This window comes from Phocoena phocoena, chromosome 10 (genome assembly GCF_963924675.1).
Source record: "Phocoena phocoena chromosome 10, mPhoPho1.1, whole genome shotgun sequence".
Classification (NCBI taxonomy): Eukaryota; Metazoa; Chordata; class Mammalia; order Artiodactyla; family Phocoenidae; genus Phocoena; species Phocoena phocoena.
The window spans coordinates 48089232-48233410 of record NC_089228.1 but is presented as its reverse complement, the minus strand read 5'-3'; the positions used below and the strand labels follow the sequence as shown (position 1 = coordinate 48233410).

The following is a 144179-nucleotide window of genomic DNA, read 5'->3' as shown; positions in this document are numbered from 1 at the left end:
GCCCTGCCTTTGCCACAGAGAAGTGGGCGGGGCCTCAAGATGCCAGCCTTCCCTCACCAAGGGCCACGGGTAGAGCATCAAGGAACTTGGGCAGGTCTCTACACATAAGTGTGCACGCACATGAGTGCCCTTTGTGTGGGTGAATATGTACCAGGGGTGCTTAGTTGGGAGAGGGGTATTGTTAACCCCTGGATTGAGGATTGGTCCCACCCCACTGTGAGAGCCTGGTGCCAGCTCTGTACCCTTTGGCTTGCAGGTGCCCATCAGAAGCGACTGATCCCCATCAAGTACAAGTCAATGAAGAAAGAGTTCCCCAGCATCCTGCGGTTCATCACTATCTGCGACTACACCAACCCCTGCACCAAGTCCTGGTTCTGGACTCGCCTCGCCAAGGCCCTGTCCCTGCCCTGAACTGCCCTGAGTCCCTGGGTGTGTGTGCATCTATCTGCCTGTACATGTACTTCTACCCCTGCCTCCACCTGCAGTTGTACGGGGAATCTGTGCTCCACTGGCCTCTTGATTCCTGGACATGCCAACTCCACAGACACAGCTGCAGCCATTGTACATATCTGGACATCACATCTCATGTCCTGCATAGAACATGTGGCTGCAAGTGGCACGCGCACTTGCTGTTATCAGCCAGGACAGTAAAAACCAGAGCCAGCTGGGACTAAGAGGAAGACCAGAAGAGCCAACTCTGACCCATCCACACATCTTAGGCCTCAGTTTCTCCACCTGAGAACTAAGTAGGGTGAGGAGAACAGGCAGTAGCTGTGTTCGAATGATTGTGGGAAACGGTGAAGCACTGTTCTGAGTCTCCTGGGGACAGGAGACAAATCTTGGCTGAGAGAGAGCTAGCTGCCTGGGCAACGTGCTGGCCACTGCTGGGACCATGGCACTGCTGGGGCAGCTGCTTCCACAATGGTGCCTTACGGATGCTTTGGGGCCCTGTTGCCCCACCTCACATCCCACTTCCTCCTGCCCCAGGGACAAATGGGGAAGCAGCCTGGCCTAGCATAGGGAGGTCCTACATTGAGCCTGATTCCCCAAGGGTCCACCTCTCATCTGCCTCTTAGACTCCTCCCAGCCTCTGCACACCTTCCCTGTGATAAGTCCCCAAGAGACTGGCCTGAGCGTCTGGGGCTGCTTTTCACTTCCACCTATTGAGTGCCTGTGGTCCTGCTCTCAGCTCTGCCCTGCATGAGATGGGATCCCGTCTTCTGGCATCTCCATCAAGTTTGGGTTGTGGAGCTAGGTCACCATGGTGGTGTAAGCAGGAAGCCTTCCTCCCTGGGCCACCCACAGAGAACTTTCCCACCAATCTTCTGTACTTAATTGCCTTACAAAGTTGTTTGCTGGGACTAGTTTACAAACAGTGACCACACGAGAGCCTCTTGCCCCAAAGCTTGTAGGCACATGGACACATACAAGCTCACACACAGAGACACATATATACATGCACGGGCACCCTCATGCACACACATACAGGCATCTTCATGCACACATTTCCCTGGATACAGCTGCCAGGAACGGCTGGGTGGGACAGTCCCACCACAGAGGGGGCCTAACCCTGGACTAAGATGGGACAATCTTGTATTCTTTTTGTTTCCCTCTTCATTGGAACCAGACTCTGGAAAGGACTCATTATGCCAGCATTTACGCCTTCAGTGAAGCACAGAGCGAGGAAAGAGCTCACAGAGCAAGTTAGCTGTGACAGCTGTTTTCCCCTCCTTGGGGGATTTGTACGTTGGTTTCCCTTAAGCTCTCCTTCAAGGAGAAAATGTCATGGTCTCAGGTCTCTGTGCCAGGATAGGACCCAGGACCCTAAATCTAATAGCAAATGTACGCCTTCTCTGCTCCACTTCCAGCAAGGGCTGGGGCAAACCAAGTACTTTCCCTCAGGGTCTCAAGAGGGACTGGAGGCCCCTCTCTGCATGATCTTGATGAAGCACTTAGCTACTAGGTACCTATCCCCACTTTGATACTGGGAAGTATTTTAAAACTCTTTCAAGGAAGTATCTTTCAGGGACTTCCCTGGCAGTCAGTGGTTGAGACTTCGCCTTCCAGTGCGGGGGGTGTGGGTTCGATCCCTGGTCGGGGAGCTAAGATCCCACGTGCCTCAGGGCCAAAAAACCAAAACATGAAACAGAAGCAATATTGTAACAAACTCAATAAAGACCAAAAAAAAAATAACTTAAAAAAAAAAGTATCTTTCACACCTGTTTGTATTCATTGTGAGAATTTCAAGGAGAGCTAAGAAATGCCTCAGTCTGTAATTTCCTCTTCTGTATCCTAGGTTTATAATAAAGAGTTCTCTGCTTTGGGAGTAGCAGGTTTCATTTGTGTCTGGAAGGAGTTTGGAAGCAGTAACTTGGGATAACGCTCTCCTGGGTACATGAAACTGGGCCCTGGGGTAGGTTCCAGTGGGTTTGCCAGGAACTTCCTTAAGGCTGGTCCTCCTCCTCCCAGGGTCCAAGCCTCACCAGGGCTGCAGGCAGAACTGTAAACAGCAGCTCAGCTACCGACACTGGGGACTCTGCTTGCCTCTGCCAAGCTTGGTCTTCTGGGGATTGTGCCACACTCCTGGATCCTGGGCCGGCCAGCGGGAGGGGCTGCTCTCCTAGGCTCCAAGGAGAGTCTGGAGAGTCCCCACTCCAGATCACAGATCTCAGGAGAACGCTGTTGTTACCAGTAATGGCCATCCTTGGGCATATCTGTGTTAATCCTGAAAGGATCGATCTATTTTTAAATAGAATGCACGACTTTTTCACTGTTCACTTGAGAAAAATTAGAAAATATGAAGAAAAAAATGCCCATAATCCTAATCCCAGAGATAACTCTGGTGACCTTTTAGAGTGCCCAGATATTTTCAGCGACCACAGCTTTTCTCTCACTGGTCTCTCTGTTACCACATCCTGGCTCCTGAGCCTCCTGGATGCTGGAGGCTTCCCAGCCTTGCCTCTGTACATTCAGGACTCCTAGAAAGTCCCCCTGAGGCCAGGCCTTCCTCTCCAGTGTCCCCTTGGGAACAAAGCCTCAGTGTGGTCCAAGCAGGGCCCCTGGGATCTGCCTTGTGCCCCCATGGCTGGAGGGACAGTCTTTGGGTCTGCTCCTGGTCATGGAGAGGGCTCTCTGGGCAACACCAGTCACGTCATAGGGAAAGCCCCTGTTCTCTCAGGTCAAGATGGTGACCTGAAAGCGCTCAGCTCAACCCCATCTAATCCTCACACCCCTCTCACCTTCCTCCAGTGCCCACCTCCCCATAGGTAAGTTCCCAGATACTGAGAAAGCTTCCTCTTCTCATTTTTGTTTTAGTCCCCTAGGAACTTTTGATAGAGAAATTCTTTTTCCTAAAGGGAAAATTCACTGATGAAATTATCCAAGGCAAAAGCAGGAAATTTTGGAGGGCAGCAGCAAAGGTAAAACACAAAATTACAAATCTACGTGACAATGGACTTGGATTCTGCCACAAGTCAAGGGCAAGGGAAAGAAACAGGGACAGGGATTTCCTCCAGATTAGACAATAAAATATACGAATATAGTGTGACTTTGCTGTATTCTGGTTCAAACACATCAATTATAAAAAGATATGTTGGGGTCATATATCCAGTAGAGGTCAATATACAAAATATATGAGAGCAACAAAAAAATAAACAACCCAATTAAAAAATGGGCAAGGGGGACTTCCCTGGTGGTCCAGTGGCTAAGACTCCATGCTCCCAATGCAGGGGGCCCGGGTTCAATCCCTGGTTAGGTGACTAGATCCCACATGCCACAACTAAGAGTTCACATGCTACAACTAAAAAAAAACCAGATTTCACATGCCGCAACTAAAAAAAAAAAAAAAAAAGATCCCGCGTGCTGCAACTAAGACCCAATGCAGCCAAATAAATAAATACAAAAAAAAAAAAAAAGAGCAAGGGACTTTAATAGACATCTCTCCAGAGAAGATATACAGATGACTAAAAAGTACATGAAAAGATGCTCAATATCACTAATCATTAGGGAAATGCAAATCAAAACCACAATGAGACACCATCTCATACCCATTAGGACGGCTACTACCAAAAACCCAGAAAACTGGGACTTCCTTGGCGGTCCAGTGGTTAAGACTCTGTGCTTCCAAAGTAGGGGCACCGGTTCAATCCCTGGTTGGGGAACTAAGATCCTGCATGCCACACTGTGTGGCCAAAAAACACAAAACAAAGCAAAAAACCCAAATGGTACATTTGCTGTGGTATGGCCATTTCCCCAAAAATTAAAAATAGAAATACCATATGATCCAGCAATTCCACTTCTGTGTGGAAACCCAAAAGAACTGAAAGCAGGGTGCAAATATCAAAGAGATATTTGTACACCCATATTCATAGCAGCATTATTCACAATAGCCAAAATGGGTAAGCAACCCAAGTGTCCCTTGACAGATGAATGAATAAACAAAATGTGGTATATACATAGAATAGTATTCATCCTTAAAAGGAATGAAATTCTGACACATGCTACAATATGGATGAACATTGAGGACATTATGCTAAGTGAAATAAGCCAGTTGCAAAAAGACAAATGCTATATAATTCCACCTACATAAGGTATCTAAAACAGCCAAATTCTTAGAGATAGAAAATAGAATGGTGGTTTCCAGGGCCTGAGCGAAGGAGAGAATGAAGAGTTGTTTAAAGAATATGAAAAAGAATATATGCATACACTCACACATAAAACTGAATCACTCCGCTATACTTGAAACTAACACAACATTGTAAATTAACTATACTTCAAGTTTTTTAAAAGGCAATTTCAAATATTATTCGGAAAAAATAGTTGTTTAATGGGTACAGAGTTTCAGTTTTGCACAATGAAGTGTTCTGGAGATGGCTGTACAAAATTGTGACCAAAACCGCAAAAAATATACTGGCCCGCGCCGCGGAGGCCGATGAGGTCGGCGCCAACGGCCGGCGTTGCGGGTGGGAGGCTGCGCGGGAGCGCGGCATGGAGGGGCCGGCCTAGCTGGGGCCCGTGGCCCTGCGTCTTCTGGTGCAACGCCGGTCCTGCGCAGGCTGCGGGGCCGCAGCCGCCGGGCGATGGGCGCCCGAGGGGCCGGGAGGCGAGCCGTGGCTCCCAGGCGGGTGTGGGCATCGTAACTGCAGCCAGCGTCCCCGAGGCCGCGCTCGGGCCATGATCACTCGGTGAAGCTGCGCCGCGACAGCGCAGCCGACTTCTTCTGGCGCTGTGAGGACCTGTGCGCACTGCAGGATTTGGTGCCTTTGCCCGCCGTGCGCGCCTCCCTGCGGAAGAGCCTGCTGGACTTCAACGCCAACCGCCTCCGCGGGGTAGACTGGACGCCGCTCCTGAGGACCCTCTGCCCCTGATCTGTATCCAGAGATTCTTCCAGCCATGGCTTGGCGAGACAGGTTCTGACAGAAATAAAGTTTACAGAAGTTGTGTTCCTGCGATAAGAAATAAAGATATGACCTTCCAGTTGTGGAAAGCTCTTAAATGCTGTGTAAGTGCGTCGGGTGCGCTAAGGAATCTGGAGCTAAATGGGCTAGTTCTGAGAGAGAGAGACTTAACTATGTTAACAAAGGTGCCTGGGTTTTTGGCAGCAGCTAAGCACGGAAGCTTAGGAGAAGGGGGCCATTCACCTCGATCCCTTGTCAGCGGCAGGGGCGACCTCAGTCCCGGCACCAGCAGAAAAAGCGGCAGGGGAATCTTCTGCTTGCAGGGCCTACTGCTGGTAGATACCAGGGAAGAGGAGCTTCTTGATGGGATGTCTGAAGATTTTTCATGCTGCAGCTCCTTTCCAGACATCAGTGAGCCTGGTGATTTGGGCCGGTGGTCTTCACCCAGCACTTCTTTTTTTAGCCTCTCCAGCAGCAGGGAGCAGCATGCGATTGGGGCAGAGAACACCATGGCATGGGACTCAGGCTTCCAAGGAGGCAGGACATCTCCAGGATCTCCATCTGAGCAGATGACATGGCTTTCTGAGGAGGAGCTCACTGGAGACATCTGGACGTTCTCACTCAAGTTGTCTTCTGGGTGCTCGGGAAGGAGGTCCACTGGCTCAGGATTGCACTTGAGGCAAGTGAGGACTCCACTGGTCTCCTAGGGCCTAGATGTCAATGGTATATCCCAATCGCTACGGTGGCCCCTCTTCTGATCGTCCTCTCCTTTGGTCTCTGTGTGATCCTCCATCTTTGCCATGCCTCTTTGGGGCTCTTCTTGGACCTTCACCTCCCTCTCCTTTGGGGAAGGAAGTGGGAGGTGACTGGATGGTACCGGCTTCCTAACCTTGAGCCCTGTGTATGTATCGGCCAGCCCTTCCCCCGCAAGTGGCCCAGAGGCCAGAGCCTGCTCAGAGCTGAGTGCAGAAGCCCCCAGAGCTTGCCAGGGTGTGGCCAGCCTCCTCCGGGGACCTCCCCAGCTTCTCTGCGAGGCCTGGAGACTGAAGCACCTTCTCCAGGGCTGCTCAGCTGCCAGCATCACCATGAGCCAGGCGGCAAAGGTTTCTGAGCAGGGGATGCAGAGCCTGACCCGACTGGATGCTGCACCCCACGATGTCCCTTCCTGGCAGATAGGTTCTTTCTTCACTTCTTTTTCGAAATTTGATAAAACAACATTTAAACTTTCCACTGTTCTTCAGGGTATACAGATGGTAGTGGCTTAGCTAGGATTCGAACCAAGCCTGTGTGATTCCAGAGCTCGTGCTCTGGACTGTGGTGCCTCCTTATCATATATACTTCATGTGTTACTTTTGTTTGTTTTCTTGTAGTCCTTATGGTATTTAGCCCTAAGTGCCATACCTGTAATGACACATACACTGCCCTGTAGGAGATCTTTTGTTCAACGCATGAATTGGTCATCCACCACACTGGGTTCTGGTCTCAGAAGATACAGGTCAGGGAGCACCAGTTGTCAGCATACATACCACACTTCTAATTGAGGCTTGCAGCCCAGATTTTCCCTTTGGTCTAATTTGAAGGATCCAGATATGTAAAGATTATATTCTAGATAAATCATGGGCTATCCTGAAAGAAATTCACCAGTAAATTATTCCAGTTTCTCTGGCCTTCCTGGAGTATATCCAGTAAGGCATCTCATTCATGTCTAGAAAGCAAATGTATCATTTATTGCAACTTCATCATGGAGCGATGTATTGGTTTAAAGTATGATCAACACAATTTGGTCATTGTGAGTATGCCAGCTGGGTCCACTCTTTTTCCCGTTGCGGAGCATAGGCTCCGGACGCGCAGGCTTAGCGGCCATGGCTCATGGGCCTAGCCGCTCCGCGGCATGTGGGATCTTCCCGGACTGGGGCATGAACCCATGTCCCCTGCATCGGCAGGTGGACTCTCAACCACTGCGCCGCCAGGGAAGCCCTAGGCCCATTCTTTACTACACATATGTAACTCTAGAGATTCTTATGCCCAAAAGAGACATGCTCTTGGGTGTCTAGGGCAAGGGAAACATGTGTTGTTATTCAGGAGTGGGAAGCTTCAGCATGATAGGAAAGAATTGAAAAATCCTGGTCTACACATCACTTTACCTTGTTTGAAACTTGTTTCTTTGGCTTGCTTCATTGGAGTGTTTTTGCTCTCCTGGGGCTGACACTGTGTGTTATGTATCACGCATGTGACATGTAGAAGTTTCAGAACCCAGAGTCATATAGATCAGTCAAAAATTTATATATTTTAGTTTAACATCTATTTTCGGTGGGGTGGGGATGGTGGTGTGCTGAATTGGGTGATTGGGATTGACATGTATACACTGATGTGTACAAAACTGATGACTAGTAGGAACCTGCAGTATAAAACAACAAACAAACAAGCAAAACAACTAATACTAAACTTTCTTTGGGTTATTTGTATGGAAATATGTTAACATAAATGTTTCAGACATTACATGAAATTTCTAAAAATCTTATATGTTCTGGTATAATGTTATAAGTCATAATTCTAGTTATTACTTTAAAATGTATATCTCAGAAAAAAATTCTATTTAAAGTAACACTGGGCATAATTCATATATTCCAAAATTAGTTTGACCCTCTGCTCATGAGATTCTTTTTATGGCATGTGACAGCAAATTTGGACTTCCATTCCCAATAAACTTTGAGGTTGGAAGACACAAAAGGTTTTGCTCAGACCTAAATTCTGTCTGAAAAAAAAGGGTAAATATAAGCCCTTTCTAACCTCTCCAGGAGCAGAAATGATTTACAGCTGTGGCATTTAACCATAACTCCTTGATCTAATTTGAGAAGAGTTCAGTAAGGAACAATGTCTTGATTTTGTTTGTTTTGTTTGTTCCCTGTTTTCTTGTCTTGCTTACCAACAATCCATTGTAATTCATGAGTTAGTATGGCAGCAGACTGAGTGTTCCCTGGAGCTCATTAAATGAACTTTTTTTCCCCCCAAAAAACAAAAAAAAAAATCACAGTATACTGAACTGTATACTTAAAAACTGGTTACTATGGTAAATTTTATGTTACGTGTATTTTACCACTAAAAAAAAAGACATTCTTGAGACAATTGTGGAAATTTGGGTATTAGATGACGTGAAAGAATTATCACTATTTTTTTAGATGTGACAATAGCATTGTGGTTACATAAAGAAAATGTTCAATTTGTTAGAAACTAATTCTGAAGTACATGGTATGAAATGAATGATGTCTGGAATTTCCTTTAAATAATTAAGAGAGAAAAAAAAAACAAAGACTATATGGAGCAAATATGACCATATATTAGTTATTAAATTGAAGGTACATTTCTTCTCTCTGTTCTTGTGTATCTAAAATTTTTCAAAATATAAAAAAATGTTTTAAGTTCAAAAGTGCAAGCATTGTTGTTAACTCCACTTGGACAAATGTCTCTCTTGCTGCATCTCCCTAAGGTAGGTATCTTAAAATCATTCATTAGGAATGACTGAAACAAAAATAATTGTTTCCTATCTCATGGGGAAGTGGAAGAAAATTTTGATAATATATTCCCAGACATCTGAAAATCTCACCTTGGATCACTGGTTTTTTTTTAAATCATTCATTAATTTTGAGTCTTAATAAAAGTATTCCAAAAATATTTTCTTCAACTCAAAATATTTTCCTTTAACTTAAACTTAAAAGGGACTCTCACAAACTGCGTGGCATTTGAGTCAGAAGGACCAGACCACTGACCCTGGAAAAACGGGGAAGCGCCATGGCTCCTCAGCAGTTGCATTGCAAGCCTCGCTCTGTAGCAAAGGGGACCGTGCTCCAGCCTGAGAGATACGAATAGAGTTCTGGTCTGCAACAGTGCAGGAGCAGCCTCCGTGGGCCTCTGGTTGATGGAGAATTCTGAGTGGTGGGGCTGGGAACTAGCAAGTGGTAGAAAACTGGAAAATGCCTGCTCAAAACAGGCTGGAATGATTTCAAATTCCAGAAGGCAAACTCAGAATCACAGAAAAACAGGCAGGGCCACTGGGCTGGTAGGGAGGTGGGTGAGGAGGGAGCTCACCAGCAATTCAGGTGAACTCTGTCCTCACTGGCTGCTGTTCACCAGGTGAGGCAGAAGAAATGGTCTAAAAGTCCCTGGGGACTTGAGGTTCCAGGACAATATGGAATAAACATGTCTCCTCAGTCCCTCTGTTAAGTACAGCTAAAAAAACACCCCTGGGCCATACATATATACATATAATATATAAATATATAAATAAATAAATAAATATATATATATATAAAATAAGAAGACTCTGAAGGGTGGAGAGGGAGATAGTCTGATAGTCTGACTAGCAGCCTTGGGACCCATAGAAAGACATGACAATGATTCCGATGGTTTTCTTTTTGCCTCAGATATCTCAGACTGAGTACTGGAGAAGCTAGCAACCCAGAAACAAATGGGCACAGATAAAAAAAAAGAAATCCTGCTCTTTCTAGCCAAAGGACTAGGAAGGGGCAGAGTAACAAGAAAGAAAACTTTTAGACTACTCCAGTCTACTCTACTCCAGTCAAACCACAGAAAAAAAATTGTAATATTCCCTATACTCTGCCAGTCAAGATAAACGGGGACCCCAGGCTTCTACTCCTACTTACAGGGTGCTGTCAGAAGGCTTAGTGGAGAGTCAGGGCTGTCGCCATTGCCAGAAGCAATGTGCTCCTCCATCCTGTCAGTAGAAGCCACGAGTGTGGCAAAAACAAGGCATCCCTCCCCTCCCAGCCAGGGTAGTCTCAGCAGAGGATCAGTGGGCAGCCTGAACTCCCACCCTGGCCCAGCAGTAATTAGGCACCCACTCTACACCCCCTTACCAGGATGTCAACAACGGCTGAGTGGGGAACCTGAACTTTGACCTCTATCTGACAGCATCAGTGAAAGCCTGCTAAAACAGAAGATTTAAATAGGATCCAGAGTCTCATAACATAACACTCAAAATGTCCAAGACTGAAAATCACTCTTTATACTGAGAACCAGGAAAATCTCAACTTGAGCAAGGAAAGATAACCATTAGATGCTAACACCAAAATGACAGTGATGTTGAAATTATCTGACAAGGATTTTAAAGCAGCCAGTATAAAAATGCTTCAATGAGCAATTACAGACATACTGCAAACAAATGAAGAGTCTCAGCAAAGAAACAAAACTGATGAAGAAGAACTAAACTGAAATTTTAAAACTGAAAAAAAACCCACTGAAAAATGTCACTAGATGAGTCCTATAGTAAAATGAACTTGAAGAAAGAATAATAGAAATCACCCAATCTGAACAATAGAGAGAGAATAGACTGAAAAAAAATTAACAGAGTCTCAGGAATTTGTGGGACTATAAGAAAAGATCTAATATTTATGTCATTGGAGTCTCAAAAGTAGAGGAGGAAGAAGGTGGAGCTTAAAAAAGATTCAAATAAATATGGCTAAAAATTTTCCAAATATGGCAAAGACATAAACCTATAGATTCAAGAAGCTGATAAAATCCCAAACAGGATAACCCAAAGAAATCCATGTCAATATTCATCATAGTCAAACTTCTGAAAACTAAAGGCAAAGAAAAATCTTGAAAGTAGCCAGAGAGAAATGACAACTTCCCTATAATGGAAAAACAATTTTGAATGAAGTCAAGTTTCTCATCAGAAACCATGGAAGTCAGAAGGAAGTGGCACAACATTTTCCAAGTGCTGAAAGAAAAGAACTGTCAACTAAAAATCCTATATGCAGAGAAAATGGGGAATGAAGAGGAAATCAAGACATTCTCAGACGAAGAAAAACTGAGAGAATTTGTCATCAGCAACCCCCACTCCTTAAAAAATAGCTAGTAGAAGTTTCTGAAGCAAAAAATAAATGATTGGAAAAGCAATCTTGGAATATCAAGAAGGAAGAACAAAAGAATGAAAATAATTTAATAATATGTTTTCCTTCTCTTGAGTTTTCTAAATTATACCTGAAGGTTTAAGCAAAAGGTTAGTGGTTGTATGGAGGATAGATTAGAAAAGTTGATGAGCACTGTGGTAATTTCTACTTCAAGCAACTGCACAAACAAAAGGGAGAAATGAAATGACTGCTGGCTGGGAGGAGGGACCCTGTGGTCCCTTCTATTTCCTCTTTCCTAAAAAGATCAAAGCCTACCAGGTCCAGTCCATCATCCCCTGTCCTGAGTACTCATGCATCGTCTGATGCAGTTCTCAATTTATATAGAGAAAATATTTAAGACAGTTATAAACAGGGGAGAGTAAAGGGACTTAAAGAGAAAAAAGGTTTCTACCCCTCACTGAAACTGGTAATGTCAACACAAGTAGAACTGAGATAAGTTATGTATACACAATGTCATACCTAAATATCTGCACAAAGAGACACTCTCCAAAAACTAGAAATAAATCAAAATGAAATTCTACTCGAAATGGATGAGATGGAGAATAAATTAGTGGTTGTCAGGGATGGTTGGTGGAGAAAGGGGATGGATGTTCTATAAAGAGGTAGCTGAGGGAGCTCTTTAAGGTGTGGTAGTAGTTCTGTATCTTGATTGTAGTGGTGGTTACACAGGACCTGCATGTAATAAACTGGCAAAGAACTGTACATTGTACCAATGTCAAGTTCCTGGTTTTGATACTGTACTATAGTTACATAAGATGTATCCATTGGGGGAAATTGTGTGAAAGGTTCAGAAACTTCTCTGTACTATTCTTGCAACTTTTTGTGAATCTATAATTATCTCAAGATAAAAAGTTTTTTTAAAAATTTAACATGAAAAGGAAGTAAAGGGCTTCCCTGGTGGCGCAGTGGTTGAGAGTCCGCCTGCTGATGCAGGGGACACGGGTTCGTGCCCCAGTGCGGGAAGATCCCACATGCCGCAGAGCGGCTGGGCCCGTGAGCCATGGCCGCTGAGCCTGCGCGTCCAGAGCCTGTGCTCTACAGCGGGAGAGGCCACAACTGTGAGAGGCCTGCGTACCAAAAAATAAAAATTAAAAAAAAAGAAGAAGTAAAAACAAAAGCCCCTGGGTGCTTATGCAATGACTAAAACTTAATTTTCCATCTTGTTTTTACCCCAGTTTTACTGAGATATAACTGATATATAGCACTATGTAAGTTCAAGGTGTAAAACCTGACCTACGTATATTGTGAAATGATTACCACAAGTCTAGTTAACATCCATCATCTCATATAGGTTGAAAGAGAGAGAAATGGGACTTCCCTGGTGGCACAGTGGTTAAGAATCTGCCTACCGATGCAAGGGACACGGGTTCGATCCCTGGTCCGGGAAGATCCCACATGCGGGTGGAGCAACTAAGCCTGTGAGCCACAACTACTGAGCCTGCGCTCTAGAGCCCGCAAGCCACAACTACTGAGCTGGCGTGCCACAACTACTGAAGCCTGCGTGCCTAGAGTCCATGCTCTGCAACAAGAGAAGGCACCGCGGTGAGAAGCCCACGGACCGAAACGAAGAGTAGCCCCCCCCCACCACAACTAGAGAAAGCCCATGAGCAGCAACGAAGACCCAATGCAGCCAAAAATAAATTAAAAAGATTTAAAAAAAAAGAGATTTTTTCCTTGTGATGAGAACTCTTAGGATACACTCTCACCAACTTTTCTGTATATCACACACCATTGTTAACTATAGTCATCAGGTTGCATGTTACATCTCCAATACCTGTTTATCTTATAACTGGAAGTTTGTACATTTTAACCACCTTACTTCAATTCCCCCTCCCCACAACATTCGCCTCTGGTAACCACAATCTGATCTCTTTTTCTATGAGTTTGGTTTTTTGTTTATTTAGATTCCACATATAAGAGAGATCATACATTATTTGTCTTTCTCTGTCTGACTTATTTCACTTACCATAATGCCCTCAAGCATTATCCCCTGTCCTAAGCATTTATGCATCAATTCAACCTGCAATTACCTAACCCGAGGTCATGAGGTCCTGAGGGTGCACCAAGTCCAAGGACCCATGAGGTTAATTCTCATGAGGTCTCTCTGCTTTATTCGCTCTTCTGATTGAGTATCATAAGTGAAAATGGTTTAAGAATACCAGCTTTATCTACTTCAAGAGTTACTTCCTTCAAGAGTTGGATAACGCAGTATTATCCAACAGAACTATGTGAGCCACGTATGTTTTTTGTTTTTTGGTGTGTGGTACGCGGGCCTCCCACTGTTGTGGCCTCTTCCGTTGTGGAGCACAGGCTCCGGACGCGCAGGCTCAGCGGCCATGGCTCACGGGCCCAGCCGCTCCGCGGCATGTGGGATCTTCCCGGACCGGGGCACGAACTCGCATCCCCTGCATCGGCAGGCGGACTCTCACCACTGCGCCACCAGGGAAGTCCCCACGTATGTATTTTTTACATTTTCTAGTAGCCATGTTAAAAAAGAAACAGGTGACATTAATTTTAATATTTATTTAACCCAATATATCTAAAATATCATTTTAACACGTAATCTATATAAAAACTATTGATGACATTTTAGTTTTTTTCATATTAAGTCTTCAAAATGCAGGGTGTACTTTACACTTACAGCACATCTCAATTTAGACTAACCACATTTCCAGTGCTCAACAGCCACATGGGACCAGTGGCTACCACATTCGACTATGCAGCCATAGAATCTTGCTACTCAAAATGTGGTCCCTGGACTGGGAGCATCAACATCATCTGTTAGAAATAAGGAATCTCAGGCCCCACTGCAGGCCTAATTCATCAAATTCTGCACTTTAATGGGATCCCCAGGTGATTCATAGGTACAAAAGATAGAAAAGCTCTGCCCCATATATCTGGGAGAAGAGACACAGGGTACGTGGTATTTTTGCTACCCAGCATCAATACTGCTCCTCCTCATCCAGGCTCCACGCCCTGATTTTCCTCAGCCCAAGCTGCAGACACAGATCTACACCAAGCAACACTTCTCCTTGATGCTGAGCACCACGACTGGTTCAGGCATGCCAAGTGATCTAACCAGAGTCAACGAGAACCAGTGAATCCTTTGATAGATCCTACTGTGCTTGAATGAAAAAGGCTGTAAGTTCTGAAGCCTTTTTGGAGCATGATAGGAGATCCTGCCTGTATATGAAGCCTGTGAATGCAGGAAAAACCAGATAATGATGACCTCATTTGAGCCCCTGCTTTAAGACTTACAGCTTGACTTTTCAGATATGTGAGCCAGAATATTCCGTTTGTTTAAACTAGTTTGGATTGTGTTCTAGATAGATATTATCTGTTTTCTCCTCCACATCTCCTCCCCTTGCCAAAACTGGACTACTGCACATTCCTTCTGGTTTCCCTATGCCCGGCCCATGCCTTTGCAAACAGCTCCTTTATTAAACTCTCCTCAAATTATCTACTTTGAGTGTGCCCTTTATATTTCCCTTTGGGACCTGACTGGTACCATAACTGGTATCAGGAGAGGCCTTAAAATGGGATTCCAGAATTGAGTTGCTTGTGTATATGAGGAATGCACAGATAATCTCCTTGGTGGGGAGAAATGGGACCCTGGCCATCCACAGTTTGCAGTGTCATCACAAATAAGCAAATTATCACTGGTGGTGGTATAGGATAAAGCACAGGTGGAGGGCAAGACATGGGGAGATTCAATCAACTCAAAGTACTTATCATGAACTGGGTACCACCTGGTTCACTGAACCATAAAATTGGAGAGGCATATCAGCCTGCCATTGTGAAATGGTAATGGTATATACTGGACAGGTCCAAAGGCACAGTGAACTACTGGACTCCTCTTGTATCCAATGCCACTGCCTGATTATATCTCCTTCAATATTCTACCTATGCCCTCAAGGGGAACACATATGTTAGTGGAGGAAAAAAACAGATGAATCTTTTACAGATGAATCTACACACGTGCTGCAACCAGCAAGAAGTGGGTAACTGCTGCATCACAGCTGACTCTGGAGTGGCTCCAAAAGCCAGCAATGAAGGGATATTCTCCAGTGGGCAGTACTCTGTTGCAGATCTAACTACGGTACAGAGCTAACCTGACTCACTAATAGGACAGTCAGCTGGTCAGGAATTTAGAAAGAGCAAGATTAGAAGATTGGTGACAAGGAGGTCTAGGGGAAAGATGGACTTCTTGCAACACACAGAGTGTAAATCGTTCAAGGGCATCTGTTGTAGATGAGACTCAATAATCGGGAGGACAACAGGACCCAACCTGTGGACATCAGGTGGCCTCTTCCTTAGATTCTCTAGTGCTTGGTCAATAGACCCTTTACAAAGTGGCCATGGTGACAGGGTAAAAGACTGTGTACGGGCTCAACAAGACTTGTCCTCACCAAGCTAATCTGGCTACTGCCACCATTTTCTTTGTGGGATAGATTTTAACTACAAATTCAAAATTTTAATAGATATAACTCTATGCTGATTATCTACTTTTTTTTCTACTTCTTAAATGAGCTTTGACAGTTTATGTATTTCAATAAATGTATCTAAGTTGTTAAGTTTACTGGCATTAAGTTGTTCACAATATTTAAGTTGTTCACATATTACCCTTTCAGTATCTGCAAAAACTGTAGTGATATCACCTCTTATTCCTCTTATTGCTATTTGTGTCTTCTCTCCTTTTTTCTTAAAAATTAATTTATGTATTTATTTTTGGCTGCGGTGGGTCTTTGTTTCTGCACACGGGCTTTCTTTAGTTGCAGCTAGCCAGGGCTACTCTCTGCTGCGGTATGCAGGCTTCTCATTGCAGTGGGCTTCAGTAGTTGTGGCATGTGGGCCTCAGTAGTTGTGGCTCACGGGCTTTAGAGTGCAGGCTCAGTAGTTGTGGCACACGGGCTTAGTTGCTCCGCGGCATATGGGATCTTCCTGCACTAGGGCTCGAACCCGTGTCCCCTGCATTGGCAGGCAGATTCTTAACCACTGCACCACCAGGGGAGCCCTCTCCTTTTTTCTTTATCAGCCTGACTAGAGGTTTAAAAATTATATAGATTTTTCTCATAGAATCAATTTTTGGTTTCACTGATTTTCTCTACGGTTTTTTGTTTACTATTTTACTGATTTCCACTCTGGTCTTTATTATTTCCTTTCTGCTGTTTGAGTTCAAATTACTTTTTTTTTTTTTCTATTTCTTAAGATGAAAGCTGAGGTCATTCTTTTCTTCAATTAATTAATTAATTAATTTTATTTTTTGGCTGCATTGGGTCTTCGTTGCTGCGTGCGGGCTTTCTCTAGTTGCAGCGAGCAGGTCTACTCTTCGTTGCAGGGCACTGGCTTCTCATTGTGGTGGCTTCTCTTGTTGCAGAGCACGGGCTCAAGGCACATGGGCTTAGTTGCTCTGTGGCATGTGGGATCTTCCGGGACCAGGGCTCGAACCCATGTCCCCTGCAATTGGCAGACAGACTCTTGACCACTGCACCACCAGGGAAGTCTGAAAGCTGAGGTCATTGATTAGTAACTGTTCTTCTTCTGTAACATAGGCATTACTGCTAGGCATTTCCCTAAGCACTGCTGTTGAATGCCCAAAATGTTTATTCAGAAGCTGTATTAAACTCATAAATGGCACCATTTCCAGGGGGACCAGCCAGACACCTGGTTCTTGGACACCTTTCAACATGTTGGGGAAAGGTTATTTGTAGGAATAGACACGTATCATGGGTGTGGATTTGCCTCCCCTGCCTGCAGGATTTCTGCCACCACCACTAGTTTATGGACCTGCAAAATACCTTATCCACTGCCGTGATATCTCACATGGCACTGCTCCTATCTTAGGGACACATTCTATGGCAAATAAAGTGTGACAGTGGCACCACACTCAGAATTCCTGATCTCACCACATGCCCTACCATCCAGAAAGGCCCAGTTAGGTAGAACAGTGGATTGGCCTGGTTAAGTCTCAGTTTAAAAGCCATAAGTCAGCAGCCAGTATACAGTGCCATCTCCCCCATAACCAAAATGCAGAGCTTTGGGAAACAAGGGGTAAAAATATGGTAACCCTCCTCACTTTTACACCACAAGAAACACAGAGGAATTTTTGTACTTCCCATCTCTGCAACCTTGAGCTCAGTGGGTTTGAAAGTCCTAGCGCCAAAAGGAAGGATGCTTCCATAGGGGAATACAACCATGGTTTCATTAAATTGGAAGTGGAAACTGACTCCTGACTGATACACGTTGTGGCAGAGACTGTCCCCAGAATCTAGCTTCTCTTTATTTCTTTAGGAACAGAACTCTAGAGTTTTAATTGCGCATATGGCCACCATGCTTTCCCAGAATTCTGTGTAGTTAAGGTTGGTAGACTATTGTTTGTAAGACATTTGTTCCATCCCTCCTCTCCTCCCTTCATGGGAGGGGTATACTTCCTACCCCACTGACATTAGGCTTGGGTATAACTTGTGTTGGCCAATGGGATGTTACAGACATGATCCAAGCAAAGGCTTTAAATGTGCTTCTGCAGTTGGGTGGGCTAAGGCCTTCATTTTGCCATTCTGACCCTGGATAGGTAAGTGTAAAAGTGAAAGGGCTCAGATCTGTGCAAGGTCACAACCTTGCTCTAAGGCCACCTTCTTTACATAGCTCCTAATCCATATACATGACTTGCAAAGGCCTATGTATGCTGCCATTACCATGAAACTCATCACCATGAGAAGCACAGGCCCTGGGCAGCTTGCTGTTAGCAAGAGGATGAGAGATACATGGAACAGATTTGAACCCAAGCTGCAGCCTGGAGCCAAGACCAGCTGAGTCCAAAATAGACCAGCCAAACATCGGCTAATCTGAAGACATGTGAACAAGAAATAGATGCTTACTGTTGTCTACCACTGATATTTTGTGGTTGTTACACAGCATTTTTGTGGCAACAGCTAAATGAGACCTTAGGTCTGGCCAGGTGATTAAGCTACAGGCAACAGGATGTAAGAGAAAGTGATATATGCCTGGACAAAACAATAATTCAAAAAGACACAAGTACTCCAATGTTCATAGCAGCACTATTCACAATAGCCAAGACATGGAACCAACCTAAATGTACACTGACAGAGGAATGGATAAACAAGATGTGGTACACATAGATAATAGAATACTACTCAGCCATAAAAAAGAATGAAATAATGCCATTTGCAGCAACATGGATGGACCAACAGATCATAGTAAGTGAAGTAAGTCAGAAAGAGAAAGACAAATATCATATGACATCACTTATATGTGGAATCTAAAATATGACACAAATGAACTTATCTACGAAACAGACTCACAGATACAGAGAACAGACTTGTGGTTGGGAGTTTGGGGTTAGCAGATGCAAACTACTATATATAGAATGAATAAACAACAAGGACCTACTGTATAGCACAGGGACCTATATTCAATATCTTGTAATAAACCATACATATATATATACACACACACATATATATATATATATATATATAACTGAATCACTTTGCCATACACCAGAAACTAACACAACATTGAAAATCAACTATAGGGACTTCCCTGGTGGTCCAGAGGTTAAGATTGCTCTCTCAATGCAGGGGGCACAGGTTCGATCCCTGGTCAGCAAACTAAAATCCCACATGATGCATGGTGTGGCCAAAAAAAAAAAAAAAGAAAATCAACTATACTTCAATAAAATAAATTTTTAAAAAAGAGATTTATGCAACTTTTTTATTTTAATATTTATTTTTTATTTACTTTGGCTGTGCTGGGTCTTAGTTGCGGCATGTGGGATCTTTAGTTGTGGCATGCGGACTTCTTAGTTGCGGTATGCGTGTGGGATCTAGTTCCCAGGGATTGAATCCAGGCCCCCTACATTGCGAGCATGGAGTCTTACCCACTGGACCACCAGGGAAGTCCCTATATGCAACTTTTAATTCATGACCTTAACAAAATGGTGTGTCCTCTACTTTCCCTACCCACTTCACGCTGCAGGAATGTGGGTGCAGCAGTGCAGTGGTGGGAGCTAAAAGCTCAATGTTGAGGATGGTAGACACAGCATGGGAAGGGCCCGGGACCTTGATTATTGGGTTGAACTATCAGCCCCAAACTGCTTACACTCAGACTTTTATGTACGAGAAAAATAAATTTCTATTTTGGCTATTGTTACAGAGGAATGCTAGCATTCTTAATGTAGTTTGGGTTTTCTGTCACTGGCAACCAAGAGGCCCTAAGTGACAAAACAGGTTTGTTGCAAGCCCCCTGCAGTGCTCATCCAACCACAGTCCCACCATGTCCGCTGACGGTCTCCTCCTTGGTCTGCTGTGGGTCCTGCCCACTTTGCAGGTGAACACTGGGCCCATGATCTGCTTCTGTACAAAGGCTCTCATTTCCTGCCCCCACTAGCTGTGAGGGTGGCAGCCAAAGGGCTGGCTTTAACTGGACACTTCATATGCTTGCCCTATAAAGCACAAAAAAGGTTAGAGCAGGGATGCACACTAACTCACCCTATAACTCAGAGGTGCAAAGACAATGTAGCTTGTTTTCTGTAATCTAATCTTTCCTATAAGCCCCCAACCTGCTGGGCAGGAAAGGGAGATTCGAGCTTGCCGGCAAATATTAAATTATCTGGTTCACACAGTGTCTTTCAGAGTAACCTGGTCTCTCTTAATGCTGCTTCCCAGGTCTCTTTCCCTCCCCCCCTCACCTTGTCAAGAAGGTCTGGGGGTGTGGGAAGGGAGAGGCTCAAATATGACCTCACGGCAGAAGGAAAGGGTTGCCATGGATCATTGTGAGCAGGTCCTTATACTGTCTTCTAGTTCTGCCATGAAATACCTGGCATGATTCCTGAGTTCCTATAATTACCTGCTGAGATGCAGTGGGCCTCATCTGGCCTCTGGAGTGTGATGCCAGCCCTCAGAGCTGAAGTCCATGGTCCCAACCATTTGCCTTCTGCCATAAAGCCCACCTCTGCAGGCCTTTTCATTTCAACTCTCTAGACAAGCCTCTACAGCACTTCTGCATGCTTTGATAGGACACAGTGAAGCTTTTGACCTCCTGCAGACCAAGTATAGGCTGTGAGGAACTGGGTATGGTATCCTGGTGTTCACTGGCCTAGACTCTGCCCTCCATCATTCCTACATTATTGTTCCTACAGCATATTGGACATGATGCAAGCCAGCCTGCAGTCTGCCCCAAGCCATACGTGGGGAAGCAGCCCACAAGCCTCTGATGTTCTGAGTTCTTCATATTTCCCTATCTGTCTTGGATGCTTCTACAGTTTCCCCTAGTCAAGATTTGGATGGGTTGGGGAGAATGAATAGGGGGAAAAAAGGACCCTGGAGCATGCCTGCACTGCTTGCTTTCCCTCTTCTGTTTTTCCTGTTTACACACCTGCAGGTAGTGCTACTTTTATTTCCTCTTACTTTTTTCCCCTCGTGGTCTGGACATTATGGTTAGACGAGGTTTCAGCTCTACAGTATGCGAGGAACATCATGATCTGAGTGAGTAAGGCAAGGGTTTTGATAAAAGGGCTGCAGGATAACTGTGAATTGGGGCCCTTCCAAGGACAATTGTATTAATAATCCATCCCTCGAATTTTATCTCTGTTGAAAAACTAAGACCCTTTGCTGGGGTGCTTTGTACCAGCATCCCAGTTGTAGGTTCTACTCTGCTGCCCTTGGGTCTGCCCACTTCTCTAAATTTTCACCGTGCAAATTCCTTCTCTACCCTTTCTACATCGACGGGTTGTAGTCCTAAGATCCATTCCTTTCCCCAGGCAGTTTGTGGGCACACTCATCTCCTCGCCATACATTTTCTACAGCCTGGTTACTTAATATCGAAGTATGCCATGTTTGTAGGTGCCAATGCATACTTACATGCTTCACCAGGACCTTCCAAGGGGTCCTTGGCACTCCAAATTTGCTTCCTTCCTGGGTCTCCCTGCCAGGAGAAGTGTTAATAACACACTATACACACCATGTGTACATACGTTAACAGGTGAAATTACCCAACTCCATATTAAGAAAGGTTTTTTCCAGACGCAACAGCTTTACTTTCTGATGACAACCTTGGTGCTTATGCAATATGGAGTTAGTTCCTCTTTGTTTTCCTGCTTTCAGTCTGTGTCCCAAGGCTTGTCAAGTGCATAAGAAGACCCAATACAGCACCGACTATTCTATAATAGTTACCACAAAGCTACCAAATCTTTAAAATTAATTATTTTCTCTCTAGGATTTGGGTGAGTTAAAACTAAGTGAGAACAAGTTACCCGCCCCCCACAAGACTGAAGCAGAAGAATCTGATAACAGTAGGATAACACCTTCTGTGTGCTGGATGGGGTGGACGGAGCCTAAGACTCTGCTCTACGGTCATGGAGAGCCCTCCCTCTGTCACGGTCCACTGCCATTCACCAGGGAAGTAACATCAGTTCCAGGGCCCAGGTCTCTTTGGATGATGGAAGACAATCCCATCTTTAGGCAGACTGCTCACAGCTATGCACCTGGAGAAGAGTTCATAAATGTAGGCGCACTGCAATTGATAGGGCACTTTTGTCCACATTTCTCGATGTCCTGATACTTCCAACTCAATGTCCAGTCAGGCAGGGGCGTCTCTAATTTTGGTACACCTGAACCCCAAATTCACTCATTCAGGTTGGGTGCTAAAGACAAACAAGGCTTTACAATCCACTGAGAATCAAAGAGAAAGTCTTCATTTCCTTCCCCAGACACTGCAATAAGAAATTAGGCAGTGCTGGGACTTCCCTGGAGGCACAGTGGTTAAGAATCCACCTGCTAATCAGGGAACATGGGTTCAATCCCTGGTCTGGGAAGATCCCACATGCTGTGGAGCAACTAAGCCCATGCACCACAACTATTGAACCTGTGCTCTAGAGCCTGTGAGCCACAACTCCTGAGCCTGCATGCCACAACTACTGAAGTCCGCCAGCCTAGAGCCCGTGCTCCGCACCAAGATAAGCCACCGCAATGAGAAGCCCACGCACCACAATGAAGAATAGCCCCTGCTCGCCGCAACTAGAGAAAGCCTGTGCGCAGCAACAAAGACCCAATGCAGCCAAAAAAAAAAAAGAGAAAGAAAGAGAGAAAGAAATTAGGCAGTGCTATGGGCAGCAACAATGCAGCAGTGGTATGGTGTGAATGACATCATGCAGATGGTGGCTAAAACCGGTTTTTCCTGAGCAAGCGGACTTGAGTCAGACACACTGTTGCTCAACCTCCACCTCCCTAATGCTTTCTTACTCTAGTCCCACCAACTAATAAGTAACAGCTATCAGTTACCGAGCGCTTACAAGCCAGGTGCTGTGCTAAGCATTTCCAGGAACTTCTGGAGGAAAGTTTCTTAACCTTTCTGAGTTTGTTTCCTCAGCTGTAAAACTGGCATAAAAACCTCACAAGGCTATTTTACTGACTGCATGAGGTACTTATTTATATCCCTTAGCACAGTTAAATCTAATTGTTGCTATGAAGATTTTATTGGGCTTTTTATCTGAATTTATATTAATTTAATGAACCTAGGCATTAAATTCCATGCTGTCTGAATCTATCCAGTTCCTGAGTTCAGAGAGTGAGGTACACCAAGTTATCAGAAGATAAATGTGAGTATTCAGTTCCTGAGTTTAGTTAGTGAGAGATACCTGCATTTTTGAATGTTTTTATAAACTACTGCTGTGCCTCGGAGATTCTGATACTCCTGCCTAAGGTTGAGAATTGAATGGTATATATATTCTTGCAAATTTTCCTAAAAAGGAGAGAAATGCAGCTCTTTATACATTTCTAGACTGTCATCATGCTGGCACGGCTTAAGGTGAGCAAATAACCAACACCACCAAACCCGAAACTCCAAGAAAGTCCTTTACTTCCTACTGACTGATAGGATATCTGCCACTCCTCATGGGTGATCCACAACCCAATTTGAAATACAGAATACTCACAAAAAGAGAAGACTATGGTTAGCTGGCAGCACAGGTTAAGTGCCCGGAAATGGTCTGGGTGAGGTAGTATGTATACACGACTTCCCTCAGGGCTGGAACAATCTCACAAAAAGCATTCCAAGTAGGGAGGAGGGGAGGGCTGACCACCAGCTGAACCTGGCAGAGCCAGTAAGACTTGGATGGGTGGAGCACAAGAAAAGTGGCATTCCTGGAAGGAGGAAAGGCCTGAAAAACGGCAGACAAAATGAAACCAGGTTGAAGAGTGTTGGACGTTCCCTCAGCTTGAAAGAAGGGATGGGCAGACTGCGGGGTACCATAAATATTATTACTGCCCGAGCCATGAGAAACCAAACTTAAAATTATGAAATATACCTTAAAAAAACACATAAACATATAGGAATAGTTGAGCACTTGTGTACTCATCACCAGGTTAAGAAATAGCACACTCGGACTTCCCTGGTGGCACAGTGGTTAAGAATCCGCCTGCCAATTCTGACATGGGTTCGAGCCTTGGTCTCGGAAGTTCCCACATGACGCTGAGCAACTAAGCCCCGTGTGCCACAACTACTGAGCCTGCACTCTAGAGCCCACGAGCCACAACTACTGAAGCCCACATACCACAACTACTGCAGCCCGTGCTCCTAGAGCCCGTGCTCTGCAATGAGAAGCCACCACAATGAGAAGCCTGCTCACTGCAACTAGAGAAAGCCCATGTGCAGCAACAAAGACCCAAGGCAGCCAAAAATAAATTTATTAAAAAAAAGAAATAGCACACTACCTGAATCTTGGAAGTCTTCTGTGTGCCCTATCCTGGTTGCATCCCTTTCCTTTCCCCTAGAGTTAATCACCAAACTGATTGCTGTTTCCTTGCCCTTCTTATTCAATTGTGCCTACTTCTGACCTTTTTGTGAGTTCCCTTTTTGTGAGAGAATGTCCAACACTCTGTTCAACCTGGTTTCACTGTGCCTGCCTTTGTTCAGGCCTTTCCTCCTTCCAGGAATGCCACTTTTCTTCTGCTCCACCCATCCAAGTCTTACTGGCTCTGCCAGGTTCAGCTGATGGTCAGTCCTCCCCTCCTCCCTACTTGGAATGCTTTTTGTGAGATTGTTCCAACCCTGAGGGAAGTCATGTACACTTACAGTCACACTTGTAAGTATTCTTCTGTTACTTTGTTGCTATCATCATTGTTCTGAGATTTAGTCAAGTTATTTTATGTAGCTGCATAAGTACCTTTCCACATAAAGTATCCACTGTATAATTATCTTTACATTCTATTTGGGTGCTTTCCTTTATTTATTTAGCTATTACAAAACATGCTGATATAGATGTTCTTGTGTATATTACTTGGAACACATGTACAAGAGGTTATTAACATATATATACTTAGGAGTGGAATTGCTGGGCTATAGGGGAAGCACAGGTTCTATTTTACTACATAATAACAACCTGCTTTTTCCAAAGAGGTCACAGCAATTGACATTCCAACTAGCAGAGGATGAGAGTTTCTGTTGCTCTTCATCTTAGTATTTTCTGGCTTTAAAATTTTGCCTATCTGGTGAGAGTGAAATGGAATCTCATTTTAGTTTTAATTTACATTATCTTTATTAATGAAGCTGGGGTTTATGGGCCTCCAAAATATTTTTGTGAAATTGATCTTAATGAATTTCTTTAGAGAATTTACATTGTTAGTGTTACACAATATTGGAATATTTTCTCCTTATAGTTCAAACAATACACAAAAAGCAAATGTGTATTGCACCTCCACCCAGCTCCCAGACCTTATTCCATATATTTATATACATATATAAGTTGAATGTTTGTGTCTCTCCCAAATTCATATGTTGAAATCCTAGCCATCAATGTGATAATATTAGGAGGTGGGGCCTTTGGGAAGTAAATAGGTCATGAGGGTGGCACCCTCAGGAATGGGATTAGTGCCTTTATAAGCAGAGACATGAGAGCTTGCTCCTGCTCTCTGCCATATAAGAATACAATCAGGAGATGGCTGTCTTTAAATCAGGAAGCAGGCCTTCACTAGACATCAGATCTGCCAGCATCCTGATCTTTGACTTCCCAGGCCCCAGACTCTGAGAAAAAATATTTGTTTTAAGCAACCCAGTCTATGGTAATTTGTTATAGTAGTCCAAACTAAGTCAATGCAGAAATTTATCTATAACTTGCTTGTTTACCTTAATTACAGATCATTCCATTCCAGTATGTATACTTCATTCTAACTGCTATGTAATATTTCACAGCATGGATGAACCAGAATTTCACCGGTCTCCCCTTCTTAAATTAATTTTTTTTGAACAGGTAATATTTGGATTTATAAAGTCCAAAATGTACAAAAGAGTATATCCTTCCTACTCCTCTTCCTCAATAAGTCAGTAGCTCTGGCCTGGCCGCAACCAAATTTACCAATTGTGGCAGAGATCACCTAGATGTTGACTAATCCCGTTTCTTCTTGCTGGACACAGAAGAAGCCATGTCCCAGTTTCCTTGACTTCAGTTCTGACCAACACCACCTGGGAAGAAGTAACAAACACAACTTCCAGTGTTGGCCAGCTTTTGTAGTGTTCTCCCTCTCAGCTAACCAGCTGGCTGAATGCAGAGGGTCCAGCAGAAGACTCTAAGGAGATCCTAGAAGATGGTGGTGCCACAAGATGGAAGGAGCCAAAATCGAATTCTCTGCTTGGAGGAAAGGGACCAAGGACATATGTATTGGACTATATGTGTGTGAGAAATAAGCTTTTGGGTTAAACCAGCCAGTTTAGTTTAGTTTTGGGTTGTTACTTCAGCTAGCATTAACACACAAATTTCTTATTTATCCTAAGATGTTCTACATAATATATACAAGCAATTACCAATCCTCTATCAATGGACACCTTTATCCAAGGTTGTTTCCAGTTTTCCCCTATTACAATAATGTTACAATAAACATCCTAATGAAGGAGGTTTCTAGACATATTAAACCTTTAAGAGACAGCGTTTGAAAAGTAGCAGGCACCTAGGCACCTGCTCCACCTCAGTCAGGTATTTCCCATCTTTTGCTCAATTCAACTTGAGATCATCACGTTGGCATGGTGCCAGCCTGAGAGAACCTGAAGCTACTCTCTGGCCCAGAATGCAGCTTGATGCTGAGACTCTACATTCTGCATGGACTGATTTTTCTTTTCCTACAATAACCTCTCATCTACCTGTTTCTTACAGGCTCTGAGCCCCTGTCACCTTGGACATTCATTCCCTGGGTTTGCCAAGATGTCAGCTTCTCCCCAGGCTCCAGACTCCTAGCTTGTGCATGTCTTCTCTACTCGCAAATTCCATCGATTTTTAATCAACACCATGCCTGAATACGTGCCTGTACAGGGACCATTCTAGGCACATAGGCGGGAAGCACACCTATGTGAGGAATGGGTGTTATCCCTTCTCACAAGAGATGACTTTACACTACATATGACATGTGATACTGGAGAGAAGGGGGTGGGGGGGGGAGACAGATTCCAGCAGTTTACAGTTGGTCCTGGCGCTGATGTGGAACTGCTGAGAAAATCAGCTTAGGACAAAGACATAAACTTGTGCTTTTCTTTATATTCAGGTTTCTCACAAAAGGTACATATTAATTTATAGACTTCAACTCTCTTTCTTTAATGGAGCCTATAAACCTTGAATTAAAGCTGTAATTATCACTTCAACACATCATTAGTCTTGAAATCAGTCCTTTTTCCTCTACCCTGCAGGTGCTAAAAGCAAAACACAATGCAGGTAAGTTGCTTAAAGGCAACAGAGAAAGAAGAGGAAGCATGAATATACTTTCCCTCCCAGCTTTTCAGCCCAGACAATGATTCTCAACTTCTGGGTTTACACACTGTAGTAGATGCTGTCTATACCCGTACATATCCTTTGGGCCTTCTCTGATGTTTAGTACGTGAGGGGGACTGTCTGTGTCTCTTGCTTGAGTGCATTCTCTGACTTTAGGAGCATGCTTTTCCCAGCACTGAGCTGGGCGGAAGTGCAGGAGCATTAACAATAAAGAGGAAAAGGAGTTGGTGGGCAAATACCTCAGCTTCCTTGCCTGCTGGTGGGGCAATTCCAAGGTGCATTCCAGTTTCTCAAATAGCTACACAGTCTCCCCTCATTAATATACCCTTGAATGACTTTCCTTCCTTTCCTGTCTCACCTCACCACTCCTTCAGAATGCCTTTTGAGGTCACCTCCTAAATAAACTATTTGCATCCAAATCTTTTCTGAGTCTGACTTTGGGAGGAACCCAAGAGAAGACAAGGACTCCTTTGAAAATGTGAGGAAAAACAAGGTCCCACTCTTCAGGAAAGTATGTCATACTTTCAAGAAACCTAGGTAAGATTTGGTTAAATTTTGGTATTAGGGCAAGGGTTCAGAATCACCTTAACCCCCTTTTCCCCCCATCCCCCAAAAGATTACTGAGGGAGCCATATACAAGGACCAGCGGCCTAAGAGGAATGAAATTATTACTTCAATAGCTTCAAAAGTGCCTAAAACCCCGTTGTAACCTGTTTAGAACACACTTTGCATGGCTGGCTCCCTCGCAGTTTTCTCATAGAGGTTTTCTCCAAACTCCCTAACTATTGTCTGTCACAGTATACTCGCCTTTTCCTGCTTGATGCTTTGTAACGTAATTCCTCATCTATGTATTTGCTGAGTTGTTTACTCTTCCTCTATTAGACTATAGCTCCATGAAAACAGGAACTAAGTTACTTTGTTTACCACTGTACACCCAGTGTTTATGACAGTGCTATCACATGGAAGATACTCCATAAGCTGAGAAAGAAATTGAGGTTTCGGCTTCTGGTCTCAAACAGCCACCAATTCCTTGCTCATTAAAAACATGGGAACTTCATGACCATCAGCCACATGGAGAAAGCCCAGGAGACAGGGGAAATAAAATGACCACATCTGCAGAGCAGGTTCTGGCTCAACTAAACCATCAAGCTTTGTGCATTGGAGGAAGTAGAAAAGAACCCATCAACGAATGTATAGTGGCCCTGACCACCAAGAATGTGGGTCAATTAACATCGTGAATTTTCATTATTAGGTCAGTAGCTCCTTTTCACTGGGGAAGAAGAAGAGAGAAAGGAGGAAGGTGGCCAGATTTCTCCCTGAAGTACATACTATTCTGCACACAATTTCAAAGGAGTAAAAACCCCACAAACTTTCTGAAGGTTGTTCATGGTCCACACAGGCCAATAAATCCAGGTTAAAAATTTCTGGTTTATGGATCTTTCTATTGGTACAAACCTTGACATCTCTAATCCTTACCATCAGCATTAGCTCCTCTCCGATAGATTTGATCCCCATCCCTCTTCTCCCTGCAAAAAGAAAAAGGCAACACGTGGCAGTAAAGAAGGTGTCAGTAGTTAACAGCTGAAACCAATCTCTATAGCAAGGCCTGTGCTATGCTTCCAAACTTGGGAACTCTGGCACCTTTGCTGTGACTGGAATAGTCTAGCCTCTCAATTTCCACCTGTTGATAACATGTTAACTATGCAGGGTCTCCTCCTCCATGAAACATTCTCAAATCCCACCAAGCAGGTGGAAACGCGTTAACAGCTTCATTGCTGCAGCTCCTAGTTGACTGCTTTTGTTTTTTCATAAATTTATTTTATTTATTTTTGGCTGTGTTGGGTCTTTGTTGCTGTGCACGGGCTCTCTCTAGTTGTGGCGAGCAGGGGCTACTCCTCGTTACAGTGCACGGGCGTCTCATTGCGGTGGCTTCTCTTGTTGCAGAGCACGGGCTCTAGATGCGTGGGCTTCAGTAATTGTGGCATACGGGCTCAGGAGCTGTGGCTCACGGGCTCTAGAGCGCAGGCTCATCAGTTGTGGAGCATGGGCTCAGTTGCTCCGCGGCATGTGGGATCTTCCCAAACCAGGGATCGAACCCATGTCCCCTGCATTGGTAGGCAGATTCTTAACCACCACGCCAGCAGGGAAGTCCCACTGCTTTCGTTTTGTAGTCAGTGGATTTCCTGCACAGGGCTTCCAGTGCCTGGCATGGCCTAGGTGAAGGTCTCTTTCATAAGGACTACTACTGGTCTAAAAGACATCCAACTGAGAAGAGCTTCACACCTAGCCCAATCCACGTCAGTACTCTTTATTCCATTTTACCAAGTATGTTCAATTTCACCTCGTTAATTTCTCCAACGGCCCTAAGTGGTCAACCTGTGAAAACTCAAGTTCAATGAGGTCACACAAAAGTCAAGGCCTCTGAAACGACCTCAGATCTCCTGGGCCAAACCTCACTTGTTTAATGGCCCCAGCCGCCTCTGGGGAAAAACTCCAACCTTCCGAGGCCCCAAGACAGGTGCTCATTTAAGCTCCAGACCCAAAGTTGAGTATGGACAGAACACCCTAACCATTAAGGTTACTGAGAAGGCCGCGACGGGCGCTGCAGATAGAACTTCCGCCTAGAGAAAGTGTCGTCACGGGGCGAGCTTCCGGTTCCCCTGTCTCGTGGCCCAAGGCCTTTTATCCCACTTGGCAGTTGTCCACACTCCAAAGCTACCCCACCCAGCTGCTCCCTCGGGTTTCTCCACACCCTGCGGAGCCGTTTGCACGTCTCGAGGGTGTGACGGTTACACCGCGACGTCTCTTGGGAGAACTGTGCAAAGCAAGAGGCATAACCGCCACCCTGAAGGACGGGAGCCCTGTCAGAGAACGGCGCTCAGAGCGCCTGCTGGCGGGACTAATTTACGACTGACGTCCACACTCACCTATTGCCTTTCTGATTCCTTCTCAAATAAGCCAATGAATGCGACAGCGGAGACGGCAACGTGCCCCCGCCGCCAAAAGTGGCTCCGCCCCCTCCACTAAGCCGCCGTTTGGTTGCCATGCTCAGTGTGGCTACCGCTTCTGCTACTTTAGGCTCTTCTCTGGCTTTCCGATGCCCTTGTTGAACTCCTTTCAAAGCATTTCTTCCCTTCCATTGTCAACTTCCTCCTCCTCGGGCTTCTTAGTTGCTCACTGCTCATCCAGCCACACTTGAAATGGCGGCTGGAGGCGGGGCCGAGGCGGGGCGTGCCCGGCGCGGTGACGTCAGCGCGCTGCGTGTCGGCAGGTGGAGGGAGAAGGGAAAGTTTGGCCCGTGCGTGGGGCTGGGGTGGAGGGCGGGACAGAGGGGCTGGGCCGAGGCGAAGCTCCTGTAGCTGCTGCCACGGAGGCCGAGGCCGGGACCTGGGCCGGGCAGGGGAGTGCCGGCCGCGGAGGAGCAGGAGGCGAGGTCCGCGGGTGCTTCGAGCCCCCCGCTGCTCTGCCGCGCGGCCACCCGGCGCCAGGCGCCGTCGACCCGTGGCTGTTCCAGAGGCGGTTGGTGGGGGCGCGGCGGCAGCGGTTGGGGGTGGGGAGAGGCGCGGCGAGGAGAAGAGGGAGGTCAGCGAGTTTGAGGGAGGGCTGAGTGCCGTGCCGCCGTCATGTCCGAGGACTCCAGCGCCCTTCCTTGGTCCATCAACAGGGACGATTACGAGCTGCAGGAGGTGATAGGTGAGAGCTGGCGCCGCGGAGGGGGGAGGTGCCGCGCTGGATGGCGGGTGACACGCGGGAACGAGGAGACCCGCGGGAGCTCGGAGGGCGCAGGGCTCCCAGATATTCGTGGGCGCTCGAGTGGCCCGGGGGTTGGTAGGGAGCGTGGGTGAGGCTCCAGGTTTGTGCAGCGCGTGCAAGGCATGGAGGGGATTTTGAGTGGCGCGCCTGTGCGGCGCGGTGGGGTGGGGTTTGAGAGGCTCACCAGAGATTTGTGTAGTGACAGATGTTTGAACCTGAGCGACAGATGTGTCTGAGAGAGAAAGAAAAGTGAAGGTATGGGACAGGCCTTTACGAGGCGGTGCGAGAAATGGGGTATTGCAGTTTGGGGCACGGCCACCTATTCGGGGGTTGGTGGGTTAGGGTGCTTTTGTTCACTCCCGCATCCGTGCGAGAACCCGCACGAAGTGCCAGGCGTTGCTGCGGTAGAGCTGGGGATTCTCTCCAGATGAAGCTGCAGGTACCGCACTGAGCGATGTAGACACAACTTATGACTGCTTGGAATTGACTTTCTAGTCAGGGAGGTAGACAGTAAATAAGTAGGTAAATAAAAAGAATTATAGGTTTTGGCAAGTGCTAGGAAGGGAATAAACAAGATGTTCTGATAGAGGATAACGTGGAGACCTAGTTGGGGCAATTTCAAGGAAGATGCTTTTTCTGAGGCGTTTACATGTAAGTTGAGCACTGAAGGATGAGAGAGTCTTAAGAGCCTAGGGAAATTTTTTCCCTACTGAGGGATGAGGAAATGCAAAGGCTCCTGAGGAGGGAAAGAGCTTGTTGTGTTTTAGGACCTGAAAGAAGACTGGTAAGGTTAGAAAGGTAAGGGAGAAGCCAGATTTTAGGGATCTTCTCAGCCAAGGAAAGGATTTTGGAATTTTATTTTAAGTGTTATTGGAGGGCTTCAAGCAAAGACCTGAAACAATCCGATGGACCTGGCTATTGTGTGTGGAATGGATTTGAAGGGGGTCTGGGAATACCAGTTGGCAGAGACCAAAACTTGCACAAACATGGATTGTAATTCTCACAGAGGCACAGTGATTGGGGGAGGGTGGGGACTGGGGATGAGGGGAGTATTTGTTAGACAACAATAATCTAGTGATTTTAGAAATCAAAAGGGGGTGGGTTTAGCTAAACAGAAGCTCAATCCAACAGACACGAGCAGACCCTTGTGTGTTGGAGGAAGGAGATTGTCTGCTTTGCCAGATCAGCGTCCAGTCCTAAATTAGTTTTATAACAAAGAGTGTCTGAAAACTCCTTAGCTGTCTTGGCGGGGTGGGTGGTGGTGGCGGGGTGGGTAGTGTTTATTGCACCGTGTAGGTGTTTAGAGAAACTTTGTCACATTTCTTTTTTTCACTTTACTTCTTGTTTCAAAACAAATCTGGCCTAAGTTTTATCTGAAAGACAGCACATCTTTTTCCTTAAGCCACTTCATGGATCTTTACTGCATGCTGGGTCTTTGATGTGTACTGGTTGGTTCTAAAGACAGCTAGCTAGGTCTCTGTCTTGATTGATTGCTTCTGAGTCCCTCAATCAGAGTTTCTTATTGAAAAAAGGGATTAAGTGGGAAATTCCAAAATGATGTCTAAAAAGTAAGGAAAGGGGGTCCTTATCATTTTAGAAAAGGAATTTTGATTTTCTTTCTGGTAAGGTGTACATCTTTCTAGGGTGAAGAGGAGGGTTGTAGTTGTTCCGAATGCCCTTGCTATTAGGATTGCACAAGGCTCTAGAGCTTTAAAAACTTGTTAATTTGGTGTCCTCAGACCAATAAGGTGTCTGAGTGAGCAAAAGGGAGGCTCAGGCCTCTGGGTTAGGGTTAGTCTTCATCTTATTCTCAAAGTGGTCTGTGGATAAAAAGTTAACTCCAATGTGATTTGACCACCTTATTTTTAAAAACAATTTTACTCTGAGGTATAATTTCACCCATTTTTAGTATAAAATTCACCCATTTTAAAATATAAAATTAAATGATTTTTAGTAAATTTATTGTGTTGTGCACCAATCAGCATAATACAGTTTTAGAATATGTTCATCACCCCAGTGAGATCCCTTGTGTCTGTTTACAGTTAATCCCTGTTCCTACCCCCAGTTTCAGGCAACTGCAAATCTACTTTCTGTCTCCATAGATTTGCCTTTTCTGGACATTTCATATAAATGGGATCGTGTAATATGCAGTTTTTTTTGTTTGGCTTCATTCACGTAGCATAATATTTTTTCATTTTTAAAAGCAATTTATATACCATAAAATCCACCTGTTTTAAGTTTACAGTACTATAGTTTTTTAGTAAATTTACAGAGTTGTTCAGTCATCACCACAATCCAATTTTAGAACATTTCCATCATTCCAGAAAGATGCCTCATGTACATTTGCAGTCACTCCCTGCCGAAGACAACCACAGATCTACTTTCTGTCTCTATAGATTTGTCTTTTATGGAAATTTCATATAAATATCATATGTGATCTTTTATGTTTGGTTTCTTTTACTTTGTGTAATGTTTTTTGAGGTTCATCCATGTTGTAGCCTGTATTAGTACATTTTTCCTTTTCATTGGACACCACTTGATGGACATTGGGTTTCTTCTGCTTTTTGCCTATTTGGAATAATGTTGCTATGAGCATTTACATCAAATCTTCAGTGACCATGTTTCATTTTTCTTGAGTGGAATTGCTGGGTCATATGGTAGATTTATGTTTAACTTTTTAAGAAATGGACAGACTTTCAAAGTGACTGTACCATTTTACATTCCCATCAGCCATGTATGAGGGTCCCTATTTCTTTACATTTTTGCCAGCATTTGTTGTCTGTCTTTTTGATTATAGCCATCCTAGTGGATGTGAAGTGGTATTTGATCATGGTTTTGTTTTACATTTCTGTAATAACTAATAATAGAGAGTATCTCTTTTTTTTTAACATCTCTATTGGGGTATAATTGCTTTACAATGATGTGTTAGTTTCTGCTTTATAACAAAGTGAATCAGTTATACATATACATATGTTCCCATATTTCTTCCCAATAGAGAGTATCTTTTCATGTGCTTATTTGTTAGCTTTTCATATCCTTTGGTAAAATGTCATTCAAATCTTTTTCCCATTTGGGTTGCCCATTGGGTTGTTTTCTTCTCACTGAGTTATAGAGATGTGTGTGAGGGTATGTATTCATTCTGGGTATGAGTCCTTCACCTGATATATGATTTCAAATATTTACTCTCAGTCTTTTTTGGGGGGGCGGGGGAGGCGTGCCACAGCTGCGGGATCTTAGTTCCCCGACCAGGGATCTAACCCACGCCCCCTGTAGTGGAAGCGCAGAGTCTTAACCACCGGACCACCAGGGAAGTCCTGAGAAATCTTTAGTAACCCAACATCACAAAGATTTTTTTCCTATGTTTTCTTCTGTTATAGTTTAGCTCTTAAATTTAGTCCTCTGATATATTTTGAGTTAAGTTTTCTGTAAGGTGTGAGGTAAGGTGAACCATCTTGTTTTACAGATGAAGACACTGAGACATAGGAAGGTAAAATGACCTGTCTAAAGTCAGAGCTAGTTATGGGCAGAGCCAGTACTGGTGTCCAACTGTCGCCTAATCCAGGATCCTTATTTCTGCATCTGCTTTTGATTGGTTTTTGGAAGTATCTGAAGATGGTGGTCATAATCTCACCTTTTTTTTTTTTTTTGCGGTACACGGGCCTCTCACTGTTGTGGCCTCTCCCGTTGCGGAGCACAGGCTCCAGACGCGCAGGCTCAGCAGCCATGACTCACGGGCCCAGCCGCTCCGCGGCATGTGGGATCTTCCCGGACTGGGGCATGAACCCGTGTCCCCTGCATTGGCAGGCGGACTCTCAACCACTGCGCCACCAGGGAAGCCCCATAATCTCCCCTTTAAAAGGAAATATCCTTACAATGAAAAAAAACTGATCGGAGCAGATATTTTGTAGATAACCTTTTAGATACAGTTAGATTTATTCTCTTTTGTGTATCCTATTTTGTCATTTTTTTTAATGTTCTCTCTCTCATTAATAAGTTCCTGAAAGTTCTTTATGTACTTCCACTCCACTCCTCACACACTCTCTCTCACCCCATCTTCTCAAGAGGGAGGAAAAAAAGTTTTTCCTTGAACTACAGCCTAGTGCAAGTAGCAAGGCTCAGTAAAGCAGTGCATGCTTATTCTAACTTTGCTTCCATGCCAACATGTTTGGAATACAGTATTTTGTAATAAGCTGTAAGTAGCTTTCCAAATGAATCTTTGTAATTTCTTCAGATTATACTCATTTTTTTTTCAGGAAACAAATGGTTGAAGTCTGGGCAAAAAAGGCTTGGGGGAATCTTTTTGAATTTTCTGTTTCCAAAGGATTGTATTTTAAGGAAATGGTATAATGCTGTCTCCTTTCTCGTCAAAGCACATACAGTTATTTGAACTATATATCTTTTTCACATGTGCTACTTAGGACTGTATTTGGGGTTAGTTTCTCACATGGTTTTATTCTCTCTTTTTCTGGCAAAATCTTATAGAGAAGAGAAAATTCCCTTCCTAGAACATAATAAAAGCATACAAGTTGGGAATTCAAAGGACTTCCTTTTAAGGTTTCCCTGGTGGCGCAGTGGTTGAGAGTCCGCCTTCCGATGCAGGGGACACTGGTTCGTGCCCCGGTCTGGGAAGATCCCACATGCCGCGGAGCGGCTGGGCCCGTGAGCCATGGCCGCTGAGCCTGCGCGTCTGGAGCCTGTGCTCCGCAACGGGAGAGGCCGCAACAGTGAGAGGCCCGCGTACCGCAAAAAAAAAAACCGACTTCCTTTTAAAGAATTGTATCATCTTAAGCATGCTTTGGCAAAGGTTTGAACTTTAAGTATGATTACTTGTAAAAGATGTAGTATTGGTCTCACTATTAATCATTTATCTTTTCAGTGTTTTTGAGCTCCTGCCTAACCCCTACTATTGCATTAGCACTTCTGACCAGGTGCTGTACTGTATTTGATGTGTGTTGAAGCAACTGTAATAGTATGGGCTTTGGGGTTAGACTGACCTGGATTCAAATCCTGGCGTTAGCTCTTACTACCTCTCTGATCTGGGGCAATTTATATAACTGTTTTAGTGTCAGTTTTTTGTCTGTAAAATGGGAATAATGGTACCCATGTCCTTGGGGCTGTTGTGCAGATTAAGTGTAGTTGTTTGCAGGAAGCTTTTAGCTCGTATTCATTGCTCCATACAATCTCTTTGTTATCTCTTTCTTTTTTTCTTCTTTTTCTGTTTCTTAATTTTTGGTACTGCCATAAAATGTGAAATACATGATTTGGAATCTTGTAACACTTGTAATCTTGTAATGTTTTGAATCTGTTGTAATGTTTATTGGACCATCACTGCATCTTTTTTTTTTCTTACTTCCAGATCTTATTCAGGTTTAGATGGATTTAAGGATTTATGCTGGACATGGTAGTATAGCAGTGTAAGGCCCTGCCACCTGTTTTATTGCCCACGATACAATATAGTGGCAAAGTGGGAAACCAGTCTGTCAAGGGCTGTGCCATGTGGCTTTTGTTATCATGCATTTTTTTTTTTTTTTTTTTTTTTTTTTTTTTTGTGGTATGCGGGCCTCTCACTGTTGTGGCCTCTCCCGTTGCGGAGCACAGGCTCTGGACGCACAGGCTCAGCTGCCATGGCTCACGGGCCTAGCTGCTCCGCGGCATGTGGGATCTTCCCGGACTGGGGCATGAACCCGTGTCCCCTGCATTGGCAGGCAGACTCTCAACCACTGCGCCACCAGGGAAGCCCATTTTGGTTTTTGTTTGTTTGTTTGTTTTGGTTTTTGTTTTACTTTTTGTTTATTTTTTGGCTGTGTTGGGTCTTCATTGCTGCATGCGGGTTTTCTCTAGTTGCGGCAAGCTGGAGCTACTCTTCTTTGCAGTGTGTGGGCTTCTCATTGCAGTGGCTTCTCTTGTTGGGGAGCATGGGCTCTAGGTGCACGGGCCCAGTAGTTGTGACTCACAGGCTCTAGAGCGCAGGCTCAGTAGTTGTGGCGCATGGGCTTAGTTGCTCTGCGGCACGTGGGATCTTCCTGGACCAGGGATCAAACCCATGTCCCCTGCATTGGCAGGCAGATTCTTAACCACTGTGCCACCAGGGAAGTCCTGTGTTACCATGCATTTTTAAAAGTCTCAATAAATATTTACTGTTTACCTCATCCTAGGTTTAGAAAATTGTTCTTTAAGATCCGTTTTTAGTAAGGTGTGATTCATCTACCTTTGATACTGTGGTGAAGGCAGCCTACTAGCTTTAGTCTCTACTTTCCCTACCCTTTTAAATTTTCATTAGTTGTTCACTAGCTACACATTTGATGTCTAAAGTATTGGTTTCCAAATACAGATTCCAGGATCCCACCTCTAGCTCTTCCATAAATGTGAAAGCCATTATTTTCTATTGATAGAGTGATGCTTAATGGTTAGTGTATTTTCTCCCCCTGATTGGAAGACTTAGCTATGATAACATTTTCAGTAAGGCCAGCATTGGGCCAACAACCTTATAGGGTTGTATCAAATAGGGATTGCATTTGGCTGCATGTAATGGAAAACAAATAATAGTGGCTTAATAAAATACTTTTTTGCTCCCTTTATATGACACGAAAACTGGAGTGGCAGCCTAGGTGCCATTAGGCACCCAGGCTCGTAGTTTTTCACTCCACTCTACTTAGCACTGGACTTGCATTCTCATAGTTGCAAGACAGTTGTTCCACCCCTAGCCTTGTGCTTGTGTTCCAGGCCAGAAGAATATGGTAAAAGGACAAAGTCACATGACGACTCAGCTGGCTCCCTTTCAAAGGGCTTTCTTTCCTGGAAGCCTTACTCAGTGATACATTCCTATTTTATTGGACAGAACTGTGTCATTTGGCCATTTGCAAATGAAATGAAGCTTTTTATCCAAGCATGTTATTACTTAAAGCAAAATAGGTAAAAGTTCTCTTATTAAAGAAGGGAAAACTGTATGTTGGCTAGGCAACTAAAAATGTTGGCCTCAGGTTTTTTTAATTTTAATTAAAATAGTTAAATAAGACACTGCAAGTAAATAATTTAACCTGACACATAAATAATCAGTTAATGTTCTCTTTAAAGAGTCAGTTGCCTACCAATTAAGAGTATGGTGTTGAAACGTCATGTAGTTCTGGTTTCTAGGCCCTACTCTGCATCTTACTAATTTATGACCTAAGTCTTACCTTTGCTTGCATTGCTTTGTAAGATCAATAATACCTAATTCATGGGATTATTGTGAGAATTAGATGGAAAAAAAAGAAGTGCAAGTAAGGAGAGTGCTCAGCATAGTACTTGGCGCACAGAGTAAGTGCTCAATAAATGGTAACGCTCACAATGGTAATAATGAGGTAATGCCCGTTAGGTAATGAGGTAATGCCCGAAGACTGGGCTATTCTTGTGTTTGTTCTGCCCCAAATGAGCAAAAATTTTTTTTCTTGAAAATATATGCCACTACTTGAGTCATGAATCTATTCAACAAATATTTACTGACCTCCACTTGTGTGTCAGGCACTCTTTGGATGCTAGAGATACAGCAGCAAAGCAGACAGACAGAAATCCCTTGTGGTGGTGATGAAGGACAAATATAAAGTAGGGAAAGGGGTTGCAAACTGCTAGGGATAGAGGTGAGTTTTAAAGAGGTCAAGGAAAGCCTCACCGAGAAGGTGACATTTGAGGAAAGATCTGAAGGAGGTGGAGAAGTGAACATGGTGGTTATCTGTAGGTAGCTTGGTCTAAGCAGAGGGAACATGCGGAGCGCAAAGGTCCTGAAGAAGGAGCACACTGATGTGACTAAGGAATAATGAGGTAAGGGTGGCTGGAGCAGAGTGATTCAGAGGTTGAAGAGGCAGACCGGTTGAAGAGATCAGGAGAGTAAGGTGGTAGGTAGGGATGGATGTCCCTGGCCATCAGATGGTATGAAGCGTGGTGAGTCATTGTGGTACTTGGCTTTTGCTTTGCGTAAGATTTTACGTTTTAAAAGGACAACCTGGGCTGCTACGTGGAGAATAGTTTTTTAAGGGTATGAGGGTAGGAGAGGTTATCCAGGGGAGAGAGGTAGTAGTGGAGGTGGTCAGAAGCAGTCAGATGCTGGTGTAGCATATTTTGAAGTTAGAGATATGCCATTGGATTGGATGTGAGAAGTATCCAAGATATTTGGCAGGAGCATCCAGAAGGATGGGGTTAATATCCGTTGAGATAGAGATCACCAGAGTGAACAGGAGCGAGAGATGATTCATTGCAAAACCATCAGGCTGCTTGAATAATTACTCAGAGCATATGGCAGTGTCTTTATTTTCATCTTTGTATGGAGAGAGAGCGTGATTTTTATGATAATGACTGTCCTTACAGCTGTTTCTGTAAAGGAGCTTTAATTTTCAGTATGACTCTGACAAGAGGGCTTATTCAGAAAAAGGTTTATGAAATTGTAAAGTCCTGTATTTTCCATGGTTCAGGTGACAGTGCCTTAGTCATCTTTCAGAATAAACAGTCTGGACTAGCTCTTTAGTTGGTGTTAAAGCCTTACTGAAAAATACTTAAGATCTTTAGAATATGTATCTGTAATAGTGACGGTTGGTCAGAATTTGGGGGGAAAATATCTTCAGTTGATTTGGTTCATTTGATTTATTTTTTCCTCACAGGTAGGAATAAAATCCATATTTTTGCTTACTCTTTTAAATTTCAGGATCTAGTAAAGTGGAGGGAGACTGTGAAATTTTTTTTAGTCCCGCTCATGCCTTTAGGCAGCTCCTTTTCTGTTTCAAGAGATAACATTACCCAGTTTGAAGGATTTCAGGAGAAAGCTCAGTCATGGTTTTTCACTTTAATCCATTCTGGTATGTAATGTACACTAACATAGCAGTTAAAGAACCAGCTAGGAGAGGACAGAAGAGTGGAAGAGGGGACATGGGGGATGGTGCATGGAAGGTGCAAAACATGTAAAATAGTGAACTTCTGAATTAGGATGCTTTATTGGAAATTGTTTTACATTTTCCATTATATTATTCTTCATATTAAGCCAATGCTTTTTTGCTGGCATTAGAACAGTAGCTTTCACACTTTGACTAAACCATTCCTAATAGTTACCTTTTACATATTTTCATGTGTATTTACACTGAAGTAAAAGTTTTACAAGATAATATTTGCATTTTTATTTTTTTATATATTTTTTAATTGAAGTATAGTTGATAGATAATGTTTACTTTTACTGTGTGCAATACATACTGATGGTTTCTAATTTGATTCTGTTTTCTCTAAGAAAAATGATGGTTGAAACCCAGTAAGTTGACTTGTGGTTTGAAAAATTCCTCATGAAGGAACCTGCTTTAAAGAAGAGAAAGAAAAAATATGTATTGTGGGGCTTCCCTGGTGGCACAGTGGTTGGGAATCCGCCTGCCAATGCACTAAACACGGGTTCGAGCCCTGGTCCAGGAGGATCCCACGTGCTGCAGAGCAACTGGGCCCGTGTGCCACGGCTGCTGAGCCTGCGCTCTGCTTCGAGCCACAGCTCCTGAATCCCGTGTGCATGGAGCCCGTGCTCCACACGGGGAGAGGCCGCCGCAACGAGAAGCCCGCGCACCATGACAAAGAGTAGCCCCTGCTCACCGCAACTAGAGAAAGCCCGCGCACAGCAATGAAGACCCAGTGCAGCCAAAAATAAATAAATTTATTTTAAAAAATATGTATCGCACAGTAATTATATTAAGAAAAAGCAATTTTGAGTAGAATGCTTCATGTAAAATACAACATGCTTTCAATATTTTCTTCCCCCATGCCCTCTTTTGTAAACATTTTTGTGAAATTACTTTTTAAAAAAATAATGTATTTATTTATTTATTTTGGCTGCGTTGGATCTTCGTTGCTGGGCGCGGGCTTTCTCTAGTTGCGGCGAGTGGAGGCTACTCTTCGTTGCAGTGTGCGGGCTTCTCACTGCGGTGGCTTCTCTTGTTGTGGAGCATGGGCTCTAGGCGCATGGGCTTCAGTAGTTGTGGCACTTGGGCTCAGTAGTTGTGGCACTTGGGCTCAGTAGTTGTGGCTCACGAGTTCTAGAGCGCAGGCTCAGTAGTTGTGGTGCACGGGCTTAGTTGCTCCGTGGCATGTGGGGTCTTCCGAACCAGGGATCGAACCCGTGTCCCCTGCATTGGCAGGTGGATTCTTAACCACTGCGCCACGAGGGAAGTCCCTGAAATTACTTTCTATTTGGGAAGAAAATGAGAAAATGGAGAGGAAGGAAGAAAGAATTTAATGATTGTACATTTTTTCTTTTTTATTGTTTACATTTCATCTCTATCCAAGGCTGTATGTACAGGAGAACCCATGATTAAAACGTTGAAAAAAACTACAGTTTAAGTGGTATGGCTAGAGATGGGGAGTTGGTGAGGATAATTTATCCTCATGTGTTTTGGTAAAGATTCAAGTACTTTAGAAGCGTAATAAACCTACCTTATATCAAATACTTGAGGAGACACAGCTATGTCTTTTAACAGTTTAAATGTCTGATAGGAAGATAATAGGTAAATAAATGAACAATAATGACATTTATTGAGCATTGCCATTTCCCAGCACGTAATCAGGGAACCAAGACTTACCCTGCTAATGGTGGCAGAGTTTGTTTGAATCTAAGTGTGTTTTCCATGGAGCTTCCTGAAGTTAGGTGAGTTTTGACTTGGGCTTTAAAAGGAGGGGGAGGTATGGATTAATATGTAGAAAGCAAGCAAGGTGAATGGTTTGCACAGAGGAATGGAGATGGAGAAAACTAAATTGCATCCAGGGTATGGAAAATAAGTTAAAGTGTTGAGTTATCAAGAAGTACAGTATTGGGACTTCCCTGGTGGTGCAGTGGTTAGGAATCCGCCTGCCAGTGCCGGGGACACGGGTTCAAGCCCTGGTCGGGGAGGATCCCACATGCTGCAGAGCAGCTAGGCCTGTGCACCACAACTACTGAGCCTGTGCTCTAGAGCCCATGAGCCACAACTACTGAGCCTGTGAGCCACAACTACTAAAGCCCACATGCCTAGAGCCCATGCTTTGCAACAAGAGAAGCCACCGCAATGAGAAGCCCGCGCACCACAACAAAGAGTAGCCCCCACTCGCTGCAACTAGAGAAAGCCCGTGCGCAGCAATGAAGACCCAATGCAGCCATAAATAAATAAATGAAATTAAAAAAAAAGAAAGTACAGTATCAAGTAGTGGCTGTGGTTTAGTGATCTGAGGAGTGATATAGTGCAAATGGACCTTGAAGATTATTTTATTAAGGGTAATAGATGGATTGAAGCCTAGGCTTTTTTTCTCTTTTTTTTTAAGCAATCTACGGAACTTAGAGCTTACTATCTGTATGTGTACTGTACTCATTTGTGTGCACGTGTGTATGGTTCTGTGCAGTTTTATTACACGTGTACCTTTGTGTAACTACCACTAACTAAATTCAAGACACAGAACTGTATTCCACCACAAAGTCCCTCTGGCTACCCCTTTGTAGCCCTCCTAACCTGACTACTCACATCCCTAATCCCTGACAACCACTAATCTGTTCTCTGTTGCTGTTATTTTTGTTATTTCAAGAGTGTTGTATATTATATAAATGGAGTCATAAAATATGTAACTTTCTGAGCTTGGCTTTTTTCATTCAGCATAGTGCCCTTGAGGTTCATCCAAGTAATTGTGCATATCAATAGTTTGTTCATTTTTATTGCTGAGTAATATTTGTCTGTGTGGACATACCATATGTTTAACCATTCACCTGTTAAAGGATATTTGGGTAGTTTCCAGTTTTTAGCTATTATGAATAAAGCTGCTGTGAATATTCATGTACAAGTTTCTGTGTGAACAGAAACTTGTATATGAATTTTTAATTTCTCTCAGAAAAATTTTAATTTTAATTTCTCTCAGATAAATACCCAGTCATACAAATGCTGAGTTGTACAAGTTCATTTTTAGTTTTAAAAGAAATGGCCTAACTATTTTCCAGAGTGGCTATACCATATTTTATATTTCTGCCTACATTGTATGAGTGATCCAGTTTAACCATATCCTCACCAGCATTTGTATTATCACTTAAAACAATTTATTTTAGCCATTCTAGTAGGTTATTCCATCGCTGTTGAATTGCTTTTGTACCTTTGTCAAAAATCACTGTGGGGGGCTTCCCTGGTGGCGCAGTGGTTGAGTCCGCCTGCCGATGCAGGGGACACGGGTTCGTGCCCCGGTCTGGGAAGATCCCACATGCTGCGGAGCGGCTGGGCCCGTGAGCCATGGCCGCTGAGCCTGCGCGTCCGGAGCCTGTGCTCCACAACGGGAGAGGCCACAACAGTGAGAGGCCCACGTACCACACATACACACACAAAAATCACTGTGGCACATTTGTGTGAATCTATTTCTGGTTTCTCTGTTTTGTGTGTGTGTGTGTATGTCTGTCCCTCTGTCTATACCACACTGTCTTGATTACTGTAACTATATAAGTCTTTAAATTGGATGGTATGAATCCTCCAACTTTGTTCTTTTTTTTAAAATTATTTTTATTTATTTTATTTTTGACTGCATTGGGTCTTTCTGGTGCACAGGCTTCTCATTGTGGTGGCTTCTCTTGTTGTGGAGCAGGGGCTCTAGGTACACAGGCTTCAGTAGTTGTGGCTTGAGGGCTCTAGAGCGCAGGCTCAGTAGTTGTGGCACACAGGCTTAGTTGCTCTGCGCCATGTGGGATCTTCCTGGACCAGGGCTCAAACCCGTGTTCCCTGCATTGGCAGGCAGATTCTTAACCACTGCACCACCAGGGAAGCCCTGTTCATCTTCTTTACTATGGTGTTGATTATTCTAGGGCCTTCCCTTTTCATATAAACTTTAGAGTAAGCTTGTCTATGTGTACAGAATACTTTGCCAGGAGTGTGATAGGAATTGCCTTAAACCTATATGGAGTCAATTTGGGGAGTATTGACATCTTTACTGTGTTGATTTTTCGAATCCATGAACATGGTAAGTCTCCAGTTATTTAGTTCTTTTTTGTTTTCTTTGTTTGGTATTTTGTAATTTTCAGCATATAGATCCTATTCATATTTTATTGGATTTATACCTAAATGTTTCATTTTGGGGGAGCAATTGTAAATGATATTGTATTTTAAGATTTTGGTTTCCACTTGATTGGTGTTAGTACATAGAAATGCAGTTGGTTTTTGTGTGTTGACCTTTTATCTTGCAACCTTGCTAAACTCTTTTATTAGTTTTAGAAGCTTTTCTTGTATAGATGGTCATGACATCTACAAACAGGGACAGTTTTATTTCTTCTTTTCCAATCTGGATGCCTTTTATTTCTTTTTCTTGCTTTATTGTGTTGTCTAGGACTTCCAGTGCTATGTTGAATAAAAGTGATAAGAATGAACATCTTAGCCTTTTTCCCAATCTTAGAGGGAAGGCAGTCTTTCACCAGTATGATGTTAGCTGTAAGGTTTTTTTTTTGTAGATGTTCTTTATGAGGTTGAAGAAGTTCCCCTCTATTCCTAGTTTGCTGAGAGCTTTTTTATCATGAATGGTGTTGAATTTTTATAAAGTGTTTTTGTGTCAGTGGATATGCTCATATGATTTTTCTTCTTTAGCCTGTTGATACAGTGTATTACATTGATTTTTTTTTTTTAATTGTACCAGCCTTGCATACCTGGAATACATACTACTTGGTTGTGGTGTAGTATCTATTGCTGGATTCAATTGGCTAACATTTTGTTAAGGATTTTGCAGCTAAGTGCATGAGAGGTATTGGTCTGTAGTTATTTTGTTTCGTTTTGTTTTTTCTTGTGATGTCTTTGTTTTGTTTTGGTGTTGGTAATACTGGCTTCATGAAATGAGTTGGAAAGTGCTCCTGCTTCTTCCTTTTTTTCTAAATTGTTGAATTATGAGTTAAAATTGTTTGTAGTATTCCCTTTTTTAAAAAGATCAAGGTATGTCACTTAACATAAAACTAACCATTTTTTTTAACATCTTTATTGGAGATATAATTGCTTTACAATGTTGTGTTAAAAACTAACCATTTTTTAAGTGTACAGTTTAGTGTTTTTTTAGTATATTCACAGTGTTTTGCATCCATCATCATTGTCTAATTCCAGAGCATTTTCCTCACCCCAGAAAGAAATTGTACCCATTAAGCATTAACCTCCCATTTTCCTCTTCTCCCAGCCCCTGGTAACTACTAATCTGTTTTCTGTGTCTATGGATTTGCCTGTTCTATGGACATTTCATATATATGGAGTTATACAATATGTGGTCTTTTGTGATTGGTTTACTTCTTATAGTATGTTTTCAAGGTTCCTCCCTTGGCTCATGACTCCATTACTCTTACCTCTGCTTTCATTGTCTCATCTTCTCTGACTCTGACCCTCCTTCGTCTCTTTTATAAAGACCCTTGTAATTAAATTGGGCCTACCCAGATAATCCAGGATCATCTTTCCATCCTTAATTTAATAACATGTGCCAAGTCTTTTTGCCATTTATGGTAACATTCACAGGTCTCAAGAATTAGGATGTGGTCACCTTTGGGGGGCGGGTATTATTCTACCTACCACACAGATTTTAGAGCTTTTATTATTATTCCACTTCTCCCTGAAGCTCTGTTCTTTTTTTCAGTCTGTTTTCTCTCTGCTGTTTAGATTGAGTAAAATTATTGATCTTATCCTCAAGTTCACTGAATTTATCCTGTTATCTCTCTTTTTCTATTGAGCTTCTCCAGCAGGTTTTATATTTTGGAAATTATATGTTTTAGTTGTATAATGTCCAGTTGGTGCTTTTTTTTTTTTTTAGTAACTTCTGTTTCCTTATTGAGGCTTTTCTATTTTTTTATTTTGTTTTAAGATAATTCTTAACTGTTTGTTGAAGCACTTTTATGATGGCTGCTTAAAAATTCTTGTCAGGTAATTCCAACTAGTAATTCATCTTGGTGTTTGTATCAGTGTGATTGTCTTTTCTCATTCAAGTGTGTTTTTCCTGGTTCTTGGTGTGACGACGTGATTTTCTTTTTTTAAATCGTGTGATGGACATTTAGGATATTAATGTTAGGAGACTCCTGATCCTATTTAAAATTTCTATTTTAGTAGGCAGTTACTCTACTTAGATTTAATGTGTAAGTCCTGGCCTACTTTTGTGAGCTATGTAATTCTTACGATAAGTGAGTTTTCAGAGCTCTGGCAGTGTTATTATCTTCTGCTTTATTCTTCTGGCACAGCAGGACTCCTATTTAATCTCTGCAGGTGTTAACCTGGGTTGACAGGTGGGTGTGGGTCTGGTTCCCCCCTTCCGCCCCCCACCCCCTCTGCTGCTGCTGTGGGCAGATTGGCTGGATGTTGCCCAGGTGTGGGGCAGGGACCTAGTTGCTCCTGTGGTGCATCTGGCCTGCTGCTGTCTGGGTGTGGGGTGGAGACCCCACTGATGCTGATGCTGTGGTGGGTTGGGTGGATTGTCCTGGATAACGATTGGGAAATCTGTCTTCTAGGTTGCTACTGAGCTTCCCCTTTCACAGTCCTTTGGCTAGAAAGGATTTTTCTCATTTGTCTGTTTGGCTATCCCTGTTGGTTCCAGGAAGCAGGCTGTTCTGGTGCCCACTCATGGATATGTGCGAGATAAAAAAAAAACCCAGGGAGCTTACAGTAGTGCTTTTCCTCACGTCCTGAGGGTCCTAGCCAGCCCATCTGCTTCTTTCCACCTTTCAGATTGTCTTTATGATTGTTGAATTATTTCTAAGGTATTTAGTTGTATTTAGAGGAGAAGAGCAGGGAAATGTGAGCCTACACCATCATATTCTAGAACTTCTGGAACTCAAGCAGCTTTTATTTGTGTGTGTGTGTGTGTGTGTGTGTGTGTGTGCGCGCGCGCGCACGTCTGCTGGTATTTATTGACAATTCTATGAAATGGTCAAGGCTTTTGCTTTTATTGACACCCTACTTTTTAGAGTGTTTCTCTGCATTTTTTGTTGAGTGTAAGAATAAGTTAAGAATTATTCTCTTGTTTAAATTGTGTAGGAATTTTAAATGTCTTGTTTGTATCTACCCCTCTACATATTTACTCACTTGTATATTTATCTTTAGGGAGTGGAGCGACGGCTGTGGTCCAAGCAGCATATTGTGCCCCTAAAAAGGAGAAAGTGGCGATCAAACGGATAAACCTTGAGAAATGTCAAACTAGCATGGATGAACTCCTGGTATGCACTTCTCGTATTTCTTGTATATTCATGTTAGAGTGGGAAATAACTTGAAGTTTTTTATTTTTTAAAAAGGTTTGTGATTTCTTCATTAATAAGTAATGCTTATTATAAAATTTATAAAATCCAGGTAAGTAGAAAAAAATTATAGTCCTCTCATTCTGAGATTGACACTTGCTATATGTGCACATTTAAACATCTTTGTATTTTCATAATAATGTAACCATATACTTGTTCTTTCAATTAAAAATTTATCATAGAATTCTTTCTATGTCTATAAATATGAATTAATGTAGCTTTCAATATGTATGTAGTGTTCCGTTGAATACTTTATCTAACCTGTTCTCTAGTATTGGATGATTTTTGTTTCCTCTTTGTTGTTATAAACAATGCTTGCTTACTTCTCACTTTCCTTAAAATAGTATCATGCAATTGTGATTTCTGGGTCAAATGAAATATACTTTAAAAGGCTTTAGCCTTCTAGGAACATGGTACCAACCTGCATTCTGACCATTGTTGCAGGATGAGAGGTAGAATGACCCCCCAGCAGCACTGGCTTCTCCAAGGGCTAGGGTATCCCAAGGATCCACAGCTGCATGAGATGTTCTGTGGCGTTAAAAGCTAGCCACACAGGGATTGTTTTGTACTTTTATGCTCCATGACACATAGAGTAGTTTTTAAGTATATAGTAAGTACTCAGCAAGGGAAATGAAATAGTTTTTCCAAATCATTTAATTTTTTAAATCCTCAGTTTCTTTGGTTTAAATTGGAAATAATATCTGCTTCTGCTTTGTGTACTTCATGAGGTTTTTCTTTTTTTTTTTTTTTAATAAATTTATTTATTTATTTATTTATGGCATTGGGTCTTCGTTGCTGCGCATGGGCTTTCTCTAGTTGTGGTGAGCGGGGGCTACTCTTTGTTGCGGTGTGCGGGCTTCTCATTGCGGTGGCTTCTCTTGTTGCACAGCACGGGCTCTAGGCAGGCGGGCTCTAGAGTGCAGGCTCAGTAGTTGTGGCGCACGGGCTTAGTTGCTCCATGGCATGTGGGGTCTTCCGAACCAGAGATCGAACCCGTGTCCCCTGCATTGGCAGGCGGATTCTTAACCACTGCGCCACCAGGGAAGTCACTTATGAGGTTTTTCTTGAAGATTGAATGATATAGTACTTGAAAACCATAAACTGCCACACAAATATGAGCTAATATTGTTAAGTAATTTCTCTAAGATCATGTACAGCTAATAGTAGAAAGGACAGGAACTAAGACTGGTATGATCTATCGGTCCTGGATTGGGTTTAATTTCTGGTGTAGTCTGTAGTGAGTATTTAGGGAATAATTGGAATAAAGTAAAAGATAATAGAATTATATATTGAACTTTCAGCAGATGAGACAAATGTATTTCTTCAGGAGTTGGTAATGCATAAGCAGAAGCTGAAGAGTTGGGTTGCTGGAGTGATCTAGAGCTGTCTTTGGTGAGAGAACACACACTTGGAAGGAGATGCTGATTGAAACACTATGTGACGAACTTGGATTTACAGATGCCAGCAATACCTTAGAGCACCATTTGGGCATTTGAACTGCAGTGATCATAAAAGAAGTCTAAATTGTAAATTAATTCTTATTGTTAAAGAAAAACAATATTTAAAAAAAATTTTTTTTTCACATCTTTATTGGAGTATAATTGCTTTACAGTGTTGTGTTTGTTTCTGCTGTACAACACATTGAATCAGCTATACGTATACATACATCCCCATATCCCCTCCCTCTTCAGCATCCCTCCCAGCCTCCCTATCCCATCCCTCTAAGTCATCACAAAGCATCGAGTTGATCTCCCTGTGCTATGCAGCAGCTTCCCACTAGCTATCTATTTTACATTGGGTAGTGTATATATGTCAGTGCTACTATCTCACTTCATCCCAGCTTCCCCTTCCCCCCGTGTCCTCAAGTCCATTCTCTATGTCTGTTTCTTTATTCCTGCCCAGCCACTAGGTTCATGAGTACCGCTTTTTTAGATTCCATATATATGCGTTGGCATACGGTATTTGGAAAAACCTTTTTGTTTTTTTGGTATGCGGGCCTCTCACTGTTGTGGCCTCTCCCGTTGCAGAGCACAGGCTCCGGACGCGCAGGCTCAGCGGCCATGGCTCATGGGCCCAGCTGCTCCGCGGCATGTGGGATCTTCCCAGACCGCGGCACGAACCCATGTCCCCTGCATCGGCAGGCAGACTCTCAACCACTGCGCCACCAGGGAAGCCCCATACTAAGCTTTTGATGTTGTGATTTTAAATTTTATTTTCAAAACTGTCTTTATTATTATGCAGAAAGGATGCTCTGGGTTCTCCAGAGAGTACTGATGTAAACCAATTACAGGTGTGTAATGTGTGTGACAGTTATTAGTGAGGACGCAGTATATTGCTCCTTTCTCTTGTTAAAATGTTTTCTTGTCTGACAGCCTTTGCTAAGTGTGATCACAAAGTCGGCTGTCAAATCTTACTACATTTATTTTCTCCAGAGATTTTACTCACAGACTTTTCTCTGAGAAAGGCAACTATGTAATATATTGAGATTTTTCTCTCCTCTGGTAGATGCTAGGACTAGATTCATTGAACAAACATCTGAGGGGACCATTAAGAGGCTTAAAATGTCTTTTCTTCTGCCAAGAGGCTCACAATCTAGTTGAAGAGTTAAGGCTCTTGCCTGCTGTACATGGCAGAGTGTGACAAATGCCTAGGAGAGGTATAAGTACTGTGTTGAAATAAGAGGAAGAAGGGAGCTACCAGTTATGAAAGTGGAGGCCTTTGTGGAGATGTTTGTGTCCTGGGCCACCTGGGCTGGGAAGACTTTGAAGAGGCAGAGATGGAGACCCTGCTGGGCAGGGGTTTAAGATCAGCAAAGAATAGCATATTATATATTAACATTATGAATATATATGATATTATATATTAATATAACTGAAACATTTTTATAAAACAATTTTTTTTGAGCATTTCTTTTTTTTTTTACATCTTTATTGGAGTATAATTGCTTTACAATGGTGTGTTAGTTTCTGCTTTATAACAAAGTGAATCAGTTATACATATACATATGTTCCCATATCTCTTCCCTCTTGCGTCTCCTCCCTCCCACCCTCCGTATCCCACCCCTCCAGGCGGTCACAAAGCACCAAGCTGATCTCCCTGTGCTATGCGGCTGCTTCCCACTAGCTATCTACCTTATGTAAAGCAATTCTTAATTATGTGGAATGCACTCTGATTTTCTATCCTATTTTTGTTTGTCTGTTTTTTTTTTTAATGTGATCCACTAAATTTATTTCATGACCCATATGAGTTGCATCCCATAGGTTGAAGAACACAAAGAGATATTGAGACTAAATTCAGGCAGTGACAGTGATAATGGAAAGGAAGACACAAATTCCCTAGACATTTTATAGATGGAAAAATTGTTAGTACTAGAATGAGCACTCTATGAGGGCAGGGACTGTTCACCCTGAGTGAATGAATAAATTAACATTACTTGGGGACTGACTGAATAGTGTGAAGTGGAGGAAAGCCACCTACGTTGGAGTAATCAGAAAACCAGGGAGTAAATAGTAGAAATCAAGATGAGTGAGTCAAGAAGGAATGAACAGTCCATCAGTAAAACATGGCTTCAGGTGGAGAACTGAAAATTCCAGACAAAAGATCTGGTATTAGCAGACAATAAAGGACTTTCAGGAAAGCATTTTCATGAGTAGGGGTGGAATCACTTATGAGTGTTAAGGAAGCTGCTGGGAAATTTGAGTCAGAATGAATATACCACTCTTGCAGAGCACTTAATATATATATTTTTTCTTTTTGAAAGGAAAGGGAAAAGGATAACTCCAAGGGGAATTAAGAGGAATAGAAGAGAAGAAATGGAATATTTAAGGCCCTTTTAATCTTTAAAATTTATGGCTCTCCTGCTAGCCTCCTTTTTTTTGTTGTGGTTGTTTTTTGTTTGTTTTTATTATTTTTTTTTAGTTGTAGTTGATTTACAGTGTTTCAGGTGTACAGCAAAGTGATTGAGTTATACATACACATATATATATATATATGTATATGTATACTTTTTCAGATTCTTTTCCATTATGGGTTATTACAGAATATTGAATATAGGTCCCTGTGCTATACAGTAGGTCTTTATTGTTTATCTGTTTTATATATAGTAGTGTGTATCTGTTGATCTCAAATTCCCGATTTGTCCCCCTGCCATAGTCTCCTTTTAGAAAACCCTTTGTAGTACTCTTTTTTCCAGGATTAAGCTCAAAACCTTTTGCTTAACATTTAAGACCTTGGACCATTTGACCCCAGCTCTTTGCATTGTCACTCCTCTATGTGATTTCTGTCTCTTTCACCTCTCCTGTCCAGTTAGTCACCAAGTCCTATTGTTTATACCTCTTTAGTATCATCTCTTGACTCTTCCCTTTCTTTTCATTCATATTGCCACTTATTTTTTTTAACTTTTTATTTTGTGATAGTCTCAACCTTACAGAAGAGCTGCTAAAGCAGCATAGAAAGTCCCCATATGCTGTTCACCCAACATCTCCTAAGAGTAACATAACCATAGTACAGTAATCTAAACTGAGAAATTAGCTGTTTATCGTTTTTAAGGCCATTATCATCTCACCCAGCTCATGGCAACAACCTTGAACAGAGTCTTTCCCTTTAGTCTTGCCTTCTCTCTTTTATTTTCTACATTACAGCCAGAGTGATTTTTATGAAAAAATAAATATAGTTAAACCTTTGATTCCTTTCCATTGCTGTTAGGATGAAGCCTAAATTATTGAACACAGTTACAAGTTCCTTTATGATACAGTCCCAGGTTAATTAAACAATCAAAACCCCTAAAAACATTTATCTTTCCTATTTCAGTGTCAGTGTAGTAAAACTTCTTATAGGAAGCTTTCCCTGATTGTCACTCCTAATTTTTGGTAATTCACCTCTCCGATGAAATCATGTAGTATTTAGTACTTCTCCTATCAGAGTTTCTTCATCTGTGTTATTAATTAGTATTTGTCTGACTTCTTCACCAGACTGTAAGTTTCATGAGGGTTCACCATTGTGGTCAAGCACCTAGGACTGTGCCTGGCACAGAGTAGGCATTTGGTAAATTTCTGTTGAAAGCATGAACTGCTTAACCTTAGACAGGTTTACTCCTGTGTCCTAAAATCTGTCTTGCTTATTTCATCCTTTTTTTGTAATTTTATGTGCTTTGCACCTTGTACTGCTATAACGTCCCACATCCTGCAGAACTAAACGTAGTTCCCACCCTCTCTGTGAAGACTTCTTGCCTGCCTTAACTGTTCTTTCCTCTGGATTCTTGTAACATTTACTATCTTTACTGCTCATTTGGCACATATATGCTGTTCTCTTTATATTCCCTCTTATATGTACCTATCTTATCTCTTCAAATCCTGTATAACTATGTCAATAGGCAGGTGTTTACTTTAGTTCTTCTTCCTTATCCTTCATATTTACTTACCTTTTAGTATGGAAGACTGTGCTAGTAACTTAGTGGGTAGCAAAAATTCACACAACAAAGTCCTTGCCGTAAAAGAATTTACATTCAAGTAGAGAAAATGAGAATGGAAAAACTAGTGTTTATTGAACACTTCTTATGAATCAGGGATTATGGGCAACTTTTACACAATTGATCTTACTGAACAAATACCAAGGGCATAGGGCAAGTATTAATACATCAGTAAGTAAAAAGCTATATAAAGTGCTATAGGATTTTATTCATTCAGCAAATATTTATTGAGGGTATACTGTGTGCCAGGCACAATAAGGGCCAGTATACAGAATCTGACCTCTCATTGAGCTACAGTTTTGTGAGGGATGCAGAAAAATAAATAGGCAGTTACAGCATCGTATGATAATTCCCACCGTGTGTATGAGTCCACTTTTAAGTACTTACCTTCTTGGAGTTGTCAGTCTAGCAGGGAAGGACAGACAAATAAGCATCCAATGTACTATCCAGTACATATGTGCTGTGATGTAAGGAGATATGCGCAGAGCTTGGAAGCCAAGAGAAGGGACACCTAACTAACTCAACCTGGGAAGTTGGGAGGAAGTGGTATTTTGGCTGAGATCAGAAGGAAGAATTGGTGTTTTCAGCTGGGTGAAGATGAGGGAAGTGTATTTGAGGCAGAGGGAACAACAGGGTTAAATGCCCATGGTTAGAAGAAGCATGGCTCACTTGAAGTTACTTTGGCTGGATCATAGGACTGGGGTATTTTGGGGGTAGGGGTCAGTGAAGGTAGTAGGAATGATGGAGAGGTAAGCAGGGCCCTGATCACACAGGGCTTTTATAAGGCATTTAATCACACCAAATCTAATTTAAATTCATTAAATTCGAATGAGATAGTATAAGCTGAGACTTTGGGCTCAGGTGTCTACTTTGGATTTAGTTTATGACCTCTTTAAATTGGGAACCGTTAATCATTTCACAAAAATGAGGTGAAACAATGTTTTGGAGAAGAAAGACAAACCAACCACCCTTTGTTTATTAGTATTGATAGTTATCCTCTGTGACTGTAAAACCTGATTTCCCAAGATGGTTCTTTAAGGGCACCTGGAAGTAAAAATACGTGTCCCAGTGGAGGCCTCTGTGGTGCTGTGGCAGGGTGTGATAAATAGTGCATGTTTTTGGTTTCAGAGGTCACTAGTTTAACGAGTGAAAGGAGTAAGAGTCAGAATGGACTGAGGGAAACCAAGCGGTTTTTTTGGTTTAACCATTCTTGCAGAGGGCAGGCATGAAAATCCCAGAAAGATTGTGACATAGTCTTTGGAATTCCCAGATCTGGATTCAGTAACTTCTAGTGTTGTTTTAGCCTTGCATATAATGAATTACCATGTTTTCTCTTCTTTGTAGAAAGAAATTCAAGCCATGAGTCAGTGCCATCATCCTAATATTGTGTCTTACTACACGTCTTTTGTGGTAAAAGATGAGCTGTGGCTAGTCATGAAGCTACTAAGTGGAGGTGAGTAGAGTACAATGAAATGTCAACTTCCATGGTTTGGAAAATTTATACAAATGTTTTTCTTGTTTTGGTTTTCATGGACATTTACATTTGAGGAGATACTGAGAATAAAGTATCTAATGATAATAGTGCACAAGCTGAGACAAGTTTCACATGTTGCATTTGTTCGTCATGCCTCTTCAATTACTCTTAATCTAGGATGGTTCCCTCCTACTTCCTCTCTTCCATGAGGCAGACTTACTGAAGGGTCTGGTCTGAAGGGTCTATCTTGTCCCACATTCTGAATTTTTTTTTTAACATCTTTTTTGGAGTATAATTGCTTTATATTGTTGTATTAGGTGCTGCTGTATAACAAAGTGAAGCAGCTATATGTGTACATATATCCCCATATACCCTCCCTCTTGCGTCTCCCTACCACACTCCTTATCCCACCCCTCTAGGTGGTCACAAAGCACCGAGCTGATCTCCTTGTGCTATGTGGCTGCTTCTCACTAGCTATCTCTTTTACATTTGGTAGTGTATTTATGTCAGTGCCACTCTGTCACTTCGTCCCAGCTTACCTTTCCCCCTCCTCGTGTCCTTAAGTCCACTCTCTGTGTCTGTGTCTTTATTCCTGTCCTGGCCTTAGGTTCTTCAGAACGAGTTTTTTCTTAGATTCCATATATATGTGTTAGCACACGGTATTTGTTTTTCTCTTTCTGACTGACTTCACTTTGTGTGACAGATTCTAGGTCCATCCACCTCACTACAGATACCTCAGTTTCGTCTCTTTTTATGGCTGGGTAATATGTCATTGTTTATATGTGCCACATCTTCTTTATCCATTCATCTGTCGATGGACACTTAGGTTGCTTCCATGTCCTGGCTACTGTAAATAGAGCTGCAATGAACATTGTGGTATATGACTCTTTTTGAGTTATGGTTTTCTCAGGGTATATGCCCAGTAGTGATATTGCTGGGTCATATGGTAGTTCTGTTTTTAGTTTTTTAAGGAACCTCCATACTGTTCTTCATAGTGGCTGTATCAATTTACATTCCCACCAACAGTGTAGGAGGGTTCCCTTTTCTCCACACCCTCTCCAGCATTTGTTGTTTGCAGATTTTTTGATGATGGCCATTCTGACCGGTGTGAGATGATACCTCATTGTATTTTTTTTTTTTTTTTTTTTTTTTTCAGTACGCGGGCCTCTCACAGTTGTGGCCTCTCCCGTTGCGGAGCACAAGCTCCGGACGCGCAGGCTCAGCGGCCGTGGCTCACTGGCCTAGCCGCTCTGTGGCATGTGGGATCTTCCCAGACCGGGGCACGAACCCGCGTCCCCTGCATCAGCAGGCGGACTCTCAACCACTGCGCCACCTGGGAAGCCCCTCATTGTAGTTTTGATTTGCATTTCTCTAATGATTAGTGATGTTGAACATCCTTTCATGTGTTTATTGGCAATCTGTATATCTTATTTGGAGAAATGTCTATTTAGGTCTTCTGCCCAATTTTGGATTGAGTTGTTTGCTTTCTTGATATTGAGCTGCATGAGCTGCTTGTATATTTTGGAGATTAATCCTTTGTAAGTTACTTCGTTTGCAAATATTTTCTCCCATTCTGAGGGTTGTCTTTTTGTCTTGTTTATGGTTTCCTTTGCTGTGCAAAAGCTTTTGAGTTTCATTAGGTCCCATTTGTTTATTTTTGTTTTATTTCCATTTCTCTAGGAGGTGGGTCAAAAAGGATCTTGCTGTGATTTATGTCATAGAGTGTTCTGCCTATGTTTTCCTCTAAGAGTTTTATAGTGTCTGACCTTACATTTAGGTCTTTAATCCATTTTGAGTTTATTTTTGTGTATGGTGTTAGGGAGTGTTCTAATTTCATTCTTTTACATGAAGCCGTCCAGTTTTCCCAGCACCACTTATCGAAGAGGCAGTCTTTTCTCCATTGTATATTCTTGCCTCCTTTATCAAAGATAAGGTGACCATATGTGCGTGGGTTTATCTCTGGGCTTTCTATCCTGTCCCATTGATCCATATTGCTGTTTTTGTGCCAGTACCATACTGCCTTGATTACTGTAGCTTTGTAGTATAGTGTGAAGACTGGAAGCCTGATTCCTCCAGCTCTGTTTTTCTTTCTCAAGATTGCTTTAGCTATTTGGGGTCATTTTTGTTTCCATACAAATTGTGAGATTTTTTTGTTCTGGTTCTGTGAAAAATGCCAGTGGTAGTTTCATAGGGATTGTGTTGAACCTGTAGATTGCTTTGGGTAGTATAGTCATTTTCACAATGTTGATTCTTCCAGTCCAAGAACATGGTGTATCTTTCCATCTGTTTGTATCATCTTTAACTTCTTTCATCAGTGTCTTATAGTTTTCTGCATACAGGTCTTTTGTCTCCTTAGGTAGGTTTATTCCTAGGTATTTTATTCTTTTTGTTGCAGTGATAAATGGGAGTGTTTCCTTAATTTCCCTTGCAGATTTTTCATCATTAGTGTATAGGATTGCAAGATATTTCTGTGCATTAATTTTGTAACCTGCTACTTTACTAAATTCATTGATTAGCTCTAGTAGTTTTCTGGTAGCAGCTTTAGGATTCTCTATGTACAGTATCATGTCATCTGCAAACAGTGACAGTTTTACTTCTTCTTTTCCAATTTGGGTTCCTTTTATTTCTTTTTCTTCTTTGAGTGCTGTGGCTAAAACTTCCAAAACTATGTTGAATAAGAGTGGTGAGAGTGGGCAACCTTGTCTTGTTCCTGATCTTAGTGGAAATGGTTTCAGTTTTTCACCATTGAGAACAATGTTCACTGTGGGTTTGTCATATATGGCCTTCATTATGTTGAGGTAAATTCCCTCTATGCCTACTTTCTGGAGGGTTTTTATCATAAATGTGTGTTGAGTTTTGTCAAAAGCTTTTTTCTGCATCTATTGAGATTATCATATGGTTTTTATCCTTCAGTTTGTTAATATGGTGTATCACATTGATTGATTTGCATATATTGAAGAATCCTTGCATTCCTGGGATAAACCCCACTTGATCATGGTGTATGATCCTTTTACTGTGCTGTTGGATTCTGTTTGCTAGTATTTTGTTGAGGATTTTTGCAACTATGTTCATCAGTGATATTGGCCTATAGTTTTCCTTTTTTGTGACATCTTTGTCTGGTTTTGGTGTCAGGGTGATGGTAGAATGAGTTTGGGAGTGTTCCTCTCTCTGCTATATTTTGGAAGAGTTTGAGAAGGATAAGTGTTAGCTCTTCTCTAAATGTTTGATAGAATTCACCCGTGAAGCCATCTGGTCCTGGGCTTTTGTTTGTTGGAAGATTTTTAATCACAGTTTCAATTTCAGTGCTTATGATTGGTCTGTTTATATTTTCTATTTCTTCCTGGTTCAGTCTTGGAAGGTTGTGCTTGTCTAAGAATTTGTCCATTTCTTCCAGATTGTCCATTTTATTGGCATGTATTTGCTTATAGTAATCTCTCATGATCCTTTGTATTGCTGCAGTGTCAGTTGTTACTTCTCCTTTTTCATTTCTAATTCTGTTGATTTGAGTCTTCTCCCTTTTTTTCTTGATGAGTCTGGCTAATGGTTTATCAATTTTGTTTATCTTCTTAAAGAACCAGCTTTTAGTTTTATTGATCTTTGCTATTGTTTCTTTCATTTCTTCTTCATTTATTTCTGATCTGATCTTCATGATTTCTTTCCTTCTGCTAACTTTGGAGTTTTTTTGTTCTTCTTTCTCTAGTTGCTTTAGATGTAAGGTTAGGTTGTTCATTTGAGATTTTTCTTGTTTCTTGAGGTAGGATTGTATTGCTATAAACTTCCCTCTTAGAACTGCTTTTGCTACATCCCATAGGTTTTGGGTTGTCATGTTTTCATTGTCATTTGTTTTTAGGTATGTTTTGATTTCCTCTTTGATTTCTTCATTGATCTCTTGGTTATTTAGTAGCATATTTTTTAGCCTCATGTGTTTGTATTTTCTACAGTTTTTTTCCTGTAGTTGATATCTAGTCTCATAGCGTTGTGGTCGGAGAAGATACTTGATATGATTTCAGTTTTCTTAAATTTACCAAGGCTTGATTTGTGACCCAAGATATGATCTATCCTGGAGAATGTTCTGTGCGCACTTGAGAAGAAAGTGTAATCTGCTGGTTTTGGCTGGAATGTCCTATAAATATCAATTAAATCCATCTTGTTTAATGTTTCATTTAAAGCTTGTGTTTCCTTATTTATTTTCATTTTGGTTGATCTGTCCATTGGTGAAAGTGTGGTGTTGAAGTCCCCTACTATTATTGTGTTACTGAGGATTTCCCCTTTTATGGCTGTTATCATTTGCCTTAAGTATTGAGGTGCTCCTATGTTGGGTGCATAAATATTTACAGTTGTTATATCTTCTTGGATTGATCCCTTGATCATTATGTAGTGTCCCTCTTTGTATCTTGTAATAGTCTTTATTTTAAAGTGTATTTTGTCTGATATGAGAATTGCTACTCTAGCTTTCTTTTGATTTCCATTTGCATGGAATATGTTTTTCCATCAACACACTTTCAGTCTGTATGTGTCCCTAGGTCTGAAGTGGGTCTCTCGTAGACAGCATATATACGGGTCTTGTTTTTGTATCCATTCAGCCAGTCTGTGTCTTTTGGTTGGAGTATTTAATCCATTTACAGTTAAGGTAATTATCGATATGTATGTTCCTATTACCATTTTCTTAATTGTTTTGGGTTTGTTACAGTAGGTCTTTTCCTTCTCTTGTGTTTCCTGCCTAGAGAAGTTCCTTTAGCATTTGTTGTAAAGCAGGTTTGGTGGTGCTGAATTCTGTTAGCTTTTGCTTGTCTGTAAAGGTTTTAATTTCTCCATTGAATCTGAATGAGATCCTTGCTGGATAGAGTAATCTTGGTTGTAGGTTTTTCCCTTTCATCACATTAAATATATCCTGCCACTCCCTTCTGGCTTGCAGAGTTTCTGCTGAAAGATCAGCTGTTAACCTTATGAGGATTCCCTTGTATGTTATTTGTTGCTTTTCCCTTGCTGCTTCAATATTTTTTCTTTGTATTTAATTTTTGATATTTTGATTAATATGTGTCTTGGTGTGTTTCTCCTTGGATTTATCCTGTATGGGTTTTCTGCACTTCCTGGACTTGATCAACTATTTCCTTTCCCATATTGGGAAGTTTTCAGCTATAATCTCTTCAAATATTTTCTCAGTCCCTTTCTTTTTCCCTTCTTCTTCTAGGACCCCTATAATTTGAATGTTGGTGCGTTTAATGTTGTCCCAGAGGTCTCTGTGACTTTCCTCAATTCTCTTCATTCTTTTTTCTTTATTCTGCTCTGTGGTAGTTATTCCCACTATTTTATCTTCCAGGTCACTTATCCGTTCTTCTGCCTCAGTTATTCTGCTGTTGATTCCTTCTAGAGAATTTTTAAATTTCATTTATTGTCTTGTTCATCATTGTTTATTTGCTCTTTAGTTCTTCTAGGTCCTTATTAAATGTTTCTTGTATTTACTCCATTCTATTTCCAAGATTTTAGATCATCTTTACTGTCATTACTCTGAATTCTTTTTCAGGTAGACTGCCTATTTCCTCTTCATTTGTTTAGTCTGGTGGGTTTTTACCTTGCTCCTTCATCTGCTGTGTATTTCTCTGTCTTCTCATTTTGCTTAACTTACTGTGTTTGGGGTCTCCTTTTTGCAGCCTACAGGTTTGTAGTTCCCGTTGTTTTTGGTGTCTGCCCCCTGCGGGGATGGTTGGTTCAGTGGGTTGTGTAGGCTTCCTGGTGGAGGGGACTAGTGCCTGTGTTCTGGTGGATGAGGCTGGATCTTGTCTTTCTGGTGGGCAGGTCCACGTTTGGTGGTGTGTTTTGGGGTGTCTGTGACCTTATTATGATTTTAGGCAGCCTCTCTGCTAATGGGTGGGGTTGTGTTCCTGTGTTGCTAGTTGTTTGGCATGGTGTGTCCAGCACTGGAGCTTGAGTGGTCATTGAGTGGTCATTGAGTGGAGCTGGGTCTTAGCATTGAGATGGAGATCTCTGGGAGAGCTCTTGCCGATTGATATTATGTGGGGCTGGGAGGTCTCTGGTCAATCAATGTCCTGAACTCGACTCTCCCACCTCAGAGGCTCAGGCCTGACAGCCAGCCGGACCACCAAGACCCTGTCAGCCACATGGCTTTTGGAAGTCTGAGGTCCTCTGCCAGCGTTCAGTAGGTGTTCTGTACGAGTTGTTCCACACATAGATGTAATTTTGATGTATTTGTGGGGAGGAAGGTGACCTCCACGTCTTACTCCTCCTCTATCTTGAAGGTTTCTCTCTTCACACTATTTAGTTTTGAAGTGTTCCGTACTCACAGATCAATCAAGGAAAAGCTTGAGGGCAGATTTAGGGAAATCTTCCATTACTCCTGTTGCTAGAGGATCTACATTTCATGTTTTTTCCTTTGTTCTTAGTCTAGTTTCACTTGCTCATAGAGTACTGCGTGCAGTGGCCTTCTTCCTGGCAATTCAGACAAGGGTTCCTAGCATGAAATGTATCAGGCTGCACCTGATACTTGAGCTTGGCGGGCTGCGTGAAGAAGCTCTACACATGACACCTTGGCTCAGCGGGGCCATGTGCAGAGATGTTGTGCCTGGCCCTGTGAGCTGGAGCCTTGAGCAGCACTAGCAGCACGCAGCTACTCCACATTCTGGATTTAACTGGTTATTTCTTCCTGGTGATGTTTAACCTGATTTATATTCCTCTGTTTCCTACAAATTAAAACAAGACCCTAAGTGTTGTTTGGATAGAATACTTTGTAGGTGATGCTGTGTACTTCATATTGCATCACATCAGGAAGTAGTATTTACTATCTGGTTGTATCTTTAATGGTGATATTAATTTTGATTGCTTAAGATTATGACAGCCAGGCCTCTCCATGGAAAAGTAAGCTTTATTTCCCTTTGCAGCAAGCAAGTAATCTGTGGGATGATACTTTGGCACTGTGAGTATCCAGTTCCCCAGTCTTTTGTCTAATGATTTTTAGCATCCATTAACAATCCTTGCTTGTCTCAATTAGTTTGTCAGGGGTTGCAGAATGGTAATTTTTCCTATTGTGCCCTTTTTTTTTTTTACAGTTATAAACTGGCATTCTTCTCTGTAAAGGAACTTTCCCTTATTAACTGGGGCATTTTGATTAACCTATACTGTAGTTCCTACTGAAAAGGCAGGATAAATGTGTTTTTTTAAGGACCAATTTTCAGAGTAAAAAGTTAGTTTAATAATCACTGCCAGTGATTTTTTTTTTTTTCCTTTTTCCCATTGAGTAATGCTTTCGTTTTTTGGAGTATCACTATATAGACTCAAGGATTTTTATATATTCAGTGTCTTTCTCAGCTATACTCTATTCTTTTGATGCTCAGGTTATCCAAAATTTTGTCAATGGGAGTCCCTTCAAGCTTTCTGTTGTGTCCTTTTGACATGAATCCATCAATCTTTGATAACTTCCTTGATTTTTAGTTCAGGATAAAGGTTCACATTTATATTGCTTTTCTCAGAATCAGTGAATATTCTAAGAAGCCCTGATCCTTTTTATGGGGAGTGGTATTTAGAAAGTATAACTTGGATTCTTGGGATGCTCATTGCTGCTACTTTGTCATTGTTTCTAGTTGAAAGAGCTTGGATATATATTGTAGCATATTAAAAATAAGTCATAATTTGACAGTTCAAGTTTAATATTACAGACATTTAAAACTTTAAAATTATATTTGAATCTCTTTACTCTTACACAGAAAATCTTGTTCCCCCATATTAACATAATTAATTACATACTTTATCCTGCACTATTATATTTACAATTATTTCTGCTTTAGTCCTTAGAATAAAGTGTAAGTATTGCTGATTGCAAACAGTGGACCCTTGGTATGTATAGATTGAAGATTTTGTTATGGTTACTGAAACACCCATGCCATGTAGTAAATTAGACATTTTCTTATGGCATGGATTTGAATGATGTGGCAAGATGGAGAGGACGAGTGATGGAGCTGCCTGACTTTCCCATCACTGTGCAACTTGTTTGCGTATATATTTTATGTGGAAGCATGATCTTCCATTTTGGATTGTAGGGTTACACAAAAGAGAATCCATGTTTATTTGCCATGTCAACACCCTTACTCATTGAGCACCTTACTTACCCTGAGAGCCTTTAAAGGAAAGTCGTAGGCTTTAGAATTAAATTCCAGGTTTTCTACTTAGCAGTTGTGTCACTGGGCAAACTTTTTCAACTCTTTGAACCTATTTTCTTGTCTGTTAAATGGGGATGCCTTTCTGCATTTCAGGGTATTGGGGAGGAGTAAATGAGATGACTATGCAAAGCATCCCCCACTATGCTGACATGTAATAGGTGCGCAAGAAATTTTAATCATTAATAATAATAATCCCTTGTTATTTGATGCTTTTCAGTGTAGCCAGAATCACCTTTTTGTTTCAATCCCATTAGTGACACACTGGAGAAACTGGATTACTTTGTTAAAGGCCCTGTTCATATGATGATTGGAAGCCTTGCTAACACCAACCACCTTTCAAGATGGTGGTCAAGCATGGTTCTTTCAGTATGGACAGATATGGGAATATTAGGTAATATTGTATCTTTCGTTTTTGATCACCTACAGCATAATTTTCTTTATATGTAATTTACAAAAATGTATAATACACAGTTTTTAATGTTTTGCTAAAAAGTCCTCTGATGAACAGGAATAAGTTGTCTGCTTAATTCTGTTACCCATAGCTGTATGCCAGCCCACCCTTTCTGCTACTCCTAAGCAGAATGCCTTAAAAAAAAATTTTTTTTTAAAGAATCCCCGTTCCTCTCTCAGTGAGTATATGTCCTGATCACAGAAAGGGCAGGATATGTAGCTGAGTGGGATGTCTTTTCAGTGTACCTCTCTGTTCCTCCTGGTCTTAAGTTTCCTGGGATGGTGCCCAATTTTTCTAGCATAGCACTCAGCAGATTTCCTGGTTGATAATTTTCAAATATATTCCAGGCATTAATTCTTTTTATAATTACTTATAATTTTATGAGTCAACTTAATCTTATATCTAAATGTTTACTTTTAAAATATTAAAAATTTTGCATCTTTTTTAAGAAAATGTAATCTTTTGTAGTTATAAAGTAAATACATATTCAAACTGAAGAGATACATTAAGTAATATTTAGAAAACAAAAGATAGAAGTAAGCACAACTTCAAAAAAATTTTTTTAAATAGGAGGAAATTGTCAAGATAGCTCAATTAAAAAGCCTTTCATCAAATGCTTATTGATTACCAGTACACTGGTGAATCAAACCATCAGTTCCTTGCTATTATGGGCCTTATAGCTAATAAGTAAAAGTTATAATTAAGTAATTATAAGGGTGTAGAGTGCCATGAAGAAGTATCAGGTATCATGGGAATAAGTACCAGGAGAACCTAACTTTATTGAGGGAGAATGGCTGTGGCAAGATAGACAGAGACTGCCTTTAGGAGGTGACGTTCTTCAGGGACCTGAAGAATAGGTAATAATTAGCCAGGTGAAATGGGAGGTGGAGGTGGTATCGGGAAGAATGGGAGAAGGAATCCAGAGATAGAGGGAACACTGTACTGAGAGTGACTGGAGGCTGGCTAGAGCAGTGTGGTGTGTCCTGGGAACTGATGGGGGATCACAGCTGGAGCAGAGAGAGTGAGAGGAGGGGACCATTGAGAAGCAGGGGCTCCGTTTGAATAATTTTAAAATGTAAATAGCCAGAGTTAATAGAAGTCTGTTTAGGCTACATTCTTCTATATTCACTTCCTCAGCCAAAATATTTAAATCAAAAGCATATTTTTGATGTAACAACATTGTACTGATATAGAATTTAATAAGCTCATTAAATGTAAAATGAATTGCAACTGGCAGTCTTAAGCCCATCGACCAAATGGACAACATGGTTAAAATAAGTTTAAGTGTGTCAATATTATAATTATTTTGTAATGCTCCCTTATGACTATAATATTCTTATCTTTTGTTAATTAAATAATTAGAACTCTGATTTTGAGTGTTGGAATTTATTAGTATAGAAAGTTAATCTGTAGAAATTAGAATCACTTTCTATCTAAATAGCTGTTTCTACCGTTTATTAGCACCAAACTGCAATATAAGATTTTTAGAAATCAAAGTAATTAAGAAAGCTTCTGAAGATTTTGCTGGAGCCTGCGACTGAGTGGGAGTGGAGTGGAGCGGCTGTTGTTGCCGACTCTTTCCTCCTTCCCACGGTCCAGTCAGCTGGTTGATTAGGCCATCGGCCCTCAAGCTGAGACTTGTCTCTTATTTAGTTCTGGGGAGTGCCTGGCCGACATGAGTGATGTAAAGGAGAACAGCTTCGAGGGCAGAGAGTCTCACTCTCAGTCAAAATCTCCAGTGGGAACTCCTGCTCATGTAAAATTGGAGAGCAGGTCAGGATCTCGTAGTCCATCAAGAGTTTCCAAACACTTTGAATCCCATTCTCGATCAAGATCAAAATCCAGGTCGGGGTCAAGGAGGCATTCTCATAGACGTTACACTTGATCCAGATCCCATTCTCACTCTCATAGGAGACGTGCTCGAAGTAGGTCCTATACACCAGAATACCAGCGTCGAAGGAGCCAAAGTCATTCTCCAGTGTTTAACCAGAGAAGACATACAGGCAGCAGGGCAAATCCAGATCCCAACACTTGTCTAGGAGTGTTTGGCCTCAGTTTGTACACAACAGAGAGAGATCTTTGCGAAGTATTTTCTCGATATGGACCATTGAGTGGTGTCAATGTGGTTTATGACCAGCGAACTGGACGATCACGAGGGTTTGCTTTTGTTTATTTCGAGAGAATAGATGACTCAAAGGAGGCTATGGAAAGTGCAAATGGAATGGAGCTGGACAGTAGAAGAATTCGTGTAGATTATTCTATCACCAAGAGAGCTCACACACCTACACCAGACATATACATGGGCAGACCAACTCATAGTGGTGGAGGTGAAAGAGGTGGCAGACGTCGAGATTCTAACCGTAATAGAGGATATGATCGTGGGTACAGCAGATATGAAGACTGTGATTACCAGTACAGAAGAAGATCACCTTCTCCGTACCATAGTCAATACAGATCACGATCAAGATCTCGTTCCTACAGCCCAAGACACTATTGATAAACAGAGTAGTTGCAGTTGAGGACATCTTTTTCTCTTTCTCTTTTTTTGTTTAATTCTGGATTTCCCCAAGCTTCTGATCCTTCCTACTCCTTAAAAAGAACCCTTAAAAAATCTTTGGTTTATTTAGCTTCTACACTTTGTCAATTGTATTGCTGTTTTCTACCCCTTTTATTATATTCTTAAAGATGTAATTGTTGTCATTTTGGGTAGTTGAACATCTTGAGTAAAAAAGAAAACCCCAGTGTTATGCTTTTGTAAATGGTTTTTTGTTTGTTTTTTGCTTTTACAGAAGATTAACTCCTGCCTAATCAAATGAGGAAAGAAATGGTCTTTTTAAAGCTTCTTTTGTGTTAGATATTGTATTAGACATTGTATTAGAGAGCTGCATTTACTACAGACTCCTTTTTAAACTTTCTTTTGAGGAAGTTAGTAACATATAAAGTAGTTCAGTCATGTCAGGTTTGTCTGGGGTGGCATGGAGCAATCAAATAGTTGAGTGTAGAAAGTTTGAAGCTATAGAAGAAAACACTTGGTCATTTCTTTTGAAGAATGGAATTTTTGAACCCTAAAAATTATGTCGTTTTTTAGAGATAAAAACCTTGTGGACTCCTACAAAACATGCTGTATTTAAAATACATTTGTTAAAACTTCAAAATGTTAAGTGTGATTTTTGTGTTGAAATTATTGAAGTTTAATCAGTGCAGGACAAGCCTTATTATTTAGAGCAGTTGTATGCTTTGATGTTAGAAATTTTGGTATTGGGAAAATGGTTTAAGCAAGCTATTGTATAGAGTCCTTAGAAATAGTGAGGGGAAGGGTAGTCTCCTTTCAAATAAAAGTTAATTTCTTTGGAAAAAAAATAAGAAAGCTTCTAAAAGGAAAAGATGAAGGGACTTCCCTGGTGCCGTAGTGGTTAAGAACCCGCCTGCCAATGCAGGGGACACAGGTTCGAGCCCTGGTCCGGGAAGATCCCACATCCTGCGGAGCACCTAAGCCCGTGTGCCACAGCTACGGAGCCTATGCTCTAGAACCCGCGAGCCCCAAGTACTGAGCCTGCGTGCCACAACTACTGAAGCCGGTGTGCCTACAGCCCATGTTCTGCAACAAGAGAAGCCACCGCAATGGGAAGCCTGCGCACCGCAATGAAGAGTAGCCCCCACTCGCCACAACTAGAGAAAGCCCACGTGCAGCAATGAAGACCCAACGCAGCCAAAAATAAATAAATAAATAAATTTATATGAAAAAACGTCGTTCCTAACAAATATTTTAAAAAAGGAAGGGGGGCTTCCCTGGTGGCGCAGTGGTTAAAAATCTGCCTGCCAACACAGGGGACAGTGGTTCGAGCCCTGGTTGGGGAAGATCCCACATGCCTTGGAGCAACTAAGCCTGTGCACCACAACTACTGAAGTCCACGCTCCTATAGCCCATGCTCTGCAACAAGAGAAGCTGCTGCAATGAGAAGCCCGCGCACTGCAACGAAGAGTAGACTCTGCTCGCCACAACTAGAGAAAGCCCATGCGCAGCATCGAAGACCCGACGCAGCCAAAAATGAAATAAATTTATGAAAAGAAAAAGTTAAGTCTTAAAAAAAAAAGATGAAGTACCTGTAGGACTGAAAGGGACGAACTATAGAAATGCAGAAATCTAATTTAATTCACTGTGTTAGGGAATTATTTTGTGGTTTAAGGATGCTTTGTCATATTCTAAGAGATAAAAGGCATGGGACTTCCTTGACCCTGAGCAGGACCCAGGTAAAAAATACCTGTTATTAAGAGTGACCAGGGCTTCCCTGGTGGTGCAGTGGTTGAGAGTCCACCTGCTGATGCAGGGGACACGGGTTCGTGCCCCGGTCCTGGAAGATCCCACATGCCGCGGAGTGGCTAGGCCCGTGAGCCATGGCCGCTGAGCCTGCACGTCCGGAGCCTGTGCTCCGCAACGGGAGGGGCCACAACAGTGAGAGAGGCCCGCGTACCGCAAAAAAAAAAAAAAAAAAAAAAAAAAAGTGACCAGCTTTGGATGGTCAAGCAATAATGGAGGGTGTTTCTGTTAATCTGAATTCAGATGGAATACTCAGACTAAGCAAATTGTGGTCCCTTTGAAAACTTATATGGCTTAGGAAGACACAAGCAACACCCAGTGGCTAAAGATTGGTTAAAACTTCTTGGTAAAAATACCTAACTAAAATGAGTGAGTTAATTCTGGACTCGAGTGTTTTTTCATAAAAATAAACTGTGCAAATGAACATGTTGACTGAGTAATTTGATTGAGCTACAATTATCAGATTTAACAAGGGTCATTAACCAGCAGCTGCTTCACCACTTTTTCAATTTTTTTTTAATATTTAGTAATGATTTTCTTGGACAGTTAAAGTTTTGCATTGCTTTTTTTTTTTTTGCGGTACGGGGGCCTCTCACTGCTGCGGCCCCTCCCGTTGCCGAGCACAGGCTCCGGACGCGCAGGCTCAGCGGCCACGGCTCACGGGCCCAGCCGCGGGGTATGTGGGATCTTCCCGGACCGCGGCACGGACCCGTGTCCCCTGCATCGGCAGGCAGACTCTCAACCACTGCGCCACCGTGGAAGCCCTGCATTGCTTTTTAAATGTTCTGTGCCATAGACTATGAAGGCAGACATGAAATGGTTTGGGGGAATAGATAATCTACCTACATTTTAATTTTTTGCTTTGTTATGAAATTTGTACCAAACCCCTCTTGTTTTCCATTATTTAATTTACTTGCTTTTACTCTAAGAAATTCTTGGGTTTCAGTGGACAGTGTTGATCAAGTAGCCTAGGTTGTTAAAATGCAACTTCTTGGGCCCTACCTCAGATCTCTTGAATGACAGTCTGTAAGGTCTGGGAATCTGCATTTTTAACTAGTTTGCCAACTAATTTCATGCATTAAAGTTCAAGAACAGATTATCCCTGTAGAATATTTCTTCCAGATTGTGCCTAAGGACATAATATGGTATATGCTGATATAGCCTTCCCTCATTGTTCCTTCTTTTCATTAGATATTAATTTGAATCATCCAGTGATAAATCTGCAGTTTTCTTTTGCTTAGAATATTTTACTTTCATCTTTCTCTGAGTTGATATAAAGAATTCTGTGTACTTTTGATGTTTGAGGAGGGAGGATTATAGGCACCATCATCATGTTAGACACTGCAAGATGCTGAGGAAATCATATGGAAAAGAAGTGGGGACCTTCCAGGACCAGTATTTGTCAGTTAAGGAGGAGGGTCTTAGTGGCGTGATCATCCCTCCACCTATAAAAATCATATTGTTGGGAGGGAGACTAAAACTGAAAAGACAAGTTATCCCAGGGAAGAGGGGGCTTCCTATCCAGCCTTGTTTGGTATATCTGTTCTGGACATTGTCTGGGGGTGTGCACTGCTTTAATTTCCCTGTTGATCATTGGATGATGTGAAATCAGTTAAAATTTTCTAAGACTTTGAAAAGGAGTTCCTGCTTCAAACTCTTTAAAAATACAGATCTAATAACTTTGGTGTGCCCTAGGGTCTTTGTTACTCCATTTCTTTGATCTTCCAGATTAGAAGTTCCCTGAAAGTCAGCAGTCACATGTTTCTTGACATATTCTGTGGCACCTAGTTCTAGATCGCGTATAATATGACTTAATTGTTGAATGAATAAATTGTGTTTTTAATTCCTAGTAGGGGTTTCTCCCTTTGCGCTCCTTATTTTAGATATTCTTTATATTACAAACATTTAACTCAGCTGGGATTTATACATATGTCTTCTTAGCGAGCAGTTCTTATATGGCCTGGATTTCTCAGAAGAATGAAATACATGCCTGTTGGTATAGTCACTTTGCTTTTTGGGAGTTGATGTGTGATTGGTTAAACTAAACAGAACAAAACTTCTTCCTTAGGCCCCCTCTTTGTGAACCAGTCTTGTGAATCCCAGCAATAAAGGGGAAAGTGTTAGAAAAAGTTACCTAGAATCTGAAGCCTCCCTGGTTCTTTGTCTACAGAGAGTAAACTGCCCGTCTCCTGCTGGAGGTGGGGTGTGGTCATGGCCTGGCTTCCAGGATAGGGAGGAGGGATCTGGGAATCTTATTCTGCCTTATATGAACTTTCAACCAGTTTTCCTGTGTTCAACCCTTTCCTTCAGTCCCCCCTTACTTTCCCTTATGTGGTCTTTGGTGTTTGTATTCTGAGCCTTTCTGGAGCTCTAGGGTAGGGAATCTACTTTTTCCTAATTGATATACCTCCTGTGCAGGCACTGAAGTTACAGATTTTTCCACTCTGCATAATCAGTTACGTTTTTCTGCTTTCTCTCTTCTAGAAAATTAGTGCTATATCTCTTCTGTTATCTTCTTTCTTGCTTTCTTTTTTATTCTGGGTTTATGCCCTTGTTATCAAGCTTATCAAGTTAGTGGATTTCAAATGGGAGCTAAAGTAAACATGTGTTCCATTCTCTAATGTTTTCGAGGATTCCATCTAGACCACTTCTTTCCATCTGTTTGGAAGTACATTTTTTTCTTTTTAAGTGTGTGCAATAAAAAGCATCCACCAGGACATGTTTTCAACAGAAGCATTTGCCAAGAAATGGGCATCCAGTCTTTTCAGTGCAGTTTATGTTATGTTTCAGATTTCTTGGCACAGTTTTTAATACTAGAGATTGTTTTGCTTTGGTTCTGTGATCTTTATGGGCCATTGTACTGCCAGAAATCTTACCGATCTCTAGCAAACTTTTTTTTAATAATCATCAGTTATGGTAGACAGCATTCTGTGACTTTAATTACTATATGGGTGTCTTTTCCCTCCCTCTCTCTGATTTTTAGGAGGAGCATTATTTCCCATCCTGGGAAGAATGGGATTGATAATACATCTGGGCTGTTATTTTAACAGAACTGCCATTTTTATTCTTTTCATATTTTTCTTTGCCTTACCTGTTTTATTTCTATTACTTATTAACCTGAAACATAATTTTAACCCTTAAATTAGTTTGCATACACATGTGATATTTACTTTCCAAGTTTTCTTCTGTAATTTGACCTGCGTTTCAACTGTGTTTTATATCTTTATTTATACAATGTTGCATTCTCTAATCTGATGTTGGAGGCCTAGATTGGTTTGTTATATCTTATACTAAAGTGTTATTGATGGGTATGGTTTACTTAGGGATTCTTCAGAGGTGATTAAAAATCATCTATTACCAGCCAGGAGATGGAAGCAACCTAAGTGTCCATCATCAGATGAATGGATAAAGAAGATGTGGCACATATATACAATGGAATATTACTCAGCCATAAAAAGAAACGAAATTGAGCTATTTGTAATGAGGTGGATAGACCTAGAGTCTGTCATACAGAGTGAAGTAAGTCAGAAAGAGAAAGACAAATACCATATGCTAACACATATATATGGAATCTAAGGGGAAAAAAATGTCATGAAGAACCTAGGGTTAAGACAGGGAATAAAGACACAGACCTACTAGAGAATGGACTTGAGGATATGGGGAGGGGGAAGGGTAAGCTGTGACAAAGTGAGAGAGTGGCATGGACATATATCCACTACCAAACGTAAAATAGATAGCTAGTGGGAAGCAGCCGCATAGCACAGGGAGATCAGCTCGGTGCTTTGTGACCACCTAGAGGGGTGGGATAGGGAGGGTGGGAGGGAGGGAGATGCAAGAGGGAAGACATATGGGAACATATGTATATGTATAACTGATTCACTTCGTTATAAAGCAGAAACTAACACACCATTGTAAAGCAATTATACTCCAATAAAGATGTTAAAAAAAATAAAATGAAAAAATATACAGAAAAGGGGAAAAAAATCCTCTATTACCTTTTTCAGATTCTCATTAGAAGTCTAAAAAAGATGCTGGTGTAACACTACTCTTTGGATATTAGCGGGCTGCTTTCTGTTTTAGAGTGGAATCGAGAATAAATTATTACTTTAAACTTCTGTATATCCTTATATTTACTATTTTTTCCTTTCTTTCCTACACAGCTAAGTTTATGAAAAGGTTTACATGTGTTTTGATTTAAAAATGGCTCTGAATTATATTGAATGAGTTAAAAAAATCATGGAAAACTGTGTTTTCTCTTTTCAGGTTCTGTTCTGGATATTATTAAGCACATTGTGGCAAAGGGGGAACATAAAAGTGGAGTCCTAGATGAAGCTACCATTGCTACAATACTCAGAGAAGTGCTGGAGGGGTTGGAATACTTGCATAAAAATGGACAGATTCACAGGTATGTAGAAGACAACAGTCTTCTCTTTTGGATAAGTGCAGTGATAGTTGTGCTGTATCATTTCATGGAGGCTATTCCCCATTCTTTTGCACAGTTAATCATAATCTCTGAGTGTTAGCAGGGTTCTTTGTATTACTAGTTGCAGTACATAGTGGTTACACAGCTAGTAAGCATTTAAAAGTAACAAGTACTTTAGTCAAATTGGAAACTCCAGAAACAGGAGAAATTCCTAATTTCCTATGGGAGTCAATCATTGCAATCACTGATAACATTTTGGAGTATTCTTTTCCAGTTTATTTTATATGCTAACAGATATTTAAAACAAAACTGTATGTATAATTTTGTCTCTTTTTTGTTTCCTTTATGTTATATCTTGACTATTTTCTCAAATTATTAAAAGCTTTTATAAAATCACTTTTTAAAATTAAAAAATTTTTTTAAATAAAATGACATTTGAAAACCTGTGTAACATTTTATGGTTCAAGTATTTCTGGCTAATTATATCTATTCAGTCCCTGCGTACAGATAACAATTGTTACCTGTACAAATGGTGGTAGATTCTGTGTTAGTACAAATTTGTTTAGTCCCTGGATTTGGTTTTCCTTCATTTGAAGATATATTTATTTCCCCATCGTTTCTGAAGGATAGTTTCCCTGGGTATAACAATTTGTAGTTGACAGTTCTTTTCTTTCAGCACCTGAAAGATGCTGTGGTACTTAATTGGGGCCTTCATGGTTTCAGATGAGAAATTTGTCATGTGAATTGGTGTTCTTAGGCAATATGTTGCTTTTCTCTGGCTACTTTCAAGGCTGTTTCTTCGTGGGACTTCCCTGGGGGTCCAGTGGTTAAGACTCTGCACTCTAAATGCAGGGGGCACAGGTTCAATCCCTGGTCGGGGAACTAAGATCCCATATGTCACATGGCGTAGCCAAAAAAAAAAAAAAAAATTGTTTCTTTTTTTTTTTTTTAGAAAAACGATTTATTTATTTATTTATTTTGGCTGCACTGGGTCTTAGTTGCCGCATGCAGAATGTTTTTAGTTGTGGCATGCAGACCCTTAGTTGTGGTATGCGGGCTTCTTAGTTGTGGCATGCAAACTCCTAGTTGCAGCATGCATGCGGGATCTAGTTCCCAGACCAGGGATCGAACCCGGGCCCTCTGCACTGGGAGCTCAGGGTCTCAGCCACTGGACCACCAGATAAGTCCCAAAGTTTGGTTTTGACAAGTTTAATTATGATATGTCTTAGTGTGGATTTCTTCATGTCTATCCTGTTTGGGGTTCCTAACCTTCTTGAATCTATAAGTTTTTGTCTTCACCAGTTTTGGGAAGTTTTCAGCCATTATTTCTTTGAATACCTTTGCAAGCTATTTTCCCTCATCTTCTTCTGGGACTCTAATGATGGAAATGTTAGATCTTTTGTTATTGTACCATATTGTACCATAATCCCTGAGGTTCAGTTTTCAGCCTATTTTTACTCTGTTCAGATTGAGTAAATTTTCTTGATTTGTTTTCAGGTTTGCTGATTCTATCCTCTGTCCTCTCCATTCTACTCTGGAACCCATTCCTTGAGCTTTTTATTTCAGGTAGTGTAGGTTTTCAGTTATATAATTTTTATTTGGTTCTTTTTTATAGCTTTTTTTTTTTGCTGATATTTTCTGTTTTTCATTTGTTTTGAGAATTCCAAATTGTATGTTAGAAGCATTTTCATGATGGCTGCTTTAAAATTCTTGTCAAATAATTCCAAAACCTGATTCATCTTTGTGTTGACATCTTTTTTTTTTTTTTTTTTTTTTTGCGGTACGCGGGCCTCTCACTGTTGTGGCCTCTCCCATTGCGGAGCAACAGGCTCTGGACGTACAGGTTCAGCGGCCATGGCTCACGGGCGCAGCCGCTCCGCGGCATGTGGAATCTTCCTGGATCGGGGCACGAACCCGTGTCCCCTGCATCGGCAGGTGGACTCTCAACCACCGCACCACCAGGGAAGCCCATGTTGACATCATTTAGTTGTCTTTTCTTTTTGAAGTTTTTCCTGGTTCTTGGTATGTTGAATGATTTTTTAAAAAAATTTTATCATGGATGTTTTGGATGTTATGTTAGGAGACTCTTGATCCTATTAAAATAATAATATAGTGATGTAATATATTTTAGCAGGCAATTGCCCTGATTTTTTAGAGCCCTTGCAGTGTTGTTCTGGTTTGTTTTGTTCCTGTGGCACTGCTGGGGCTCTCTTCTCGATCCCTGCTGATACCACCCATTGGAGTAGAGTGCCCTTCCCCAGGCCTGGTGCTGCTAGCTGGAAGGTGGGAGATAGTGGCTGTGCTTGTGGGTCTGTGAGCACTTCTTGGGCTCACCTTGTGGGCCAGGCCACCTGGTCACAATTGGGCTCCCACTCATTCTGTGGTATTGCCTGTGGACATGAAAGGCACTTTTCTGGGCCACCTTTTGCTACTGAGTGGGGAGTTGGGAGACACTGGGTCTGGGTCATCCTTTGCCACTGTGTAGAGCAGCGATCCTCAAACTTTTTAGCACCAGGGACTGGTTTCATGGGAGACAATTTTTCCACACACTGGGGTGGGGGTGGGGGAATGGTTTAGAACAGGCCACGGCCCAGTAATGGTCTGCGACCCTAGGGAATGGGGACCCCTGGTGTAGAGGACCAAGAGGTGCCAGACCTGGGTCACTTTCTGCTGCTGGGTGGAAGAATGGGCGATATTGGCTGGGGCTGTCGGTGGTGCTGGTGTAGGCAGCATGGGCCTAACTGCTGCACTAGATGTGGATTGGGCAATGGAGTTTCCTGTCTGGTCTTCATTGGCACCTCTGGTTCTGGCCTAGTCGGTCAGCCTTCCATTCCAGCTGTGTAGTCAGGGATGGAGTCCCTGCTAGGTCTGAGCTGTGCTGCCCCTTTCCTGATCCTTTGGCCACAGAGAGCAGGCTCAGAACTACTACTTCTTTTTTTTGGTCTATGCCTATTGACAGTTCTGGGTTGCAAGACTATAATACGCAGTCCAGGATATATGAGATTGAAAGAAAACTCAGGGAAGTGGTATAGTGCTATGTGAAAGTGGACTTGGATTAGTTGTAAATGTGTAGAGCAAACTCTAGGGCAGCCACTAAAAAAGGAAAAAAAAAAAGAATTAATATGCTAAGAGAGAAGAGAAAAATAGAATCATATAAAGTGCTCAATTAAAACCAAAGAAAGCTGAAAAAGAATGGAAGAACACAACAAGATAAAACATTTAAAATCACCTACTTTTAACGAACTACAAAAATAAGAACAGACTGAGCCCAGAGTTAGCAGAAGGAAGTTAAATAAAAACATTACAGTGGAAATATATGAAATACAGACTAAAAATACAGTTGAAAAGATCAATGAAACCAGTTTTTAAGAACTGGTTTCTTAAAAAGATAAATAGACAAATTGTTAGCTAGACTCACCAAGAGAAAAAGAGAGAGGACTCAAATAAATTAAATTCAGAAATGAAAGAGGAGACATTACAGCTGATACCACAGAAGTATAAGGGATCATAAGAGACTACTATGAACAATTATATGCCAACAAATTGTACAACCTAGAAGAAATGGATAAATTCCTAGAAACATACAATCTACCAAGACTGAATCATGAAGAAACAGAAAATCTAAATGGACCAATTACTACTAAGGAGATCAATTCAATAATCAAAAACCTCCCAACAAAAATCCAGGACTGATGGCTTCACTGGTGAATTTTACTAAATATTTAAAGAGGAACTTATAATAATCCTTCTCAAACTCTTCCAAAAACTAGAAGAGGAGGAAACATTACAAACTCATTTTACAAGGCCAGCATTACCCTGATACCAAAGCCAGACAAGGACACTACAAGAAAAGAAAATTACAGGCCAATATCCTTGATAAACATATATGCAGAGATCTTCAACAAAATGTTAGCAAACAAAATTCAACAGTATGTTAAGAGGATCATACAGCATGATTAAGTGGGATTTATTCCAGGGATGCAAGGGGGGTCCAACATCTGCAAATCAATCACTATGATACACCACTTTAACAAAATGAACGATAAAATCATGGTCATCTCAATAAATGCAGAAAAAGCTTTTTGACAAAATTCAACATCCTTTCATAATGAAAACTTTTGACAAACTGGGTGTAGAGGGTGTAACATAATAAAGGCCATTTATGATAAGTCCACAACAAACATCATACAAAAAATGATACTGACCTCTATCTTATACCATACAGAGGAATCAACTCAAAATGGATTAAAGACATGAACTTAGGACCTGAAAGTATAAAAACTCCTAGAAGAGGGCTTCCCTGGTGGCTCAGTGGTTGAGAGTCCGCCTGCCGATGCAGGGGACACGGGTTCGTGCCTCGGTCCGGGAAGATCCCACATGCCGTGGAGTGGCTGGGCCCGTGAGCCATGGCCGCTAGCCTGCGCGTCCAGAGCCTGTGCTCCGCAACGGGAGAGGCCACAACAGTGAGAGGCCTGCGTACCGAAAAAAAAAAAAAAAACCTCCTAGAAGAAAACATATCCTTGAAATTGGTCTTGGCAATGATTTTTTGGATTTGACACCAATCGCAAAGGCAGCAAAAGCAAAAACTTTAAAAATTAGACCACATCAAACTAAAAAGCTTCTGCACAGCAAAGGAAACCATCAAAAAAGTAAAAAGGCAACCTACTAAATAGGAGTAAATATTTGCACATCACATGTCTGGTAAGGGGATAACATCCCCCAAATAGGAGGAACTCATACAATTCAGAGGCAAAAAAATAAAAACAACCCAATTTAAAAAATGGGAAAAGGACCTGAATAGACATTTTTCCAAGGAACACATATAAGTAGCCAACAGATACATGTGTAAAAGGTGATCAATATCACTAACCATTGGGGAAATGCAAATCAAAACGACAATGAAATATCATCTCACACCTGTTAGGATGTCTGTTATCAAAAAAACAAGATACCAGGCAATTCCCTGGTGGTCAAGTGGTTAGGACTCCGTGCTTTCACTGCCAAGGGCCAGGGTTCAGTCTCTGGCCAGGGAACTAAAATCGCACAAGCCATGTGGTGCAGCCAAAAAACAAAACAAAAAGACAAGATATCAGATGCTGGCAAGGATATGGAGAAAGGGAACCCTTGTGTACTGATGTTGGGAGTGTAAACTGGTACAGCCACTGTGGAAACAGTATGGAGGTTCCTCAAGAAATTAAAAATAGAATTACAGGGAGACTTCCCTGGTGGTCCAGTGGTTAAGACTCCGCACTTCCAGTGCAGGGGGCACAGGTTTGATCCCTGGTCTGGCAGCTAGGATCCCACAAGTCGTGTGGCGCAGCCAAAAAAAAAGAATTACAATAAGATCCAGAAATCGCATTGCTGGGTATATGTCCAAAAGAAATGAAGTCATTATCTCAAAGATATCTGTACTCCCATATTCAGCATTATTCACAATAGCCAAGATATGGAAACAACCTAAGTGTGTGTCATGGATGAATGGATAAAGAAATTGTGATACACACACACACACACACACACACATACAATGGACTTTATTCATCCATGAAAAGGAGGAAGGCCTGTCATTTGTGACAACATGGATGAACTTGGAGGGCATGTTATGCTAAGTGAATTAAGCCAGACAGAGAAAGACAAATACTGCATGGTATCACTTAATATGTGGGGTCTTAAAACACACACACACACACACACACACACACACACACAAATTCCTTGAAATAGAGAGTAGAAAAGTGGTTGCCAGGGGCTGAGTGGGTGAGGGAAACAGGGAGAGGTTGGTACAAACTTTCAGTTATAAGATGAATAAGGTCTGAGGATTTCATGTATATCATGTTGACTATAGTGGATAACACTGTATCATATTATTGCAGTTTGCTAAGAGAGGAGGATTTAAATGTTCTCAAAAAAAAAGTAAATATGTGAGGTGATAAATGTGTTAATTAACTCTATGGAGTTAATCCTTTCCCAGTGTATATGTGTACCAAACCATCACATTGTACACTTTAAATATCTTACAGCTTTATTTATATCTTAAAAATTTATTTATCTTACAATATACCTTATTTATTTATATCTTATAATTTTATACCTCAGTTAAAAAAAAATCACCTACTTAACCCTAATCCATCAGCAAACAGACAAGCAAAGGCCCAGAAAAGTAACTGATCAAAGATCAGACGACTACCAATTTGTAAAACTGAGGTTTTAAGGAGTAATCAGAATATGGAGGAAAAAACCAAGGTATTCCCTCCCCCTACACACAAACTTTTGATTAGATTACCCTGAGAGTAGAAGCATTTTAAAGAAAATCAGCGTATAGTAAGTGAAATCACTCATCTATAGAAGCATCTCATTCTAGGAAAAATGAATGATTCTTTCCAGTTGTTTAAGTTTTTCCACCTGCTTAAGTCTTACAAAAGAAACAAACTTTTTTTAATTAATTTTTATTTTCGGCTGTGTTGGGTCTTCCTTGCTGCGCACGGGCTTTCTCTAGTTGTGGTGAGTGGGGGCTACTCTTTGTTGCGGCACATGGGCTTCTCATTGCAGTGGCTTCTTTTTATTTTTAATTTAATTTATTTTATTTATTTTAGTTTTGGCTGCATTGGGTCTTCTTTGCTGTGCGTGGGCTTTTCTCTGGTTGCAGTGAGCTGGAGCTACTCTTTGTTGCGGTGCACGGGCTTCTCATTGCGGTGGCTTCTCTTGTTGCAGAGCACGGGCTCTAGGCACGCAGGCTTCAGTAGTTCTGGCACAGGGGCTCAGTAGTTGTGGCTTGCAGGATCTAGAGTGCAGGCTCAGTAGCTCAGTAGTTGTGGTGCATGGGCTTATTTGCTCTGCGGCATGTGGGATCTTCCCAGACCAGGGCTCAAACCCGTGTCCCCTGCATTGGCAGGCGGATTCTTAACCGCTGTGCCACCAGGAAGTGGTAGCTTCTCTTGTTGTGGAGCATGGGCTCCAGATATGCAGGCTTCAGTAGTTGTGGCACGCGGGCTCAGTAGTTGTGGCTCGCGGGCTCTAGAGCACAGGCTCAGTAGTTGTGAGGGCTCAAACCCGTGTCTCCTGCATTGGCAGGTGGATTCTTCACCACTGCGCCACCAGGGAAACCCCAAACTTTCTTTTTATGAGGATAAAAGAGAGTAACTGATTCTAAGGAATAACATGTAAACTAGAAATCTTGGAAACACTGAAAGTATATTCTTAAGACAATAGTATTTTTCATCTAAAATTGTACCTAATCAGTTGTTTTGTACCTAGTTAAAATAATGTGTTAACAAATGACTGAAAAGGGGGTATGACCAAAGGGTAAATGTTTAGGAATTTATTTCCCACACTGTCAAGGGAAAAGGTGCCCTGAAAAACAGGATTCCTGTCCTCTGAATGGTGATAACCCTGTGTATACATACCTTGATACTAGCAATGAACATAATTCAGTTAATACCTCAGTTCTGATTCCATGTTCATCAAGTAATCTTCTAGAAAGACATATGCCGTAGACTGCTAATTGGCCCCTAATATGTCTCCCCTTGTTTTAGAATTAAAAGAAAAAAGACATTTTTTACTGGGCACATGAACATCCAGAGGAAAGGCAGCATTTCATAGCCTCCTATGCAGGCCAGATTTGACTGTGTGATTTAGTTTCTAGCCACTGTGATGAAAACAATAGTGTTCCCTTAACAGGTTTTATCAGTCCCAGCACCACTGACTTTTGGGCTGGGCAATTCTTTGTTTCAGGGGCTATCCTGTGCATTATAGAATGGATCTAGCAGCATATCCGGCTTCTACCTATTACATGCCAGTAGCAGACACGTACACACCGACCCCAGTGCCCATTGCGACAACCTAAAATATCTCTAGACATTGCCAAATACGCTGAGAACCACTGCTCACAGAAAGTGACATAACCTCTTTATGCCCTTTCCTTCCTTCCATTGAAATGTGGATGTGGTAGTAAGGCATCTTGGACTGTGCAGCGAGAACTTAGAGATGGTAGAGCAATAAAATATGAGGAACCTGAATCACCAACTCTGTGGAGTTACCATGCTGAACTGATGTCACTCATGCCCAGACTGTCATGTGAGAGGAAAAAAAATTTATTTTACCACCATATAGATCATCAGTGATTGACAGACTCTGGCCCACAGGATGAATGCAGCCTGATGCCTGTTTTTTGTTTGTTTTTTTGTTTGGGTTTCTTTTTTAAAATACAGCCATGCACATTTTAGCACTACAGAGAAAAAGTAGTGGTGACAGATATCATCTGCCCCACAAACCCTATTTACTATCTGGCCCTTTAAGATAATGTTGACCCCTGGTGTAGATAATAATGACAGCTAGCATTCACTGCAACTTGTGTGCTAAATACTTTTTTTTTTTTTTTTTTAGTATTTATTATTTGGCTGCACTGGGCCTTAGTTGCAGCATGTGAACTCTTAGTTGCAGCATATGGGGTCTAGTTCCCTGACCAGGGATCGAACCTGGGCCCCCTGCATTGGGAGCATGGAGTCTTAGACACTGGACCACCAGGGAAATCCCTAAATACTTTTCTAAGTGTATTTTCTACCTTAACCTGATTTAATCTTCACAATTATTTTATGAGTTGGTACTATTATTTTTTAATTAATTAATTAATTTTTGGCTGCGTTGGGTCTTCATTGCTGCGCATGGGCTTTCTCTCTAGTTGCGGTGAGCAAGGCCTACTCTTTGTTGCCGTGTGCCTACTTCTTGCTGTGGTGGCTCCTCTTTGTGTGGACCACAGGTTCTAGGCACATGGGCTTCAGTAGTTGTGGCACACAGGTTCAGTAGCTGTGGCACACGGGCTTAGTTGCTCCGTGGCACGTGGGATCCTCCTGGACCAGAGCTCGAACCCATGTCCCCTGCATTGGCAGGTGGATTCTTAACCACTGCGCCACCAGGGAAGCCCCTGGTACTATTATTATTCCTATTTTACAGATGACGAAACCAAGGCAAAGAGAGTTAAGTAACTTGCCAAAGGTCACCCAGCTAGTGACAGAGCTGGGATCTGAATTTAGCAGTCTACTTCCAAAGTCTTCTAGGAAATATTGTGCTAATCAGTGATGCTGGGCATACATATCATGCTGGGTTTAAATATCAATTATAGTTTTTAGTTACTAACTCAATAGAATTTAGATCTGCCACTGAATTATTATTCTTTAAATATGCAATTGTTGTCTTATTTGATATATCCGTATCTTTATTTTTAAAAGTCAAAGTCTTCACTTTAGAACATGGATAGAAGTATGTTCTTTTCCCTAAACCTTTACATACTCAGACTTTATATAGTCAATAGTAAAATTAACCCAAAATACACACTGAAATACACGTTAAGTCCACTGTTTTTTTTTCTTTTTCTTTTTTGCAGTACGCAGGCCTCTCACTGTTGTGGCCTCTCCCGTTGTGGAGCACAGGCTCCGGACGCACAGGTTCAGCGGCCATGGCTCACGGGCCTAGCCGCTCCGCGGCATGTGGGATCTTCCCGGACCGGGGCACGAACCCGTGTCCCCTGCATTGGCAGGCAAACTCTCAACCACTGCACCACCAGGGAAGCCCCACTGTCTTTTTTAGAAAGCAATCAAATTGACTTACATCAAGTTCAGGCACAAATTCAATCTGTGCTCAATTGTGTATGACTGTAACATCTACTTTGTTAAATCTGTCAGCTCTCATTTAGCTAAATGAGTAAAAGGGACAAAAAAATATTGAAAGAAATAGTGACCTAAAACTTCCAAATTTGAGGAAAAACATTAATCTACAAATTTAAGAAGCTTAACGAACCACAGTTAAGATAAATAACAAAGAGATCTATACCTAGACACATCATAGTCACACTATTGAAACCTAAACACAAAGAGAATATCTTGAAGGCAGCAAGAGAAAAACAACTTATCATGTAGGGGGAGTGCTATAGACTGAATGTTTGTGTCCCCTCAGAATTCATATGTTGAAACCTAATCCTCAATGTGGTGGTATTTGTAGGTGGAGCCTTTGGGAGGTACATAGGTCATGAGGGTAGAGCCCACATGAATGGTATTAGTGTCCTTATAAAAGAGACCCCAGAGGGCTTCCCTGGTGGTGCAGTGGTTGAGAGTCCACCTGCCGATGCATGGGACACGGGTTCGTGCCCCGGTACGGGAAGATCCCACATGCTGCGGAGCGGCTGGGCTCATGAGCCATGGCCACTGAGCCTGCGTGTCCGGAGGCTGTGCTCTGCAGCGGGAGAGGCCACAACAGTGAGAGGCCCGCGTACCACAAAAAAAAAAAAAAAAAAGAGAGACCTCAGAGAACTCCCTTGCCCCTTCTGCCTTGTGAAGATACAGTGAAAAGGTGGTCACCCATGAACAGGGAAGCAGCCCCTCACCAGGCACCAAATCTGCCCCTGCTTTGATCTTGGACTTTCCAGCCTCCATAACTGTGAGAAATAAATGTTGGTTGTTTAAGTTGCCCAGTCTGGTATTTTTGTTATAGCAGCCTGGACAGACTAAGACAGAGAGCATCAGTATGATTAGGAGGAGTTGACTTCACATCAGAACCGTGGAGGCCAGAAGTAGCTGAAGTTAGCCCTACAGCACTAATGACCCCTTTGAAATATAGTCCTCTGTGATTGAAAGATATTTTATAGGTACATACAGGTTCAGGATTGTTATCTTCTTGGTAATTATTCCCTTTTTTGTTGTTGTTGTTATATAATGATGCTTTTTATTCCTAGAAATGCTTTTGTATTAAAGACAGTTAGGTCTTATTTTAATAAGGCTTTACTGGCTTGCCTTTGGCAAGTATATGTTTCATTGTGGCTCAGTCTTCCCAGGGTCCTAGGTTTATGAGCGGTCTCAGTTCTCTTTCTCAACCTTAAGCTAGCCCAATGCCATGTATTCTGTTTATGGGTAGATTTTAAAGCCTGAGCTCCCTAGCTATTTGGTGGAGTATCTCTGTTCTGTCTCCCCAGGCTTACTGCTCCGCTCTTAAGTGTCCTTTTCATTTCTGAAGATTGAAGATTTCCTTTTCTTTATTTCATGTTCATTTATGTGGCAGTTTCCCCCCCTAATGAATTCAGCATTTCTTTGTGTTTGGAGAAGGGGAATGGTGTATCTTGGGGCCAAGGCCTGGGTAGTAAGTGATGAAAGTCTGCCATGTTGCTGGAATGGAAATTCTCTTACACATAAAATCAGAGAACCTTAATGTTGGCTTCATATTGGAATCACTTGGGAAACTTTAATAAGTACCAGTTCCTGGATCCACTGCCAGAAATTCATTTAACTGGTCTATGATGAGGCCTTGGCATTGGGACTTCTGAAAGTTCCCCAAGAGATCCTAATATGCAGCCAAGGCTAAGAACCCTACTTACACTTTAGCCAAGATGCACTGAGATTTCAACAGGAGAAACGTTGGGATAAAGTTGTTTTACTGGGAAACAGAGATGGATGTTTTTAGTAGGTTTTGTTACTTCTCATATCTTTAGAGTCCAATTGTTATTTCAGGTAGATTTGTGTCAGTCTGGTGGATTAGGTCAAATAATTTTACTGTTTCTACTGTGTTTTCTCCTTGACTCCCCAGGCTTTAGAGGTTTTGACTAGGGTGAACAGGTCTCTAAATTAGACTTACGCTTTTCTCTCTGTATCTACGTACCCAAATATTTTTCCCATTTAAAGAGGTTAGCTTTAACAGAAATGGTAGATATTTAGTCAGTTTAAGATGCCTAAATGTAGTGTATTTTCCAGCTTTTGTCTTGATTCATTTCTTCTCTTGGCCTTTTTCATGTTTTCCATAAACTGTGCCTATTGATGAGTCATAAAAATGTAATGGGGGGGCTTCCCTGGGTGTGCAGTGGTTAAGAATCCTCCTGCCAATGCAGGTACACAGGTTTGATCCCTGGTGGCACAGTGGTTAAGAATCCACCTGCCAATGCAGGGACACGGGTTCGATCTGTGCACCACAACTACCGAGCCTGCGCTCTAGAGCCCACGAGCCACAACTACTGAGCCCATGTGCCACAACTACTGAAGCCTGGCGCCTAGAGCCTGTGCTCTGCAACAAGAGAAGCCACCGCAATGAGAAGCCCACTCGCCGCAACTAGAGAAAGCCCGCACACAGCAATGAAGACCCAATACAAGCAAAAATAAAATAACTAAAAGTAAATAAATTTTTTAAAAAATGTGATGGGGAGAAACTTGTGTTCTGTACTAATGAGAAAGTCACTTGTCTATGATATTCCTTTTAATTTTAAAAGGAATCTGTAACTTTGGTGCAATAGTGACTTGTGAGAAATGGTATCAAGCTGTGAAAAACAACACTCACTGTTCTTGCTATTTAAGAGTGGTTGGAGGAAAAAAAAAAAAAAAAAAAGAGTGGTTGGAGGATTTAGCTGTTGGGGCTGTTGGGTTGCTTGAAATCCTTTGAGACAGGTAACAAAGGTTCTTCAGTTAAGGACTATTACATTGATTTCCAGAGATTTAGTTACAAATCTTTTCCTTGAAAGGTCATTTGCCCTGTTGTGTGTGAGGACAGACTGTGGTGTGTTTAATTGTCCAGTGAGCCATTTAGCTTCATGATCTTCCTCTGCTTTTACTCTTGGAAACTGTTCTGTATTTTGCACTTTTGGTTTGAAAAGGGAAACATGAATTGATTATCTGGAGAATTGATCAGGAAAAGTAGTCACCTGAAGTGTAGGTTCTACTGAAAATGGATTACTGTTTCTTCACTTAAGACAAAAGCTTAGAAAACATTATTTGAATGGGTAATGCAAATATAAGCTTAGAAATTCAAATGGTACAAATGGTATATGATAAAAAAACAAGTCTTCACCATATCAACTGTGCTAAAACATGGTGATAACTATGTACTCTTGATATGATGTGATGAAAATGGCACTTGACTTCTGTGGTTTTCCTTCCCAAAACTCATAACAACAGTTTAATCATGAGGAAAACATCATACAAATTCCAATAGAGGGGCATTCTACAAAATACTGGACCGTTACTCCTCAAAACTGTCAAGGTCATTAAAAACAAGGAAAGTCAAAGATTAACTGTCACAGACAAGAGAAGCCCCTAAGAAGACATGACAACTAAATGGAACATGGTATCCTGGGAAAGAAAAGGGACATTAGGTTAAAACTAAAATATTTGAATAAATTGTAGACCTTAGTTAATAGTAATGCATCAATACTAGTTCATTACTGTGGCAACAGAACCACTTAACGTGTCATGTTAATAATAGGGGACCAACTGCGTGACAGGTGTATGGGAACTCCTCTGCACTATCTTCTCAATTTTTATGTAAATCTAAAACTGTTCTAAAAATAATAAAGCATTTTAGGGACTTCCCTGGTGGCGCAGTGGTTAAGAATCATCCTGCCAAGGCAGGGGACACGGGTTCGAGCTCTGGTCCAGGAGGACCCCACATGCCGCAGAGCAACTAAACCTGGGCACCACAACTGCTGAGCCTGAGCTCTAGAGCCTGCGAGCCACAACTACTTAGCCTGCGTGCCACAACTACTGAAGCCCGCGCACCTAGAGCCTGTGCTCTGCAACAAAAGAAGCCACCACAATGAGAAGCCCGCGCACTGCGACGAAGAGTAGCACCCGCTTGCTGTAACTAGAGAAAGCCCGCTCACAGCAACAAAGACCCAAGGCAGGCATAAATAAATAAACAAATAAACAGACAATAAATAAATATAATAAAGCATTTACAAAAAGAAAAAATCTCCTTCCTTCACTGAACCTCTAGTACCCTGGTCTAAAGGGAACCACTTCTTGCCATTTTCTTGTGATTCCTTTGAGAGAGATTTTTATGGCAATATAAACATACTGTATATATCTCCCTCCTGCTTAAAAAAAAAAAAAGACAAATGGCAACATGATGTATGTAGTATTGTTATTTCACTTAATATATTTGGAGATTGTTCCGTATTAACATATATATTCGTTAGTATTCATAGTATTTCATTATATAGATAGACCATAGTTTAACTGCTCTCCTATTTAGATGGATAGGAGGTGGGAGTTGGGAGGTGGGATGGCAGGAGGGAACAATTTTATTTTTGTATTTAGTTGGATTGATTGATTTACTACTCCACATCTCTTCAGAAACAGTCAGTTTTTATTTTAGTGTTTAGTTGGATGGATGGATTGATTTAATGATTCACTTATCTCCATAAGGAGATTTAAGGCAGGTTGTCTTCTATTTAGTTATTTAAATCTATTTGATGAATATCTGGGAGATGCCCCCTATGCACTAATTATAATACTAAGTAAGTGCAGATGATATAGAAATGTACTAAGATATGACTCATGGTGAAATGAGAAAGATTATATTTTTATGATCTGTACTAACATTACAGCCTGCTGCAGAAACACAGAGGAGGAAGTGACTAAACTATATATTGTTTTTCCCGTTAAATTTTAGATATCATTCCAGATGAACCCAGAAAAAGGAGTTGAAGGTTCATGGTTGCCTTAGTTGAATGGTCTTGTCACCAAGGGAAGGAAATATCCTCAGTTCTCTCCTGTTCATGGTGTAGACTTTAGGTTTGTAGGGCAAAGTGAGCCAACCTCCATTCTAAGTCAGCCTCTGGGAAAGGTCCTATAAATTGCTTGGATTTATAAGCAGAAAAAAATACTCAGTAACATGATTTCCGAATGATTCAGTATATATTCAGGAAAGGTATTGTATACTCTTGGTATGGTGACGTTGCTACACACAGTTGTGAAACTGTTGTTCATTGTTTACCAAGGAATGGTTATAGCTAAGGATAGGGGAAAGAAGACAGGGACAAGGAAGAGATGAAGTGTCCTTTCACTGGTTCTTTTTCCTGACAAATAGTGTCTTCTTCCATGAGCTAGCCTCACTTTTCTTTCTTGTCTAGTAGCTTCAAGGCCTGGCTCTCTTTTATTTAATTATATTTATTTTTAATTATGAAACAAATAAGTGAGTCCATTCCCACAAGACTCTGATCCCACTCCTCTCCACTAAAGGAAATAAATTCATTGCTCTCTGTGTATGGAAAGGGGTGTGTGCGTTTGTGTGTGTGTAACATTAATGGTGGCGTACAAAATGCACTGTCCTATTTGATTTGTTCACTTAGCAGTATGTATTATGTATTAGAGGGCATGACATGTTGATTGACCTTAATCCATTTCATGGATGTAACAGAATTAATTTAATCTTTTTGCTGTTGTTGGCTTTCTAGGTTGCTACCATTTTTGGTTTGTTATTACAAACAATTCTGTAGACAACTCCCTTGTATATTCTGTGAACATTGTGAGAGTTTCTCTAGGTTATCAAAGAAGTGGATTACTCATAGGAATTAGGGATTGTAAATTTTGCTAGATATTACTGACACATTATTGCATGAGAAAAACAAGTTGTAGATTTGAAGGGATAGTACGATATCATTTATGTTGGAAGAAAAGTCCAGATATGTCACAGGAACATATTCTGTTAACTAGACTGATAATGGTTGAAAACTTTGGAGAGAATACTAGACTTGAGAACAGTGGTCAAAAGGAACTTTGGCCTTTTCAGTGATGTTTAGGTTTTTATAGCAGGAATGTGTTCATGTATGACTTGAGCTGTTATATATAGTTACTAATAAGAATATAGAGATGTTTGAATAATTTCCATCATGTATTTATGCTACAGGCATAGAATAGTCCCTGTTTTCAACCACACACCATTTAAAATTTTTGATCATATATTAGGGTGTAGAAAAAAATCATTGTATTTTAAAAAGTAGATAAGGTGATAGTAAGTGAGGGTCACATTCTTTGGCCACTATTATCTCAATTGAGTATTTAATAACCTCAGATTTTCCAAATTTAATAGTAAAAAGCTATATGTTATTGTTTACAATGTTTGGATTCTAGCACAAGTGACTACAATTTTTTAAATTCTACTGTTGGCCTTAATACCCTTTAATGCAAAATAGAACATTTAAATATTGACAGTGTTGTGGTGAATATAGTGAACCGCTTAAATTATGTGACTCCAGAGAATAGGTGTTTTTTAATAAGTGATTCTTTTTTTTTCTTAAAGAGATGTGAAAGCTGGCAATATTCTTCTTGGAGAAGATGGCTCAGTACAGATTGCAGGTAATGATTAATATTTCTTTTTATTTTGGTTTAATGGTTGATAGAACCACATTACTTATCTGTTACGTTTTCTTAGTTTTCTCTTCTATCCCCTGGACCCTCTCTGGTCAAACATACTATGTTGACACATCCCTACTGACTCAAGGTATCTTCCACTACTCATCCTTCATTTTCAGTCTTAGGCATTTTCTGACCATTACTCATTACCTTACAATTATCTACTCCTTATCCCCATTAAAGTCGTCATCTGTGGGTTTTCATAGCATTCTTTACTTTCTTTTAAAGGAGAAGTAGTCAAGAAACCTCATTGCGTTTAAGAATAAATATGCTACAGAGAGGTGATACAGAACTGCTTCTGTCCTGGGAGAAATGGGGTATTTGCCAATTAGGAAGAGGCATCTGAGAGGTGGAAGTGTACTTTTGTCAGATTCAGAGCTAAAGAGACAAGAACTGGAGTCCAAGGCCTGCCAGTGTTGCTATCCTGGTGAAATGCCCCCTCCACCAGGGTGAAACTCCAGAATAGCTGAACTGCAGGATTGTAGATCAAGCAGATCATCTGAGAAAAAACCTCAGCTTGGTCCCACACTGCTGGAACAGTCAGATGTTTGGCAGGAGGAAAATAACCACCCAAACCTTGAATTATTTCTTCAGCTTTAGAAGATAATTTAGGCACACATCTTCATGTCCTCAGGTAAGGGAATATTTTAACAAAGCCACATCATGTTCTAACGTAAAGAAAAAGATTGATAAATTTGGCTCCTGTAAAATTAGCAACTACTGTTCATCGAAAGAAGAACAGTTTGTCACCATTAATAAGTAAAAAAGCAAAACCACAGAGAAGATATTTGCAGCATGAATAACTTGACAAGGGGCTCAAATTTAGAACATACAAAGAACTCATTAAGGAAAAATCAGATAATCTCAAATGACATCAAAACATAAATATAATAAAAGGTGGTCAGCCTCACTAGCTAGCAATTAAATGCAAAGTAAAATAGCATTGGGGATACCACATTATACTGACTGACGTAGCAAACACATCTGACAGTACTAGTTATCAGTGTGGATGTAAAGCAAGGGAGAATCTCACCCTCTGATGGTGGGAATATAAACAGTACCAACACTTTATTAAGTTGAAGATATGCTTACCCAGAGACTTTAGCTTCTAGGTGTATGGCATAGAGAAACTCATACTTCAGTGTGCCATAGTGCTCATAAGCATTGAAAGTTTGAAACAGTCCCAGGTCTTTTGTTAGTAGAATGGATAAGTAAATTGTAGTTAATTTATACTTTGGAATATTATATAGTGATGAAAATGAATAGAACTACAACTGTATACAAAAGCATTAAATAAATTATAAAAATATAGAGTGAATGAAGCTAGTCAGAATATATAGCTTGTGATTCCATTTATATAAGTTCAAAACCAGGCACAATTATACTGTATTGTTTAGAGAAGCAAAATCAAGTGGTAAGAAACTAAAGAAGAGAGAATTCTGGGAAGATGGCAGAGTAGGAAGCACCAAGAATCTTCTCCCCACCTAAACAACAATTGAATTGGCAGAATTTGTCTAATGTTGGAATTCTGCATTCCACTGATTGCTTGAAAATTCTAGGGCAAGACTTGGAAGGTAAATTACAGTTAATTTCAGAGCTGCTCATTCCTCACCTATCAGCCACCTGGCAGGCAGCTATGCACATGTTTTTGGAGCAGCTTGCAGGAACCATGGTGGCAGAAAAGATCCTGTCCTCCAGATATCCAGGATATGCTCTGATTACTGATTGCTTCTGATCACAGAGGTACAAAGAGACAGGCAGCCATTGTTGTTGCAGCTCCTCCCTTTCAAGTGATTTCCAAGGGACTTTAACAGGCCATGGCCTTTTTTCCTTCCCTTCTCTTGCCCTTTTTGGAGCCAGACTTTAAAGACTAGGACATCAAAAAACAACTACAGGGGAAAACAAAACAAAACAAAACAAAACTATAGAGACTTTCCTGGCAGTCCAGTGGTTAGGACTCTGCGCTTTCACTGCTGAGGGCCTGGGTTTGATTCCCTGGTCAGGGAACTAAGATGCCACAAGCCACGTGGCATGTCCAAAAAAAAAACAAAAACAAAAAACAAAACTACATTGCAGGGAAAATTGGAAAGTGAATGTACATTCCCAGGAAAAGGTGCAGAAAAGATCTGAGAAGATCTTAACTTTACATTTCAGGCTGATGCTTAGCACAGATACAGCCTACCACAACCCCCAAAAAACAAAAAAAATAACAAAAAACAGCAAACCCCAGGAAAGGGGGAGAATCTGATTTCCAGCATTACCACCTTATTAGATTCAAATGTCCAGTCTTCAACAGCAACAAAAAAATCACAGAGCACTCAGTGAAACAGGAAAGTATGGCCTATTCAAAGGAAATAAATAAACGAACAGAAACTATCACTGGAAAAGACCTGATGGCACATCTACTAGACAAAGACTTTAAAACAGCTATCTTAAAATGTTCAGAGAATTAAAGGAAGATATGGAAAAACTCAAAACAATGATGTGTGAATAAAATCTAAATATCAATAAGGAGAGAAAACCTCAAAAGAAACCAAAAAGAAATTCTGGAGCTACAATAACTTGTATTGTGAAATGAAAAACTCACTAGAAGGATTTAAATGCAGATTTGAGCTGGCAGAAGAAATAACTGGTGAACTTGAAGATAGAAAAATGGAAATTATCAAGTCTAAGGAACAGAAAGGAAAATGATTGAAGAAAAGTGAATAGAGCCTGAGGGACCTGTTTGGATACCATTAAGCAGACCAACATACACACTGTGGGAGGCCTAGAAGGAGAAGAAAGGGGCAGAGAGAATATTTGAAGAAATAATGGCTGGAGGGCTTCCCTGGTGGTGCAGTGGTTGAGAGTCCACCTGCCGATGCAGGGGACATGGGTTCGTGCCCCGGTCCGGGAAGATCCCTCATGCCACAGAGCAGCTGGGCCCGTGAGCCATGGCCGCTGCCCCTGCGCGTCTGGAGCCTGTGCTCCGCAACGGGAGAGGCCACAACAGTGAGAGGCCCGTGTACCACACACAAAAAAATAATAATGGCTGGAAACATCTCAAATTTGATGAAAGACAAACATCTGAGAAGCTCAGTGATCTCCAACTAAGGTGAACTCTGAGAGACTCAGAGACTCCCATTATAATCAAACTTATAAAAGGCAAAGACAAAGAATTTTGAAAACAGCGAGAGAAAAGTGACTCATCACATACAAGGGTCCTAAATAAGGTTGTCAGCAGATTTCTCATCAGAAACTTCGGAGGCCAGAAGGCAGAGAGACAGTATATTCAAAGTGCTGAAAGAAAAAGTGTCAACCAAGAATCATATATCCAGTAAAACTGTTTTTCAAAAATGAGGGAGAAATTAAGACATTTCCAGATAAACAAAAGCTGAGGGAATAGACCTGCCCTGTAAGAAATGCTCAAGCGAGTCTTGCAAGGTAAAATCGGAGGACCCTAGCCAGTAACTGCAAGCAGTATGAAGAAATAAAGATCTCAGTAAAGGTAAATACATGGGGATGTATAAAAGCTAGTAGTATTGTAACAATGGTTTGTAACTGCACTTTTTGTTTTCTACATAATTTAAGAGACTGATACATTGCTAAAAACAGTTATTGGTCTAAAACTTGGTATTACTTGGTATTGGTTTGTAACTCCAAGTCTTCTTTTCTACGTAATTTAAGAGACTAATGCATTTAAAAGAATGATTAGTTCATGTTTTTGAGCACACAGTTTATTAAGATGTAATTTTATGATGACAACGACAACCAAAAGAGGTGAGAATAGCGCTGTAAAGGAGAAGAGTTTTTGTATGTTATTGAAGTTAAGCTGATGTAAATTCAAATTAGATTGTTACAACTTTACCATGGTAAATGTAATCCCTATGGTAACCATAAAGAGAATAGCTATAGAATATAAACAAAAGAAAATGAGAAAAAAAATTAAGCATTTTACAACAAAAAATTAAGCACAAAATAAGTAATATAGGAAATGAGGGACCAAAAAGCTATGTCATATGAAAAAAATAACACAATGACAGAAGTAAGTCCCTCCTTATCAATAATTGCTTTAAATGTAAATGAATTAACTGTCCAATTAAAGACAGAGATTGACAGGATGGATAAAAACATGATCCAGTTATATGCTATCTATAAGCAAGTCACTTTAGATCCAAAGACACAAATAGATTGAAAGTGAAAGGATGGAAAAATATATCCTATGCAAATAGTAACTAACTAAAAGAGAGCAGAGGTGGCTACTCTAATATCAGACAAAATAGACTTTAAATCAAAAAAGGTTACCAGGATGTGGGGGGGGTGAATTGGAAGATTGTGATTGACATATATACACTAGTATGTGTAAAATAGATAACTAATGAGAACCTACGGTATAGCACAGGGAACTCTACTTGGTGCTCTATGGTGACCTAAATGGGAAGGAAATACAAAAAAGAGGGGATATATGTATATGTATGGCTGATTCACTTTGCTGTACAGCAGAAACTGACACAGCAGTGTAAAGCAACTATACTCTAATTAAAAAAAAAAAAGGTTACAAGAGACAAAGAAGTACATTACATATTTTTTTAACCTTTTATTTTATATTGGAGTATAGCCAGTTAACAATGTTGTGATAGTTTCAGGTACACAGCAAAGTGACTCAGCCATACATATACATGTATCCAGTCTCCCCTAAGTTCCCCTTCCATCCAGGCTGCCACATAACATTGAGCAGAGTTCCCTGTGCTATACAGTAGGTCCTTGTTGGTTATCCATTTTAAATATAGCAGTGTGTACATGTCCATCCCAAACTCCCTAACTCTCCCTTTCCCCCCGGTAACCATAAGTTCATTCTCTAAGTCTGTGAGTCTGTTTCTGTTTTGTAAGTAAGTTCATTTGGGTCATTTCTTTTTAGATTCCGCATATAAGGGATATCATACAATATTTCTCTTCTCTGTCTGATTTAAGGAAGTACATTACATATTAATAAAAGGTTAAATACAACAAGTAGATACAACACTTATAAATATCCATGCACCTATTAACATAACAGCAAAATATATGGAGCCAAAAATGACAGAAGTGAAGGGTACTGTAGATACCTTTACAATACTGAAGGAAACAGTAGAGAGCTCTATAATAATAGTTGGGGACTTCAGTACTCCACTCTTAATAATGGGTAGAACAGACAGAAGATAAGGAAATAGAGGACTTAACACATTGACCTTCTAGATCTAACAGACATATACGGAACACTCTACCCAACAGGAACAGCATACACATTCTTCTCAAGTGCCCAAGGGACATTTTCCAGGATAGACCATATGTTAGGCCACAGATTAAGTGATATCATCTGACCACAATGGGGTAAAGCTAGAAACCAACAACAGAGGATGGGAAAATTCACAAATTTATGGAAACTAAGCACACATTTTCACAACCAGTGGATGAAGGAAGACATCACAAGGGAAACTAGAAAATACTTAGAAATGAATGAAAACAAAATCACAACCATACCAGAACTCAGGGGACACAGTGAAAGCATTGCTAAGGGGCAGATTTATAGCTTTAGATGCTTTCTTTAACAAGAAAGATAGCACATCAACAACCTAACTTTACAGCTTAAGGAACTAGAAAAAGAAGAAACTGAACCCAAAGCTAGCAGAAGAAGGAAATAATAAAATTTAGAGTTGAGAAAAGGAAATAGAGAATAGAAAAGCAATAGAGGGAATCAATGAAGCCAGAAGATCACCAAAATTGACAAACCTTTAAGTAGACTAAGAAAAAAAGAAAGAAGATTCAAATGACTAAAATCAGAAACAGGGACTTCCCTCGTGGTCCAATGGTTAAGAATCTGCCTTCCAGTGCAGGGGACGTGGGTTTGATCCCTGGTCAGGAAACTGGGATCCCACATGCCATGGGGCAATTGGACCCACGTGCTGCATCCACTGAGCATGCGGGTCACAACTAGAGAGGCTGCATGCTACAACTACTGAGCCCTCGCGCCACAGTGAGGAGCCCGCGTGCCCTGGCAGAGGATCCCATGTGCTGCAATGAAGATTCCAACGAAGATCCCACGTGCTGCAGCTGAAACCCAATGCAGCCAAAAATAAAATAAATAAATAAATACTTTTTAAAAATAAAAGAATCAGAAACAAAAATGGGGACATAACTACCAATTCCACCCAAATAAAAAGGATTATAAGATGGTACTATGAACAATTGTACTCCAACAAATTGGATAACCTAGATGGACAAATTCCTTGAAACACAAAACCTAACAAGGTGAAATCATGAAGAAGTAGAAAATCTGAAATGACCTATAACTAGCACAGAGATTGAATCAGTAATCAAAAATTTTCTGACAGAGAAAAGCCCTGGACTCGATGGTTTCACTGGTGAATTCTATCAAACATTTAAAGAAGAACTAGGGGCTTCCCTGGTGGTTCAGTGCTAAAGAATCCACCTTACAATTCAGGGAATGCGGGTCTGATCCCTGGTCAGGGGACTAAGATCCCACATGCCGCAGGGCAACTGAGCCAGCATGCCACAACTACTGAGCTCACATGCCTCAACAAGACCAAAAGTCAGACAAAGACACTAACAAGAAAAGACTACTACAGACTAGTATCCATTATGAACTTGATGTAGATATTTTCAGCAAAATAACTAGCAAATCAAATTCAGTAGCATATTAAATGGATCATATACCATGGCCAAGTAGGATTTCTTTGGAATGCAAGGATGATTCAACATATGAAAATTATTGTTATACATGACGTTAACAGAAAGAAAAAGAAAACCCACCTGATCACCTCAGTGAAGAACAAGCATTTGAGAAAATTTAACACCCTTTCATGATAGAAACATGCAACAAAGTAGGAACAGAAGGAAACTTCCTCAACATACTAAAAGCCACATATGAATAACCTACAATGAACATCATACTCAGTGATGAAAGGTTTTACTCTGAGTTCAGGAACACAGGAAGGATGTCTGCTTTTGCCACTTCTATTCAACACAGTACTGGAAGTTCTAGATTGAACAGTTAGGCAAGAAAAAAAATAAAAGACATTCAAACTAGAAAGAAAGAGGTAAACTTACGTCTGTTTGCAGATTTTATGATCTTATATGTAGAAAACCCTAAACATTACATAAAAAACTACTTGAGAGACTTCCCTGGTGGTCTAGTGGTTAAGAATCTTCTTTCCAGTGCAGGGGACACAGACTCGATCCCTAGTCAGGGAACTAAAATCCCACATGCCATGGGGCCACTAAGCCCACGCCACAACTACAGAGCCCACGTGCTCTGGAGCCTGCACGCCACAACTACAGAGCCCACGTGCCACAACTACTGAGCCCGCACGCCACAACAAAGATCCCACATGCTGCAACGAAAGATCCCACGTGCCGCAACTAAGACCCAACGCAGCCAAAAGATAAAATAAATAAATAAATATTTTTTAAAAAAACCTATTTGAACTAATAAATGAATTTTGTAAAGTAGGATGCAAAGTCAACAGACATAAATCAGTCACAGACTTCCCTGGTGGTCCAGTGGGTGAGACTGCACGTTCCTAATGCCAGGGGCCTGGGTTCAATCCCTGGTCAGGGAACTGGATCCTGCACACATGCTGCAACTAAGAGTTCTCATTCTGCAACTAAGAAGTCCACATGCCGCAGCTGAGTCTGCATACTGCAACTTAGAAGCCATCATGCCACAATTAAAGATCCTGCATGCCGCAGTGAATATCCCACATGCTGCAACTAAGACCTGGCGCAGCCAAAATAAATAAATAAAGATAAATAAAAATAAAATGGTAATCTTTAACAAAAATCAGTTGCATTTTCTACACTAACAGTGAACAATTTGAAAAAGAAATTACAAAACAATCCCATTTACAAGTAGCATCAAAAAGAATAAAATACTTAGCAGTTAACTTAATCAAGGAAGTAGAATACTTGTACAATGAAAACTATAAAACATTGCTGAAAGAAATTAAAGAGGATGTAAATGAATGGAACCACATCCCCCTGTTCATGGATTGGAAAACTTACTATTGTTAAAAAGTCAATACTCCCCAAAGTAATTTATAGATTCAGTGCAATCCCTATCAAAGCCCCAATGACATTTTTTTTTTTGCAGCAATAGAAAAAAAAAATCCTAAAATTCATATGGAATCTCAGGGAACCTCAAATAGCCAAAACAGTCTTGAAAAAAAAAATGAACAAAGCAGGCAGACTCATACTTCCTGTTTTCAAAGCTTACTACAAAACAACAGTAATATAAACAGTATGTTATTGACATAAAGATAGGTATAGAGACCAGTGGAATAGAATAGAAAGCTCAGAAATAAACCCTCGTACATATGGTCAAATGATTTTTGACAAGGGTGTCAAGGCTATTCAATGGGGAAAAGACAGTCTTTTCAACAAATGGTGCTGGGAAAACTGAATATCCCAATGCAAAAGAATGAAGTTGGACCCTTAGCTAACATTATATTCAAAAATTAACTCAAAATGGACCTAAATATATGACCTAAAACAATAAAACACTTAGAAGAAAACATAGGGCAAAAGTTTCACGATGTTGAATTTAGCAGTGATTTCTTAGATATGACACCAAAGGCACAGGCAACAAAAGAATAAAAATAAACAAGTTGGATTTCATGAAAATTTAAAAATTTTGTGCATTAAAAGACACTCTCCACAGGGTTAGAAGGCAACCCACAAAATGGGAGAAAAGATTTGCAAGTCATGTATCTGGTAAGAGATTTATAATATCCAGAATATATAGAGAACTCCTAAAACTTAACAACAAAAAATCAATTTTAAAATTTAATAGACATTTCTCCAAAGAAGATATTCCAATGTCCAGAAAGCACATGAAAAGATGCTCAGTATCACTAATCATCAGGGAAGAATACAAGTCAAAACTAAAAGGAGATACCCATTAGGATGGCTGTTATCAAAAAATAGAAAATAACAAGGATGTGGAGAAATCTGAGTCCTTGTTCACTATTGGTAGGAACATAAAATGGTACAGCTGTTGTGGGAAAGAGTATGGCAATTCCTTAAATCAATTAAAAATAAAAATACCGTATGATCCAGCAATTCCACTTCTGAATGGAATTATATGCCAAAGAACTGAAATCAGGGACTGAAACAGGTATTTGTGTACCTATTTTCATAGCAGCGTTATTTACAATGGCTAAAACTTGGAAGCAACTTAAGTGTCCATCAGTGGATGAATGAATACACAAAATGTAGTATATACATACAATGCAATATTATTCAACCTCTAAAGGAAGGAAATTCTGACATATGCTACAACATGGATGAACCTTGAAGATCTTACGCTAAGTGAAATAAGTCAGTTATAAAAAGATATACTGTATGATTCCACTTACATGAAATACTTAAGAGCAGTCAAAATCATAGAGACAGAAAGTAGAATGGTGGTTGCCAGGGGCTGGGGAGAAGAGGCAACTGGAGTTAGTGTTTAATGGATATAGTATTTCATTTGGGAAGATGAAAAGAATGGATCGGAGCAAGGAGGAAAATCTGAGGAGATGATGATTGTGGAGGTGGAGAGGAATGGAGTGAGGAATCTGTTAAGCTATGTCTTAATTTAGTCAAGAAGTTTAGCAGAAAGAAGAGAAAAGGTCATGCTGTGTATATAGGACCATAACTATATTACTTTCCTATCTATTTATGTTAGTTACTATACTTTTAATGCCTTGCTGTTGTATTCTATTTTAGACTTTGGAGTTAGTGCTTTTTTAGCAACTGGTGGTGACATTACCCGAAATAAAGTTAGAAAAACCTTTGTTGGAACCCCTTGCTGGATGGCACCTGAAGTTATGGAACAGGTACTGTGTCTTTTGTCTTTTTAAAATGATTTGGGGTTTTGTTACAAAATTGAAAAAATTGAGTAGTGTTTGCTTTTGTTTGTTCTACTAGGTTAGCTTTGGGAAGTACGTCTCTGTTCCTTAAGACTGGTCCATGCTTTAAAAAAAAAAAAAAAAAACTCTAGAATCTTAACAAAGGACATATGAATCTCAAGATTTATACAGAAGGCAACCTAAGGAATAATATACAAGATTGATTTAATGCTAATATCCTTAGTACAAATTAAATGACCTGACTTTTTTTACATGTAGTTTCATTGCTATGGCTCTTGAAGGACTAGTTTTCTCCAAGTCCCTCTTTCCCAGTTGTCAAACAAACTGTAGTCTGATGTCGCTCATCCCATCACCTAATGGAAACTGCTATTTCTCCAATCCAGTGCTCATTTTTTTGCTCCTTGTTTTGCTCTTTGTGGCATTTGAAACTGTTGACCTTTTCCCCCTTTACTCACATCCTTAGCTTCCTCATTCTTCATCTACTTGTCGGGCCATTTCTCTGGCTTCTCTTCTGGCTTTCCTTCTACTGCTAAATGACACTGCTCCCCAGCATCTTGTTTCTGACTCTTCTATTCTCTGACGACACATACTATTTTCATCTCCACTTCCCACCTGTTAATTATTTCTAAATTATATCCAGTCGAGTCTTGTTTTTTAAGCCTCTGGATAGATATTTCCAATTCCCTATAGATGTTTTACATAAATGTCTTATGTCAAACTCAGTATGTAGAACTGAATCTACTTTTTATTCTGTTACAATAAAGTACAATACAGTACAGGCCTATAGTGACCCTGTTGGTGAGGGAAGGCTTCCCATGCTAGGGTTATGGGGATGGCTGAACGCACAGCACCTGACACTGGGCCTAATGAGATTGACAGCAGTTTATTATTTGTATGTACACATATCTGGAGGCAGAGGACACTGCATGCCCCACGGGGTTGCACTTAGGAAGGAAAAGAACAAACAGTTGCTGAAGGAGACAGGCTTTGTAGTATCAAGAGAGTGATATGCCCTTTGGTTTCCTTGTGAAGGTGTGATTGGCTTGTTTGAACAATTCTGACGGCTGGCAGGGAAACCTGCTACTCAGGAATAAACAGGAACTGTACCTGATCCATTTGATATGCAGGGTTGTTGGGCCTAGGGGGCCTTCTCCTTGGGAGGAGACCGGGGAAGGGAACTTTCGCTTAGGTCAGTAGAGGTCCTCCTGTTTACCCAATGTTGAAGCAGCACGTAATATGGAGCTTTAATTTTAGGTCTCAAACCACACACTCCCCAAACCTGTTTCTCCTCCTATATTGCTTAGGATAGAAAATTAAAATATTTAATTATATAATATGCTGGTGACAGTATAACGGAGAGAAATTTGGCAACATATTCACACCAACAACTTTAAAAATATTCTCACCCTTGGTAACTTTTTTCATTCTAAAAATTAAGGTGATAAAACAATACCACAACACAGAGGAATTAATGGGGAGGGTGTGGGACATATATGTAATGGAGTGTTACGCAGCCATAAAAAGGAACAAAATTGGGTCATTTGTAGAGATGTGGATGGACCTGGAGACTGTCATACAGAGTGGGGTGAGTCAGAAAAAGAAAAACATTAACGCATATATGTGGAATCTAGAAAAATGGTGTAGATGATCTTATTTGCAAAGCAGAGATAGAGACACAGATGTGGAGAACAGGCATGTGGACGCCAAGGGGGAAGAGGGGGTGGGATGAACTGGAAGATTGGGATTGATATATATACACTATTGATACTGTGTATAAAATAGATAACTAAGAACCTACTGTGTAGCACAAGGAACTCTACTCAGTGCTCTCTGGTGACCTAAGTGGGAAGGAAATCCAAAAAAAAGAGGATATATGTATACGTGTGGCTGATTCACTTTGCTGTACAGTAGAAACTAGCACGGCATTGTGAAGCAACTATACACCAATAAAAATTAATTTAAAAAAAGAAAAAAACAATACCATAACATAGGAAATTGGGAAAACTATGCCTAAGACTGCCTAACATTTTTTTTTTGTTCCAGTTCTTTCTAGTTTTTTTCTTTAATAGGCTATATATCTGTTTGTAATAGGACCAGAACTTATGAAAACTTTTGTAATCGTTTTTCTTCATAAGTGCTTTATCATATAACATCATAAAGTGGTTTTCCATATTTTCATATAGAATTCATTAATTTTGCTTTTAGTTGAGTGTATAATACTTTTTTAAATGAATATACCATACTTAACTATTTCCCCATTGTTGGTGAACATTCATTCAGTTTTCTTTCTTTCCTTTTCTTTTTTCCTCTTACCAAGTATATTTGGCTTTTGCCAACTTTAGATTATATTTTATTGGCTTAAAATTTATGGTTCTTGATACATATTAGAAGCTACCTTTTAAAAGTGCTTTTAGGGTGGTAAAAATAATCTTGTACATCTCTCTGTTCTGTACAGGTCCGGGGTTATGATTTTAAAGCTGACATCTGGAGTTTTGGGATCACGGCAATTGAACTGGCCACAGGGGCAGCTCCTTATCATAAGTATCCGCCAATGAAGGTGAAGCTCATATTCAAAGTACTACCCCAGCTCATGCCTCAATTCTCTTTCAGAGCCTTACTTCATTTGGCATTCTTTTTTTGTTGTTGTTCTCCTTCACTTTATTTATTTATTTAACATCTTTATTGGAGTATAATTGCTTTACAATGGTGTATTAGTTTCTGCTTTATAACAAAGTGAATCAGCTATGCATATACATATATCCCCATATCTCCTCCCTCTTGCATCTCCCTCCCACCCTCCCCATACCACCCCTTTAGGTGGTCACAAAGCACTGAGCTGATCTCCCTGTGCCATGTGGCTGCTTCCCACTAGCTAGCTTTTTTTTTTTTTTTTTTTTTGCGGTATGCGGGCCTCTCACAGTTGTGGCCTCTCCTGTTGCAGAGCACAGGCTCCGGACGCGCAGGCTCAGCGGCCATGGCTCACGGGCCCAGCCGCTCCGCGGCATGTGGGATCCACCCAGACCAGGGCATGAACCCGTGGCCCCTGCATTGGCAGGCGGACTCTCAACCACTGCGCCACCAGGGAAACCCTAGCTAGCTATTTTACATTTGGTAGTGTATATATGTCCATGCCACTCTCTCACTTCATCCCAGCTTACCCTTCACCCCACCCCATGTCCTCAAGTCCATTCTCTACGTCTGCATCTTTATTCCTGTCCTGCCCTTGGGTTCTTCAGAACCTTGTTTTTTTTAAAGATTCCATATATATGTGTTAGCATACAGTATTTGTTTTTCTCTTCCTGACTTACTTCACTCTGTGTGACAGACTCTGGGTCCATCCACCTCACTACAAATAACTCAATTTCGTTTCTTTTTATGACTGAGTAATATTCCATTGTATATATGTGCCACATTTTCTTTATCCATTCATCTGTCGATGGACACTTAGGTTGCTTCCATGTCCTGGCTATTGTAAATAGAGCTGCAGTGAACATTGTGGTACATGAGTCTTTTTGAATTATGGTTTTCTCAGGGTATATGCCCAGTAGTGGGATTGCTGGGTCATATGGTAGTTCTATTTTTAGTTTTTTAATGAACCTCCATACTGTTCTCCACAGTGGCTGTATCAATTTACATTCCCACCAGCAGTACAAGAGGGTTCCCTTTTCTCCACACCCTCTCCAGCATTTATTGTTTGTACAGTTTTTGATGATGGCCATTCTGACCGCTGTGAGGTGATACCTCATTGTAGTTTTGATTTGCTTTTCTCTAATGATTAGTGATGTTGAGCATCCTTTCATGTGTTTGTTGGCAATCTGTATCTTCTTTGGAGAAATGTCTTTTTAGGTCTTCTGCCCATTTTTGGATTGGGTTGTTTGTTTTTTTGATACTGAGCTGCTTGTAAATTTTGGAGATTAATCCTTTGTCAGTTGCTTCATTTGCAAATATTTTCTCCCATTCTGAGGGTTGTCTTTTTGTCCTGTTTATGGTTTCCTTTGCTGTGCAAAAGCTTTGAAGTTAAATTAGGTCCCATTTGTTTATTTTTGTTTTTATTTTCATTTCTCTAGGAGATGGGTCAAAAAGGATCGTGCTATGATTTATGTCTATGTTTTCCTCTAAGAGTTTTATAGTGTCTTGCCTTATATTTAGGTCTTTAATCCATTTTGAGTTTATTTTTGTGTATGGTGTTAGGGAGTGTTCTAATTTCATTCTTTTAATGTAGCTGTCCAGTTTTCCCAGCACCACTTTTTGAAGAGGCTGTCTTTTCTCCATTGTATATTCTTGCCTCCTTTGTCAAAAATAAGGTGACCACATGTGTGTGGGTTTATCTCTGGGCTTTCTATCCTGTTCCATTGATCTATATTTCTGGTTTTGTGCCAGTACCATACTGTCTTGATTACTGTAGCTTTGTAGTATAGTCTGAAGTCTGGGAGCCTGATTCGTTTGACATTCTTATCCATAGAATTCTGCCCTGCATTCCTTCTAACTCCTGTAGCAGTTAAAATCTCTATTAGATATTTGGTATTTAGCATTGGGTGACTTTACATTGTAGTTGAGCTTTTTATATGATGACTCACCATCTCCTGACTGTGTAACTAGTTTGATATTAGGATCTGTTGTGTCTTATTTTAGGGTGTGTTCCCCACAGTCACTTGTGTAGAACAGCCTCAGTGGGGATGATGATCATTTCTACTTTATAAGGTTGTTGGAAGGGTTACATGTTAATAGTAATTATCACTAACATTGATTCAGCACTTATCTGTGCCAGACACTGTTTTTAAGTGCTTTTAAGTGTTTGAAGTGCTTTTCATATGTTAAATAAGATCCATGCAAAGTGTTCATGTGCCATACATATATATCATTCTCACTGTTATTGAATAAAAGTTTGCTTTGTAGTAGGACACTAAGCAGCTTTTATTAAAAGGCCTCTTATATCCTGAAGGAGTAGTTACTTGAAACGTAGTTGTTAATCCTAATGCCCCAACATTAGTAATAAATGAGTTTTTTGTGTTTCAAGATGGTCCTGCCAGTACTGTTGGCAGCCATTTTTTTTTTTTTTTTTTTTTTTAAACATCTTTATTGGGGTATAATTGCTTTACAATGGTGTGTTAGTTTCTGCCCTACAACAAAGTGAATCAGCTATACATATACATATGTTCCCATATGTCTTCCCTCTTGCGTCTCCCTCCCTCCCACTCTCCCCATCCCACCCTTCCAGGCTGTCACAAAGCACCGAGCTAATATCCCTGTGCCTTGCGGCTGCTTCCCCCCAGCTATCTACCTTACTCCGTTTGTTAGTGTGTATATGTCCATGACTCTCTCTCGCCCTGTCAAAACTCACCCTTCCCCCTCCCCATATCCTTAAGTCCGTTCTCCAGTAGGTCTGCGTCTTTATTCCTATCTTACCCCTAGGTTCTTCATGACATTTTTTTCCCTTAAATTCCATATATATGTGTTAGCATACGGTATTTGTCTTTTTCTTTCTGACTTACTTCACTCTGTATAACAGACTCTAGGTCTATCCATCTCATTACAAATAGCTCAATTTCATTTCTTTTTAAGGCTGAGTAATATTCCATTGTGTATATGTGCCACATCTTCTTTATCCATTCATCCGATGATGGGCGCTTAGGTTGTTTCCATGTCCTGGCTATTGTAAATAGAGCTGCAATGAACATTTTGGTACATGACTCTTTTTGAATTTTGGTTTTCTCAGGGTATATGCCAAGTAGTGGGATTGCTGGGTCATATGGTAATTCTATTTGTAGTTTTTTAAGGAACCTCCATACTGTTCTCCACAGTGGCTGAACCAATTCACATTCCCACCAGCAGTGCAAGAGTGTCCCCTTTTCTCCACACCCTCTCCAGCATTTATTGTTTCTAGATTTTTTGATGATGGCCATTCTGACTGGTGTGAGATGATATCTCATTGTAGTTTTGATTTGCATTTCTCTAATGATTAATGATGTTGAGCATTCTTTCATGTGTTTGTTGGCAGTCTGTATATCTTCTTTGGAGAAATGTCTATTTAGGTCTTCTGCCCATTTTTGGATGGGGTTGTTTGTTTTTTTGTTATTGAGCTGCATGAGCTGCTTGTAAATTTTGGAGATTAATCCTTTGTCAGTTGCTTCATTTGCAAATGTTTTCTCCCATTCTGAGGGTTGTCTTTTGGTCTTGGTTATGGTTTCCTTTGCTGTGCAAAAGCTTTGAAGTTTCATTAGGTCCCATTTGTTTATTTTTGTTTTTATTTCCATTACTCTAGGAGGTGGGTCAGAAAGGATCTTGCTGTGATTTATGTCATAGAGTGTTCTTCCTATGTTTTCTTCTAAGAGTTTGATAGTTTCTGGCCTTACATTTAGGTCTTTAATCCATTTTGAGCTTATTTTTGTGTATGGTGTTAGGGAGTGATCTAATCTCATACTTTTACATGTACCTGTCCAGTTTTACCAGCACCATTTATTGAAGAGGCTGTCCTTTCTCCACTGTACATTCCTGCCTCCTTTATCAAAGATAAGGTGTCCATATGTGCGTGGGTTTATCTCTGGGCTTTCTATCCTGTTCCACTGATCTATCTTTCTGTTTTTGTGCCAGTACCATACTGTCTTGATTACTGTTGCTTTGTAATATAGTCTGAAGTCAGGGAGCCTTATTCCTCCAGCTCCTTTTTTCGTTCTCAAGATTGCTTTTGCTATTCGGGGTCTTTTGTGTTTCCATACAAATTGCGAAATTTTTTGTTCTAGTTCTGTGAAAAATGCCAGTGGTAGTTTGATAGGGATTGCATTGAATCTGTAGATTGCTTTGGGTAGTAGAGTCATTTTCACAATGTTGATTCTTCCCATCCAAGAACATGGTATATCTCTCCATCTATTTGTATCATCTTTAATTTCTTTCATCAGTGTCTTATAATTTTCTGCATACAGGTCTTTCGTATCCTTAGGTAGGTTTATTCCTAGATATTTTATTCTTTTTGTTGCAATGGTAAATGGGAGTGTTTTCTTGATTTCACTTTCAGATTTTTCATCATTAGTATATAGGAATGCCAGAGATTTCTGTGCATTAATTTTGTATCCTGCTACTTTACCAAATTCATTGATTAGCTCTAGTAGTTTTCTGGTAGCATCTTTAGGATTCTCTATGTATAGTATCATGTCATCTGCAAACAGTGACAGCTTTACTTCTTCTTTTCCGATTTGGATTCCTTTTATTTCCTTTTCTTCACTGATTGCTGTGGCTAAAACTTCCAAAACTATGTTGAATAAGAGTGGTGAGAGTGGGCAACCTTGTCTTGTTCCTGATCTTAGTGGAAATGCTTTCAGTTTTTCACCATTGAGGATGATGTTTGCTGTGGGCTTGTCATATATGGCTTTTATTATGTTTAGGAAAGTTCCCTCTATGCCTACTTTCTGGAGGGTTTTTATCATAAATGGGTGTTGAATTTTGTCGAAAGCTTTCTCTGCATCTATTGAGATGATCATATGGTTTTTCTCCTTCAATTTGTTAATATGGTTTATCACATTGATAGATTTGTGTATATTGAAGAATCCTTGCATTCCTGGAATAAACCCCACTTGATCATGGTGTATGATCCTTTTAATGTGCTGTTGGATTCTGTTTGCTAGTATTTTGTTGAGGATTTTTGCATCTATGTTCATCAGTGATATTGGCCTGTAGTTTTCTTTCTTTGTGACATCCTTGTCTGGTTTTGGTATCAAGGTGATGGTGGCTTCGTAGAAGGAATTTGGGAGTGTTCCTCCCTCTGCTATATTTTGGAAGAGTTTGAGAAGGATAGGTGTTAGCTCTTCTCTAAACGTTTGATAGAATTCACCTGTGAAGCCATCTGGTCCTGGGCTTTTGTTTGTTGGAAGGTTTTTAATCACAGTTTCAATTTCAGTGCTTGTGATTGGTCTGTTCATATTTTCTATTTCTTCCTGATTCAGTCTTGGCAGGTTGTGCATTTCTAAGAATTTGTCCATTTCTTCCAGATTGTCCATTTTATTGGCATAGAGTTGCTTGTAGTAATCTCTCATGATTTTTTTTATTTCTGCAGTGTCAGTTGTTACTTCTCCTTTTTCATTTCTAATTCTATTGATTTGAGTCTTCTCCCTTTTTTTCTTGATGAGTCTGGCTAGTGGTTTATCTATTTTGTTTATCTTCTCAAAGAACCAGCTTTTAGTTTTATTGATCTTTGCTATTGTTTCCTTCATTTCTTTTTCATTTATTTCTGATCTGATTTTTATGATTTCTTTCCTTCTGCTAGCTTTGGGGTTTTTTTGTTCTTCTTTCTCTAATTGCTTGAGGTGCAAGGTTAGGTTGTTTATTCGAGATGTTTCCTGCTTCTTAAGGTGGGCTTGTATTGCTATAAACTTCCCCCTTAGAACTGCTTTTGCTGCATCCCATAGGTTTTGGGTCGTTGTGTCTCCATTGTCATTTGTTTCTAGGTATTTTTTTATTTCCTCTTTGATTTCTTCAGTGATCACTTCATTATTAAGTAGTGTATTGTTTAGCCTCCATGTGTTTGTATTTTTTACAGATCTTTTCCTGTAATTGATATCTAGTCTCATGGCGTTGTGGTCGGAAAAGATACTTGAAACAATTTCAGTTTTCTTAAATTTACCAAGGCTTGATTTGTGACCCAAGATATGATCTATCCTGGAGAATGTTCCATGAGCACTTGAGAAAAATGTGTATTCTGTTGTTTTTGGATGGAGTGTCCTATAAATATCAATTAAGTCCATCTTGTTTAATGTATCATTTAAAGCTTGTGTTTCCTTATTTATTTTCATTTTGGATGATCTGTCCATGGGTGAAAGTGGGGTGTTAAAGTCCCCTACTATGAATGTGTTACTGTTGATCTCCCCTTTTATGGTTGTTACTATTGGCCCTATGTATTGAGGTGCTTCTATGTTGGGTGCATAAATATTTACAATTGTTATATCTTCTTCTTGGATCGATCCCTTGATCATTATGTAGTGTCCTTCTTTGTCCCTTTTAATAGTCCTTATTTTAAAGTCCATTTTGTCTGATATGAGAATTGCTACTCCAGCTTTCTTTTGGTTTCCATTTGCATGGAATATCTTTTTCCATCCCCTTACTTTCAGTCTGTATGTGTCTCTAGTTCTGAAGTGGGTCTCTTGTAGACAGCATATATAAGGGTCTTGTTTTTGTGTCCATTCAGCCAATCTGTGTCTTTTGGTGGGAGCATTTAGTCCATTTACATTTAAGGTAATTATCGATATGTATGTTCCTATTTCCATTTTATATATTGTTTTGGGTTCGCTACTATAGGTCATTTCCTTCTCTTGTGTTTCGTGTCTAGAGAAGTTCCTTTAGCATTTGTTGTAAAGCTGGTTTGGTGGTGCTGAACTCTCTCAGCTTTTGCTTGTCTGTAAAGGTTTTAATTTCTCCATCAAATGTGAATGAGATCCTTGCTGGGTAGAGTAGCCTTGGTTGCAGGCTATTCTCCTTCATCACTTTCAGTATGTCCTGCCACTCCCTTCTGGCTTGTAGGGTTTCTGCTGAAAGATGAGCTGTTAACCTTATGGGGATTCCCTTGTGTGTTATTTGTTGTTTTTCCCTTGCTGCTTTTAATATGCTTTCTTTGTATTTAATTTTTGACAGTTTGATTAATATGTGTCTTGGCGTGTTTCTCCTTGTATTTATCCTGTATGGGACCCTCTGTGCTTCCTGGACTTGATTAACTATTTCCTTTCCCATATTAGGGAAGTTTTCAACTATAATCTCTTCAAATATTTTCTCAGTCCCTTTCTTTCTTTCTTCTTCTTCTGGAACCCCTATAATTCGAATGTTGGTGCGTTTCATGTTGTCCCAGAGGTCTCTGAGACTGTCCTCAGTTCTTTTCATTCTTTTTTCTTTATTCTGCTCTGCAGTAGTTATTTCCACTACTTTATCTTCCAGGTCACTTATCCGTTCTTCTGCCTCAGTTATTCTGCTATCGATCCTATCTAGAGTGATTTTAATTTCATTTATTGCATTGTTCATCGTTGCTTGTTTCATCTTTAGTTCTTGTAGGTCCTTGTTAACTGTTTCTTGCATTTTGTCCATTCTACTTCCAAGATTTCGGATCATCCTTACTATCATTATTCTGAATTCTTTTTCAGGTAGATTGCCTATTTCCTCTTCATTTGTTAGGTCTGGTGGGTTTTTATCTTGCTCCTTCATCTGCTGTGTGTTTTTCTGTCTTCTCATTTTGCTTATCTTACTGTGTTTGGGGTCTCCTTTTTGCAGGCTGCACTTTCGTAGTTCCCGTTGTTTTTGATGTCTGTCTCCAGTGGCTAAGGTTGTTTCAGTGGGTTGTGTAGGCTTCCTGGTGGAGGGGACTAGTGCCTGTGTTGTGCTGGATGAGGCTGGATCTTGTCTCTCTAGTGGGCAGGTTCACGTCTGGTGGTGTGTTTTGGGGTGTCTGTGGCCTTATTATGATTTTAGGCAGCCTCTCTGCTAATGGGTGGGGTTGTGTTCCTGTTTTGCTAGTTGTTTGGCATAGGTTGTCCAGCACTGTGGCTTGCTGGTCGTTGAGTGAAGCTGGGTGCTGGTGTTAAGATGGAGGTCTCTGGGATATTTCCACCGTTTAATATTATGTGGAGCTGGGAGGTCTCTTGTTGACCAGTGTCCTGAAGTTGGCTCTCCTATCTCAGAGGCAGAGCCCTGACTCCTGGCTGGAGCACCAAGAGCCTTTCATCCACACAGCTCAGAATAAAAGGGAGAAAAAGTAGGGAGAATTAGTAGAAGTATGAGTAAAGAAAGAAGGAAAGGAGGAAAGGAAGGAAGGAAGAAAGAAGCAAAGAAGGAAAGAAAGGAGGGAGGGAGGGAGGGAGGGAGGAAGGAAGGAAGGAGGGAAAGAAGGAAAAAAGACAGAAAGAAAGATGATACAGTAAAAATAAAATAAAGTATAATATAGTTATTCAATTAAAAAATATTTAGAAAAAAAAAAAAAGGGACGGATAGAACCTTAGGACAAATGTTGGAAGCAAAGCTATACAGAGAAAATCTTACACAGAAGCATACACATACACCTTCACAAAAAGAGGTAAAGGGGCAAAAATCATAAATCCTGCTCCCTGAGACCACCTCCTCAATTTGGGGTGATTCGTTGTCTAAAGGAGGGAAGGAAGGAAGGAAGGAAAGAAAGAACGAAGGTAAAGTATAATAAAGTTATTACAATTAAACTTAATTATTAAGAAAAAGAATTTTTAAAAAAAAGTCATGGACGGATAGAGCCCTAGGACAAATGGTGGAAGCTAGAGTATACAGACAAGATCTCACACAGAAGCATACACGTACACATTCACAAAAAGAGGAAAAGGGAAAAAAATCATAGATCTCGCTCCTAAATTCCACCTCTTCAATTTGGGGTCATTCCTTGTCTATTCAGGTATTCCACAGATGCAGGGTATATCAAGTTGATTGTGGAGCTTTAATTCGCTGCTTCTGTGGCTGCTGGGAGAGATTTCCCTTTCTCTTCTTTGTTCTCACAGCTCACAGGAGCTCAGCTTTGGATTTGGCTCTGCCTCTGCGTGTAGGTCGCTGGAGGGCGTCTGTTTTTTCGCTCAGACAGGACGGGGTTAAAGGAGCCGCTGATTCGGGGCCTCCGGCTCACTCAGGCCGGGGGTTGGGGGATGGGGGAAGGAGGGGCACTGCGTGCGGGGCCGGCCTGCGGCGGCAGAGGCAGCGTGACGTTGCGGCAGAGGCCGGCGTGACGTTGCACCAGCCTGAGGCCCGCCGTGCGTTGTCCCGGGGAAGTTGTCCCTGGATCCCGGGAACCTGGCCGTGGCGGGCTGCACAGGCTTCGCGGAAGAGGGGTGTGGAGAGTGACCTGTGCTCGCACACAGGCCCCTTGGTGGCGGCAGCAGCAGCCTTAGCGTCTCCCGCCCGTCTCTGGGGTCCGCGGTTTCAGCCGCGGCTCGCGCCCGTCTCGGGGGCTCGCGCCCTCAGCCGCGGCTCGCGCCCGTCTCTGGGGTTCGCGCTTTTAGCCGTGGCTCGCGCCCGTCTCTGGAGTTCCTTTAAGCAGCGCTCTTAAACCCCTCTCCTCGCGCACCAGGAGACAAAGAGGGAAGAAAAAGTCTCTTGCCTCTTCGGCCGGTGCAGGCTTTTCCCCGAACTCCCTCCCGGCTAGTCGTGGTGCACTAACCCCTTCAGGCTATGTTCAAGCCGCCAACCCCAGTCCTCTCCCTGAGCTCCGTCCAAAACCAAAACCCGAGCCTCAGCTCGCAGCCCCACCCGCCCCGGTGGGTGAGCAGCAAGCCTCTCGGGTTGGTGAGTGCTGGTCGGCACCGATCGTCTGTGCAGGAATCTCCCCGCTTTGCCCTCCGCACCCGTCGCTGTGCACTACTCCGCGGTCCCGAAACTCCCCCCTCTGCCTCCCGCAGTCTCCGCCCGCGGAGGGGCTTCCTAGTGTGTGGAAACTTTTCCTCCTTCACAGCTCCCTCCCACTGGTGCAGGTGCCGTCCTTATTCTTTTGTCTCTGTTTTTTCTTTTGCCCTACCCAGTTACGTGGGGAGTTTCTTGCCTTTTGGGAGGTCTGAGGTCTTCTGCCAGCCTTCAGTAGGAGTTCTGTAGGAGTTGTTCCACGTGTGGATGTATTTCTGGTGTATCCGTGGGGAGGAAGGCGATCTCCGCGTCTTACTCTTCCGCCATCTTCAAGGTCCCCCCGGCAGCCATTTTTATCTGTGTGACCCCTTAATTATAATATGCACATGAATTCTATTTGTTTGTAACTGTAGCTGTTGTTTATAGTTCTGCTTGATCACTTTACAAAATGCCCTATGACTGTTTAAATTGGTGACCACCATTGTGAATTTTTGTCATAGTGATATTATTCATATATGTATGTTCTTGGTGCATTTTAGAACCTTTAAAATGTTATTTTGTCCCCTTTAACAATGTAGAGAGGGACAAAACCAGTAAGCAGATAGTATGAAAACCCTCTCTGTATCTGCATATTCAAAACATATGTATATTGACCTATATATTTGATGCGTGAAGGGTTAGTGATATTTTAAGGCCATGGTTTTTTCTTAAAGGTCAAGATTCCTAGGTGTAAGTGAATATTCACAAGGTTTTGAAAAGGATGTTTTTTTAATAACTGTAAGGTGGGAGGCTATTTTTAGGTCCAAGAAATGGCTTATTTTTGAAAAGAGGTGGGGGAGGAAGATGAGGTTTACTTTATATCATTGTAGGCGGTGACTCCTGCAGTTGTAGCCAGACATACACGTTAACCTATTTGCTCAAAACGAGAAATACTGCCAATCTTAGTAGTTCCCTTTCAGTAAATATAAATTGAATCTGAATAGCAAGTAATAATTCTGATTATAGCCTTTTAATTTTGGTGTTGACTTTGTGCTCAGAAAAATGGCTTATACTTTTATTAAAAAGTCAAACAGTATAGAAAAACACAAATCATCCCAAATTCCACCATATAAATGTGACCTTTATTATTTACATCTCTATGCATTAAGATAGTATGTTGCCATGTCAGTCAAAGAAGGAAGAGATTTCGGATGGACAGTTGCTGCAGGAAAGGTAGGAAGAATGCAAACTAAAAGAGGCTGTAGTTTTGTTAACTGGGACATCATCAGTGATTTCTATGATTGAAGTTTCTGAGGAGTTCTGGGAAGAGAAGGTCAGGTTACAAGGGGTCAGGTTGGAACAGAGCCATGAATAGGTAAAGTCAGCAAGGTCACACTCTTAATTTTGCTATGGTTTTAATTTTTTTTAAGATAGTTTGATGGTATAAGAATGGGGACAGAGGACATGAAGAAAGGATTCCAACTAAAGGACATACAGTACAATGTTGATACAGTTGAGCCCCTGTAGGCACATGCCTGAGAAGCCAACTATACTGTTTTTGTGGAAAACACCTAAATAACTCTAGTTTCCAAACAACTGGTCTAGATGTGAACTTTTAGAAAATGAAATCTGCTCGTATGTTTGGAGGTTGTCTATATTGAAAAAACTTGGCCGCAATATTTAATTTACTTTACTGAGTCTTCAGAAGTTTATATTGTATTAAAAATTCTTACAGGTTTTAATGCTGACACTGCAGAATGATCCTCCTTCTTTGGAAACTGGTGTTCAAGATAAAGAAATGCTGAAAAAGTATGGAAAATCATTTAGAAAAATGATTTCATTGTGCCTTCAAAAGGATCCAGAGAAAAGGTAAAATGTGAGATAAAGCTTACTTTTGTCTTCGTCTAATATATAAACCATTGGGGAAGCCTAAGAATCACATACATACATGCCATACGTACATACATGCACAGCGAATTCAAAGGAACTAAATACAAACATTAGGAAAAAAATGCACAGACCATTATACTAGATTGGAATGAGTGAATTACTTTCTCCCTTCTTTTTAGTATACAGTGTACCCTAAATAGTTAAGCTATTTCCTGGTTAATTTCTTATAATTATAAATCTCTATGTTACTGAAATGCCAAGTTAGTGGGAGGGCTTATTTTCAATTTGCATTTAAGAGTTGTAAGTAAAGCAGTATCTTAATGCTCTTTACAATTTTAATAACAAGAGCAATATACATAGCAAATATTATATTTAATGTCGAATAGTCATACTTAATTCCTTACTAGAAAGATATTTTAGTTAAGTGGACCAAAAAGTCAAAGAGCTTATTGTTAAACATTAGAAAAATTGGGTGGCATGTAAATAAGAGAAATATGATCATCTAATGTGTGTATCTTTATGAATTAAACAGAAGCATAGAATGTTGAAGATCATTGAATACAATCTTTTATCTTTGAGGTCAACCAAAACTCCTGATTTCTAACCTTGGGCCCTGTTCCCACTCTGTCTTATTTTTCTGTTTCACATAGTATATACATAGTCCACTCAGTTTCTTAGGACTAAGAGGTCTTTAATTTTGATTTTTCTAAAGCTCAACAAAAGTAAAAGATTTGAACTGACATCCTTGATCGTGTCTTTAGTATATTTAATGGGCTTCAAAATTTACTGTTGGAAATATTGGAAAGGGTAAGAAAACAGGCAGTAAAATTCAAACCTTTGTTTTTAGAACTTTTTTTCTCTTTCTGAATAAATTGGTATAAAACATAGGTAATGCTTTTGCTTCTGCCAAGTTAGTTGACTAAAATAACAGCATTCTCTTGTTACAAACACCCAGAAATGCTGGCTAAATCTATCAAACTTCAAAAACCAAATACAGAGATGAACTTGCAATAAAGGGATGTCTTCAGATGCCAGAATTAAAAAGGAAGCCATAAATCCAAGAACTATCATAAACTAATTCTGTGGCTCCCCTCAGTAGGACACTATTCATTCCAATAACCTACTGGTTTGGATTTTTAACTTCCAAGTGGGGACTGGAAATGAGATATTGGGCCTACCCAATGGGGATTTTGAACTGAGATCTCTGCTTAAAGTTAGGACATTCAGAAGTCTGCATCCTGAGTAAAAGGAGAGACCAAAAAACAAAAAAAAATCTGTCCATCATCACAGAGACACAACAGAAATCTTTCCTGAATAATCCAGCCCTCTGACCTGGACATTCTGCAGGTTTACAGTCTGAATTAATACCCATATTATCCAGGAATCCACAGGATTAGAAAGTAAAACAGTTATTACTAAGCCAGTTTTATTTCTGGCAGAAGCAATTGGAAACTGTACTGTTAGAATACTTCCAAAACTCAGGTCCATGAGATTCTTTTTTAAAATTTTATTTATTTTTGGCTGTGTTGGGTCTTTGTTGCTGCGTGCAGGCTTTCTCTAGTTGCGGCGAGCGGGGGCTACTCTGTTGCGATACATGGGCTTCTCATTGCGGTGGCTTCTCTTGTTGCGGAGCACAGGCTCTAGACGCACAGGCTTCAGTAGTTGCAGCACGCGGGCTTTGTAGTTGTGGCGTGTGGGTTCAGTAGTTTTGTCACACGGGCTTAGTTGCTGCGTGGCATGTGGGATCTTCCTGTACCAGGGACTGAACCTGTGTCCCCTGCATTGGCAGGCAGATTCTGAACCACTGCACTGCCAGGGAAGTCCCCCATGAAATTCTTGCACTGAAGAGATCACAATCCAAAATTACAAAACGCACAGTGTAACACTACCGCTGTGAACTAGAAGCAACATTCAAAGAAATAACAGCTGAGAATTTTCTGAATTGATGAAATACCTTTATTTTCAGGCTAAGGAAATATCACCCCAGATTCCAAGTGGTATCCCTCTTTTCCCACTTGTACACATTGTCGTGAAACTACTGGACACAAAGGCAAAGAGAAGCTCTTAAATGCGACCTGAGAGAACAGATTACGTACTGAGGAATAGCAGGCAGATTGACAGCCACTTCCCCAAAAACAACAGTCAAGGCCAGAATATACTGGAACAGTGCTGAGAAAAAAAACCTGTTAACCCAGAATTCTCCATCTAGTCAAACTATCATTCAACAGTAAGCATGAAATTAAGTTATTTTTCAGACAAAATTTGAGTTTTCCAGTCATGTTTTAATCACTTAAAGAACTCCTCTAAAGTGTACTTTATAAAGAAGGAAGTGAACCTAGAAGAAAGGAACGAATCATAAAAAACATGCAAACTGTTGAACATATTGAAATTGTGACTGAATGAAAAAAATAGGAATGGTAATGTCTACTTTGTTTGCATAGCACTTCCACACTGACTCTCTCTTTTAATCTTTATAAGAATCCTCTGAGGCCCTGGTTCTCAAGCTTGAGTACATATTGGTATCACCTGGGGAGTTCTAAAAACTGCTGATACCCAGGTTTGCCACCACAGATTCTGCTTTAAGTGTTAAGGGGAACAGCCTGGGCATCAGGATTTTTTTTTTTTTAAATAAGATAAGACTTTATTTCTCTGTTGTGTAGCAGTTCACATGTGGTATGACAACTCTATTTCAGGAGGGCAATCCAAAACGTAGGCTGCTTCTACCTTGTTGCTCTGACATAGCTAGAATATGACCCTCATGTCTTTAGTCCTAAGGATTTTTTTTTTTAACTCCCAGATATTGTAATGCACAGCAGTGTTTAAGAACCACTGCTTTTAAGGACTTGGCCAGGTAATACTGAACCTTAGAGAAGTGATTTGCTCAAGATTACATGGTAGGTATGTGGCGTTAATCAGGTCCAGTTTCTTAAGTGTAGTATTTATTATTTATTTTCAGTCATACTAGTTTGTGAAATGGACAACAGTGCCTTTATGCCAATGAAGTAAGACTGTACACAGTTGAGTTAAAAACTGAGTTTAGGGCTTCCCTGGTAGCTCAGTGGTTAAGAATCCGCCTTCCAATGCAGGGGACACAGATTCGAGCCCTGGTCCAGGAAGATCCCACATGCCACGGAGCAACTGAGCCCGTGCGCCACAACTACTGAGCCCATGCGCCACATTTACTGAAGCCCACGCGCTCTAGAGCCCGTGCTCCGCAACAAGAGAAGCCACCACAGTGAAAAGCCCACGCACAGCAACGAAGAGTAGCCCCTGCTCGCCACAACTAGAGAAAGCCTGCACACAGCTACGAAGACCCAACACAGCCAAAAATAAGAAAAAAATAAAATTAATTAATTAAAAAAAACCTGAGTTTAGATTAAATTGGGCGACTATATGTTACTCTTAGAATCTTCAGTTTTTTTAAAGGAAATTGTGAAATTATTTTTAAAAAATATGTAGTTACCTAAGTTGAAGGCTTGCAGGCAACCATGTGGCAAGAAGCACAGGGCTTGATTTGTGAGTTTAAATATATTTTTTTGCCTCGTTAAAGCAGATAAAGCCAACTTCTTGGGAAATAATACTAAATAGCAAATATATTGAAAGCCACTAAGAAATCATGCTTTTAAAAGAAACATTTCACTAATGAATTTTTGAAAGAGCCTACAATAATTATTATCAGAACATTTCTATTTGAGTTTTTTAATTTTGTTCAATGTCTTGTACTGAGTTTATCCTTTTTGGTTTTTAGTAGGTTGAGGACAGTGGAGTACACTGAGTTTTTATCTTGATGCTCAAGAAATCATTTTTTGAAAATGAAAACCCACATTCCACTTGAATTTATAAAAACTTTCTTTTCTGGTTTTAGACCAACAGCAGCAGAACTGTTAAGGCACAAATTTTTCCAAAAAGCAAAGGTAGGACATTCTAACTTGATTTCATGTGTTCATATGATCCTCCTCAATTACCTAAATTAGGTTCACTGTTCAGATGTTGCATTAAGATGATTATTTTTGGAAGAATGACGGTAGATCAAATAATTGCTGAGGGCACTATTTATATAATCTTTGGTATATAAGATAAATGTATTTTTCATATAAATTAAGTGTCAGGTAAAACTTAAAACAGGAGAAAATGAATATTAAACTTTAGCATTATAAATAAAATCTGTGGAAAATTCTGTGAAATATACTGAACTCTCATTTCAGGGTTTACTACTGAATTAGTAAACATCTCATTTCCCAAAGATGTGGGTTAAGTAGGATGTTACTGTAGTTGGGAAATGTGGGACCATGATCCCAAAGGACATGTGTTAAAGCAAACTTTTCATAGATAATGGTTTTTACAGTACACTAAAGATTTTTCTCAATTTACAAAGTCATGGTAGTAATATACTAAGGAGCTTCAGAAGCTTTCTTCAAACTTCTTTATAAAACAGTTACTATATCACATTTTAATTGTGAATATTTCTGTGTCAGTTATTTTGTTCAATAAAAACTTCTTATGAGAAGAAAACACTTATTTTTCCTCTCCAGAATAAAGAATTTCTTCAAGAAAAAATATTGCAGAGAGCACCAACCATTTCTGAAAGAGCTAGAAAGGTAAATGGGGATTTTACTCAGTTTTTCTGGGAAATTACTTAGAATAGATTTACTTTTGCATTTTGAAAGTATATTTAACTAATACCGTGTTAACAGTATGAGTATTACTCATTTTCTTTCAGTCTTATCTTTAGCATTCTTTGATATATTCTTTTAGCAATAGTCTACTGTATGCCTTGGTATTACTCCACTATCAACTAGAATGAAAAGGTATGTTATGTAATTAATGAATTAATTCTAAATTCTGTTAAATCACTGTTTGCAACTACCAGAGTAAGTTGTAAAGTTGTGAAGTTTCTTCACACCATACAAAAACAATGAAGACACCACTTCACACCCACTAGGATAACTATATCAAAAAAGACAAACAATAACAAGTGTTGCTAAAGATGTAGAGAAATTGGAGCCCTTACACATTACTGACGGGAACAGAAAATGGTGTGACCACTTTTAAAAAGCAGTCGGGCAGTTTCACAAAAGGCTAAACAGAGTTGCCATATGACCCAGCAATTCCACTCCTAGTCATACCCAAGAGCATTGAAAACATGTACACATAAAAATATGTACATGGGTCCAATCGCCGTCAGCCGAGGGCTGGCGGAGAGACACACCCATGGCTGGGAAGTTGGCTGAGAAGAAAAATCCACCATGCGTACTTCCGGGGATTCTCCATATTGATGGAAGAAAGTGTTCAGAGTACCAAGTGAATCCCATTGAAGCCACGTGAGGGAGATAGGAGAGGCTAAATATAGCCACATTAAAAACCATCAGCTATGTTGGAAACAGCTTCAAGCTTAACATCCACATCTATATCCTAAGCTGCTTTGGCTGAGTGAATTTCTATTAAATAACAGTATCCTTTCTCTTGGCTGACTGGAAGAACTACATGTTTTAAGAAGAAAAGAGTTTAAAAAATTAAATAATTCAGTCTTATGTCCTTCCCCCTGACTAAAGTAGAAGCCACTTCCCCATTATTTCATGATTAATGTGAAAAAGTACAGGAACAATGAGAGGAAGTTCATCTGTTTCCAGTAGTAACATTCTGGTTTCTGTTGGAATTCCATTGGCAGCAGAAGGAAGCAGCATATACCACATACCTGCCCTATTACAATACAAAAAGCTGTCAACTTTGAAGTCTTTTGAAATGTTAGTAAAGTAGAAAAGATGATTGTGGCTTTCCTTCAATATTATTTGGGTAACCTAGCCTTAAAATAGTGAACAAACATAAGTCCTTTATCCTTAAGGCAGGACCAAACCAAGATATTAGTGGCCTAGGTAAGCTAATAATTTGGCATACCTTCAAATGGATACTTTTCAGATATTCACTCAACAGGTGTTTGGGTGAGGAGTTGGGCATGGCAGGCCTTGAGAGCGAATGGAAAGGGGGCTGGTGGGGCCTTTCAGTTTGCATACTCTATTCAGTATAACAAAGACCATGCAACTGATCTGGCTAGATCTCCTTGGAAGGCAGTTTGGTGACCATCTGTAGATTTTCTAATATGCCCTTCCCTATTCCAAGCTGTTTATCGAGGCATTAGTAACTGCAGCATTTATAACTGCACTGGTAGCTCCTTGAAAGGTTACTGCTTTATATTCTTTTCTCTACCTTGTTGCATTCCCAATGATGCTTTCACACTCCTTATAGATCCAGCCTCCCTTCTATACCATGTACTGAGTGTCTGTTATGTGCCAGATACTAGAAATATAAAAGTGATTAAGATACTTTCCCTGCCCTTAAGGACACACCTTGGGTAGGGGAAAGATTTACAAACAAATAATACAATACCACAGTGATGAAGCCTATAGCAGTAAAATGGTTATTACTAGATATTACTGGTAAAATGCTCTGAAATCCTTTCTTAAAATAGAAGGTATTTTGAATTTGCCTTTATCTCTGGAAATCTTATCTTGGGTAAGGACTGGAATAAAAAGAGTAATGTTAAAAAAATATGTACATGAATGATCATAGAAGTATTCTTCATAACTAAAAAGTGGAAACAACCTGAATGTCCATCTATTATAAATGGATATATAAATGTCATGTACCTATACAATGGAATATTATTCAGCAATAATAAGGAATGAAGTACTGATACATGGCATAACATGGGTGTACCTTTAAAACATTATGCTAATTGGAAGACATATTCTATGATTCCATTTATGTGAAATATCCAGAATAGGCAAATGTATAGAGACAGAAAGTAGATTATTGGTTGCCTAGGACTTGAGCAGATTGTAGGGAAATGGGCAGTGACTGCTAATGGGTATGGGATGTTTTTTGGGGGATGGAGGGAGTGATGAAAATGATCAAAATTTGATTGTGGAGATGGTTTCACAACTCTGAATATACTAAAAATCATTGGATTATAATACCTTAAATGGGTCAATTTTATGGTATATGAATTATATCTCTGTAAAGCTGTTACTTTTAAAAAAGAAGCATTTAGAAAATGGCACTACCAGCAATGGCTCTTGGAAATTGAAAACATTATAGAAGAAATGAAAAAAATTCTTTACAAAGATTTTAGAGTAAAGTTGAGGAATTTCCCAGAAAACAGAGCCAGAAGGCCAAGAGATAGATAACAGAAAAGATGAGAACATTAGAAGATTATTTGAGAAGGCTCAATATTTGAGTTAAAAGAGTTCCAGAAAAGGAGAACTGAGAAAAACAGAAGAAAAGAAATTATTGAAAAAATAATTCAAGAAAAATTCTGTGAATTTCCAGATTGAAATAGCCCAAGTACCCAGTACAGTGAATGAAAATAGACCAACAGTAAGGCACATTTACCATGGTAGCTCATAATACTGGAGACGAAAAGAAGATGTGTAGCTTTCCAGAGAAGGGGGACAGGGCACGGACAGGATCGGGGTCATAATGACCTCAGCAGCATCTCTGGAAGCCACATCACAATGCAGCACTATTTCAACATTATGAAAAAAAATGTTTTCTAACCCAGATTTTTTTTTAACCAGGCAGACTGTAAGTAAAGTGTGGGAACAGAATCAAGTTATGTTCAGAAATGCTTGGCTTCAGTAAATGTGCCATGTTGATAGTAGAGGAAGTGCTTAAAGTAAGAACAGGGAAGTCATGCGATCTAGGAAGCATGGTCCTCTGGATGACGGTAGACTGAGATCTAAAGTACCAGACCTGGTGTCAGTCTGGTGGAACAGATCAGGAGGCTCTGGTGAGAGGCTTTCTCAAGAAGATAATACTGATGAATACCTAATATATGTGAATATGGTGAGAGGAGATTTACACAGCAGGGAGAGAATTGAGGGATGAATATGACAAGTAAGAAATAAGCAAATATTAACTCCAGGGGAAATTAAAAAGTTATGCAGAAAAGGAAAGTAATTGTAATGTATAATAAGGTTCAACTGTATAGTTTACATAATCATGTTATATAAACAGTGAATATTGATTTAAGCAAAATTACAGTGTATCTTGAAAAAAGAGTAGGGGATTGATAATAGGGTTTAATTCTCATTTGCATAGCAGGAAGTTCAATAGATAATTCCTAAAACTAGAAAATCAATAATAAGAACAGGTTACTCAGAGAGATAAATATAAATTCCAAAAGAATAAGCTAACATGAATTGAAAGTGGTTGCCTGTGAGGAAGAATATGAAAGTTAGGGGACTGCTCTTTTTCTTAACAACACTTGCATAGCTGTAGTACTTTTGAAACTATGGAGGTATAATTGTGATTTTAAACATTAAAATTGAAAAAAAAAAGAGCAGCATCTTCTTTATCTTGGGTTTATTTATTTGAGGGCTTAAACTCCCCCCCCCACCCCGCCGTCTTTTTTCAGTGTCTCAAGATACGAAACCATTAATCAGATTTGACCTGTGACTTCACATAAGAAGGATTTGGATGATGTGCAGGCTCAGAGTACGGGAGTACAGGGAGAGTCAGTGGTTGTGAGTAAAGACAAATAGTGGAGATTATGAACAGAAAGCAAGTGAAGGATGGAGGATGTGAGTTTATATAGGAAAACTTCTCTATTGGGAAAATTATTATCTGCTTACAGCATTGAAGTAATAGAAGGAGAGAGAATATGGCTGACTTTTCTATATAGTAAGTGTCAAACACTACCATAGTCCACGTCTCTCTTCCTAATGAGCAGGTTCGGAGAGTACCAGGTTCCAGTGGCCGTCTTCATAAGACAGAAGATGGTGGCTGGGAGTGGAGTGATGATGAATTTGATGAAGAAAGTGAGGAAGGGAAAGCAGCAATTTCACAACTCAGGGTAAGTTTTGTTAAACTATATGCTTTAGCTAGAGTTCTTTTTGTCTGAAGCCTCTGAGATAATACTATATTCTGTGGTTCTGTTCAGTTTAACCAGCTAAAATATAAAAAATACAGACAGAATTTTCTTGAACAACTTATTAACAACAGGAGCCCAAGTAATTCTACATGGAAAAGGGGACTGGCATATCTGTTTTACTATGATAATATTTAGGGTATATAAAAATGACCTAAATCGAGAAATGAAAACTATAGTGTCTGAGATGAAAACACACTGGATTAGATGAATGGCTGATTAAACACTGCAGAAGAAAAGATTAGAGAATTTGAAAGCCTAACAATTGAAACTTTGTCCCTAAAGTCTGTTAACTTTCTACCTGAAGAGGAACAGTGCACCTCTTCTTCAATTGGTATATCCTGGATCGTGTGTGCGAGTGTGTTCGTTTTTGCTAGAAGTGGACACCAAGACATGAAGTGAGCAAATACTATTTGAAAAATGGCGCTGATAGACTTGCTCAGTGCAGGGCTGCCACAGACCTTCAATTTGTAAAAAATGCAATATCTGCAGAGCATAATAAAGCCTAGTGCAATAAAATGAGGTGGGCTGTATCTTAAAGAATTTGTTCCAACATTTTCTTGTTTGTATTGTTTCCAGTATTAAATCTGCTTGTATACTTAGCTTTTCACTTATAAGTCACATTTCTTTTTACTCTGGCTGCTTTTAAGATTTTTTTTCTTTATGAATGGTTTTGAGCAATTTGATATGGTATGCCTAGGTGTATCTTTTTTTTTTTTTTCATGTTTCATGTTTAGGGTTTATTGAGCTTCTTGGATCTTTGGGTTTACAGTTTTTTAATCAAGTTTGGAAAGTTTCCAGCCATTACATTTTCTTTTTTTAAAATATTTATTTATTTGTTTATTTATTTGGCTGTACTGGGTCTTAGTTGTGGCACGTGGGATCTTCATTGCCACATGTGGGATCTAGCTCCCTGACCAGGGATTGAACCTGGGCCCCCTGCATTGGGAGTGTGGAGTCTTAGCCACTAGACCACCAGGGAAGTCCCTCAGCTATTACATTTTCAAATGCTTTTTCTGTCCTTCCACCTTGGAGAGTCCAATAGCATGTATATTAGGCTGCTTAAAGTCATCTGACTGCTCGTCTTTTCATGTTTTAAAAATTCTTTTTCCCTCAGTTTCATTTTGCATAGTTTCTAGTGCTGGCCTGTTCATTAGTCTTTCTTCTGCAGTGTTAACCTGCTGCTAATCTCCCATCCAGTCTCCTTTCCATCTCAGGCGTAATATGAGAATTTTGATTTGGTGTTTGATTTGGTTGTTAGGTTCTAGAAGTTTGATTTGGTGTTTGTTTTGGCATCTTCAGTGTCTCTACTTAACTTTTTGAAGATATGAATATATAATAATTATTTTAATGTCCTTCTCTGCTAATTCTAACATCCAAGTCAGTTTTGGGGCAGTTTTCTTTTCACTGTGGCTTGAAAAGTGTTTTTGAGAGTTGAGTAAATAGAGGTAAGAGATCAAGGCAGATAAAATTTGATAAGGTAGAGTACCAAGGAGGAGAGAGCTACCCAGAGAAAGAAGCTTAGAGCTTCCCTTTTGAGTATTCAGCAGCATATGTGAGAAAACTACCCATGTGGAGAAAGTGCCCAGCACTCACACAACCAGGAACAGCAGTTAGATTGGAGAAACATAATTCACAGGGCATTTGGTAGAGTGCTTAGTAATGGGGTATAATATATTGCCCTAGACCGAACACTGCTCCAGACCCAACTAACAACTCATCAAAGCAGGATCCAAAAGGATTAAACTATTTCCAAGTAACTTTACTGTATTCCAAAACAAAGCTCAAGAAGATTTACAGAAATTATCAGCATGCAACAAGGTAAAATTCACAGTTTCTGTCATCTATAATCGAAGATTACAAGAGTAAGCACACCTTATGCCCAGATCGTGGTTTCTAATGTCATTCCCTACTAAAGAACAAAGGCTCACTGGAGAAATGGCTGATTCCAGGGCTTACACAAGGAAAATGCAAGATAAATCTGGAATATCTTCTTTTGACAGAAAGAAAAGATCTTTTATTTTTAAAAGAGTCATAATAATATGAGCTAGGTTGAAGGAGCCCCACCTGGCCAAATTAGGGAGAATTTAACCATCAAAATCATTAAGTATAGGGCTTCCCTGGTGGCGCAGTGGTTGGGAGTCCGCCTGCCGATGCAGAGGACGTGGGTTCGTGCCCCGGTCTGGGAGGATCCCACATGCCGCGGAGCGGCTGGGCCCGTGAGCCATGGCCGCTGGGCCTGCGCGTCGGGAGCCTGTGCTCCGCAACGGGAGAGGCCACGGCAGTGAGAGGCCCGCGTAACACACACACACACAAAAAAAAAAATCATTAAGTATAGTAATAAATTAGAAATCATTTAAAAAATAGGAATCTATAGGCCCATACTAATAATAAACAGATATATAAATACATGGGGGGGGGATGGGTTTTCATTACGGTAACTGCCAGTGCTGACTGGTAAATGTAGGAGTGGATGGGGAAGTTCACCATTTTACAGCCATCATAAAACAATCGTAAATGTTAGATCAGACAAGGATCATCAATAGGTGCTAAATATATGGGAACATTTTGATGAGCAGGATATTTACATGGTCTTAAAGTTTCTCTCCATAGATGGCCTATTAGTTGCAAGAAAAAAATACTGCGTACCTGAGAAATTAGAAAATGCCTTGACTCAATGATTAAAATTAACATCACTAATGAGGGGTAGAGGAACATGTGATTCCCTAAGATATGATACTATAGGAAGGATACGTCACTCTGTAGAATTCATTTAAGTCTGAATCATGAGGAAACATCAGACAAACCACAAATTAGGAGCATTCTATTCAAATAGAGTGTGTAGTAGGCAGGGGGGAATGATTATGTATAGGAGGTCATTGGAAAAGTTGGATTATAGAGAGTAAATTGAAGTATTATTTTTAAATTTACTGAAGTTGATTGCTTTAGTAGTGTGAAGTTATGTAAGAGAATATCCCTATTCTTAAGTACACAGTGGGGACTTTCCTGGTGGTCCAGTGGTTAAGACTCTGCCCTCCCAATGCAGGGGGCCCGGGTTCAATCCTGGTCAGGGAACTAGATCCCTCATGCCACAACTAAAGATCCCGCACACTGCAACAAAGATCCCGCACGCAGCAACGAAGATGCCGAGTGCCACAACCAAGACCCGGCGTAGCCAAATAAATAAATATTTAAAAGAAGAAGAAGAAGAAGAAGAAATACACAGTGACTATTCAGTTGTAAAGAGCTATGATTATATGCAACTTATTCTCAAATGGTACAGGATTGATTAAATATATATATTTAAAAAGAGAGAAAGTGAACACTAAATAATAAAGCACATGAGGAAAAAGGTTAGTAATGGATGAATCTGGGTAAAGGGTATAGCAGTGTTCTTTGTATTATTCTTATTCTAACAACTTTCTGTAAGTTTGAAATTATTTCCAAACAAAGTTTTTTTTAAGGTTTTGTGTTGGCTGTATACTTGCTGTAACCCATTAGCTGTTGCCTGTACCTTGATTCTCCTTAATAAAATGGTAATGAAAATTTTAAAAACCTAAACTGACCTTATAAGAAGTCTGAATTCACACTTGGTAGAATTTACCATAAATTGACGTTTGTTTAGAGATATGTTGTTGTTTTATGTATTCTCCAGTGCCTGTATCCAGAATTACTACTAACTTATGATTTACTGAATCAATTTAGCTTTAGATTTTCATATGGCGTATTGTAATTAGTATTTCAATTTTGGCTCAAGAGTTTTCTTCATTAAAGCCTATAATCAGAATTACTCTGCTTTAAGAATGTGTTGGATAATTAGCTTGAATGTTTACATTTGGTTTGAGATATTATGCACATAATATGTTCATGATTAGTAGAAAGAATTGAACTTTGAAGAATGTGACCTCCCTACTAACTGATAGCTCAGTCCCATTATGTTTGCTTATAAACCTCAAGTTTTAGACTTAAAATACCGTAGGTATATTGATGCATTACAGGCTACCTGGACAAAGAATACAGTAGTATCATGACAGTTTTCTTTTTCCAGAAAACTCTCACTAGAGTTACCGATGAGTTAATTATGGATCAGAGTGAAATGGAGTTGACTTGCATTTCAACATTCCGTGCAGTTTGGAACTGACTACAAGTAACCTGAGTTTTCAGTTAACAAGCCTCCTTTTTTTGTATTTCTTTTAGTCTCCCAGAGTGAAAGACTCATTAACAAATTCTGAGGTAAGTAGTTGTGATTATTGAATCATTAAAGTATATGTGCTTTTGCTTTGGTTTGGTTTTAATGTTAAGCACGCTTTTTGGTATGTGCCTAAATGGGAATGGGAACTTATGCCAGTGGAATTTTATTAGAGCTATCGATTCTGAGTTTGAATGGATCTTTGCAGTAAATGGTGCCATTGCACTCATTTTAAAAGTGGGCCCGAGAACCCAGAATGTTATTTTTTGCTTGCTTGACTTTATGAACTGCTATTTTTATCTTGGGCTGCTTAAAGTGGAAATTAGTCTTTTTGCATTAGTCTGTCCAGGAATCTGTCATATGCTGCCTTTGCTTTTTGGACTTTTTCCCTCAGCCCCTTGTCAAATAGACTCTGATGTCTATAGTTACTGCCTCAGTGTGATAGGGAATCCTACTAAACAGACGCCTGTTAGGCTGGCCTGCCTTATGCTCCTTACCTAAAGAAAATAATCATCTCATGAGTATTCAATATTTGGTTTAATGGCACACATGTCTTGCTCTTAATCCAATTTGTTCTTGCCACATGCTTAAAAGTAACTATTTTTTCCACTTCATTTGTATATATAGTAATACAATTATGTACAGGATTATGTTTAAGACTGAAAATACTGTACCTCAGCTTATTAGAGGCTAGCATCTGACAACTTGAATTAGAACTGCTATTCACTAAGATTTCTGGCTCTTCTTCTTGGTATGCGGTAGAATTGCATTTTTTTGCCCCTTGAAGTTACTCATGGCCGTGGCAGTTACTTTGGCCAATAAAATGTGAGCAGAAGGAAGAGCCACATGTGATTCCCTGGGTTCCCTTGCCCCTGCCATCATGACCTGCATCCCTGCTGCAAATTTAGGTACCAAATTTAGCCTCTGCTGGCCACAGATGGACTTGAAGTGTGTGCAAGAAATAACTTTATCACCTCACACCTGTCAGAATGGCTATTATCAAAAAGACAACAAGTGTTGGTGAGGATATAGAGAAAAGAGAAGCCTCGTGCACTGTTGGTGGGAATGTAAATTGGTGCAGCCACTATGGAAAACAGTTTCTCAAAAAATTAAAAATACAATTATATATCCCACAATTCGACTTCTGGGTATTTTCCCAAAAACACTAATTCAGAAAGATATATGCATCCCGTATTCATTGCAGCATTACTTACAGTAGCTAAGATATGGAAGCAACCTAGGTATCCATCAATAGATGAATGGATAAAGAAGATATGATATGTATGTATATATACACAATGAAATATTACTCAGTCAGGGACTTCCCTGATGGTCCAGTGGCCAGGTCTCTGCACTCCCAATGCAGGGGGCCCAGGTTCGATCCCTGGTCGGGGAACTAAGGTCCCACATACTGCAACCAAGAGTTCACATGCCACAACTGAGGATCACACATGCCACAACTAAGACCCAGGGCAGCCAAATAAATAAATAAATATTTTTTAAAAAAAGAAAGAAATATTAGTCAAAGAAGGAATGAAATCTTGCCATTTGCAACAACATGGATGGACCTTGAGGGTATTATGCTAAGTGAAATAAGTCAGAGAAAGACAAATACCATATGATGTAACTTATATGTGGAATCTGAAAAACAACAAATGAACAAACAAAACAGAAATAGTCTCATAGATACAGAGAACAAACTGGTGGTTGCCAAAGGGGAGGGGTGTGAGGGGAATTGTGAAATATGTGGGGGAGATTAAGAGGTACAAACTTCCAGTTATAAAATAAATAAGGCATGGGGATGTAATGTACAGCATAGGGAATACAGTCAATAATATTATAATAACTTTGTAGGTGACAGATGGTAACTAGATTTATTGTAGTGATCATTTTTTAATATATAAAAATACCAATCGCTATGTTGTACACCTGAAGCTAATATAATATTGTAAGTCAATGAATTATACTTCAGTTTTTTAAAAAAGGAAAATAATTCTAAAACAAGCAAAATGTTTTCAAAAAAGTAATAACTTTTGTTCTTGTAATTTACTGAGAACTTAAGATTATTTGTTACGCTCTAACTTAGCCTATTTTGACTGATTCCTAGTTTCTCAAAAATTGAATGGAAGGGTATTTTACATATTACCCAGACTTATTCTTTTTAGTCTCCTCCTTGTTCCTTTGCCTAAATAGCTTCTCCACGTGAACTTGTACATGCTCATAGTCATAGTCTCATGCTCATAACTTTGTTGTTGTTTTTTAAATTATGATAAAATACACATAACATAAAAGTAACCATCTTAACCATTTTCAGTGTACAGTTCACTGACATTAAGTACATTCACACTGTTGTGCAACCATCCCCACCATCCATCCCCAGAGTTCTTTTGATCTTGCAAAACCAGCTCTGTACCCATTAAACAATAACTCCCTATTCTCTCCTCCCCCCAGCTCCTAGCAACGTCCATTCTGTTTTCTGTCTCTGAATTTGACTACTCTAGGTACCTCATAAAAGTGGAATCCTACCATATTTGTCCTTTTCTGACTTGTGTATTTCACTTACATAATGCCCTCAAGGTTCATCTATGTAACATGTATCAGAATTTCCTCTTTCCTTCCCTTTTAAGGCTGAATAATATTCCATATTTGTGTGTGTGTGTGTGAACCACATTTGTTTAACCATTTATCTGTCAATGGACATTTGGGTTTCTTCTACTTTTTGGCTATTGTGAGTAATGCTGCTATGAACATGGCCACACAAATATCTGTTTGAGTCCCTGCTTTCAATTCTTTTGGGTCTATACCCAGAAGGGAATTGTTGGATTATATAGTAATTCTATTTTTAATTTTTTGAGGAACTATCATACTGTTTTCCATAACAGCTGTACTATTTTACATTCCCACCTGCAATGCACAAAGTTCCAATCTCTTCACATCCTCTCATTACTTTGTTTTGTATAACCTTTCTGTCTTGATTATAGGTATACATATATGTGCATGCAATTTGGAAGCTGTCTTTTTGAAATAGTGCTAATAGTTTTAAGCATTTTCAAAACTAATCTTAAAGTTCTGTTTTTCTATCAAAAACTGGAACCAATGACTAACTTTTGATTTCCTTTATGTGAAGCTAAGTAAACACAAAATTTTACTTCCTTGTCTCCTTGTTTTGCTTATATGATAACAGCTATTAGACCTCTCATTGCCCTTCTAATTTTTTTTCTCTTTTAACTCTAAATTTTGGCCATTACATTGATATCATTTTCCCCATTACCTTATAATTTTAAGTATGTTTAACTTGAATTTGTACTCAACTTCGGTCTTTTTTCCCCATTACATAACTAAAATTTTCAAACACGCAAAATAATGTTTAATGTCTATGTTAGTTATAAAGCTTCACATCCATTTTGAAAAGCATTGCAGTTATGTTAAGGAACCATTGGTTGATTTTCTTTTTTTTTGTAAGTAATGGAAGGTCCCCAACATAGAAAAATGTCATTTCTGTAATTTCATACTATATACCAAATCTATATTTTGTAGGTGCTGTTTTGCTGGGCAAAGAGGATAGAATAGATGTATTTAAAAATAAACAGGACACAAAGAACTACTATTCTGAAGAAGGAAAAAAAAGTGGACTACTGATATTTGTTACAACATGACTGACTCAAAAACTAAGTTAAGAAGCCAGACACAAAAAGAGTGCATATTGTAAAATTTGGTTTATATGAAATGTTCATAAAAGGCAAATTGATAGAGGCAGAAAGTAGATCGGTGGTTGCCTAGGGCTGGGTGGGGGAGCCGGAGTTAACTGTAAATGGGCACGGGAAGAGTTGATGGAAGTGTTCTAAAACCAGATTGTAGGGATGTTTACAGAAGTAGAAATTCTCTAAAAATCACTTGAGTTGTAGGCCGCCGCCGCCCTCGCCGCGGAGCCATGTGGAGACGAGCTCACGAGCTAACCTGAGCCAGCGGCCGAGCCAGCTGGCGGGCGTCCCAGAGGTGGCGGCGCAGGGAGGGGCCCGACGCACGCACTTGGCCCTGGCGGCCGCCATGGCGAACAGCGGCCCCACAGAGGGCGCGGCGTTGGCGGCGTTGGCGGCGTTGGCGGCTCCGGCCCCTGGACTGGGGAGTGGTGGCCCAGGGCCCCGCGTCTACTTTCAGAGCCCCCCTGGGGCTGCAGGCTAGGGCCCAGGCGGCGCGGACAACGAGGGCCCAGTGAGGCGCCAAGGGAAGGTCACGGTCGAGTAGCACCGCGAGGAGCTACGGAGGCGCCTCAACCTGGAGGAGTGGATGCTGGAGCAGCTCACTCACCTCTACGACTGCCAGGAAGAAGAGATCCCAGAACTGGAAATTGATGTGGATGAACTCCTGGACATGGAGAGTGATGATACCCGAGCTGCCAGGGTCACGGAGCTGCTGGTTGACTGTTACAAACCCACTGAGGCCTTCATCTCTGGCCTGCTGGACGAGATCCGAGGCACGCAGAAGCTGAGCACAGCCAGAAGAAGTAAGGGTCCTCGACCCAGGTGAACCGTGGTTCCCACAGGACAATCGCTGCCCCCCCACAAGCTGGTAACAACAGCAATACCAGTGAATTTCATGGGATGTAAATTACACCTCAAAAAGTTCTTAAAAACAAAAAAGCGGGACTTTCCTGGTGGTGCAGTGATTAAGAATCCACCTGCCAATGCAGGGGACACGGGTTCGATCTCTGGTCCGGGAAGATGCCACATGCCACGGAGCAACTAATCCCGTGTGCCACAACTACTGAGCCTGCGCTCTAGAGCTGGCGAGCCACAACTACTAAGCCCACATGCTGCAACTACTGAAGCCCCCATGCCTAAAGCCCTGTGCTCCACAACAAGAGAAGCCACTGCAATGAGAAGCCTGCGCACCGCAACGAAGAGTAGCCCCTGCTCACCGCAATCAGAGAAAGGCCGCACACAGCGATGAAGACCCAACACAGCCAAAAATAAATAAATAGATTAATTAATTAATTTAAAAAGCATAGAGATATTTGACTTCCATTTGAAATAGGTGTGTCTTGGGGATGTAGAGATGGGCTGGTTCACTACACAAGGACTACTTTAAAAAGTCTCTCTGCGGCAGTGCTTGCCTGTCAGCAGGCCCACCTCCCTTTCCTCTCAGCTTAAGCAGCACTGTGTGTGTGTTTTTGTTACAGCTGTTTTCAACAACTGATCCTGTGGGTACTTTACTCCAAGTTCCAGAACAGATTTCTGCTCATCTACCTCAGCCAGCTGGGCAGATGACTGCACAGCCAACTCAAGTCTCCCTGCCGACCCCCGCGGAGCCTCAGGTACAGCAGGGATGTGCTTTCTTTCGTGGTCAGCCTTCCGAGTGGAGGAAGAGGGTGGAGGCTAACGTGGACCGCCACCTGGTGCCATGAGGGTGATGTCCTGGTAGATTTTGAAACAAGTTAAAAATCTGTTTTCACGGTTTTAAATGTATGCAGATAAGAGTTTAACAAAGATCACACAGGTTTCATTTAGCGACAAAATAAGTTAATGAAATATTTCAAACAGCAAAAGTTGGAGGAGGGGCGGTAATTTCTTGTCAGCTTTTTTTTTCCTCACACGAAGGCGAGGGGTTTTGCCCACTGAGGCGGCTCAGTGCCCCGGTGGCTCCTGCACTCAGGAGGGACGGCGCTGGGGGGTCTGGCGCCCCACGGCTCCCGCTCCCTCTCCCTCTCCCTCGCCCTCTTGGATCGCTGGGGAAGGCTGTCTCACCCAGGGTGCGTCGTCCCCCACGCCCCGTCCCCGGAGCACTGTTTTCATCTGCATCCCAGTGGTGCTCTGCCTTTGGAGATCACTGCTCTGAGCTCTTCCAGTTAGTCACATTCTAACTTCATTTACCTTTTCTTTGCCCAAGTTTTCCATTTCTGCCCATCATATGGGAAAAGATACAGTTGTCTTATGAAAACTGATGGAAAGATTGGATTTGTTTTATAAACGGCTTAAATAGAATGTATATCCTCTGTAAGGCAAGGGACAGCTGTATGGTTTTCAGAGAGGATTAGTTTAGTCATTAGAAGATGTGGAGGGACTTCCCTGGTGGCACAGTGGTTAAGACTCCATGCTCCCAATGCAGGGGGCCCAGGTTCAATCCCTGGTCAGGGAACTAGTCCCACATGCATGCCGCAGCTAAGGAGCCGGCACAACCAAATAAATAAAATAAAATATTTTTTTAAATTAAAAAAAAAAAAAAAGATCTGGAACCTCCAGGGTGGGTGGTTTTGTGAGGGGTAGCCAGTTTAGACCTTACTGGCAGATGTGTTGCCATTGGCAGATTTATTAAAGGGAAAAACCCAGCTTCATGTTCTTCATGCTTATATAGAGGTAGAGAGGTCTGAAAAATACAAAATTAAATGTGACTGTGTATGGAATTTCGTGTGGGTTTGAGAATTATCTTTCTCATTATGTTTGACATTGAGCTCTTGTTGCTGCCTTGTGGTACATGTCCTCCCCCAGCAGGGAGTGTCCTAGGGACTCGGATGGCCACACCTGGAGATGAAGAAAATTGACGCCAAGTGGACAGTTCTGCAGATGACCATTAGTCAGCTCCAAGCTTAATAGTCCAGGCAATGACTTTATACCTTTCAATGCTTTTTTAGGCTCTGTCTTCAGGAGCAGGTTCACAAGAAACCAAGATCCCAATCAGTCTAGTACTAAGATTACGGTAAGTAGACATTCTGTTGTTGTTGTTTTCTGAATACTCTGAATACGCTGATTTCTATTAGAAAGTCACTCCCCCTTCTAGTAGTTCATGCCTGAGAGTAACTGGATAGGGTCGTGTGTGTTTGCTTGTGGGTGTATTATTTCCCTCAGAAATAATAGCAGTAGTGTGAGGACCTGACTTAGCATTGACTCATTCCTCCTTCCACTTGTGAATTCCTAGTCACCTTCTCAGTATGACCATAATTAGAGTAGAGGCAGCAAGACTGTTTGGGGAATGTTTTGATTTTACCACTAAAGAGTAATGAAATTATGCCATAAATGTGAAGAAAGCAGATCTGGTTACCTTTTCTTTATAGAAGCCTACTCTGTATACCTGGACTCAAATAGTTCTGAATTAATACAGTGTCTTGGTAATCTCATCCTATTTTAACTGTACACAAAGAATGTTAATTGTCTCTCTTCAAAATTTTGTTTTGAAAACTTACAGCAGTTAATAGAGAGTATAACAATTCTATTTGACATGTGCTTCAGGAGGGGAGAGGGTACTTGTAAGTGATGTAGTTAGCTTTTTTTTTTTAACATCTTTATTGGAGTATAATTGCTTTACAATGGTGTGTTAGTTTCTGCTTTATAGTTAGCTTTTTGAAGGGTGCTTTTTAGTGGACTGTGTTCCAGACTTGTTTATGGAAGAGGAGGCTAGATTCTTATTCTCACTTATGAAGACTTTGAAGTTAAATGACTAGGCAGTTCAGTTTAGCATATGGTTATCTTTGAAGGTGTTTGTGCTTGGCATGACAGTCACATCACTAAAGTGATAATGAACACTTGACCTTAATTTTATTCAGCTTTCAGACTAAGTACAGCACTATTAGCTATTGTGCTAAGATACTGAGAAAAAGAGAAAATGAAATGCAATAATCAAGTCTGTTGGATGTTGATTTGTATTGTGTACTTAGCATAGCTAAAAACAAGTTTCAGTAGTAGACATGCAGAAGTGTAAATCTGTGTAGACAAGTGCAGAGAGACAACATGAGGGAGAAAATCACTGTGGGGCAGGATGTGTTGGATTTGGATAACTATATTTTAAGCACAATTTCAGTAACATCATGTGTCAGATAGACCTAAGCTCCCTGAACTGTTTAGATAAAATGGATTTGGGTCCTAAGTAATCACTCATGTCTGCCTTTAGACATAATATTCTAATTTCTCCGTCTTTAACCAGAACCTCCAGGGAGCTAAGTTAATCTCAGTACTTGGTGTGGTGCACAATCTATGTAACTATCTTTCACCAGTCACATTTTAACCTCTGGAGCCTTATATTAACTCTGCTGCCAGTATGGGCCCCATTTCTTTCCCCATCTTCTCTGCCCGCCCAAATCCTTCCTATCCATTAAGTCCTATCTACAATACTACCTCTAAAGTTTTTCCTCATTATCCCAATCTGTATATTCTTTATCCTTCTCCTCTGAACCCCTGTGGCATTTGGGGGAGCATCATGTGTTTCATTCTATGAGTCTAGTCAAACAGATCACCAGTGGTGGGCAAGGTACTCTCCTAGGCATAGGGGTGTGGGGGGTAGGCGTGGGGATAAGGAAGAAAAGGGCATCCTGTATCATGTTAACCACACCTCCCCGTGCTCATACAGATATTCCTCTTAGTCTAATATGATCGTCTTAGTGGGAATAAGGACGGGCATGGGCATATATTGACCAGTGAAGGACATAAATTAAAAGGGTTGTAGAACAATTAGATGATCACTCTGAGTTGTTTGCTCTGAGCCCTCAGTGTGAGCTCATTAGGACAAATCATACAGTCTATGGGACAGAAAGATCTTTCTCTTGGCATAGCTTTCCTGATATATGTAGGCGGACCCTGAATGCATAAATTCAGAAATTTATTTTATACATTTTGTTTTCTTTCATAGGAATTCAAAAAAAGAACTAAATGATATTCGATTCGAATTTACTCCTGGGAGAGGTGAGGCATCAAAACATTGAAAACAAAATAACTGCTCATTTGTCATTTTAAGGAAATGTGTGTGAAGTTTCTATCCTCTAGATATATTTTCCTCTTAAAGGGTGATAAAAACGTTCCTGGCCTAAAGGTTTTGGGGGGCATATGAACAAAATTAAAATGCAGTCTATTTACTATTACCTCATTTAGAAAACCTAGTATAATACAAAGAGTACTGAATATAACTCTAATTTACTGCTTACTGTATGGCAGACACTGTGCTAATCAGTATCTCATTAAATTCTCAAAACTGCCCCCTAAGGAAGGATTATTGTCCCCACTACATAGATGATGAAATCAAGGCTTAGAGAGAGTGAAGTAACTGGTTGCAGTTCCCACAGCTGAGAAGAGGTGTAGCTGGAATTCAAACCCAGATCTTTCGGAGCGCAGAGTTCCCGCTCTTATCACTGAACGTGGTCCTCCATGACAATAGAGAAGCAGTAAGGCTTCCAGTCCCCTCCCTCCCAGCTAAAGCTGAGCCCTGTCATTGCAGTTTCTGGCCGTGAACTTCTCCCAGGGACAAGGCTTATTTTCTTTCTTGCCTTTGTTACTCAGGATTCGTATTTGGGAAGTGGCCCGCAGCCAGCTGGTATCCGTCCTGTGTGCCACGCTTAGTCTTCCTGCTGTCTCAGTATCATGAGCAGTTCACTCAAATGCAGAGAACAAATGCACATGTACAGAGATGTATCTGTTTTCCTTTTTAAAGCCAGGCAGAGTCACATTTTAAGGTACTCATTCAAATCGCTGGTCTTTGGCAAATGTATGTGCACAGCCCCTCCCCAGAGGTCCTCCCGTTCCCTCTGAGGGGATCGGTGTTCAGGCCTCGGGAAGGAGTCAGTTGGAGATGAGGTTAATTGATGGTACTCTGTCCTCATCTTTTTAGTTTCTAGTTATATACCCATTGCTCAGACAGTACAACCTATAATAATTAGATATGAAGGAAAACCCACCAGAATAAAACAGAAAATTATTTTAGCAAAAACAACAAAACCAAAAAAAACTGGGAGTATGACCCCCAAAGAGAAGAGATTGCAGTTTGTTTTCTTAAGATTTATGGGGGCAATTCCCTGGCGATCCAGTGGTTAGGACTCTGCGCTTTCACTGCCGGGGACACACGTTCAATCCCCAGCCGGGGAACTAAGGTCCCACAATCCTCACGGTGTGGCCAAAAAAAAAAAAAGAGAGAGAGATTTAATTGGGACTAAATTATTCTGCTTTATTAGCCCTGGAGATGTTACACACTCATCATCACGTCTCAGAGCTCATAGGGCTGGCATCCGGGGTTGTCCTCAGACTAGTAGTTTCTTCTGCAGCATCACTATCAGGTGCTCTTCCGACAAAGGCAAGAACCCATGGAAATTAGGCCATCATTTAGAACGTTATCTTTACGTTGAGCTGATATTTGCCATCTGGGTGATACAGGTTCCGCCCTCTACCTAGACCTGTGATAGTCCCTCACTTGAGATAATCCTGGTGGGAGGAAGAACCTTTATGTGGAGGAAGTCCCCCCCCTCCGCCATCTTGGTTCTGTGAATTTAACAGCTAGCTTTGGTCTTTCTGTGCCAGCACCCGCTCTGAATGTTAGCAGGGACATGCATGCACAAGAAACGGAGCACCTTCTTCTTTGTCCTTGCAGATACAGCAGAGGGTGTCTCTCAGGAACTCATTTCTGCTGGCCTCGTCGATGGAAGGGATTTAGTAATAGGTAACTACTTTGTGCTCTGCCTTTGTGTCACCGTCTCTCTGCTTGTATACTTAGGATCTAGAAAATCAGGCTTTGATTCCACTGAGTAGGTCTAATGGTTCTTGGAATGGTTCTTGGCTTTGCTGAAATAACAGGTATTGGGGACAGTTCCTTCCTTACAAAAAGGAAAATCTCACTTCTGAGTTTGCTTTGTGACCCCCAGTGATAGTGAGTGAAAACTTACCCAGGTCTCTGGGAGATCATAGAGATGATGACAGAAGTTACAGGTTAGAGTAAGCTTGGCCATATCTAATCCGTTTTGGAGAATGAACGCTATCCTTTTGGAGCTAAGAGTTAAACAAAAATCATTACAGATTTAGTCCTAAAAAAAGCAGGAAGTAAGAAAAGGCACAGTCGGGCCACAGGTGCATTTTACTGAAGGAAAAGACCATTGCCTAGGACAAGACAGCAGAGTTTTAAAGAGCCAGATAGTAAAGTAATAGTTTAGGCTTTGTGGACCATGTAACAGTCTCTGTTTTTACACTCTTCTTGGCTCACAGGCAGAACAGAAACAGGCTGAAGGCCATAGTTGGCTGATTCCCAGTCTAGGGCTTTCTGGCCCATGAATAGGCAAATCATACCTCTTTCACCCCAGTGTCTTTCCTAAGTTAAAAGAAAGTTAATTTGACAGTGATAAGATTTATTTGTGCTGCTTGGAGTTGCTTTTAAAAACACCTTGTGTTTAGGGAGCGATTTATCTTTCTGCTTCCATTTTGATTGTACATAGAAGCTTGTGAACTACCATTTAAGTTGTTGAAATGTGGTTGAAATGTGGATTTACTTAGCTTCTCGTTACTTTCTCTGTTTGTATGATTACAGTGGCAGCTAATTTGCAGAAAATTGTGGAAGAACCCCAGTCAAATCGATCTGTCACTTTCAAACTGGTATGCATCCCTTCCTCTTTGTTAAACCATCTCACGTTTTACACATCAGCAGCCTCTGCAGACCAGCTTCCATGTTCCCTGAGTGATGAGAATATTTAAGTCTGGTGGCTTGTATTTGTTTAACCTCCCCATGCCCTGGGCTGATACCGCCCTTCATTGGCTTCCCTTACCCTCTCCCTCTCAGGAAGCCTCCTACCCGAGGCCCTTGACTATTTATCCTCAAGAGAGATTGATTGCTGGTCAATCTGACTCCACCTTTGTACCCAGACTCCACCTACACCTTTATCTGCCTCCTGTTTGTATCCCAGGGACCTGCCCCCCCACTGCCCTCTTTCCCACAGTCCCCATGTCAGTTTTAATTGCTGCCTGCAATTTTGTTTATAAATAGCCACAGCTTCTCATTTTGTTTGGTTCTTAGGCATCTGGTGTCGAAGGCTCGGATATTCCTGATGATGGTAAACTAATAGGATTTGCCCAGCTCAGCATCAGCTAAAACACAGCCCTGGAAGAGGCGGCCTAAGGAGATTCCACACATGCGTATCTCTGTTGCTTCTGTTGGCCTAAACTCACTACTGCCAAAGAACCCAGCAACAAACCTCCCAGCTAAGAGCTTTAGAGGTCTTTCTTTATGTTTTTCCTGTCATCATTCCCCCTTTTCCCCACAGGGAAAGAAAAGTTGGATCACCAGTGGCCAGCATCCCTTTAAAGAGTTCCGTTAGTAAACTTACTGCACGTGTCCCCTGTCTTCCTCCATCTGAGAAGTGGCCCGGGTGCCTCAAGGCCCAGGAGGGAGGTGTATCAGCTCATCTTGCCTTACTCCAGTGATGGCGCTGGGTGGAAAGTAGCAGCTATCTTGGGCTTCCTCATCCTGCTTGTTCTCCCACACCTGAGAGGATTTGGGCATCTTGGGATATCCCTTTACCACTGAAGTAGCAATTAAAAGTTTGTTGTTTAGCTGAAGCCCAGAGAATTTAATTTAGTGGGTTTTTGGTTTTTTTTTTTTTGTTTGGTTTTTTTTTTTGGTATCCGATATGAATTCCAACAACCTTTGTTAGGAAGAAGCACAGCCTCAGATGGAGGCAACCTAAACTGTGTTCTTGTTTTGTTCATGATGTTTCTAAGCGTTTTGCTGAAGCTGCTCTCAGGCACCCCTCTTCATTACTCCCTCCAGAAAGGGTTGCTAGCCTTAACTTCAGCTGGTGCAAAACATCTGACTGTAATCGAACTTCAGCCATCGGATCCTTCAAAGTGGAACTTTGGACTGTTTTTAGAGAAAAGATCAAGTAATGGCTTGTAAAAGAGAATTTCCCCAGCAGTGGTTTTTGAACAGGAAAAATCATAACTCATATCATTGCAGAAGTATTTATTTTCAAATCTTAAAACAATTGAAGAAAAACTGCTCCTTGATCCTCCCATGAAAATCAATTTGCCTGGCCTCCAAATCATGAGGAAATGCAAGGCTGAGATTTCTACAGCAATAAAGGAGACTCGCACTGGGCCAGAGAGGCGTGCCTTCTGCCCCCTCTCCTGCACTGACCCTTTGGAGGGGGTCCCTGTGTGCTGAACCTGACCCAAGATGGAAAGTGAAACCACATGTGCCGTGACTTTTAGGATTTTTGAGTAGACAGTGTTCATTTGATTTTCTACAGAAATAATATAAATTATTCTTTAGGTTTAAAAAAGAGCACCATAATGCAATATGTGAATCATCAGTGGCGTTGAGTTTTTCTTTTCTTCCTACTGTTTCCCAGTCAGCCTCTGTCTAGCTGCAGATAGCCCTAACAAGGTTTGTAGATGAAAGGGGTCCTCAGTCTGGCCTTAAAATGACACACAAAGATGGGCTTTGGCCCATCTTTATAGAATCACTCGAGCCCTTTCCAGCATTGTTGGTCTGTGAATAAAAGGATTGCTTTACCTAGTTTTCTCTTAGAGCACTTCTGAAAGCTTTCTCCACAACTAACTTATTATAGTTTTTGTTTCATTCTGAGCTTGTAGTTTTAGTCATGGGCTTTCTTCACCTGCCCTGGATACAAAGGCATGTTGGGAAAGGGATGGGTGTTGTAGAGGAAGGGAGGGGATGCTTTGGGATGGGGGTTGGGAGGAAAGTAGATCAGAGGATCGGACACCAAAGCCCAAGGTCCCAGCAGGATTGGTAAAAGGAGGGAGCCTGCTGAGCCTGGAGACAGAAAGGATTGATCAGCTTACTGGACAAATATTTAGCTTTTCTTTTTACTTTTGTTTTTTTTTTTTTCCTTTCTTTTTTTAGAAGAGGGTTGGGGGAACAAGGACAGGAAGGTAGGAATAAGTTATGAAAAAATGTAATGTCCCTTTTGGCACAAGACTAGTGGCTTACCTTAGAGTCTGTGTTTTGGTTTCAGATAAGCCCATCATAGTCTACTTATTTCTGAATCCAAAGGGTGGTGGCATCACTCTATTCTAGCTTTTATTTGGAGGTGGTCGAGAGCCCAAGCTGGAAGTAAGCCGCAGCCCATCTCCCTGTTCAATTTCTCCAGCCGGCCATTACCTTTGAACTGCAGTGGGACAGGCGTGACAGTAGAAGTGGGCTGGGGCTTTCTCTTTCTTTTCCATTCATCTTTTGCCCTGCTGGGAATTAGGAGTCAGACACCAAGCCCCAGGACAGTGTTATTTCTTCTTCCGCTTGATGTATGGTGGACTCGCTTTGCTGGCTTGTGCAGTGATGCTGAAAAAAAATGAGTGAACAGAAACTTTGCAGGTGAGACAGCACATGACCTAGTGAGCAGTTTTGCTCCTTCCCAGGAGGGGTGATTCAGGATACACCTCTCTCCCTGGATCCCCAGGATCCCCTGGTCCCTGGGGGAGGGACTAACTTAGCACAAGGTAACATGTGCCAATGCTATTTGTGAAATGTATGGTCTTTCTAAATGACTAATGGATTTGTTTGGGTTTTTTGCTTAAGTTGTGAACCAAATCCTAGAGCCAGCTGATACTCTAATAATCTGGAGGACAGAATCATGGTGTATCAATAAATGGAGGTTCCTCCTTATGGTGTATGCTAGATTATGGAAGATGTAAAATATTTGACTTCCCCCTCCCTTTTATTTTTATTTTTATTTTTTTGACTTTGTACTTTGCTGCATGTTTCATTCATTTTTAATCAATAAAGAATAAATTGTCTGTGGTGGTGTAAGGATGCTTCACTTTGGTGACTGTTGGTGGGGGCAGTGGGAAGTGGGTCAGGAGGTCACTACTAACTTTAATTTTTCATGCAAATAGAGAAAAGCCAAGGTGCACTTTTCCCTAAAAAGTGTATTAGTCTACAAATTAGAACAGCTTAAAACCAAGTGGGGAAACTGAAATCCCAAAAGAGAGAGAGATCTGCCCAAGGAAGTTTGATAGAGTGGGATAGGGAACTCTTTGCATTGATCTTCTCTGTTTAATTCTGCTCATGCTGTTGGGCGGGGGGAAAGATGCCAGATTCAAGCCCTTGGGAATCTGTTGTGGAAAGTTTAGAGCAGGGCTGAACTTGTTCCCATTTGGCTTTGATATTGAAACGGTGAGGTTTCGTGTAAGATTCTAGGCCCCTCTGTATTCCTCCACCCCCTGGGTAAGTAACCTCCCTGGTCATAACTCCTTCCCAACAGAAGGTGGTCTTTGAGCCATGACAGGACTGCTTTTGTGTGGGTCCTGGTAATTCAGGCCTCAGGTCCTGGGACCTTGGAATTGATGGTATCATAGCTGATTGAATTTGCTTTCAAGATAAGCAGGTTGTAAGAGCGGACTCTCACTATTGTGGGGGTGGAGAGGAGTTGCTGGCTACTCAAAAGTGACCATGATGTATGTGGGGATAAGAGCAGGGGCAAGAGTAAACGGAGCCTCTCCACTTGCCCATAATTCTCTAGCAAGATCCAGTCTTGTCCAGAAGCCAGTTTCCTCACCTCTGCCTATTCATAGTAGCAATGCTCAGTGCAACAGTTCATGGATTCCTCCTGTGGGTCAGCTCATCTAACCCCACATTTTTTGTTTTTCTCTTTTTTAAAGTAGACTTTATTTTTTTTTTAGCGCAGTTTTAGTTTCATAGCAAAATTGAACAGAAAATACACGGAGTTCCCATATACCCCCAGACCGCACACACACGCACAGCCTCTCCCACTGTCGGCATCCTGCACTGCAGTGGTACATGCGCTACAATCAGTAAACCTACACTGGCGCTTCATTGTCAGCCGAAGCCCATAGTATACATTTGGGTTCACTCTTGCTGTTGTATATTTTATGGGTTTGGACAAACGCACAGTGATGTGTACCCATCGTCATGGTCTCATAGAGAATGGTCTCACTGCCCAGAAATCCTCTGTACCCTTCTTGTTCATCCCTCCCTCCCCTCTAGTCCCTGGAAACCACTGAGTCTTTCAGTGTCCCCAAAGTTTTGCTTTTTCTGGAATGTCATATAGTTAGAATCATACAATATGTAGCCTTTTCAAAACTGCTTCTCTCACATAGTAATATGCGTTTAAGGTCTCTCCGTGTCTTTTTGTGACTTGATGGCTCATTTCTTTTTAGTGCTAATATTCTGTGCCTGGATACCACAGTTTATTAATCCATTCACTTACTGGCTGTGTCCAAGTTTTGACAGTTATGAATAAAGCTGCTATATATATCTGTGTGCAGGTTTTTATGTGGGTATGTTTCAACTCCTTTGGGTAAATTACCAAGGAGCCCAATGGCAGATTGTATGGTAAAAGTAGGTCTAGTTTTTTAGGAAACCACCTACTGTCTTCCAGAGTGGCTGTGCCATTTCGCATTCCCAGCAGTGAATGAGAGTCCCTGTTGCTCCACGTGTTCGCTGGCACTTGGCGTTGTCACTGTTTTAGATTTGGGCCATTCTACTAGGTGTGTAGTGGTATCTTATTTTAATTTGTAATTCCCTGATGACAGTGTGTTGAGCATCTTTTCACATGCTCCTTTGCCATCTGTATTTATTCTTTGGCGAGGTGTCTGTTTAGGTCTTTGGCCCACTTTTAATCAGGTTGTTCTCTTATTGTTGAGTTTTAAGTGTTCTTTGTATACAGGCAGACTTCGTTTTATTGCTGTTTGCTTTATTTCTGCTTCACAACTACTGCATTTTTTTTTTCAAATTGAAGGTTTGTGGCAACTCTTTGTTGTCAGATGATGGTTAGCATATTTTAGCAATAAAGTATTTTTAAATTAAGGTATGTAATTTAATGAAGGTAATTTAAATTAAGGTATGTAATTTAAATTAAGGTATGTAATTGTTTTCTTAGAATACTCTTGCACACTTAGGAGACTACAGTATAAACATAACTTTTTAAAATTTTTATTTATTTATATTTTGGCTGCGTTGGGTCTTCGTTGCTGCGCATGGGCTTCCTCTGGTTGCAGCAAGCAGGGGCCACTGTTCGTTGCCGTGCATTGGCTTCTCATTGCGGTGGCTTTTCCTGTTGCAGAGCACCGGCTCTAGGCGCGCAGGCTTCAATAGTTGTGGCACACGGGCTCAGTAGTTGTGGCTCGCGGGCTCAGTAGTTGTGGCACACAGGCTTAGTTGCTCCGCGGCATGTGGGATCTTCTGACCAGGGCTCGAACACATGTCCCCTGCATTGGCAGGCAGATTCTTAACCACTGAGCCACCAGGGAAGTCCCTAAACATAACTTTTATATGCCCTAGGAAGCAAAAAAATTCACTTTATTGTGTCTAGTTGTTCCAGCACCATTTGTTGTATTGTATTGTTCTTTGATCAGTTGAATCTGTGAGTTTCTTTCTGGGCTCTCTGTTCTGTTCCATTGATTTATGTGTGTAATCTTTTGCCAGTACCACACAGCCTTGAGTACTTTATAGTCAAGGTTGAAGTCAGGTATTCTCAGTCCTGCATCTCTGTCCTTCTCCAGCACTGTGTTGGCTGTTCTCACCTTATCTACCCTGAGCCCCCAAGCAGTCTGTCAATTACAGTCGGATTTTCCCACTGTGATACTGGTTCCTGTGGAAGTTTGAGTTTGTGGATTTCTGCTCCAAGAAGTTATAGTTCTCTGTATTTACCTGTCTAGCTCCAATTCAAGGGATAGCAGTTTGCCCTGTGACCTCACTCCTCTGACAGAAGAGTTGTTGATTTTTCAGTTTGTTCAGCTTTTTACCTGCTAGAACACAGTAACAGTTTCCAAGCTGTTTACATCCTGGACCAGAAACCAGAATGCCTATCCCCTGTTTTTATCTACTAGAGTTGTTCTCAAATTTGGAAGAGGTTTGAGACACCATCCAGTGCATCCCTGTAGGTGATGTTTGGGGAGTACCTTCCCCTCCTCCCACCATATGCACAAACACCGCCCTCTACCCCGTGGACAGTTGATTGCCAGGGATGTGTGTCCATTCAGTTTAGCTCCAGTGGTTAGAACACTCTTGTTACACCTCTCTTTGGTCTTAGTTTTGCCCTTTACTGAAGGCAGGTACAAGGAGGGGAAGAGGAGAGAGAGAGGCTGCAGGCTCTCCCTGAAGGGCCAGAGGCAGCCCCGTCCTACCCTGCAGTCTCCTAGAGGACACTGGATGTGACGAGACTGCTCGGGGACGCCAGAGAGCAGCACATACGCTCCTTTGAGCTCATCCTCCCAGGTCAGTGAGACCACAGGTCCCTGGGGTTACAGTATTCCTGGGAGGACTCCCTCAAAGAAGGGAGCCAGTTTTAGGCTTTGAAGCATCATGGGGAGCCTTTGGCAGACTGGTGGGGTCGGGGGGAGGGTTAGGAGAACAGATAAGTTAATCAAGAAATTAAGATTGGGGCAATTGGGAGGGCAGTGAAGCCAGCGGCATTTGGGGATCATAGTTACAACTATGGAAGGTCTTTGGTTGAGTCTCACTCTTCTATCAGCATCTCCTCATCATTTATCTATCTGTGTTTTAGAATCCTACACCAAGAAATGGAAGGATCCTTAGAGAGCATCTAGTTCAAGCTTTCCTTATACACAGATGCAGAAATAGAGGCCAGAGGGGTAGAAGGAGCAGACTGCGGGTCACAGTGAATCAGTGGTGGAGACCAAGCTCCCTGCCTCCTACCTCCAGTCCCCTTGGAGCCTTAGAGCTGAAATCCTTACCCTGATCGGAGTGAAAAGATGATGAGGACTGAGCCCAGGCTCCTGTCTCCACCTCAGTTTTCCCCATAATGTGAACGCCACAGTGAGCAGCAGCAACTAGTAGCGTCTGCTTTCTTGGCAATTCAGCGAAGGCTATGCTGAGGACAAGAACACGCAAGCGAGGTGGGTGAGGAAGGAGAGGTGGGGCTGGGGACAGTGGGGAGCTTGGTGGGGAGTTTGGGAGGGGGCAGAGAGGAATGTCCTCTCCTTAGGCAGGGTTGCGGACCCTTGCCTCTGCCTTCCAGCGTCTGCCCTACCTGGACCCTCCCCCCGTGCTAGCAGGCCACGGATGTAGGCACACTGTATCAGGAACTGCCCCGCACAACCTTGCTGCCTTGCCTTCCCTTCACCCATGCTCCTCTGCCCATCTCTTATCTCAAAGTGTTTCAAAATCAAAACACAAAAAGGCTTTCCGATGCTTACCAAGCAAATATGTGAATGTGAATGTGATACCCAAGCGTGTATTTTTCCCTAATGCTCTATTTAATCCCACCATTCCCCACCTCCTATGATTGAACTAGATGCTTTCCAAGCCCTGGGTCTACCTGCAGTGAGACTCCCCCCAGGGAAAAAGGATGGGGGCTTTCATTGTTGGGAGGTTCCTGTTGTCAGAGGTCCTGCCTTCTGTTAGCCTCCTATCCTGTAAGAATCCTGACCTGCCAGCCCCTATGCCGTGCCCCATCCCAACCTCGACTCCAGCAGGGTCATAGGACTGACCCCCAAATGGGGGGGCTTCCACAGCGGGGGCTCGGGCTTTGTCCTTTGTCCCTCTGTGCTCACCAAGATTGCTCAGGGTGGTTGGGCTACCCTTGGGCAGCTTTTGCATCTGTTTCTGTCTTGGGAGGGTGTTAATGGTTCCTTCCTTGATTAGATAGAGATCAAGATGCACTGGTTAGTTCTGCTGCTGAAGGGAAAGGCATTTATGCCCTTGGTGGGTCTCCTGACCTTCATACTACCCTTGGATTGACTGCTGTTGCATA

At 40.9% G+C, this 144179-nt stretch overlaps 3 protein-coding genes and 2 pseudogenes across 10 annotated transcripts in view; all 5 read left to right on the top strand.

Annotated features, from left to right (window-relative positions):
* MYD88 (MYD88 innate immune signal transduction adaptor) overlaps positions 1 to 1453 on the top strand; it is a 3706-nt gene extending 2253 nt beyond the window's left edge. For 6 of the 8 annotated variants that reach the window (XM_065886318.1, XM_065886316.1, XM_065886313.1 and 3 more), the window contains one exon: positions 257 to 588. In XM_065886318.1, coding sequence (XP_065742390.1) covers positions 257 to 277 — 21 coding nt within the window. In that variant the 3' untranslated portion in view covers positions 278 to 588. Of the gene's footprint in view, positions 1 to 256 lie in introns of all 8 variants that reach the window. The other 2 variants (XM_065886312.1, XM_065886315.1) reach the window with 2 other exon arrangements.
* A 28960-nt stretch (positions 1454 to 30413) lies between these two features.
* On the top strand, positions 30414 to 136576 carry OXSR1 (oxidative stress responsive kinase 1). The gene is made up of 18 exons (XM_065884990.1): positions 30414 to 30791; positions 46901 to 47013; positions 53903 to 54011; positions 71236 to 71377; positions 87443 to 87498; positions 97300 to 97409; positions 99898 to 99999; positions 111481 to 111614; positions 115501 to 115549; positions 116168 to 116233; positions 120364 to 120486; positions 124759 to 124794; positions 129930 to 130064; positions 131379 to 131443; positions 133367 to 133419; positions 135092 to 135160; positions 136019 to 136083; positions 136502 to 136576. Exons 1-18 carry the CDS (start codon positions 30722 to 30724, stop codon positions 136574 to 136576), a joined length of 1572 nt encoding a protein of 523 aa, XP_065741062.1. The 5' UTR covers positions 30414 to 30721.
* On the top strand, positions 64330 to 65151 carry LOC136129792 (transformer-2 protein homolog alpha pseudogene; annotated as a pseudogene).
* On the top strand, positions 128682 to 129277 carry LOC136128936 (protein phosphatase 1 regulatory subunit 14B pseudogene; annotated as a pseudogene).
* Positions 136577 to 143294: 6718 nt separating the features above from the next.
* SLC22A13 (solute carrier family 22 member 13) overlaps positions 143295 to 144179 on the top strand; it is a 10662-nt gene continuing 9777 nt past the window's right edge. Inside the window, 1 exon segment of the mRNA XM_065885932.1 lies at positions 143295 to 143322. Coding sequence (XP_065742004.1) covers positions 143295 to 143322 — 28 coding nt within the window.

Bases quoted from the DNA above. Each gene is read 5' to 3' on its own strand.
- OXSR1 (XM_065884990.1), top strand. From the start codon at position 30,722: ATGTCCGAGGACTCCAGCGCCCTTCCTTGGTCCATCAACAGGGACGAT. The intron at 120,487-124,758 runs GTAAGTTTTGTT...TATTTCTTTTAG, and splicing joins CAGCAATTTCACAACTCAGG to TCTCCCAGAGTGAAAGACTC. The intron at 133,420-135,091 runs GTGAGGCATCAA...TTGTCCTTGCAG, and splicing joins CGAATTTACTCCTGGGAGAG to ATACAGCAGAGGGTGTCTCT.